Source organism: Oncorhynchus nerka, linkage group LG26, assembly GCF_034236695.1.
Source record: "Oncorhynchus nerka isolate Pitt River linkage group LG26, Oner_Uvic_2.0, whole genome shotgun sequence".
Lineage (NCBI taxonomy): Eukaryota > Metazoa > Chordata > Actinopteri > Salmoniformes > Salmonidae > Oncorhynchus > Oncorhynchus nerka.
In genome coordinates this window covers 13,402,270-13,546,448 of record NC_088421.1, presented here as the reverse complement: position 1 = coordinate 13,546,448, position 144,179 = coordinate 13,402,270, and the positions used below count along the sequence as shown (strand labels likewise).

The 144,179-nt window shown below is 42.1% G+C and overlaps 1 protein-coding gene across 1 annotated transcript; it reads left to right on the top strand.

Moving 5' to 3' along the window:
• The first annotated feature begins 33,125 nt into the window (after positions 1-33,125).
• hs3st4 (heparan sulfate (glucosamine) 3-O-sulfotransferase 4) lies at positions 33,126-136,041 on the top strand. The gene is made up of 2 exons (XM_029635908.2): positions 33,126-34,349; positions 133,839-136,041. The coding sequence occupies exons 1-2, from the start codon at positions 33,736-33,738 to the stop codon at positions 134,491-134,493; spliced, it is 1,269 nt and encodes a 422-aa protein (XP_029491768.2). The 5' UTR covers positions 33,126-33,735; the 3' UTR covers positions 134,494-136,041.
• The last annotated feature ends 8,138 nt before the right edge of the window (positions 136,042-144,179 follow it).

Genomic DNA, 144,179 nt, shown 5'->3' with positions numbered 1-144,179 from the left:
GGGCCTCCGTGATACAGAGAAGAGCAGTCTCAGTTGAATGACTAGTCTTGAAACCTGACTGATTTGGATCAAGAAGGTCATTCTGAGAGAGATAGCGGGAGAGCTGGCCAAGGACGGCACGTTCAAGAGTTTTGGAGAGAAAAGAAAGAAGGGATACTGGTCTGTAGTTGTTGACATCGGAGGGATCGAGTGTAGGTTTTTTCAGAAGGGGTGCAACTCTCGCTCTCTTGAAGACAGAAGGTGTCGTTCAAAATCATTAAAAACATCAAAAAAACATTCAAAATGTGTCGTGCTATGCAGACATTGCCACCCTTCCGAGGCATGTGTTGCTAGGCATCCCCCTGTACATGCCCAGACAGGCCTGCGCCTCCCCGGGCTAAAGCCAGTGTGAGAAACTTGCTAGCAAACATTTGTCCTAACTAAACAAATACCGCACTCTGAACCACAATACGCATTTGCTAGTTTCATTGTAATGTTGTCAGACAAAGCAAGGAAATTAAACTTCAACACATTATGCAGTTTTATTGGGATTTGCAGCTGTTGTTGGTAAGTAATGTATCCTGCAATCTTCTAAAACAACTTACTCAACCATTACCAGTGTTGTCAACAAATGTTCAGTGAAAATGACTATTTCCTCCTTGATTTATTTCTAGAAGTGGCTAGATGATGTTGTGCACTGTTGCTGTGACTTCTGTTGCACAGACAGCTTCTCTCACTCTCGTTTATGGCAGAATTGAGTGGAACCACCCCATATAAATCCTCAAAATCATAACTCCCTAAAGGCAGCCTGAAAAGTATCTGAATATTTTTTTTAAACTATATTTAACTAGGCAAGTCAGTTAAAATCAAATTCATATTTACATTGGTGGCCTACCCCGACCAAACCCTAACCTGGACAACGCTGGGCCAATTGTGCACCACCCTATGGGACTCCCAATCACAGCCAGTTGTGAGACAGCTTGGAATCAAACCAGGGTCTGTAATGACACCTCTAGCACTGAGATGCAGTGCCTTAGACCGCTGTGCCACTCTTTTACCAGTTAAAGTCACTGGAATAGTCTGAAAACTCACTTAGCGACAAAGTTGCTAAATTGGCAACACTGACCTTTACAGTCACTATGGGAACACTTTGTAGAGAAATATATGTGATTTTTGTATTTTTAAAAATCTGTGCATTTGCTTCATTTACTATCATCCTAAATGAAAATATTAAATTATTTTTGCCATATTAAGTTAATGTATATTATGCTACTTTCCTTGATGTGGACAGTATGTGTTACTCGTTCAGTGAAAATAACTAATCTTTCAAATCAAAATCAAATCAAAAATACCGAATACAACAAGTGTAGACTTTACCGTGAAATGCTTACATACAATCAATTAACCAACAGTGCAGTTCAAGAAGAATAACATATTTACCAAGTAGGCTCAAATAAAAAGTAATAATAAAAGTAACACAATAAGAATAAGAATAATGAGACTATATACAGGGGCACCGGTACTGAGTCAGTGTGCGGAGGTACAGGCTAGTTGAGGTAATCTGTACATGTAGGTGGGGGCGAAGTGACTATGCATAGATAACAAACAAACAGCGAGTAGCAGCAGTGTTCAAAAGGGAGGGGGGGTCAATGTAAATTGTCCAGTGGCGAATTTTATGAATTGTTCAGCAGTCTAATGGCTCGGGGGTAGAAGCTGTTGAGGAGTGTAAGGAATTGCTATTTCGTATGCAGGTGACTAACTTACTGCTAATTACATGGCTACAACTCACAGTAAAGCCTGTGGGGTCCCCTACAGGATAGCTCCCACATTACACACATAATCTCCTATGTAACCGAACACTGTGCCCGAAGAAGATCCTACGATGACGGACAGACAACTGAGCCAATGGCGGAAGACTACAGACTACAACCAGCTGAACCAATCCGGAGATCCGATCTTCCTAGGGTCAACCTACTTTCTGTGACGTATATAAGGGCTGTGCTGACTGTTTACGCTCTCTCTGCCTGCTGTTCCAACACGAACTAACGGAAGAGCCGTATTTACGTGTACCAGATATTCTCCCTCTGAAATAAACTGTCGCTTGTCGTACAATTTTAACACCTGGTCTGAATCGATCCTTAACCGGCTCACCCTTCTAATATCCTTTTATCAACAGGAGCCTTTTAGTCCTAGACTTGGCGCTCCGGTATCGCTTGCCGCGCGGTAGCACAGAAAACAGTCTATAACTTGGGTGACTGGAGTCTCTGACAATTTTATGGGCTTCCCTCTGACACCGCCTATTATATAGGTCCTGGATGGCAGGAAGCTTGTCTCCAGTGATGTACTGGTCCGTTCGCGCTACCCTCTGTAGTGCCTTACGGTCAGATGCCGAGCAGTTTCCATACCAGGCGGTGATGCAAACGGTCAGGATGACTCATTTGGTTCATTTGAGTCAGTAATGCCCAGAGCATGCCCTGCCGGCGAACGAGGAACTGAAAACTCAAAAGAGTCATTCTACAAGCCTCTCGTTCACATGTTGTTCACCATAGGGGGATTATTGAAGCTGTCATTTGTGACAGAGACTTGTAAAAGTGTGATTTAAACAATGGACATTTGTTGATTGCTAGGCATACAAATATGATCATTTTTTTATACATTTGAAACAAGGTCTAGTTGGGGCTGCAACTGGACTAGATAGTGAACGACTCTTGATGGAATGCATTGCTCGACTGAGCATGATATGCACAATATAGTTTGTGAATTTCACCCCCCTAAACAATTCGTTCTTGAGTTTGACTTGGTTGAGCAGAGGCTGTAAATGTTTTGGTTCTACAAAGCTGTGTCCACCATAACATTCAATAATCAATTAATTACATTAATTTTTGCACCATATGATCAATTATGAGTTATAAACATGTATTTTCTTCTCTACTGTATGCTGCCTGCAACATGATCTATTTTTCTGTTTCATATGACAGACAGTTGTTGGTCGGAGCACGTCTTTGGACCAAAAATGGATGTAGCAACTAAGGATTCTAGCTTTTGGCAACCAAAGCAGAATAGAGCATAGGAACTTGTAGCTCTAGTTATATCCCTGTGTGGATATCTTCCATACAGGGTTATGGCGTGATGTGCCCAGAAGAGTGTATCGCCATCTACATTGAGTCACTCACTATAAGTCAATACTTGTATAAATGCCCATTATTTAATGCTTTCCTTGTGCCTATGTTGGTCCTGTGTAACTGCAAGCTTTTCTTTGGGTGCTGAAATCTGTAATATTTCATAAAACATTTCTAAAACACATTCTATGTGACGTCTTTCAAATTGCGTGATCATAACGTTGATGGAAATAAAACTACTTTCTGGTGAGTAATAAATGATGTGTCCTGGTGTTAAGGTGTGTTTGTGTGTGTGAAGAGTACAAGGGGTGTGATATTGATGATGATCTGATTGGTTGGGAGCACTACACCTACTCTAGGTGTGAGGTAACTTTCCAATTTAATTAATTGCATCCATTCAAATGAGAATATAGTGAGAAACAAAACAGTAGAATACAGTGTTTCTGGGTAGTAGTAACAAAATGTGGAATGAATATTGACAATGCGCTGTCCTTGAGCACATCAATGGACTCAATCAATATATTTGGTCTTTGCATGGGCACTAGTGAAGCACTAAGGATACTGTGACATTCCCCCTTACCTGTCTCTATATACACTAAAGGTCATACAGAGGGACAGTGAGCTAAATGCAGGATGACATTTCATGTTAATTATCCAGCTACCTGTCTCAGCTTGCACATTTAAATATATGGACTCATGTTGATACAGTTCCCCCTACAGACCAGCAAGGATATCACATCTTGAATCAGTGAAACGCTGACTAATGTTATCAAACACTTCACATTTTGGTATGGTTGACAGGATTACTGTAGGGAAGTCAAATTGTAGTATATGTCAATGTCCACTATTTGAGTTTAAAATGATGTTATTCCGCTGAAGGTATGTTTAGAGCCCTTAACACTGCTAGAGGGGAAACCTCCTTGGATGAATGGTTATAGCCATCAGCATGTCTAGCATGCACTGCAAGTCCCTTAGTCTCCCTCTGAGTTCCACGGCATTGGTTTCTCTTGATGGAAGATGCCATGAAATCCCACACAACAGCACACTTTTGGATGAAGGATGGCAAATTGAATTTCTCCTCAATTTGCTGAATGCCCTTGGAAATGGATGCTTATTGACATCTGTACTGGAGAGCCCCAAACATCCAAACCTCAAGTCAAATCAATATTATCTATCATCACTCCTATGCAACCAGTCTAGGTGAATTAATAATATAACTCAAACTAATATCTGTGCAAAAATATAGATTTATTGTTGGTTCTCCGTCATATCACTTGACTCCATTCATCTTTGTCATTTCGACAACATTGTCTATCAATCAATAACTGTGGGCCAAAGTAGTCAAGATGAATAATGCTCTGAATTAGGATTCCTAACCATTATCGATTATGAATTTGTCCCTGTCCTTGAACTCATTCACTGGGCCTAAATGCTTTTATGTGAAGGGAGTGCTTCAATCTCTTTATTTGCCAACTTTTTTTAACAAACAATATTTATCCCATGCCCATCTTGTATACTAAGATGCAGGTTGTTAACATTACTGTATGTGTGGCGTGAGATTCCTTAACATTACCCTTTAGAACAGAGCGAGCCAGTATTGCTGATGAATCATGGCTGCAGTGGTTATCTGCATCTGATAACCTGGTGAGGGACATAACGTGCTGAGTGCCAGAGAGAAAGGCCTGACAGCTGTGAAAATCAGCCCAGAATATTTCCCGGGAAACAGGCTTTGTTGCGTCATGGCATGAGGCCTTGGCAAAGTACAAGCCAGAAACATGGAGTCTGAAATTATGTCTCTGTCTCTCTGGGTAAACAAGCCAGCACACATTCATTACACAGCCTGGGCCTCAAATGTGTATTGAACAGCTGGGGGCAAATGGGAACTATTTCCTTCTATGAATTGAACCCATTTGTTATATTTTAGGATGGATTCTTTGTCATGTGAACCATCAATACCAGTATGTGGATGTGAAATACGAAATTATGTTATCTCAACAAAATGGATTCCCACAAAAATGTCATCTCTCTCTGACAGATTGAAAATCTTTATCAAGATGCCACCCAGTTGTGACCGTAAACATCAAAAGAATGTGGCTGTACTATTTTAAACATAACATTTGCATTTTCATGCATTTAACAGTGTAATCGTGAGCCTTGGCCTGTCCAGCAGCAACAGTCTTTGCCCCCCCCCCAAATACCCTGTAGAGAACTATCCAACAAAGCAACTCTGACATGGCATCAGTGTTCCATTTAACTGATGTTTGAGAAGCCATTACCTTGGCACATAGTAGACAATTTTATTTAATCTACAAGCTGCCAGGCCTGTCGCCTTCCCAGACTGGCACAGCAGGTGCTTGTTCCTCCAATCTGCAGGGGTTGGCACGAGCCAGGTCATTTTATTAAATCTGGGGGGGGGGCTGGAAAATCTGGCAAGGAACAAAGTTCAATGCTGACACCTCCAGGTATATGTATAATTACTGGTACCGACCATAGGCTTTCAATCTTCCAGTATACACCAGACAGGACTGCAATGGAGTCAAATTAAGAGGTCAAAATGACTGCGTTGCTCTGGTGGAATTTTGGCCAAATGCAGCATTTGATATACCTGATTATCTATTTAAACCTTTTTTTAATGTATTTTTTCCACATCTAAGCAAAGGAGGTCTGACCAAGTAATAATAGATGCCTAAATATTGGAGATGGTGAAATACCTCCCATATTGAATAGATATTCCCCATCTCTTTTTCATAGAATCTAGATTTAGGATCAGGGGAGCAGTGCCCAAGAAGACTGTCATTCAGAGTGGACAATTACCTCGTCTCATACAGGGATATTTTTTTTTAAATTAGGGAGAGTAAGGCCAGGTGCTAGAATGTAATGCTATGCTGTCAGAGCCACAGTGTGTCTGGGAACAAAGGTCAGTGGGATCCTCTGTCTTCAGTCTGGAGTCTGGGATTACATGTGGAAGAAGAGCTTCTCCCCAGGATCTACCAGGCCAGAGGGGTTAAAGGCACAGCTACAGGACTTGTCAGAGATGCCATGTTGGTGTCCCGATGTCAGGATTAGACCATGATCATGAAATACATGTATGGTAGCTATGTATACTCAGGGAACTACTGCCTTAGATACTTAAAGCAAAGGGGAGCTGTGGTCATAGTGGACATTCGGGCTGAGCATTTGAGTCATATTTCATTAAGTTAATTGTACATAAATGGCCTTTGTAGACACTTCAACTGAATATGACTCATATTTTCATGTAGCTCATACAAGTGGTTGTATGCCCACAATCATTTTGGACAAAAGCATCAACATCAGAGACATCAGAAACAGACCTTTTGTTGCACCCCAATGGAAACATTACCATTGGACAATCTGCTAACAATGGTTGAGATGTTATGTTTTATTATATTTTATTTGACAAGGCCGTCACAGTATCATTGTTTTGTTAACCTCCCCCATAACACCCCCCCCCCCCCACACACACACACACACTTTTTAACAAAGCACCTTTTTATGTTATTTTTAAACAGCGTTGTCTTTCATTTTCAAAAACATTTTGTTATATAAAAAAATTAAATTCAGTTATTCCGACTCATGTCTCCCTTTAGTGGTGCTCCACCTCTCCATTTCCATTTGTCTGATAGACAGAATATAAATTGAACATTTATATTGTCTTACATTTCTCATGACTCTTGAAGAAGAGAGGACGCGCCACTGTCATCTGCTATCTGAGCTTGTTAGTTTCCCCCAGATGAAATGTGATTTGTCCGCACCAAATCCCGCCATTTAATGTGGGATGTGATCAAGTGTGCAGGCCGCATCTATAATGCATCACCGTGTTGCTCTGCACAAGGAAAGGCCTATAATAAGTCCTCTTTCACAACACCATTAGAGAGCATGTCTCTTCATTTCAGTGTACACTGATCATTTAGATGGGGCCTGACACAGTAAATGAGAATAACTAGGGTTATTTGTTGTTTTTACTCTCCTTTTCCAGTCTCATCAACATACTGGGGGATAACGCTTTTCTTCTTCATATGCATTGTCTGAAAACTAGTTATTTTATTCGGTAATTGTTGAGCGGTAAACACAATGCTTGTTGACATTTGCAGAAAATAGGTGTTGATCACTGAGCCAGAGCAGATTCGCAAAGCCAGTAATTGAATAGTGAGGAGTGCAGTGAGGGAGGGAAAGATGTGGCAAAGCTTGCTGTGAACAGCAGATGGCACTGGTGGAGCAGGAATGAGTGTGAGAGCTGAGCTTGGTCTATCTGTGCTCTCTTTTCTTGAGGCTGGCTGGTCCATCCACTCCACTCAAGGTGAATAATGACGGTGTATAACCCACCCGAACACTAGAGTAGCACTTTTTAATCTAGTTCAGATTTATGATGTTAACAGCATGAAAATGCCCCCTGCTTCTTGTTCGGGATGAAATAGAATGTATGTGTGGGCATTTAATAAGAGGAGGGTGTTTTGAAAGGTGATAGAAAAAGGCCTTTGCCTCGGCTCTCACTGAAGTGAGTGGAGTTGTGAGTCATCTCTCAACCTTTTAGATGTGCGAGTGAGGAGGAAAAGCATGAGGTGAACTGATAACCAAGGACTACATCAGACAGGAATGAATTGAAAGACGAAGTGTAAATTGCAGCAACTCCAAGATAGATGAAAGGGCAGAAGCGAAGAATGTTGAAATTGGAACTCAAAACAGGGCCATAAAAAAAAAAAAGATGATGAATAGCAAATATAGATTGACTGTATCTAGTGCCTCATTCACCATGTGCACCCCTGTGGCAGAGTTCCTCATTTCCATAAAAGTCTACTTCCTCCGTCTGACAAGAGAGAAAACACTAGCTGCTGCTTTACAAGAACACTGGGCATGCCATTAAGAATTCTCCATTACATGGCTGTAAATGTACTGTGCATCTAGGTATGCGTGTACTTCACTGATTTATTCATGAATTTATTCATTCACTCGTTCATTTCCGAACGATACCGATGGTAGCAGTTCAATATGAAATCCAACATGGGAATATATGGAAATACAATGTCATGTCGCAATTGGGAGTACAATTTTAAGATGCAGAGTAACTCTGCAATTGTCAACAATGAACAACAAAGAACGGATGAATTGTATCGCAAAAGATGTATGAACTGAAGACCTGATACTCCAACTCCAGCCTCGGGCAACAAATGAGGGGTCAACCAACAAATAGACAGACTGTGAAAACATTTGACAAGCCAGAGTGCGAGAGATTAATGTGATAGATCAATCTAAAGATGTATTCCTTCCCAGCCAAAGGTCTCCATTTCTGTCAAATGCCTCCTTGCTAGATCACTCACCATGGACACAGCGCCATATCATTATCTCCCTGAAAGAATTGTTTTGTTGGCTGGCAAACAGATACCAGCGGATGACCTTAATTATCATGTGCCAGCAATGCTGGGTTTTAGATTACTGAGTTACTTGAGCAGCCTGCTTCAGTAAAGTATGCTGCATGTTATATTGTGATTGTGTGGGCAGGAGCCGATAGCCCCTCTCCTTTCCCCTGTATGGAACCTGATGCCAGCACAGGACACTCTGGGGAAGGTTTCAGCAGGACAAGGCATTCAGCCAAATAGCACTGCTGCTCCCACACAGGTCTACAATTTGTCTCGCTGCTCCCCTGGATACACCTCATGAAAACAAATGAACTCTCACCTTTGTTGCCACGGCAAGGAAGTACACAACATTGTTAGTGACAACGATTCATTACAGGATGCTCAGGGTTATTATGGGATTGTTGAACGCCACCCCCTCAGGGTCCAGATGCCCTACTGTACGGCTGCATCTGAGATTTGATTGTGGTGAAAATTGGATGGGGGAGAAAAAGAAGTGAAGGATATTTAGTGACCTCAGTTGTCCAGTGATGTTTTGTCCTAAAGGGTTTTCAGGACTACATCAAAGACAAGAGCAGGGAGCAAGTGTAGAAAATTCAGTCCAGGGTCAGAGGTCATGGGCTGTATAAGCACTCCTGGTGAGGGAAGATCATAAACCATGGGGTGTTAAATCGATTTTCAGTGTTCCTGTGTGGCCCGTGGCTGAAACAGTGGGGGAGAGACATGTCCGTCATCTTTATGCGTACGTTTATAGTGCCTATGAGAAACTGTGACCATCTAAACCTCGTATATCAATATATTTTAGACCAAGTAAAAGTAGTACAGTAGTTGACTTTCAGTACACTGAGGCTAATAAGAACATTAGTCTTTGTCATACGGCGATGAGAAAAATAAAGACAGCGATTGTAATGCACTGTAATCATGAAATGGATTTATGAAATGAATGAATATCTCAAATGAATCTTGTGTCTTACCGTCATAACAGAAAAATGATCAAGTAGATTATTAATCGTTATGACATTGTCATCATGTTGGCTTAGTTTAATCACAGTGAAATCCCATGCCATAGCCGTACCCCAAATGACCTTTTCACATATGCTGAAACGTTCATTGGGATGTGCTTAACATGAAGGTACAGAAAGGTCAGCGTGGGATTGAGGGTTAAACACGGTAATCCCTGATTTGAAGGGTTTTCAATGAAAATGAGCTTTGTCTTTCATCCCCTAATCAAAATTATAGTGGATTTTTTTAATCAGCGATTGAATGGCTTCTGTGGCGCATCCCACCAACCATGCATGCCTCATTGTTGAGTAACACGGAATGAGTTCAAGAATTCAAGCTCAGATTCAGGCTAATTGAGTTTGTGTCTTCAAATAAATGCAGGGAGTGGTCTTTGTAACACAAGCCTATTGCCACTACTGCCCACGATTGACTTCAATTATAGGCTTTGGGGATTAGGTTGACCCAGGGTGGAAGTAAATCGTCTGGCTCTGCATACATAAATGAGTGATTATCAATTCTTGATCTAAGGGTAGCATCCCAATGCAATTCGCTGAGTGCGTCAATAGAAATGCTGTCACTTTTATAGAGCTATTAAATGTTAGGACGTATTTTCCTGCCTTAGAGCCTAACCGTCAGACTGGGTTTCAGACACCGCCATTACTATGTCGTCATCGTTTTCCATCCGTCACCCCTACAAGTGTCCTCCTGTAATGCCCTTTCATAGCAAGACATCAGATGTTACATCATTAGAATAGTGTTCAGAAGTCATTAGGGTTGGTTGCCTGTGTATAGCGCTAAGTATAGGTATGAACCACATTGCCTCAGTGATCACACAGCTTGGACAGATTCCAGGACTCACTTGCTGCCTACTGAGCAGTCATGGATGGGTGCAGTGAGACAAGGATTGGGTTTTACCCAGGACATGTGCAACCTCTGACTACAGGACCCCTTTTACACTGCTGCTATTATGGACTTCTGAAACAGGACTCAGTTCATTTGATATTTCACGTTTGATGCATAGCTGGAAGAGGAAACAATTAGCAGGCTTCAACCGATATAGATCTCTATGTATAGCGTTGATCCTAGACATAGAAGTGAACATAATCTACGATTTGCAGATTCAACACAAAGATATGTTATCTGCCCTTTATGAGTCATTTGGAATGATTTGGAGGTTCTCACTGGTACCTCATGTTAGAAGTCACCATTGGTTGGATCTCAGGTATCTCCACTAGAAGTGCACTTGTATACCATCTTAACCGGCAGGGAGGATAGACATGGTTGCAGGATCTCTACACTAATTACACAAAGCATGCATGTTGCATGCAGATATCCAGATGTCTTTATCTCCTCTCCATCAGAGCCTGAATGGAGTTGTAGAATGCAGAGGAGCCAGTGACGGTGAGTGCAGCTGCGCATGTGTCAGGAAGTTAATGGAGGCTCCACTGTAACAGATTACAGCAGCTCTGTCAGAGGAAGAGGGGAGGCAAGGCCTGCAGCACATCCATCACGGGGCCCTGTCTATGTGCAGCCTCAGTCTCCCTAAGCGTGTGATAAAGGTGCATGTCAGCTCCCCTCCGCTGCTCAACTGCGTCCAATCCCTGCAGAATCCACACAGAGGCTCAACACTGGATAGGCTGGTACTGTACTGTACCTGCAGCCTGCTATGTGCACAGCAGGACATAAACATATAGGCTTGAGCTCTCACCAGTGTTATTTCCTTCTTCTTTATTTGGTCCTTTGGATACCTCAGACTCAGTCCCTCTGTCCAGATTCATTCCTGCATATTACATGGTTCTCTCTGTTACCAAAGGCAATTATAAAGGGTCGAGCTTATTGTGTGGCAAATCCCCAATCGGCTTGTCTGCACAGGGGACTCTAGAATTAATCCTGTCTGAGAGAAGGAGAGAGGGAGAGAGAGAGTGAAGAGAGAAGAGAGAATAGCAAAAGTAGAGAATAGCAAAAGTAGAGAGAGAGAGAGAGAGAGAGAGAGAGAGAGAGAGAGAGAGAGAGAGAGAGAAGGCACACTGTGTTTTCATGTCATTAGTGTCATGCTAGCAATGTTTAGACATGCTTGTGTAGACCGCTGAGAAGTTCATTTATTTCTCAATCATATCGTTTCATTTTTATCGAGGAGGATAGTATGGCGTTGAAAAACACCAACAATTCATTTTTGCTAATATTCCTTATGACATTACACTGTCTGGACCCTAATGACAGTCATTACCAGCACAGATGTATGTTTATAGCACAAATATCAATAATGCTAGGGAATTCCACATGTAATATTTCATACCTACTGTAGAGGCTAACGATGATACTCTGTGTTATGTAGATTGGTACAGTGGGCAAGCTTATAGACTCACCTGCACTGAACTCAGATGCCTCTGTAACATGCTGATGTGACATATCACCATTCATATTAAATGCACCAATGCAATAAGCATTTTGTACAGCTCACAACTCCTAATATTGTAGCAGCGTTTACAGTTCAACACATGATTACAAATACATTCACAATGCATTACAGGTGGTTTCTCTATGCCGTTACTTACCGATGCATTGAAAACATTCTCAAAAACGGATGACTTATTTCTCTCAAAACTCTGCTTGTCAGATATCACTAGTCTTCCTTGACTCCGGGAATACTCAATTTATTTTAGTTTGCCTGGCATGGGTTTTTCTGAGAGAGAAGCATAAGTTATTTTCTGGAATTCTCAAAGCAAATGGTTAATTTCAGTGTGCAGGGGCATAAATTCCATGCACTCTGTTTAAAGTAGTTAAGATCAATCATATTAAAAATCTTGCTTTCAAAAGTTTGTGTTCCTTCCACAATTAACAAAAAATTGATATTTCCTTTTTACATGAAAAGGGAGGGACAGCTGGAGCTCTACCAAAGCTGTGTGCTGGGAACGGACAGCATACTTAATCAGTTCAATTAGACCTAGTTGCCACCAATATCTATTGATAATGTGATGTGAACATGTATCACAAGGCATACCTTTGATCATCAGAAATGAAGGAGATAGCACATCTGCCAGTTACCATCCAACACAGCGTGTCTTTAAAGAATAAAGTTCCAACTGGGTTAGAGAGAAGCCTTTAGTATTCAGTAAGCCAACTATTCAGATGTTCGATGTGGACAGAACAAAGATGACAACTGGGTTAGAGAGAAGCCTTTAGTATTCAGTAAGCCAACTATTCAGATGTTCGATGTGGACAGAACAAAGATGACAACTGGGTTAGAGAGAAGCCTTTAGTATTCAGTAAGCCAACTACTCAGATGTTCGATGTGGACAGAACAAAGATGACAACTGGGTTAGAGAGAAGCCTTTAGTATTCAGTAAGCCAACTACTCAGATGTTCGATGTGGACAGAACAAAGATGACAACTGGGTTAGAGAGAAGCCTTTAGTATTCAGTAAGCCAACTATTCAGATGTTCAATGTGGACAGAACAAAGATGACAACTGGGTTAGAGAGAAGCCTTTAGTATTCAGTAAGCCAACTACTCAGATGTTCGATGTGGACAGAACAAAGATGACAACTGGGTTAGAGAGAAGCCTTTAGTATTCAGTAAGCCAACTATTCAGATGTTCGATGTGGACAGAACAAAGATGACAACTGGGTTAGAGAGAAGCCTTTAGTATTCAGTAAGCCAACTACTCAGATGTTCGATGTGAACAGAACAAAGATGACAACTGGGTTAGAGAGAAGCCTTTAGTATTCAGTAAGCCAACTATTCAGATGTTCGATGTGACAGAACAAAGATGACAACTGGGTTAGAGAGAAGCCTTTAGTATTCAGTAAGCCAACTACTCAGATGTTCGATGTGGACAGAACAAAGATGACAACTGGGTTAGAGGAAGCCTTTAGTATTCAGTAAGCCAACTACTCAGATGTTCGATGTGAACAGAACAAAGATGACAACTGGGTTAGAGAGAAGCCTTTAGTATTCAGTAAGCCAACTATTCAGATGTTCGATGTGGACAGAACAAAGATGACAACTGGGTTAGAGAGAAGCCTTTAGTATTCAGTAAGCCAACTACTCAGATGTTCGATGTGGACAGAACAAAGATGACAACTGGGTTAGAGAGAAGCCTTTAGTATTCAGTAAGCCAACTTTACAGATGTTCGATGTGGACAGAACAAAGATGACAACTGGGTTAGAGAGAAGCCTTTAGTATTCAGTAAGCCAACTACTCAGATGTTCGATGTGAACAGAACAAAGATGACAACTGGGTTAGAGAGAAGCCTTTAGTATTCAGTAAGCCAACTACTCAGATGTTCGATGTGAACAGAACAAAGATGACAACTGGGTTAGAGAGAAGCCTTTAGTATTCAGTAAGCCAACTACTCAGATGTTCGATGTGAACAGAACAAAGATGACAACTGGGTTATAGAGAAGCCTTTAGTATTCAGTAAGCCAACTATTCAGATGTTCGATGTGGACAGAACAAAGATGACAACTGGGTTAGAGAGAAGCCTTTAGTATTCAGTAAGCCAACTACTCAGATGTTCGATGTGAACAGAACAAAGATGACAACTGGGTTAGAGAGAAGCCTTTAGTATTCAGTAAGCCAACTACTCAGATGTTCGATGTGAACAGAACAAAGATGACAACTGGGTTAGAGAGAAGCCTTTAGTATTCAGTAAGCCAACTACTCAGATGTTCGATGTGGACAGAACAAAGATGACAACTGGTTTAGAGAGAAGCCTTTAGTATTCAGTAAGCCAACTACTCAGATGTTCGATGTGGACAGAACAAAGATGACAACTGGGTTAGAGAGAAGCCTTTAGTATTCAGTAAGCCAACTACTCAGATGTTCGATGTGGACAGAACAAAGATGACAACTGGGCTGAAGGTCAGCTACAAACGTAAGGGCAGTCGTAGATTTGAGCTTTTGTTGAATTAACTGCACCGACTTTACTGGGAAGCCTGATGGGAATCTCATAATTGGAATAAACTGTGTTGCACATTCAAAATGGTGGCATTTGTACAGGGGGTTATATTATTGATATCGATCCATGTTTTATGATGGTGAAATAGAAGAGGTTGTTTTGATTGACACTACTGTGGACGTGTGTCCAGCTGAGGTATATCTTTTCAGAGGGAATGTCGTCCTAGACATATATATTTCAAACCATCTCAGCATCAGTCGGTCTGAATTTACATTCCGTGGACGTGTTTAATAAACAGCTTTATTGTGTTAGGAAATGTGTTGTTATAGGCAACAGATGTATGGTCATAAACAACATGGCGTCTGTATACTTTTTGGTGACTATGGATTTTATGTGGCCTCAACATTATGGTTTTATCTCTCTCAATAGTCCCCAAATGATACATCTGAAGACTACAGCGTTGCCATGAGGATATTAACATCCATCCATCCATTATCACATATCTCCCCATGTATATTTACCTCCCTGACTGACTTAAAAGCCTCATAATTCAAGAATATGAGATATACTGCAATTAGCAATGTCCCCTGACAATTTGAATCCTATTCTGTTTTGATTAAATGCGTAGAACACCAACCAATATAGTCATGCTTTGCTGTCTAAAAATGTAGCACTCTCATTCTGAAGCATAATTTCCTCTGAGGTTTATAACAACCGGGCCTCAAATTAAAACGAGATGACCAATGTGCTGCAAACCTTTTTCAGATAGCTTTTTAAATGCACCTATTTGTTTTAATCTCCAATCTCTGCCCTACCATTAGGGTTTCCCATTAAGCCCTGAAAGACAGGCAGAAACCTGGCACATCACAGGAGCAAGAGTCCTAAACAGACATCTGTCTGCCACTCAGCAATGCCTTAAATACAGCAAGGCCGTAAATATACGGAATTGAATTAGTTAACATAAAGAATGAAACCTTCCCTCTAATTGGATTAAGTGATGGATGCCCCACTAGCATAAGTACAGACGTATAAGAACATCACTGATTGTTTCCATGGATTTTAGCTGAGGAAAGAGGAAGGCTGTGCTGTGGATTGGCTTTGCCTCATAATGCAACTGGTCTCAGAGCATTTCTTCTTATTCTCTCTGTAAATCTGAGATACTCCATTTGGTAAGATGTCTAATGTTCGTATGATATGTATCCATTTGTGGATGCCCATCACCCGTTTTGTATGATATGTTACGAATTTACAAATGTACAAAATGTTACGAATTTGCTAAAAGTACAATATGTTACAGTCCCCTCCTGTACTCCCTGTTCACCCACGACTGCATGGCCAGGCACGACTCCAACACCATCATTAAGTTTCCAGATGACACAACAGTGGTATAGGGAGGAGGTCAGAGACCTGGCCGGGTGGTGCCAGAAAAACAACCTATCCCTCAACGTAACCAAGACTAAGGAGATGATTGTGGACTACAGGAAAAGGAGGACCGAGCACGCCCCCATTCTCATCAACGGGGCTGTAGTGGAACAGGTTGAGAGCTTCAAGTTCCTTGGTGTCCACATCAACAACAAACTAGATTGGTCCAAACACACCAAGACAGTCGTGTAGAGGGCACGACAAAGCATATACCCCCTCAGGAAACTAAAAAGATTTGGCATGGTTCCTGAGATCCTCAAAAGGTTCTACAGCTGCAACATCGAGAGCATTGCATTGCATCACTGCCTGGTACGGCAATTGCTTGGCCTCGCAAGGCACTACAGAGGGTATTGCATATGGCCCAGTACATCACTGGGGCTAAGCTGCCTGCCATCCAGGACCTCTACACCAGGCAGTGTCAGATGAAGGCCCTAAAAATGGTCAAAGACCCCGGCCACCCCAGTCATAGACTGTTCTCTCTACTACCACATGGCATGTGGTACCGGAGTGCCAAGTCTAGGACAAAAAGGCTCCTCAACAGTTTTTATCCCCAATTCATAAGACTCCTCAACATGTAATCAAATGGCTACCTGGACTATTTGCATTGTGTACCCCCCCCCAACCCCTCTTTTTACGCTGCTGCTACTCTCTGTTTATCATATATGCATAGTCACTTTAATTATACCTTCATGTACATACTACCTCAATTGGGCCGACCAACCAGTGCCCCTGCACATTGGTTAACCGGGCTATCTGCATTGTGTCCCCACCCACTCTTTTACGCTACTGCTACTCTCTGTTCATCATATATGCATAGGCACTATAACCATATCTACATGTACATACTACCTCAATCAGCCTGACTAACCAGTGTCTGTATGTAGCCTCGCTACTTTTATAGCCTTGCTACTGTATATAGCCTGTCTTTTTACTGTTGTTTTATTTCTTTACCTACCTATTGTTCACCTAATACCTTTTTTGCACTATTGGTTAGAGCCTGTAAGTAAGCATTTCACTGTAGGGTATACCTGTTGTATTCGGCGCACGTGCCAAATAAACTGTTTTGATTTGATTTGAAATTTGATAAACTTATGATATGTTTACGAATTCTAGCTAGGTGGCTAATGTTAACTAGGCTAGGGTTTAAGGTTAAGTTTAAGTTCAGGAGTTAGGTTAAAGGGTTAAGGCTAGGGTTAGGGAAGGGTTAACTAACATGCTAAGTAGTTTCAAAGTAGCTAAAAAGTAGTAAGTAGTTGAAAGGTTGCTAAATAGCTAAAGATGTCCGTGATGAGATTCGAACTCGCAACCTTTGCTTCTTGTTCTACATTCCATTTCGCTTCACCACTTTGTCCTGGATCATCTGTCCTTGAGGGTGTGTTAAGGGCACCTAGGTGTTATGAAGTGAACCATGGTCAGGGCCTGGGCTCATTCTGCTAAGGCAGATCCCTCCTGATCTCAATGACTTCACACAAGGAGGGTGCTCTCGGTAATAACTCTGCTAGATGATATCTAATCCAGGTACTTGAAGTCTATCTGCACTCGCAATTGGTGTGTTTTTTTTCTCCATTTCCCATCTCCCAACAACACATGGGTCTACGAACTGCAGTACATATCAATGACAGCAAGGGCAATAGAAACATTATTAATGTGTTCATTTACAGGACAGGCGAGGTGTGCAGGGCTCAGGAGACTGCAGTTTTTTTGGACCGAAAGGGATAAAGCTGGAGGAAACGATTTCTATGATGATGGGGATCAAATAGGAAATATGAATTATTAATCACAAGCGCTTTGTCCCTCATGCCCCCGAGGAAAGAGAGACTGCTGCTAACACAATCCCCATCCCATTTATTTTTATGGAAAAGTTATTAAAGTGTGTACTTGAGATCAAATGGCACAAGAGGAAACGATGGAAATAATGTCATCGCCCGGGTCCGAACATTTGGAGGCTTTTAACAAGCGATCAGACATTTGCTGCCGTCCAGCAATAAATTATGACCTAGAGAAAACTTAAAAACCCTCCCTATTTATTTAGCTAAGAGTTCCTTTTCAGAAGACAACGGTTGGCTGCCAAGTGACCGGGACTTCTCTGAGGGATTAGGAGAGTACATACAAAATGATCCAGTCTATTTGGCCCTCATTAAACCAACCTGCCTCAGCTCAGCCATATTCTCCAGATAAACCTGGCCACACCCCATTCATCTAAATGTAACCAAATGTGCAGTATCCCAATATTCTGCTGCAAAGCATACACACCATGATGCATTATGTAAAACTCCCTAGCATAGAATTCCATTACAGAAAAATGATCGCTCTGCTGTGCCAAATGATAATTAACCTGCTTGAGTGCAACTTTGTCGACTCAGGGTTGTGCTTACAATGGTAATCACAGTAATCTTATGTGAAATATTAAGCGGCACTAGAGAAATCCAATCAGTGTTGCCTATATAGCAAAAAAAAAGCATGTGTCACAGTGCATGGTACAGAATACAGCTCAAATCAATTTTTTTTTATCACAAGTGCCGAATACAACTGGTGTAGACTTTACAGTGAAATTGCTTATGAACCTTTCCCAACGATGCAGAGTATAAACATAATAATATAAATACAATAGTAACTAACACAAGAGGAATAAAATAAAATACACAAGAATGGAGCTAAACTCTATACAGAGAGTACCAGTACTAGAGCAATGTGCAGAGGCATGAGGTACTTGAAGTAGATTTGTACATGAATGCAGGGCAAAGTGACTAGGCATTCGGACAGATAATAATACGAGTAAAATGAAGAATACAGTAGCACCAGCAAATGATGATTGTAAAAGTGTGTGTGTGTGTGTGTGTGTGTGTGTGTGTGTGTGTGTGTGTGTGTGTGTGTGTGTGTGTGTGTGTGTGCATATGTAGGGTTTGTGAATTTGTGGGTTTTTTGTGTCAGTGTAACAGTGTAGTGTGTGTGAGTGAGTGAGTATATGGTGTGTATATAAAGTCTAGTGAGTGTGTATATGGTGTGTATATAAAGTCTAGTGAGTGTGTATATGGTGTGTATATAAAGTCTAGTGAGTGTGTACATGGTGTGTATATAAAGTCTAGTGAGTGTGTATATGGTGTGTATATAAAGTCTAGTGAGTGTGTATATGGTGTGTATATAAAGTCTAGTGAGTGTGTATATGGTGTGTATATAAAGTCTAGTGAGTGTGTATATGGTGTGTATATAAAGTCTAGTGAGTGTGTACATGGTGTGTATATAAAGTCTAGTGAGTGTGTATATGGTGTGTATATAAAGTCTAGTGAGTGTGTATATGGTGTGTATATAAAGTCTAGTGAGTGTGTATATGGTGTGTATATAAAGTCTAGTGAGTGTGTATATGGTGTGTATATAAAGTCTAGTGAGTGTGTATATGGTGTGTATATAAAGTCTAGTGAGTGTGTATATGGTGTGTATATAAAGTCTAGTGAGTGTACATAGGGTCAGTGCAAATAGTTTGGGTACCATTAATTGACTATTTAGCAGTCTGGCTATTTAGAATTCTGGCTATTTAGCAGTCTTATGGCTTGGGGGTAGAAGCTGTCTCTGAGCCTGTTGGTTCGAGAGCCGGTGCGCCGGTACCGTTTGCCGGACGATAGCAGAGTGAGCAAATATTTTGGGGGGGCAATTTTTGGGGCTTCCTCTGACACCGCCTGATATAGAGGTCCTGAATGGAATTAAGCTCGGCACCAGTGATATACTGGGCTGTCCGCATCACCCTTTGTACACGTTGCGGTCAAGGGGGACGGGACGGGTGGGGGGGACACCTGCTCTTTCCATGACATAGACTGACCAGGTGAATCCAGGTGAAAGCTTTGATCCCTTATTGATGTCACCTGTTAAATCCACTTCAATCAGTGTAGGTTGAAGGGGAGGCGAAAGGTTAAAGAATCATTTTTAAGCCTTGAGACAATTGAGACATGGATTGTGTTTATCTGTCATACGGAGGGTGAATGGGCAAAATATTTAAGTGCCTTTGAACGGGGTATGGAAGTAGGTGCAAGGCCCACCTGTTTGAGTGTGTCAAGAACTGCAACGCTGCAGGGTTTTTCACACTCAACTGTTTCCCGTGTGTATAAAGAATGGTCCACCACCCAAAGGACAAAGGAGTCTGACACGAATTGTGCCGAGCAACAGACGGGCTACAGTTAGTCAACTGACATTCCATAACAACATTAGTGCCCAAAGACCAATAAAAGAATGAACAACTCATCGTACCTTGACATGAATGGGGTATGGCAGCCGACAATCCTACAGAGTTCCACTTCTTTCAGCAAGAAACAAGGAACTGCAGTTGCAGTGGGCTAAGGAACAAAAACACTGGACACTGGAGAATTGGAAAAACATTGCCTGGTCTGATGAATCCCAGTTCCGGCTGTTTCAAGCTAACGGGAGGACTAGGGTATGGAGAAAACCACATGAGTACATGCATCCATCATGTCACGTGTCAACATTGCAGGCTGGTGGTGTGATGGTGTGATGGTGTGGGGGTTGTTTTCATGACTCATATTGGGTCCCTTGATAAAAGTAGAGCAATGTTTGAATGCCACAGAATCTCTGAACATCATTGCCAACCAGGTGCATCCCTTCATGGCAGCAGTGTATCTATCTGTGTATCTATCAATGTGTCTATCGCCATGCCACAAGGCTAGGATTGTCCAGGAATGGTTCCATGAACATGATTGTGAATTCATCTTACTGCAGTGTCCTGCCCAGTCACCAGATCTCAATCCAATTGAGCATCAATGGGATGAATGGAACAAGCTAGTCAAAGTAGAGATTCACTACCAGCCAACTTGACACAACTGTGAGAAGCATTGGAGCCAACATGGGCCAGCATTCCCATGGAACACTTTCAACACCTTGTAGAGTCCATGCCCCGACGGATTGAGGCTGTTCTGAGTGGAAAAGGGGGTGCAACTCAATATTAGGAAGGTTTTCCTAATGTTTTGTACACTCAGTGTATATTTATCATACTGCATGAGAACACTACAGTATTTCTTGAGGCAAAGATCGCTGAAACAAGTCAATGTTTATTTTAGTCAGTGGAATCCAATCAATCACGTATAGTACTTTGAGCTGTGTCTGTGTTGACCAGGGAGTGTGTGTGCTCAGCTGTAGTACTGATGTGATGTGAATGACTTCAGCTCTCAACCTTCCTCTGTGGTTGTCCAGGGGAATGTAGTTGAGGAAGAAGTAGAGAGGCCACAGGTCAGCAGGGTTTATGACTAGTGTCAACACGGCTGACAGACTTCCCGGGGAGGGTTTATACACTTCCCACAGCGAGCGGCACTTGCCGAGGGGGATGTTTCCCATGTTTCCTTCATGCCTAAGGAAGCTTGGCATATATTATGAATGTTTCCATCCACCACCAATGTAAATCACCCACCAAATGTGACTTACCACATATCACAATGGAGAGGTGAGGAATGATTGCACCAATTGAATCTGGAGATGATTAGATGACCATGAAAATTGGAGGAGCCAGGATGGGAATTTAGCCAGCACACCAGAGTCAACACCTTGATTTTTACAATAAGTGCCTTGGTATTTTGTCACCACAGAGCCAGAACTGTGGATCAAATGCCCAATCTCATACAATCCCCTAGATCTCAACTCACATGGAATTGAATATGTTGCCAACTAAACATTGACAGTAGGAATTCCATGGAAGTATGGTGATTTAGACCACTCTGGCTCAGATCAGGTTTACTTACTGACGGTCCATTCGGAAAGTATTATGGGGTATTGTGTGTAGATTGATGAGGAATTATTTTACTGAATCCATGTTAGAACGTAACAAAATGTTGAAAAAGTGAAGGGGTCTGAATACTTTCCGAATGCACCGTACCTACCTAATCACTATGATGATGTCCAAAATGAACACTGTGCTCTGAGATGGGCCTCTTCATCTATTCATTAATTGTGCAAACTCACGTATTGCCAAGCGTATTGGGGTAGATCTTTGTTTGAAAGTTTGAAGGACAGCACCCTTTGCAGGGCAGTGAACCAATCAGTGCCCATGGCCACTATGGCCTCCAATGTATGCTGCTTTCTAATGTACACCACTTTTATTTCCCCGATACTGCTGTTAATCATAAAAAGATGGAGGAGCACACCTACAGGTCCTTGACACTGAGGCTTTGTGACAGAGCAGGATAATTTTCATTCATGAAAGCCATCTTTAATTGAAATCTTCGTTTGTCATTTGGAGTATGTCCACAGTATAAAACAGTCCCTGACATAAGCAGTGCATTGGAATTATTATATCATTAGGAATTAAATAGGTAATACATTCTGGTCTTGACTCTGGGGACAGTTACATTCTCACATTTCTATCACATTTCTCCTTTGAATGACACATTTTTGTTCTTGCAAAGCACAGATAAGGCTAATTGGACAGTTGAGAGGCTCATGAATTGATGATATGGCTTGTGTTGCTTTCCATTTAAGATGTGGACGGAATGAATGAATGAAAGGTCTTTCTCAGGTTCCTTGAGTTCTGTGTGACCTTGGGGATGTTTGTGGAATATTTCTTCGTTTTTTTTCTTCTCTTTTCCTTGTCTCCTTTTGACAATGGCAAGAGGCTTTACATGCAAACCAATATGGCACGTGGATGGAATATGGTGACACTCTTAATGTGAATTCTCTGAACGATTTGAGTCATCGCTAAAGTAGTCATTAATGATCAAATCAATGCCAATATAGAGACTGCAGTAAGAGGAAGCAGTACATTGGTCTTTAATAAGTCCCATCCTGTCTCTGCCATAATGATGCTTTCTAAAAGTATGAATCTTTTCTCATCATCGAAAGCCTTGTCCAGAAATTAAATGCAATTCTTAATACATAGTGGATCAGCATTATGGAGGGTTTATTCTGTCATTAAAGCTGGCTGTTAATAAACTTTTTGTCGAACAGCTTGGCAATACTTGTTCTATTAATGTTGTTATGAACCAATGTTTCCATGAATCAGTCAGCTGCTCACATTGCTAAAATGTTTAAGGTTACGTTTAGGCTTAAAACAAAAATCTCAAAAACAACTTTTCTATAACTGGATTTGAACTTGCAACCTTTGGAATCAAAATCAATTCAATTGCAAATCCGAAACCTACTTGAAGGTAAAAGCGCTCACTGTTGCCAGTTTCCACGTCACCTCCCAACGTCCTCAGACATGGATGGTCATCTCCCAACGTCTTCAGACATGGATGGTCATCTCCCAACGTCCTCAGACATGGATGGTCATCTCCCAACGTCTTCAGACATGGATGGTCATCTCCCAACGTCTTCAGACATGGATGGTCATCTCCCAACGTCTTCAGACATGGATGGTCATCTCCCAACGTCTTCAGACATGGATGGTCATCTCCCAACGTCTTCAGACATGGATGGTCATCTCCCAACGTCTTCAGACATGGATGGTAATCTCCCAACGTCTTCAGACATGGATGGTCATCTCCCAACGTCTTCAGACATGGATGGTCATCTCCCAACGTCCTCAGACATGGATGGATGTTGAATACTGACTTGTATCACGGTGACCCGGCTGAAAACGTCATGGTCCAGTATAGTATCACAGCCCCAACACAGTTTCCATTCTTCCATGCCATATTGACTGACCATCAGCAATAGGCTGTAACTCCTAAAGCAGAGCAATCAAAGTGAATCGACAGGCAGTGGAAGCAATATGACACTTGTTGTTGTGTTTCTTCTCAGTGAAGGGATTATGCCTGATGTTGTGGGCTAGAGGGAAGAGTGGGTGTTTACCTGAACTGATCAATAGGAAACTTTCAAAAAGGCTTATTTTTCAAAACAGAGATGTAGCTTTTTGAGTACTCACAATAAGATCATCAAACAACATTCTTTGAATAATCATACATATAAAAGGAGTTGTTTGGTTCCTGGATGCTGATTGGTTGACAACAACTCCCACACAATATCATGACGTGTTAATCTCATAATTCCACTGTCCCACAGCCCAGGCAGGAAATTCATCTCCCTCTCGAAAAAAACATCTACACATGATTTTTCAATGCTCCTATTTGGTTTGCAACAGTTGGGGGTTGTATAAACCTATCTTCTGCCTCTACGACCTGTGTGATAATGTATCATTTGACTAATGGGATCTCTCCCATACCAACAAAGAAGAGGCTGGCTGTCACCAACCAGCTCCCGGACCATGGACAGTTCTTACACTCATGTGCCATCAACGGAAACGTCACTATTAACATCACTAACTAGCTTGGTTAGCTCTGACTCACCAAACATTATAGTTGTTGCCTATTTAGGCCGATTAGATATTTATTAAATGATTATTTATTAAGGTTCTTGTCTCTCATTATCATTTAATTTCTGCTAGCCAGCTACATAATGATTTTTTTTAGCATAGCAACGTCGAATTAATAGAATTATTAGAATTAACGACTAGGTCAATGAGATAGCTATTTACTCATTAAATTAATATTTGTCATTAATATTTGTATAAATATGTTGGCAACCGTTTTATAAAAGCCCTCAAGCATTATTGCTTAAATAGTCGTTTATCTTTGTTTTTAGAATAACTGTCTGGTCTTTGGTAAATTAATTGCTAAAACCATTTTTTCTTCATCACAAAATGTCACACTTCAACGATAAAAACTCAATATAACCTGGGTAGAAATGGAAAAACTAAAGCTTAATCGTTATACCTTTTCTCACAACAATAAACTCCCCACCTCCGTCCATATGTTATCCAACTCCTGTGGGCAAGATCATATTTCTTAGTTCGCCGTCTGAAAATGTGTATCTTCCCACTCGCCTGGTATACAACGGCTCTATATGAAAAGGTACTCCATCTCTGTACGCTTAGTGTTTGATGAATAGCCCTTTGTATACCGCGTGTCTTATCCATACTAAATACGTAAACAGGGACTACAACGTTCTGTTTCCCTGGAAGTAAAAGAGAATTACGCTCATGGAATTCTGTAGCATATGATACGTAATGCTCTAAATATTCGCCTGATCGCATCTGCTCTGCTGAAGAAATGAAGCGTTCTGTGTCCCGTCGTCATCGGGACCCTACTGAGCCCTCTAAGGTCACAGAGATCATTCGCCTGTTAAAATTGGCTTAACACCGACTGCAAATGATCACTGCTCGAGAATGATAAAGCTGATGATCTCTGGTGTCGATTCTCTGGGTGGTTCGGAACGATACATCTTCCTCACTAGGAAAACCTTTTTCACCTTGTAGTTCTAACATAACATGAGAAATGATAAATAGGCCAGGTGGAACTCACCATTTTATAGGACTCCTAGCCTGGGGTCCTGAAAGGGCCACAGATGCCCAATGAATCATACAGCTCCATACATTCTGCAGCCCACTACTCCCCCTCTAAAAGAATGCTGTGGCCTACTGAGGCTGTGTAAATGACGTAGACTGGAGAAGCACAGTGGACATGGCTCAGTGCTCCCTATCTGAGGGGAAAAACGAGACTGGCATGCTGTTTCTGATAAATAAGACACGTTCAGAGAGGATGGTAGTTGTCAGAGGCCATGCTCTGGAAGTTCAAAGTGAAGCGCTTCATGGAGTTCTGCAAAGGGTCTGTTGGGAATATCGCCCGCAAAAAAATATATATCTCAGTGTCCTTATGCTACACATACAGTGATGCATAGATATAGATATAAAGCATAGCCTCCAGACACTGGTGAATCTTTCAACTTCACACATACAAACAGTACAAATTCTGTAACATATGTAAATGTGAAATTCTACACACAAGCTGCTCAGTTGCTATTTTCTCTCCTGCTACAAAGAGTCTTTGTAATATCACATGCATGAGATGTATACTACACGCATGTGATGGAAGATCATCTTTTTTGGTGTATGGCTAATTGTAACAGCCAATTATCCCATGTTTTCATTATACCGGCTCGACAATTTGAGGGTCATATTTCGATTTCCATGCTGCGTTTGGAGAGAGCAAGCAAGCTGTGATTTTTTGTTGTTGCGGAGTAGCATGCCAAGTTTTTGATGTGCGTATTTGTTTATGTCTTGGAGAAATATTGTGAGTATGTATATTTTTAATTGGTAGTGGGGGTGGTGGGAGGCAGGCAGGGGAAGCTGGTTTTATTCCGTTTTTCTGCTGTATGCTTGTTGTGCGTGGCTGCTGCTTTTCACTCCAGCTTGCTGTATGTTCACCCTGATATGCACCCTCGGGCAGTGTGCCTTTCATTATTTCTTTTGAAACTTTCATCTGAATTCTCAGAGGGATTAGCCCTCTTGATTCCTGACACAGTCAATGAAAAACAAGCCTCGTACACTGGGAGGCTTACAGCCGGCAAAGCCGTGCTCAACCCTCCCTCCTTGCCTTCCCTGTGCTGTGTGTGTTGGAGCTGGGATGATTTACACAAGAAGTGGATGCTATTTTTCTCTGTTGTTTTGTTTCATGTCAAAACTGGGGTCATCTTCAGTTTTCACTGAAATTCATCAAAACTTCAGAGCAAGAGGTTAATTCAGTGGAAAATATGAGCCATTTTCCATTTCATATAAAAAGTCATGATCTGTGGCATAGCAGGTCCAACCCTCACCCTATGTTGTTGGTATATGAGTCAACTCTCAATATGAAAATAATGAGGGGTGTTTGAAAGGATGGAATTGATGATGTTGAAGAAATAGATTTGGTAGAACTCACTCCAAATGTGACTAATTAATGTAAGCCGATTGAATTGATCTCGAGTGAGAATTGAATGCAAGCACTTTTCTGGAGGATTTAAATGTGAGTTATCGGAATCAACCCTTACTTATCCCTCATCTTTAGTATTCAATTCGCACGTAGCTCTCAGCAAAAATGCAATTGGTCTTTTGAGCACTGCCATGTCCCATTCTTTAATAAGGGATGCGCACCCATACAGGCTGCAGAGCACCTTGGAGATCTGTATGTGAGATACACTGTTCACTTCATGTCTAAGAATAATAATTAGCCTGTGTTACCTCCGGTCCTCCCAAACCAAGCATGTTCATTAAGAATGGACAGGGCACTATGATCACCTTCTGCGCCTGCAAGAATAATGTTAAGCCTGTTTATGTGGTAGTCTGGGGAAAATGTTGGAGTCCACATTCCTACTGCTGTATGGAGTGTCGGTGGATTATTAAATGGTGTCTCTGAATTCTTTGGGGTTTTAAATGTTGTGTGTTGTTGACACCCTCCCTCCTCCAAGTTCTCCTTTGTAGCTTATCTTTGTCAGCAGTTTTATTACTTTGCAATGCGCTACTAAGCAGGTGGAGTTAATCTATCTTGTTTGCCCTTCAGTTATGGTTTACTGTCCGGGGGACTGGACACAAGTGTCTCCAATAATCCCTTAATTAGGCGATGATGGACTGTTCATTTAGTATGCAAAGCTGCAAATCTTCCTCTCCACTGATCGGGGAGTGCCTCTGCAGTGGTACGGCAGGCCAGCACTAATGATCTCAGCAAGTGGCAGCAATCCATTGCAGCGCTGCAGCGAGGGCACATTAATCTTGCAGGTGATCTGGTTGATGAATGACCCTGGCCCAGAAGCCCTGGCAGATCCCGCCTTAATTATGCTGTGGGAGCCACACTTGGGAGGCACCGGGTCGCACCGCACCGTGGGGACGTCTTGCAGATTCAGGGATGGCTGACTGGCTGGGACTCAAGAGGAGTGGAGCCATCGCACCAGCTTACAGGTTGTTCTCGTCTCACCACAGCCTAATGCTGGACGAGGAAGTAGAAGCTCCAAAGCGCCCTGGGAGAGATAACAGTGTTTCCTGATTCCACCACTCCAGAGAGGAGTTGATGTGTGGGACATGATCCCCAGGTGGAACTTAGCGGAAAGGGCAAATAGAAAGTCATCAATCCCAAACGTCACAATGATAGGTCATTAGGAGCCAAGTGATTTCACAGAGTCTTCTCTCTGAATGTGAGACTCTTCTTTTTTTTTCTTGTGATGTGGCTTCGAACGGTGCAGTGCATTTTCACTACTGCTCCAATGGCACTCCATTAATTCACAGTGCTCAGCAGGGCAAGTGTTGCATCAGCGACACACCCAATGACCCTAAGATAGCTCAATAGTACAACAATGTACAAGTACAGCATAAGAGAAAGAGAAGGAAATGATTTCATCTGATCAATTCCTGATCAACCTTATTTCTCTGAAAAGGACTATAACCATTCCAAAAAAAGTCCATGTTAAGTGACACTTGAAGTGGATCAACAGACCAAATGAGTCTAAAGATCTCTGGCCCATTGTCTCTTTCAACAGTCTTCTTGATCCTCTCCTGCTGTTTTACCAATGTGCCAGACCCTTAATACTGTAAAGGTCTGCTGGTGTTTAGGGATGGTATTATGCTTCTGTCTCTCAAAGACAGATTGACCATACAGAATGTATTGCAAATTGCCATGAAGCCTGTCAGGCAGAAACAATATGATTAAGTACAACCCGTAGCACAGTCCTTAATGAAGCAAGAGCCGGGATAAAAGTTCTGCCCCCCAAGGACCTGCTGATGGTGGCCCTATGGTGATCCAGTGGGAGAGGTCTAATACAGGTAACTGACAAAATAAAGGAAACACTTGAGGGATACAAAGTATATTTAAAGCAGATGCTTCACACAGGCGTGGTTCCTGAGTTAATTAAGCAATTAAAATCCCATCATGCTTAGGGTCATGTATAAAATTGCCCAGTGGCCCATTAGTTTGGCTACCATGGCTAGAAGAAGAGCTCAATGATTTTGAAAGAGGGTTCTCAAAGGAGCATAGGGGTTTTTAAGTGTGTGTGTGTGTGTGTGTGTGTGTGTGTGTGTGTGTGTGTGTGTGTGTGTGTGTGTGTGTGTGTGTGTGTGTGTGTGTGTGTGTGTGTGCATGCGTCTGTGCGTGTGTGTGCCTCAGTCTCCAGATCTCAACCCAATTGAACATTCTGGAGCGGTACGAGACAGCATTTTCCACCTACATCAACAAAACACCAAATAATGGAACTTCTCATGGCAGAATGGTGTCGCATCCCTCCAGTAGAGTTCCAGACACTTGTAGAATCTATACCAAGGTGCATTGAAGCTGTTCTGGCTCTATTAAGACACTATATGTTGGGGTTCCCTTTATTTTGGCAGTTACCTGTACATCTCAACTCTGGTACTGCGTGAGTATCAGCCCCCCACTGTCCTCCCTCTAGGTATGGTCTCTTGGTCTTCGCTGGTTGCTATATCGAACATACAGTATGACCCATTCTGAGGTTATTGGATTATTTCGCCCAACAAACCCCACTGTGGATAATTTGTCCCTTTTCTTGCAGTCCTAGACAATTACTTTTTTATCAGGGCAAATTTTGTGAAACCTCATTATCTTGAGCGTTTGGAATGAGGATCAATAGAGATTTATCCTTTGTTTTATTTATTACAGTGGAACAGAGGAAAATACCCAATTGTCCATTTTCCAACTGCTTTCCATGTAGGATGTTGCCATACCATATTTACATCTTTAATTGTTCTGCCGTCTTCTGTGGGGGTTTAAAGCACAGAGAGGCCACTGCTATCCGACCACAACCTTGGAGCCAACTGCTGCATTGCAAACATCCAACAAATTGATTTAATTGCATTCACATACAATAAAGTGGAGATGTAAAAGGTCAGTAAGAAATGATCCAAAGCCCAAAGGAGGTTGTTTTAAGGTGCCAGCTGAATTTAATTCACATCCATCACTTTTTATCATCTAATTAGTTCACAGAATGGCAGGCAACATTGGGGGAAAACAGCATTATCGATCACATAAAGGCCTGATATCTATCACTTCACCTCCACATTGACAGACTCCAGCCATTTCTAACCATGGGAGTCTATGTGGCTGAGCATCTCACTGAAGTGACGCTTAGCCAGACAGCATGTCTCTACAGCCCGGTGCTGACATCCTCTTGTGATAGTTTACAATAAATACTGTGTTTACTTGTTAATTATTTATATAATCGATTGATTTCAAGGCAAAGAATGACTTTGTTCTTGGACATGGCTGCTGCCATTGCATTTCTTTTGCATACTGTATCTGTGACTGTGTGACTATGTGGTGCTTTTGTGGTGCAATACATCAGCTCATTATGTCAGTGTGAGGCTAAAACATGCAGGGAGTTAATTAATGTAAACCACCTGTATCGATGGGAAATGATATAAATTCCAGTAAGCTCATAATGACTTCAAATAATGATTTGCCACATTGATGAGTTGAGATTCTAATGAATGCATAGATATCATTTGGTAAGACAGGAACTAAAAATGAACTGTTCATTTTGAAACATGGACTCCATTTTATGCCAATTTTGAAGAATGCAATCAAAATTGATTTACTGTAATAATCCCTCCCTAATCTTAAAACACAGACATTCTGAGACAGACTGTCTTCCTCCAGAAAAAGAAAAAGCACCCAGGAGACAATGAGTCCTGGATATAGTGATCCCCTTAGGCCGGCTCCAACTACCTCCACATTCCACAACCCACACTGTACCAAAGTACTATCTAACTTTTCTCCTGTTGACGCCAATACATGCATTATTCAAAAGTGATTATCTCAAGTTAGGTGTTATCAACCAGTTGTAATATATAATTTTAACTTACCAACCTTCAATTACCAATCAACAATTATTAAATCAACAGTTATTATAACTTCTAGACAACCAAATGTCTCATATGTGTGGACTGCAGGATCCCTGATACAGTACTTGAATGGCAGTGGATATACAGGTAACTGACAAAATAAAGGAAACACCAACATAAAGCATATCAATAGGGCGTTGGGACACCACAAGCCAGAACCCTTCCTGTCTCAGCCTCCAGTATTTATGCTGCAAAAGTTTGTGTCGGGAGGCTAGGGTCAGTCTGTTATATCTGGAGTATTTCGCCTGTCTTATCCGGTGTCCTGTGTGAATTTAAGTATGCTCTCTCTAATTCTCTCACTCTCTCTTTTTCTCTCTTTCTCTCTTTCTCCCTCGCTCGCTCTTTCTCTCGGAGGACCTGAACCATAGGACCATGCCTCAGGACTACCCTGGCCTGATGACTCCTTGCTGTCCCCAGTCCACCTGTTCGTGCTGCTGCTCCAGTTTCAACTGTTCTGCTTGCGACTATGGAACCCTGATCTGTTCACCAGACATGCTACCTTGTCCCAGACCTGCTGTTTTCAACTCTCTAGAGATAGTAGGTGCGGTAGAGATACTCTGAATGATTGGCTATGAAAAGCCAACTGACATTTTCTCCTGTGGTGCTGACCTGTTGCACCCTCTACAACCACTGTGATTATTATTATCTGACCCTGCTGGTCATCTATGAACATTTGAACATCTTGGCCATGTTCTCCACCCGGCACAGCCAGAAGAGGACTGGCCACCCCTCATAGCCTGGTTCCTCTCTAGGTTTCTTCCTAGGTTCCGGCCTTCTAGGGAGTTTTTCCTAGCCAACGTGCTTCTACACCTGCATTGCTTTCTGTTTGGGTTTTAGGATGGGTTTCTGTACAGCACTTTGTGACATTAGCTGATTAGCTGATGATTGATTGAGAACAGTTTTAATGCAAACTTTATTGGAGGGACACCATTCTTTCACAATAAATTAAATAATTTGGTGTTTTGTTGAAGGCGGTGGAAAATTCTGTCTAAGGTGCTGCTCATTCTCATCAAACCATTCAGTGGCCACTTGTACCCTGTGGATGGGGGCATTGTAATCCTATGGGGGCATAGGCATAGTAGCCAAAATAATGGCCAGCCCAGCATTTTTATGCATGACCCTAAGCATGATATGATGTTAATTGCTTAATTAACTCAGGAACCACACCTGTGTGGAAGCACATGCTTTCAATATACTTTGTATCCCTCATTTACTCAAGTGTTTCCATTATTTTGGCAGTTACATTTACATAACTTTACTATAACAAAGCATACTGTATGCTGAAGTGGCTGTACAGTATGTACCACAGCTGCTAAGAAAAAAGGAAGGGTGTGATTTATCTGCCTTTCTCTGTGTAAGAGATGTCCTATTGGATTGTTCAGCATTTCCTGTCCTGTGGGAGGCCATAGGTCTAACGCAAAAGAGCTGCACTTTGATTTTTTTGTTCACTACTCTACTCTTTTGGCAATAAAATATCTTTGGTCTCACCTGTTTTCCTCCTTGCTCAGTCATTTCAGCCACTGTTTGATTTGCCAAACTGCTGGTTACACAATCTTAGAGATGTGATGGGAAGAGAAATTTGGCCAAATAAGCATTCTCTCATACTTTCAGATGCTAATACTATAAGATGACCCTGTCATTCTGCTTTGAGAGTAATGAGCCCTCCATTTATTGTCCAGGCATTGCTGTGGTGCAGATATTTCTGGTGTGTTTGAGGAGGATGATGAATGAGACTCTCTAATAAAAGGAGACATATCTCAGTGGCTCACAATCTAGAATCTCTTACTTTACCTCCCAAAAGGGCATAAGTCAAATTTGTCAACATTTTTCAATTCAGAGAACAATACTGACTGTCACCTTGTGTAATAAATGTGGTATAGATATGTTCTCCCTACATAAGCATCTTCAATGCAAAATACCTCAGTAAGGCTACACAGCCTAGTGTCCGTTCCAGCTCACTTACAATGCACTCCATAGCACTGTCAGGTGCCCCTCCTTTGTATCAGACCAGCATGCACGAGAAGCAACAACCTCTGTGATATGAATTGGTGGAGTGAAACGACGATTTTCATCACACATAATTTCCATCGAAAAAAAGATTGATCTATTCTCCAACCATCCAGCCTACCTTCTTGTGTAAAATCTCCCAAGATCACGGTTACAACTATTGCAATGTTCCAGAGAACACCAGTAGGGAGCAGCCATGAGCTGCTTGTATAATAATTATTTAGTAGTCATATAATAATAATAATAATTATAATAATAATAATTACTATTATTATAATTATGACACATTTATTCAGTAAATCATTTGAGGAAATTCAGATGTAGCCTACATTAGTTGAGCAAATTATCTTCAAGATTTCTTCTTAAATGCATACAGGGCAATACACCGCTTTCTACTTTTCCCTACTCACCCTTACATTCATCCAGCAACATCTTTGCCGATCATAAGGCATAGAAAAAGGAGAGGAGAAATAGTCATCCCGCCTTCCCAATGCCATCTCAGTGTTATCTGCCTGTCGTATCTGACGTCTCATTGGGTTTCCTACACTCTGGCACCGATTGCGAAAAGTGGGTGTTCACTTACTGAGTTTGTGGTGCTCCTACTAATATAATAGTGCTTCCGTGCGGGTGAGCTCACAGAGTTGATGCGCACATCGTATCTACCAATCAACAGAAGGCATTGGGACAGCAAGCAACATTCCTGGCCACTGATAGAGCGCAGTCAATTAATATTTATGCAAAGGTTGTTCACTTTCTACTGCACAAAGTTAGCAGTGAGAGGACCAATGTGTGGCAGTTTTTTCACCCTTGTTGGGAAGATCCACGGGATTTGTAATTGGCCGCCAGTGAATCGGGATGAAGACGTGCTTTGCACACTACTTCAAACACTTTGGCGTTCCCTTTTTTCTTTTTCCGTAAAATGCCAAGACTTCGTCCATCACATTCTGCACATTTCAAACCAGGCTGCTCATTTGGAAGGACGCCAGACCGCAGGCTTGCTAATCTGCAAATTCAGTCCAATAAATGGTGACATTGGCTGTCAGCGTTGGAATAAGAAATCGATAGGCTACTCAAAAAAGGGACGCGATATTCTTTCGGAATTTTAACGATCTATTTCCTGTATCCTTATAACCATGCGAATTAGGGGTATGCTGGAGTGGTTCAGCTACTCACATTTTCAAATGGAGCTGTGCTCATAGTGACAGATTATTGTTGTTGAGTGTCCATGCAAGTATTGGGGTGGAAACATGTCTGGCCACTTCTTTGAGAGGATCACTGCTATCAGAGATGGCATTTTGGTCCAGCACTTCGGTTTTTACCTCTAAAGTGCCCCGGAAAATTTTATTCATGTTCACCCTCTCCCTTTCTGTCACCTACTTGTTCTATAGCCTGATGAGCTGTTACAACTCGTTACAGTTCCCCTTGCAAGAGAACTACGTGTACCAAGGGAGGCTGGTAACGGAGGAGACAACTTTCGTAACATTAAGGGAGAAACTTTATTCCACTTCACCCCAGGGCTATTTGGACGAGGAGCTGACAGAGGTGACTGCTGCCGAGAAAACGGTTGCAATTTCCACGGTCAAAGATAATGTGGAGACCGAACAAAGAACATTGGATTGGGTTCGGAATCAGGCGGCTCCAACTAAAACTGCCGCGGTGTATCAATCTCCCGCTCTGGAGAGGGAGCACCAGGAATTCAGCACCACGGACAACGAACTCAGGGTGAACTGCACCTCGGATTATGGGGTGAAAAAATTACCCCAAGCCATTATAATTGGGGTGAAGAAAGGAGGTACCAGGGCTCTGCTCGAAGCTTTGAGGGTCCATCCCGATATCAGAGCCGTTGGGAATGAGCCACATTTCTTCGACAGGAACTACGAGAAAGGGCTGGATTGGTACAGGTGCGCGCATCCACGCTCACTTAATAACCCTAGCTGGTTCAGGTGTCTTATTACCCCACATAACATAAACCATGTGTTGGTAGATAGCCTCGATTGGTTCATATTTTAAATGCATTAGATTATCTCTAATAATACCTATACCACGATCAATGCAATTATTTATTATAATCATAATAAAAAGAACAACTCTGATGACAAATTGCCTACCTATTAGATTGGATATCTGCCAAGTAATTCTGCTTAAGCATGTTTCTAGTCTAGTAAAATATCCCCCACTTGTTTTACATCCAATGATACAAAACAGTTGATCAGGTAGCCTCATTTTTCTATCCATTCCACTGCATCAAAATGAGAGCTAGACTGATTTGGATGATAAACTAAAATATTCATATCACTTAGAAACCACACCTAGGGAACAAAGTAGCCTTTATGCACTACACCTTTATCTTGCTTCTGAAGTACAGTGAACCTAGTTTTGCAATAATATACAATGTTTTATCGTAGCGTGCATGTATATGAACATAGCATGCAGCAATAGCCAACCTATTCAGTCGAACAGGTGTTCATGCGAGTGCATTCATTGGAACAATACTCAGATCCCACCTGGTATTACCTTTCTACAGTGTTCAGAACTGCCCCTGTGCAACAGGCCTGGTACCTTTAGCAGTGTACTCTGTGTTCGGAATATGATGTCCAGTTAGTATTCATACTGTACCACATGTTCTGATTGTCTATATTTGTGACACTATCTTGCCTCATTTAGACAAAATGTATTTCCTTGTTTATTTCCATCTGATAATCGCTAGTTCCCAATATTGCGTTTATTTAGCAAATGCCTTGCAATGTCCACCATTGCAGGAAAAAGTCTGGTAGCTTGATAACAAAATGAAAACATTCTGCGCTCACCAAGATCCATATCTGATTCAGTATATATTGTAGGAATTGTGAAAAAGTGGTCATTTTAAAGCCATTTAATCTGACACAGAGCTGAAACCAAATGCATGTAGCTAAAGGCCTATTTAAGTCTATCTATCTAAAAGCCACATTGCCAGGCTTTTGCTGTATGACTGCATGGGGGTAGAGAGATCATCATTTTGATCAGCTAATCCAGATGTTTCTCTGCTGATCCTGAGTGTTGTACCATCCATGTCTTCTCACATGCAATACATTCAAGGTAAAGATTCCCCCAGTCAGGTTCATCACCCAGTCAGGTTCATCACCCAGTCAGGTTCACCACCCAGTCATGGTTTTTCTTTGTTTTCCAACACTGCACATCTCACTGCCTCTTTCGTGATTATTGTTCTGTTTATTAAAATATAAACAATCATGGCATTGAACCACAGTCTGTTTGAGGGTTCTTCCGTCCCTCCGTTTGACAGTGGCACTCGCTCAATAAGGCGCCAGCATCTAGCAAGATGATGGTCTGACCAACCAGGGGAATGCTGGATGATTTCAAATGGACTCAATGAGCAGAGAATGAAAATGAAGCCAGCCAGTAGTACACAGAGTCCCTGACTCTGTGCTTGTGCCCAGAGGGATGAGTTGCTGTGCCTGTGAACCCAGTCTAGTACAGTGGCTCGGGGCTTTGGGTATACAGGGAACCATCTGCCTCAACTCATTGCAGTGTGGATGGGAGCTATGCTCTCCTCTGTCCTCGGCTGTTGGCTGTTCATTTAGCCCGTGTTAATGTGAGACGTTTCATTACGCTTTCGGTGTCAGGCTCATTAGACGACAAGATGACAGGCTTACATAAATAACACCAAAGTGTGCTTGTATGTTTTAGTGCCCCTGAGCCAACCAAATCCCTTAAGCGCTCTTAGCATTTATTTCCGCGTTTCGTCCTCTGAGTAATGTTAACCTCAGGATGACGTATGCAGAAATGTAACTATCGGGTAGATGTGTTTTTTACACCCATGGGGAAGATATAGCAGTGTGGCTGTTCTGTCTGCCAAATTTGAACAGTGTTGTAGTGTGACAAGGGAAACAAAGGTTACACTCAGAGCTATGTGATCTGCCCACGTCCTGATGCTACAGACAAAGCATGTCATTTTTGTGGTGTTTTTGCTGTGTAAAAAAATCTACTACGTCACGTCTGTGTGCAGGCCTGCTGTGTAGGCAGTGTGCCTAATCATGATTACGCCAATATAACATTGTCTTAGGAGGTTGAGTCCAAAAATGTTGTCAAACGCACTAAATCAATTTGGTTGTGCTCGTTTCATACTTTGTGATGGCTTGGAGAGTTAGACACTGGCAGAGGATGAATGTGGTACCCGTTGTAAAAGATTTAAAAGAAGCCAGTACAAATGCACAGCCTGAAGAGGTGTGCACTGAGAGAGCTATTTTGTGCTTGCCACAGTTATACGGTGCTCCAGAATCCCGGTACGCATACAGAATTCATCTGGTAGAAAATATCAAGTGAAAACATATTTTTATACCCCATCCGCTGGGCATATAATTCACAAGGAGTAAGTTCATCTTCTTGTTCATGAAATATGATGCAGCACCTCGGTGACATCTGTTTTACCTGGGTTACACAGTGTTTAAAAGGCCTCGTCGGGGAGGACCTTATGCCTTGTTAAACTCCTTACCGCTTTTGAGGAGAAGCTATAGTCTTTAACCAGCAGGTCATTCTTTCTGTGTGCCGGGTCATAATAGCTATACCATCATTAGAAGAATCACGCCGTTGCCTGGAAGCCTATCTCGGGTTTAAATCGGTGCTGCAAAACAGCAGACGATTTATTGAGCTGGTATTTAGGAACAACTCTATTGCTTGTGTTACAGTTGATTTTCCAGGAAGATCATTTGGGTTGTACTACTATGCTGATCATATTGTGTGAGTTGTCAATGAGATGCATAGCTCTGAAGCGGCTCTGAGGTCTCCGAGCCCCTTATCATTGTGTTGGGAGACTGACACTTTGTAAGCCTTGTAAGCGATAAAAGCTGAGGCAATGTGACTGTAAATCCTTTGAGCTGTTTGGTACCTTTGCAAGGCAATGGCCCTGTGTTGCACAGTGTGACAAACAATAATGTTAATTTACAGTGGTGCTTGTTCCGAACGTGCTCTCCTTCCCCAAGCTATTTCACCTCAGGCGGAGGTCTTGGTTGCTGCCGGCTGGCTTTTATATGAGGTGGCCTTTAAATAAGATGCCAAAGAATCAGCCTTGCCATCACCAAGGACTTTCTCTCTTTGTGTGAATTGTAATGCATTCGGATCAATAGGGACCTACACAGCTTAGAAGCCCACACAGTGCAGGCTCTACGCTCTGCCAAGGCCTTGCAATGAAGTGCTCTCATTCTTTTATCTACTTTTTCATCGAGGCTCTGTTTCCCACTGAATGGTGGAAAAAGCTTAACGAAAGAATTTCCAGTTTGCTGCTTCTTCTTTTTCAGTAAATACGAAATGCTAGTAGTGTAGAGACCATGTCAGAGCACCATGTCTTTGCACTGCTGCAGGCCCGGGGGGACTCTGAGGAGAATAGCATGAATTCCAGCCCCAGCTTTATCCGCACCCTTCAGTGTAGTAAGACAGGACCCTCTGACAGGAAGTGTGTGTTGGAGACAGCGATCTACTGCTGAGAGTAGCATCAGAGAGTCTAAATCCTGTGTTTATCCCTTGTTTACCCCTGCGCTCCCACCTCAGCATGCAGCTCCACGGCTCAGCTCCCTGAGTCTTGCCACCAGACTAGGGGCCCGTGACTCCAGTCGGCGGGGAGATGGGATGGAGGGAGGTGGGCCAGATCCCTGAGCAGCAGGCTGGATGCCATCCCCTCCATCTTCCAGCTGGGCCTGTGTTGCTGCTGCTGCAGCTCCTCCACGTCCTCCGCTCCTCCCCGGCAAGCCGGAATCTGTCTGTGCCTGATAAGATGGCGCCAAGGCTCGCAAGGACGCACCTCTGGGTACTGGGATGCCAACGCGGCAGTCGTGGAATTAAACTTTTTAATTAGCAGCATGCCCCAGTGCCTGTCAAGAGAGTGGACCACTGCAGTCAGGTTGGTCTCAACATCCCCCCTCCCCTTTTCCACTTGATTAAACTCCCAAGCACCACAGAGCCCAGAGATTCCACCAGCGTCCACAACAGAAACATATTTATTTCCCGTTCCAGCGCCTTTGACTGGATGCAGACATGGCACAGCGCTATGACACAGACGGTACCTTCCCGCCAGAAAGCCTTTGTGTCATCTCTGTCTGGCTGTTAAACATGAGTTTATGAAGGAGAATAATCAGAACCTTCAGATTGCTGCACCACCAATTACTGTCAGTCTGGATAAATATGGATATTGGATCACACTTAAATAGCCTAATGTAACTCCCACTGTAGCAAGTTCCTACAACTATGAATGGCAGGTTTGTGTAGCCGTTTACTCTAGTGTGTTATCACATGCAAGATACCTGTTACAAGTTAGCTAGTGAAATGTCTACTAGCTAGATATTTAGGTTTGTGTATAGCTATCTTATGTGTATGTGTCTACAGCGAAACTGTGGGAACAATTCACAGCACTTTATCTTTCCAGTTCAAACATATCAGCAGGTATTATCAAGATAAGTCTAGTCATGAACACCATCCACACAGCATTGCACTGCCTGGGAAAATGTTTGTTTTTTTCTGCAATGGAATCAGTGTTTTGTGTTGGGAGAATGTGGATTCAATTTGTTTTGTGTTACTCTAGGGTCAGCCTTGGGAGGTTATCTTAGTCTATTTTTATTGTGACACTAGAATTATGAAAGAAGTAACACTGCTGCATCCTTTGTGGCTTAGAGAGAGAACAAATCACTCTGGCAGTGGGTTAGTGCAGACAATTTCATTCTACCACAGCTCCTTCTTGCTATTCACATGCAATACCTTACCCTCTCTCTTTGACATTCATTTCCTATTCCGTGTCATGGACAAAGCTACACCCAAACACCTAAAGTGATCATTCTCCAATTCCAGTAAAGTTGACTTTACTTGAGCTTAGAATTTAATTTGCTGATTCAATTTGCCAACACAATGAATTGGCAATGGGGCATGGTTACCATCAAGGCTCAGCCTCTCTTTAGGTTTGTGTCTGTCAAAATAGAACTGGATGGAATTCTGCCTTGCATTCTTCTCCATTCCACCGCCAATGGGAAAACAGGGAATTCTTAGCCCCCTATTTCAGTTCCATGTCATAGATGGATTGCCTGAAAATGACAGCCCCAGTCTTGCCTGTTAAGTGATTTATTTTGGACCCAAAATAAAGTATAAGCACAAGTCATTTTAAGCTTGAAAGGATTCCTATCTCCCAGGGATTATTTACTTGCCGCAGAATTGCCGTGATGTGCTTCTAGTCAGAAGGAACAATGATTCCATTCGGCAAGAATGCTGCTTTACAGCCGTCTTTAAATCTCTCTGAATAATACTTCCTTTTGGGACAAATAAGCATGTCAATCATACTTGTCAAGATTCCAATTCTCCTTTAGCCTCTCCTGGAGCACTTGGTGCTGTGCATACATGCCCCTTATCGGTTGTGAGTGATGCAGTCTCATGACACAAACGCAAAAGCAAGCTGATGCATTGGTTCAGTCAGAGCAGGATTCTCTCTGACAGGGCTGGCCATGGAGCCAAGACGTCACGCAAGGGCTGTTGGGAGCATGTTTCAAATATGTGGCTGTGACCTGACATGTACTCCAGGAGTGTGTTAAGCAGAGGGATGTGGGGAGAGTGGAAATCATAACTTCTCCCTCCACGCGTAGCATTATTCCGCCTGCATGCCCATGACATGTTACACACAGAGCTTATTCACAGGAAATACATCAGCTTGGCTGTATCAAGATGTAGGAATTAGCTTGAGATATAGTCTGGGATGACATGGAAAGCAATCGCCTTATTTTTTCAAGGACTTGCCAAAGAACAGAGCAGAATGAAAAGGCAGTTCTAGCTATAGAAATACACATGTATCCTGTCAGCTCACATGCACCTCGCGCCACTGACGCCATCCACAGCTCACAACAATATTGACAGGCTTAATTCAATTATGGCAGTGTGATGTGCTGAGACTCCGGAGGTGTGAGCTAATTCCTCTGTTTATACCCCTGAGTCACTGTCACAAACAAAGAAATTCATTGGCTTCCAGGAGCTTGTTTGCTGCGATTGTCCCATTGCCTTTGAAGTTTCTCATCGCTTTAAGTTGTTTATTTATTCATGCTCTTTCTTTGCCTGAAATCACCATGGGGTATTCCGCTAGAATATTTTAGCACAGTGTGAAACAATGAAGGAGCTGAGTATTAGACGTGTAAACTACGCATAACACAGTCCTTACATTGAGATGGTATTCTGATTCAGAGGGGCTGGGTTAAATGTGGAAGACACATTTCAGTTGAATGCATTCAGTTGTACAACTGACTAGGTATCCCCCTTTCCCTTTCTGTGTTGATTGGGCTTTTCAAGTAGGAACTCTTCATTGGGAGTTGTGTTTATTGAAACCCTTTTATAAGTATTTAGGTTTTCGAGTTTCAACCATCTGCATCAAGAACACTTTATCAATCAGACCTCCACCATGAGAATACTGTCCTCTATTCTCTGTATAGGCTGGTGGAAGTGATTTTTATATAGAGGCTGTGGCATTGTGCCAAGCTCCTTTGAGATTTAGACTAAACTGATGAAATGCAAAAGGATTCTTTTAGGGATTATGCTAATTACTAATTGGTGTATAAGAAGGTGATTGTTTTTCCTGGATCATTTGGATTATTGGCATTAGAGATTTAGTTGCAAGTTAACGTGCTCTTCCTGTTTTAATGGGGCCATTAGCTCCTCCCAACAATGCGAAGCCAACTCTTAGTTAATGTGGCTGATAGTTTTTCTTCATGCCTTTAACATGCTCAGCCACACACACACGTGTGCAGGGTGACACACGAGGAAATGTCTTTCGGTGCAATCATGTCAAAGATGCGTGTGTGTTTAAAAGAAAAGTGTCATATCCCGTAATCCTTCATGTATGGGGGTAAGTACAAAGGGGTACAGTCAGACATCACAGGTACAATCATGTTTCTCCATGGTTTTGTTTTTCTGTTGAATGTCCGAATTTAGCTATGAAGCTTTGTATTGTTCCAAAAGAAGATAGATGCCAAACTGTAGTTACAGTATATATATTTTTTAAATATTTTATTAGGCAAGTCAGTTAAGAACAAATTCTTATTTTCAATGACGGCCTAGGAACAGTGGGTTAACTGCCTGTTCAGGGGCAGAACCTTGTCAGCTCGGGGATTTGAACTTGCAACCTTTCGGTTACTAGTCCAACGCTCTAACCACTAGGCTACCCTGCCATATTCACAAGATATGTTTCAGAGCAGGAAGAAAAGATAGAAGAAGAAAAGATAGGAGTGAAAACATGCTAACCCATACCCAGGGCTATAGCAGGATTAGACTCTCTTTTTGTCTGAGGTCTTTAGATATGTGAGCTACACTTGGTTATTCATCCCATTCATTTTCAGTATGCCTGGGATGACTCTGCTCACGGTCGCCTTCCACTCCCATCGACCTCCAGTTTGTTTCACATCTGCACGACTCGAGGAGGGAGAATGTGAAGTATGAATTGATTTTTAAGTAAGCATACATTTACCTTCAGACACCTGCGGAACATATTGGGCTCGTGCTGCATTGCAAAACAGGCTATTTTAATTGATCTTTGTGATGAACAATGAGGACAGACCACCCTGTCTTTGGAGTCAAGGTGACTTTGGCATCACAATCCTATGCCGAGTCCCTTGTTTTTTTTTATGATGGGACAACTTACCATGAAAGCGCATCTGGGCAGAGGTGAGAAGGTAACAGTGCTGTAACTAATGGGTTTATTTAATTTAATTTACTGGCTGTGGCCCCCAGATCATTGGAGGCATGCTGGCCACAGTGAGATTGAGGTTGCAGTGGGAAAGAAAGAAAGATTAACCCTCTTTTCAAAAGGGCAAATTTCACTCTCATGTCATGCTGGATTTTCTTGCCGAGATAGCAGGCCAGTATAAATCTGCAGAACTAAATGAATACAGGTTTGCGGTGAAATGGGCCTCTCAAGCTTATTTCGTACAAGCCACCTAATCAACGTCACGCTGGGGCCATGCTTGCTGGGCTGGGGAATCGGTCATAAATGAAGGCTTTGTCAACATGTCCTTAGACGGATGCAAGGGAGCATTTGCAATAACAATTGCTTCTGGATTCGAAACGTTGACGTACCAACGGAAGGTCAATTAGGCATATCTAACACGACTGAAGTTTTTTTGAGGGGAAAGTTGTGAGGGCAAGTATTTTCCTAATGATTAAAGGTATATAATTCTGTAGAACAGCTTGGTAGGGTTGTTGCTGTCACCATTAACACAGGCTTTTAGCTAAATATTATCTTTGATGCCATTGTTGTAGTCACATGTCTCTCCATATCTGTTTCTGGCCACATTGTCTCCAATTAACAGTCTCACAATTTTCCGATGCAATCAGTGGAATATAAATGAAGCAATCCCAGCAGCCTCTGGCTCTGCGTCGTCTCAGCCTCACGCTGAATCACTCGCTGTTAGATCTGTTTTGTAATAAACCCACTTTTTACAGGGCTAAACACGTACTCACTGCACCTTGGGTAAACTCAACAAACGCTTCAGGGTTTCAAAATTAATGTGGCATAATAATTAGTTAACCAACAGTGCGATGCCAGAGGAAGGAATTTTACTCCTTGTGTTTAATAACAGATAGTTTAATTTGCCTTGCTACTAATGTTGCATGTGTTTCTTCATGCTATTTAATAGTTGGGACTCACTTAGCTGGCTCCTTCCCTCCACACAGATGGATCTGCACAAATATACCCATTTGCTGATTTTCCTTTTAGTAGATTTTTGGTTTGTGGTGGCAAGACAGTGTAAAACACTGAAAACTGCCTACAAACCACTGATGGTTGCTCACGGCGGAATCCGATCAAAACAAAGAAGCTGTGTTTGGTTAGTTCACTCAGTCAGCCATTGGCTGATCGATGGGTCGGTCTGCATTCTAGTGGATGTTATTGAAGTACATTTTTAGGACTGAGGCATTTTCTCTTATAGGCTACCCCAGGTGTAATATGATCACTTTCCCTCTCACCTGTCTGTTGGGCTAACCCAACTCTAAAGCTGTGAGAGGGGTGTGTGTTTTTGTTTTGTTCGAGACGAGTGAATGTCCAAAGCCAAACCAAAAAGGAGCTAGACATTCCACGGCACCACCCATAGATGAAGAGACTAACACTCTTAAAGGCCAGTGCAGTCAAAAGTGTGATTTCCTTATGTTTTATATACATTTCCACACTATGAGGTTGAAATTGTGAAATTGTTAAAATGATGATAATGCCCTTTAATAGGGATAGGCGTTCCATCAACAGGACAGTTGTAAATCATACAGCGCCTTGTGTCACGATAGCAGATTTTATAGAAACAACAAATGTTGGTATATATAAGTGTCTTATATTGGCTGAAAGTTTAAATTATTGTTAATATAACTGCACTGTCCAATTTACAGCAGCTATTACTGCTAAAAATGCCATGCTATTGTTTGAGGAGAGCTCCTAACAACGAAACACTTTTTTCACCGCGATAAGTTTGAGAAATTCACCTCTGAAGGTGAAATGTGTACTTACGTTCTGAAATCTTGCTCTGATTTATCATCCAAAGGGTCCCAGAGATAACATGAAGTGTCATTTTGTTAGATAAAATCCTTTTTCATATCCTAAAAAGGTCCATATAGCATGCACAATCGATTTTTGTATTTCCACTCGTTCAATTTACAAAGAAAGGAATCTGTGAAAATCTAACCCTAAATGTTGTTTTAACCAGTCAAATCACATTCGTATGTATTCTTCAGACATCCTAGAATGTAACCAGTCTTCACTATATCATTAGGGGTGTAGTATATCCTATAGGACACCAAATTTGGTTAGAGAGTGATGCCGTCATGGCACGCGGACGACGTGTCCGGTCTTCATTTGATCGACTGTATCTTTGTCAAATAAGCACCAATCGGGGTCAAACAAAGCTAGCTAGATAGCCAATGAGCTGGCCTTTACGGTAGTACCCTGTATATGTCGCAAAATGTAGCTGCCAACCTTTTGCGACAACATTCCTTTTCCTTTTTGGTAAAAATTATAAGAATATTCATAGTTATGAAGTTATGAAAACTGGTTGCTTTGCAAATGTTGAACTTATAATATGGCTACTAATACTGGAAAAGCTAAATCAAAGTCCAAGTATACTGATTCGATGATATTCTTGTAGAAAATGTATTATGAATGCAAATGTCTCCTTTACGATTTGCCCAAATGTACCTGGGTGACTTCACACTAAATGTCATGTAGTTCACTCATACTTCAAGTTATCAGTCTGAAACTTTGCACATACACTGCTGCCATTTTGTGAACACCATCGGAATTACAACCAGAGTGATGGCTGGAATTGGGACCTTTTCTCTTGCATTTCAAGATGGTGGTAGAAAATAATTGTTTTTTTTTCTTTGTATTTTCTTCTACCAGATCTATTGTGTTGTCTTCTCCTACATTCAATTCACATTTCCACAAACTTCAAAGTTTCCTTTCAAATGGTACCAAGAATATGCATATTCTTGCTTCAGTGCCTGAGCTACAGGCAGTTAGATTTGGGTATGTCATTTTAGGCAAAACTTTAAAAAAGGGGGCTATCCCCATGAAGTTTTGGTGGGATGCAGTTTTGGACTGTCTTGTGTAGGGTTGTTGACCGATTAATCGGCATGGCCGAATAATTAGGGACGATATCAAGTTTTCATAACAATTGGTAATCTGCCTTTTTGGACACCGATTATGGCCGATTACATTGCAATCCACGAGGAGACTGCATGGCAGGCTGACCATCTGTTATGCGAGTGCAGCATCACAAGGACCTTGTGGCTGATTGGAGTCAACGTAAGTTGCTTGATAGCATTAAACTGATTGTTTTTATAAGATTAATCTTCACATAATCACCAGTTAACTACACATGGTTGATGATATTACTAGGTTAACTAGCTTGTTCTGCATTGCATATAATGAATGCGGTGCCTGTTAACTTCGCCAAACGGGTGATGATTTAACAAAAGCGTATTCGCAAAAAAAGCACAATCGTTGCAATAATGTACCTTACCATAAACATCAATGCCTTTCTTAAAATCAATACACAAGTATATATTTTAAACCTGCATATGTAGATAAAATACATTTATGTTAGCAGGCAATATTAACTAGGGAAATTGTGTCACTTGCGTTCAGTGCAAGCAGAGTCAGGGTATATGCAGCAGCTTGGGCCGCCGGCTCGTTGCGAACTGTTGACAGGCCATTTATTCCTAACAAAGACCGTAATTAAATTCACCAGAATTTTACATAATTATGACATAACATTGAAGGTTGTGCAATGTAACAGCAATATTTAGACTTAGGGTTGCCACCCGTTCGATAACATACGGAACGGTTCCGTATTTCACTGAAAGAATAAACGTTTTGTTTTCGAAATGATAGTTTACCGATTTGACCATTATTAATGACCAAAGGCTCATATTTCTGTGTGTTTATTATATTATAATTAAGAGAGCGGTCTGACTGAGCGGTTGTAGGTTGCAGCAGGCTCGTAAGCATTCATTCAAACAGCACTTTCCTGCATTTGCCAGCAGAATTTCGCAGTGCTTGAAGCACAGCGCTGTTTATGACTTCAAGCCTATCAACTCCCGAGATTAGGCTGGCAATACTATAGTGCCTATAAGAACATCCAATAGTCAAAGGTATATGAAATACATATGATATAGAGAGAAATAGTCCTATAATTCATATAATAACTACAACCTAAAACATCTTAACTGGGAATATTGAAGACTGATGTTAAAACCAACTTTCATATGTGCTCATGTTCAGAGCAAGGAACTTAAACGTTAACTTTTTTACATGGCACATATTGCACTTTTACCTTCTTCTCCAACACTGTTTTTGCATTATTTAAACCAAATTGAACATGTTTCAATATTAATTTGAGACTAAATTGATTTTATTTATGTATTATATTAAGTTAAAATAAGTGTTCATTGTTCATTCAGTATTGTTGTAATTGTCATAATTACAAATATATATATAAAAATCGTCCGGTACCGGCTTCTCTTGGTCCTCCAATAATCGGTATCGGCGTTGAAAAACCATAATCGGTCGACCTCTAGTCTGGTGACATCACGAGGCGGTAAATTAGATAAAATAACTAAAATAAAGATAGTTCCAAACCTTTTCAGTCCCCCCCCCCCCCACTCAGATACAAACATTTGAAAAGGATCAGTCTTGAATTTACAACGGATTATTTTCCCTTTCATGAGATATAAGACAGTTTGCATCATCTCTTGTTTTTTTTAGCTTTTTTGTGTGCTTTACTATAAATATTGTGAAGCGGAAAAGATCTTTGTAGATCTCATTAAAAGTTCCATGAATTTTTCATACAGTATGGCATTTGGTTCAACTTGAATGATAACTGCATTAGTTCCCCAATTGTCTTCATTCTACTACATTCTGGTTATCCGTATTCAAGTGTTTCATCATCAGTGCATGATGGCATTGGGCATTTTTTAGTTTTTTAACGTAACAGCTCCATTGGACTCCTGCTCTCACCGGGAGCTTTCGCACTGAGATTAGCCACACCGTGTCTCTAAACTGTTCTGACAGGTGATTTGCCTATAGTCTTTTGATGAGTTGTTCACATTCTGATATAGCAAAGTTCCTATACATAATAATTCCACCGTAAATGCCATTCACAATTGAATCATAGATGTCTTTGCTTGACTGAGTGCACCAGTTTATTTGTAAATATCTGAACTTTTTGGTAAAATCGCCCTTAGATATGGTTGAAATACTGGATGCTGCTGAAATACCCTTTCCCCCCACTCAAACCACTCCCAGACAGTCCTAGCAAAATCCTTGTTTGCGAAATTGTTTATTTTTGACCATTTTCATTTAAGGTACTTAATTTTTACCCAGAAATGATTTAATATTGAGATAAAACGACTGGATTGGCCCTTTAAATCCCGGTTATCATAAACCAGTCCACTCATGCCACCGTCAGACTGCAGCTGAAGTGTAGGTTGAGTTTAGGTTATTGCAGTGTAAGTCAAAATGATATGCCTCCCGTATCCTCACAAGTTTGAACAGGAAAGGAGAAGGTAGGTAATAGAACTTGTTCTTATTGCGACATTGTCATTTAGTCATTTAGCGACGTTGAGCGACTTACAAATTGGTGCATTCACCTTATGACATCCAGTGGAACAGTAGTGCATCTAAATCTTTTAAGGGGGGGGGGGGGGGGTGAGAGGGATTACTTTATCCTATCCTAGGTATTCCTTAAAGAGGTGGGGTTTCAGGTGTCTCCGGAAGGTGGTGATTGACTCCGCTGTCCTGGCGTCGTGATGGAGTTTGTTCCACCATTGGGGGGCCAGAGCAGCGAACAGTTTTGACTGGGCTGAGCGGGAACTGTACTTCCTCAGTGGTAGGGAGGCGAGCAGGCCAGAGGTGGATGAACGCAGTGCCCTTGTTTGGGTGTAGGGCCTGATCAGAGCCTGGAGGTACTGAGGTGCCGTTCCCCTCACAGCTCTGTAGGCAAGCACCATGGTCTTGTAGCGGATGCGAGCTTCAACTGGAAGCCAGTGGAGAGAGTGGAGGAGCGGGGTGACGTGAGAGAACTTGGGAAGGTTGAACACCAGACGGGCTGCGGCGTTCTGGATGAGTTGTAGGGGTTTAATGGCACAGGCAGGGAGCCCAGCCAACAGCGAGTTGCAGTAATCCATTGTCTTTAGAAAGGCGTTCAAAGACTAGCCCTAGTAATACAGGAGTATGGTAATTAATATCAGTGAAAAACAGTATAGTGTTCAGACAAGCCTTGACATTGAAAGGGCATGCCCCCCAACTCAAATAAATGGTGCCCCACAGAGCCAGACATGGCCCTGGCATTCCCCGATTTTTAGTTCCTTTTGTTTCACGAGTCAAGGGCCTTTTTCTATCAGACTTGTCCATTATCTGAGTCTGAAAGACACAGCAAAGTCCACCACATGGTCTGTCAATTTGTGAAACTCGCCAGAGCAGTCCTGGTGTGATAATGAATGTAATTTCTTTCCTCCTATGGCACAGACACAATTATTTAAAATGCCTGTGGACCTGTGCATGCAGCGAAGTGTAAGATACACCAAATAGTCATCTTCACCCACTCCTAGATGAACATAATTGTCAATGATGATGTATTTCTTTATTATGAGGAAAGTAAATGTTTTAATACAGAAACATGTTCCAGTAGGGCTTCAATAGGAACAGGAATATTTCCTAATAATGTCACGTGGCTTATTAGCCACAGCATCAACCATGCATTTCTTAACATTCTACAATGCTGCCCGCTGTGCTGGTTCATCTATCTGGCTTGCACCCGACCAGAACTGACAACCCACTGAATTGATTGACTGTCACCAAGGCACCCGCTATAAAACCATATCAGCCCAGCCTGAGGTTGTGATCCCAGCCTCGTGTTGTGTCTGGCTGAGGCATGTTTGTTTTGGAGAGAGCACTCTGCCTTCCTTGGCTGTCCACTTTATTGCAGCGGCCCTTAATAGCTTGATTTAATGCACTCTCAGAGGTCAGATATTGCGCTGGCAGCCACAGACCACTTCCTTCCTCACTGCCCCATTAATAGCAGCAAACAAATCAGAGATGCACTGTAAATTCTCTCCCTGGCATATTGGAGCTGTTTGGATGGGAGACGTGGACAGATTTATTATGGGGAGGAAGGATATCTCTAGCCAGGTTTTTTTCCCATCTCTCTCCAAAACATGGGCTGTGTGAACACTAATTAAATGTATTATTCCCAGTAGGATAGCTTAGCTAGTGTTCCTTCACATATCCTCTGATCCTTATGGTATGTCTGTGCAAGATGTGTACTGTATGTAGAGTCATGTGCAGTCACTCATCAACTTCTTCAGTAACCTCATAAAGGCTTGTAAGTAAAGCCTGTTTATCCTGACCTGCTTTTCACAGGACTACTTCCTCCAAACAAGAATCTCAATCTCAAGTGGTTTATTTTGTCATTGAGGTTTGCTAATTGTGCCTTGTAAATGCCTTGTAGATGTGTACAGTGACAGTCATAAGCATATCAGTCCAGAACCTTTGATATTGTGCATCTTGGCTTTGGAGAGTCATGTGTTGTGTTTAGGGACTAAATCACCTAAATAAAAACTACCGGTCAAAAGTTTTAGAACACCTACTCATTCAGGGGGTTTTCTTTATTTTGACTATTTTCTACATTGTAAAATAACAGTGAAGACATTTAAACTATGAAACACACATATGGAATCATGTAAACTCAGCACAAAAAGAAACGTCCCTTTTTCAGGACCGTGTCTTTTAAAGATAATTCATAAAAATCCCAATAACTTCACAGACCTTCATTGTAAAGGGTTTAAACACTGTTTTCCATGCGTGTTCAATGAACCATAAACAATTAATGAACATGCACCTATGGAACGATCATTAAGACAATAACAGCTTACAGATGGTAGGCAGTTATGAAAACGTAGGACACTAAAGAGGCCTTTCTACTGACTCTGAAAAACACCAAAAGAAAGATGCCCAGGGTCCCTGCTCATCCGCGTGAACGTTCCTTAGGCATGCTGTAAGGAGGCATGAGGACTGCAGATGTGGCCAGGGCAACACATTGCAATGTCTGTACTGTGAGACGCCTAAGACAGCGCTACAGGGAGACAGGATAGACAGCTGATCGTCCTCACAGTGGCAGACCATGTGTAACAACACCTGCACAGGATCGGTACATCCGAACATCGCATCTGCGGGACAGGTACAGGATGGCAACAACAACTGCCCGAGTTACACCAGGAACCCACAATCCCTCCATCAGTGCTCAGACTGTCCGGATAATAGACTGAGAGAGGCTGGACTGAGGGCTTGTAGGCCTGTTGTAAGGCAGGTCCTCACCAGACATCACCTATGCCTATGGGCACAAACCCACCGTCGCTGGACCAGACAGGACTGGCAAAAAGTGCTCTTCACTGACGAGTCATGGTTTTGTCTCACCAGGGGTGATGGTCGGATTTGCATTTATCGTCGAAGGAATGAGCGTCTCACCAAGGCCTGTACTCTGGAGCGGGATTGATTTGGAGGTGGAGGGTCCGTCGTGGTCTGGGGCGGTGTGTCACAGCATCATTGGACTGAGCTTGTTGTCATTGCAGGCAATCTCAACGCTGTGCGTTACATGGAAGACATTCTCCTCCCTCATGTGGTACCCTTCCTGCAGGCTCATCCTGACATGACCCTCTAGCATGACAATGCCACCAGCCATACTGCTCGTTCTGTGTGTGATTTCCTGCAAGACAGAAATTTCAGTGTTCTGCCATGGCCAGCGAAGAACCCGGATCTCCATCCCATTGAGCATGTCTGGGACCTGTTGGATCGGAGGGTGAGGGCTAGGGCCATTCCCCCCAGAAATGTCTGGAAATTGGCAGGTGCCTTGGTAGAAGAGTGGGGTAACATCGCACAGCAAGACCTGGCAAATCTGGTGCAGTCCATGAGGAGGAGATGCACTGCAGTACTTAATGCAGCTGGTGGCCAGATGCTGATTTTGACCCCCCCCCCTTTGTTCAGGGACACATTATTCCATGTCTGTGGAACTTGTTCAGTTTATGTCTTCTGTTGAATCTTGTTATGTTCACACAAATATTTACATATATTAAGTTTGCTGAAAATAAACGCAGTTGACAGTAGAGGATGTTTCTTTCTTTGCTGAGTTTAGTAACCAAAAAAAGTGTTAAGCAAATCAAAATATATTTTATATTTGAGAATCTTCAAATAACCACCCTTTGCCTTGATGACAGCTTTGCACACTATTGGCATTTACTCAACCAGTTTCACGAGGTAGTCACCTGTAATGCATTTCAATTAACAGGTGTGCCTTAAGTTAATTTGTGTGTTTGAGCCAATCAGTTGTTGTGACAAGGTAGGGGTGGTATACAGAAGATATCCCTATTTAGTAAAATACCAAGTCCATATTATGGCAAGAGCAGCTCAAATAAGCAAAGAGAAACAACAGTCCATTATTACTTTAACACATGAAGGTCAGTGAAGAACTTTGAAAGTTTCTTCAAGTGGAGTCACAAAAACCATCAACCGCTATGGTGAAACTGGCTCTCAGGAATGGAAGATCCACAGTTACCTCTGCAGCAGAGGATAAGTTCATTAGAGTTGCCAGCCTCAGAAATTGCAGCCCAAATAAATGCTTCACAGAGTTCAATTAACAGACACATCTCAACATCAACTGTTCAGAGGAGTCTGTGAATCAGGCCTTCATGGACAAATTGCTGCAAAGAAACCACTGCTAAAGGACACCAATACTAAGAAGAGACTTGCTTGGGCCAAGAAACACGAGCAATGGACATTAGGCCAGTGGAAAGCCCAAATTAGACATTTTTGGTTCCAACCACCGTGTCTTTGTGAGATGGGGTGTGGGTGAATGGATGATCTCTGCATATGTATTTCGCACCATAAAGCATGGAGGAGGAAGTGTTGTGGTGTGGGGGTGCTTTGCTGGTGACACTGTCTGTGATTGATTTAGAATTCAAGGCACACTTAACCAGCCTGTCTATTACAACATTCTGTAGCGATACGCTATCCCATCTGGTTTGCCCTTAGTGGGACTATCATTTGTTATTCAACAGGACAATAACCCAACACACCTCCAGGCTGTGTAAGGGCTATTTTACCAAGAAGGAGAGTGATGAAGTGCTGCATCAGATGACCTGGCCTCCACAATACTCCGACCTCAACCAAATTGAGATGGTTTGGAATCAGTCGGACCGCAGCGGGAACAAATAGCAGCCAACAAGTGCTCAGCATATGTGGGAACTCCTTCAAGACTGTTGTAAAAGCCTTCCTGTCACACCCTGACCTTAGAGAGCCTTTTAATGTCTCTATTTGATTTGGTCAGGGTGTGATTTGGGGTGGGCATTCTATGTTTTGTTTTTCTATGATTTTGTATTTCTATGTTTTGGCCGGGTATGGTTCTCAATCAGGGACAGCTGTCTATCGTTGTCTCTGATTGGGAACCATACTTAGGTAGCCCTTTTCCCTTCTTTCTTTGTGGGAAGTTGACTTTGTTTAGGGCACATAGCCTTTAGCTTCACGGTTTGTTTTTGTAGTGTTTATTGTTTTGTTCAGCGTCTTTTTTCCAAATAAAAAGAAAACGCTCACCACGATGCACTTTGGTCCTCTTCCTTTAACGGCCAGGTGAAGCTCTTTTAGAGAATGCTAAGAGTGTGCAAAGCTGTCATCTAGGCAAAGGGTGGCTACTTTGAAGAATCAAAAATATAGTTTGATTTGTTTAACATTTGTTGGGTTACTACATGATTCCATATGTGTTATTTCATAGTTTTTATGTCTTCACTATTATTCTACAATGTAGAAAATAGTTTAAAAAAAATAAGAAAAACCCATGAATGAGTAGGTGTTCTAAAACTTTTGACAGGTAGTGTATACCCGATATGAAGCCGTCACAACCATACAGGAAAACGAAGCTTGTAAATTGGAAGTAACCTTTTCTCAGACAGCCCTTTCCTTCCAATCACATCTCGGCTTTGCAGCAGTATGACAAAATATTTATTTCCATCAAATGATGCGTATTTGGTCAGACAGGATAATTATTATTCTAGTCAGCATGTGTTTATCTTGATGTAGCCCTCAATAATCAACTAGATCCAACAAGCACATTTCATTCAGGTGCCACTGCAGTCAAAGCCCTTGCATTTCTAAGGAGCACTGCACAACATCATTTTCAACAATAGTGGTAAAATGAGTTCCTTACACAATGTTAAACATTTGACTTATATTTCACGCTGTAAATATAGCACAAGGGTGTATATATCAGAGCCTTCATTATTCAATATTTTTATTGACATGACTACAGCATTTGAGAATCATCAATTATGTTGCCTGGGATAAATGGAACAACGTCAAACATGTGGTTTCCATATGTTTGATGTGTTTAATACCGTTCCATTCCAGTCATTACAATGAGCCCGTCCTCCTACAGCTCCTCCATCCAGCCTGCTCTGATCCTAAGGTGCATTTACTGTAAAGGCGTGACTGTTTTTGAAGCATTTCCAACCTTCCCTGTAGATGTTACACGAGCACAGCTGCTTTGAAATTTTTTTTTTCCATAGTTATTGGGAATTGGAAACTACACTTGCCAACAATCATTTAGAGAGACATGGCAAAGCTACATAACTGTTAACCCTTCTGTAGCTTATCTTTAAAGGCCTTCATTATGAGTTAGAGCCATATACTTAGAGTTTTATCAAATGTATGAAACCAACTGGCCGGTGATTGTAAATGAATCATGTTGTGGTGTATAAACCTGGGACGGTAGTGATTCTTAGGCAGAAAGAGCTCCAGTAATGCTGAATCTCTGAGGCAGATGTCTGTATTTAGACAGGGCAGGTAGCAGATTTGAGCAACAGATACTCTAGGGAGTAAAAACCTTTCAGTGTTCTGCCAATTACAGTGTTCTGTGTTCTTACGGTGTTCTGCCAATTACAAAACTTGCCTTGGAAATGCACAGTCCTCTTCTTATACTCCTCTCCATATTGTTTATACACCAATCTCCCACTGCATTCTCATCTTCACTTTTCTTATGAAGAATAAACTGCCCGGGGCTACTCTCATGCAACAATGGTTCACACTGTCCATAACACAGAAAAGCATTCACCTTACTCACAGGAGACCATGACTATTTCAACAGTATAGACCTCTTGTCACAAAAGAGCAGGATCGAGGGAGGACGGTATGGTGTGCGATTGAAAAGTAGACATTTTGCCCATCCCTGTATCACTTGATTATGTTGTGGAGAAAGAGAACTTCACAAGGAGTGGAATATCAATTTTCTCTTATGTTCTAAAAATGTCAGTAATCAAAGACTTGGTATTAAATACACACATAAACAAAGCAGCCTTTTTAATGGTGATCAACATCAAAGGTAGTGGCGGACTCAACAAAAATAGTCCTTGGAGAATTCAGTGTGGGGTGTGTGTGTGGGGTTGTATGTGTGTGTGTGTGTGTGGGGGGGGGTTGTGTGTGTGGGGTTGTATGTGTGGGGGTTGTGTGTGGGGTTGTATGTGTGTGTGTGGGGTAGGGGTTGTGTGTGTGTGGGGTAGGGGTTGTGTGTGTGGGGTTGTATGTGTGTGTGTGGGGGGTTGTGTGTGTGTGTGGAGTAGGGGTTGTGTGTGTGGGGTTGTATGTGTGTGTGTGGGAGGGGGGGTGCGATCGGGTCAGTGCTTGTGTGCATGCATTATGTTTTGTGTCAGTCTGTCTGTGTGTTTTTGTTTGTGCTGAATGAGAATATTTTCAATGTGGAAAGTCTGTGATGATTCATACTTTGCTCAAGGAAAAAGGAAACATGTTGGTCTGCCCCACTAAATAACCAACAACATTATGAATTCTATTTCTCTCCCCTCGCTATTAAAAATGAACAGGCCCACTATGGCTGCAAAACTTGGCAGCAGGGACTTGGTCTTGATTTGCGGGGGAACCAATAAAACGGCTTGGCGGGGGCGTCCATTCTCTCAGATGTTAAGACATATGAATTATGCAGAAACCAGCTGTTCCAATATTTATCACTATGTGTGAATATTCTTTAATGCATATGGGGGAAGCCAAAGTCATTATATCTGTTACATATTTAGGCATACATTTGGTTGATGGATGCTAAAGGATGAAATATGAGGGTATTAAGAATTGCACTTCATGCAAATCCTTAAATACGGTTTGCAGTGTTCGGTATTGTGCTAGCATAACAATATCCCAATAAACTGTCCTCAGCTGCTCAATGGTAAGTGATCTCATTATTTAGGATTGGGCTTTACAGTCAACAGCAAGAAATTTTGAGGCAACCAGGAGAGTAAAAGGATCTCATGTTTCCTTTCTTTTTTTTTAACACCCAATCTAAATTATGCACAGTAGCATTGTTTATGCGTCAAACCAGGCCTCGTTCCAGAATCATCACAAAGAGGCTCAGTATTAATTGGCAACAACAGAATGGAGACACAGCAAACAGACACCTTTCTCACTCGGTCCACGATGCAAATCATATTCAGTATGGGAAAAGCAGAGCCAACTGTCTTTTAAGTTTCATCCCTTCAGTTCTAATGCCAAATTCAGTTGAGCTGTGCAGTGTTTAACCTCTCCACCTCCGGATCCCCAAGGCTCCGAAAGAAATATCCTGACTAAAATGAATGCAGGGGTAGACGGCGATTGGGGAGGTGAATGAGGGATTGTGAATAACGCTGAGATAATTGGGGTCTGCTGCAGCTCTCTTTCCCCCTCTCAGATCCAGGGACAGCCAATGGAAGGGGAGACAGGGGAGAGAAGAGGTCAAAAAGACTTATTCAGCAGTGGAACACATTTGAGGTGTGCATGCACACACCCTCTACTTCCTTCTACTCTCATAGTGGCCCCTTTAGTACACAGGGAGTGAGTTAGGTAGATAGATCGCGTGCATCTCATCTATATTGAGAGTTACACCTCAGCGGTACAATCAGCGGCCCCGGTGGAGAGTGCTGACCACGCTTGAGGGGGAATGGGGGGAGTGGCTAAGTGGTGCACCTTGGCGAGGGCTGGGTTTACCCACGAGACACTCACAACACTGACACACTTTCACTTTGGCTAATAAATCATTAAAAGTCTGATGTGCACCGATGGGAATGCAGTGTCAGTTTTGATACTTGATTAGCATTTCTGTCACTTCGCTTTATGCTTAACATAACTCCAGCTGTGCAACCAATTCCCACTGCCCATCGGCATGACAATGCCGAGCCATTCCTCAAACTGACAGGCCGTCATGACAACATGTCCACTAAAGGGGAATTGCACTGAACGTCCAGAACACACATGCAAAAGAAATGTTTTCCTTAGAGACGTTACACATCTCAAGTGTTACAGTATCAGACTGTGTTGGTCTCTGTGTGTAGAACACTGCCAACGGATTGGGGAGTCATGATAACTGCACAACATAGTTTAGATTGACACTGGGAATGCTCACTCACACTCGTATTGGATGGAGAAGCTGGTGCCACGTCACACACAACTCACCAGCTCTAAAATCACTGACTACCGGTGGAAAACAAGGCGCAGCCATAGCTATAAACTTTATATGAGTGTGGCTTATTCATTTATCAGTCCCAGTTGTAAAGCCTACTCTACTGGAAACTTCCCCACTCAGGGATGGATCTGCAGAGCGCAGGGCAAGTAGTATGTCATCCTTGTTTGATTGCTACTGTTTTAATGGTGATCATGACTCTGCTCATTAAAAAATGTCATTGTCTAATATTATCTCATTAGATTGATTTAGATTCAGTCTGGAAGATCAGGCTTTGACTCTGACCTTGGGCACCCACCTTGCTCTGGTCTGTGGCAGTTGCTTAGTCTAGGTCCTAACACACACTCTTAGTATGGTAATGAGAGATGTTAATATTCCCTGCCTGACTTCCTGGTCCACCATTGGTATGTTGAAATCTGTCAGTCGGCTGCATCATTTCTGATAGCCCCCAGTCAGTCTGCTCTGACCGTTCCCTGTCAACTAGGAGATAGTTGCGTTGCTCTTTAAAATCAGGCTGGCTAGAAATAGATGATTGTACTTAAATGTATTACTGTGGACTTTACAGGACAATGTTACATTTCATTTAATCAAAGCTCTTTTGATTTTATGGTTCACTGCCGTTTTGGTGACAATTCAACTTGAAACAATCAAAAGATTGCTGTGCTTTATTGTTTAACAATAAATTGCATAACCCTTGGAATTGTTCAAAACACTTCTACTACACAGTAAATAAAAATGAAACAATAACCGAAGCATCATTTTCCATCTCTGCACAGACGAGTAGCGTCAAAAAATAGAAATACTCTGCAAAATAGTTGTTACATAACAGCCTAATGTAATTGTGACTTTTTACATGGTTTTGTTTGTTTTATTACTGAGTGTCTTTAACAATATATAACAAGGCCAAGCTGTTCTCTGTGGGTTTGGTGGGTACTCTCTGATTCTCTTCCAGAGCATGACCATAGTATCTATCCACTGTGGGGCCTGACCCTTGCTTGAAGGCGCATGGCCTACATTGTACTGAATATAGTAAGTCCTCTTTGTCTTCTCCTCAGAGGGTCTCTGATTCAAGAACATAAAGGAATAAAGAAACACATGGCTTAGAGAATGAAAATACACTCTAGGGTATGTTGCCATTCCTCGGCTGGTTTTGCCTGTCCATTATGATTCAATTTCACCATGTCTTTATGCAGTGGAAATGGAAATAGCTAGCTACGAAGCGTTACGTGTTATGCTATTAACATTCAGCTGTCTGCATATATTGGGGGAAAGCATTGTGTTCTACTTTCAGATAAGATATTGGAGATAGCGTGACAGTACGATACTTAGCTTTCAGAAGGCATTTCGCCCTTCAAATGACAACAGACCTGAAGTCATTACATTCTTCCTGTATTCTCTATCCACTATGAAGGTCTGGACTGGAGAGCAGATCATGGTTAGCATCAGCAACAGAACGATGATGAAAGCCTTTCTAAAACTTGTGTGACCTGACTAACCTGCACAATGACTTTGACTAATTAGATGTCATGGAGCGTGGTGCGCTGGTTCAGAATGCTAAGCCTGCAAATTAATATTCCATCATGTTGTGCTTAACAAGATAATTAAATGCTAATATACGCTAACAAGCAACTCTGTTTGTATAATTGGTGCTAGTGGCATTGTGCTGTATGTGGAAATGATTTGGATGGAGGGTGAAGATTGTAGGATTTAAAATATGAAATAATTCTAAGGAAAGTCAAGTTTAATACGTATCAAAGCATTTGTTGTGACAAGAAACCTGTTCAGATTATGGTCTGTCTTTAGACTAATAGATAAACAATAGATATAGATTCAACCAATTGTTTTGCTTGATAAGTAAAGGGGGTGTTTTTGTTTTCTACTTTCAGACAAGATGAGCATAAGTACAGTAAATTATTGAATCTAATTCTAGTTTTGTTTGACGTGGATTGCAGTATATTATTATGCATCGTTTCTGTCGCTGTATATTTTCCCATCACATCTTGGCTGTCACTCTGGGTGTATCCCTGCCTCTCACTCCATCATATTTGTTGCTGTACATATTTGAGTTTCACAGTAGCACCAGTAATAGCCTTTTAGTGCTGGCAGCTGTACATCTGCAGTGCTATTACAAGTCCTGACAGCTTTAGTGGCACAGCTGCATTAACCCAACACTAAGGGAAAGAACTGAGAGTCTACCATGCCAGTCCCTCCAGATCTCACCCGATGCCATTTTCCCGAGTTGAGCTCACACCTGCCGAAACGCCACACATTAATCTGTCAGAAGTGAGTTCCGTCATAAGTCTTGTCTAAAAATGTGTGACAATGGATTCTTTTTTTTTGCCACACTGTCGGTTAAGTTAGGAACGTACGTGTTTTCAACGTGTCCAACTGACTAAGAAAATGTTTTCTGGATGGCATGTTTCTAGGTTGTTGAATTTGTTCATTGCATGTGAAGTATGATTTTTCCTCCCTGAATGGTTTCATTGGAGTCATTAATGTTTGGATGAAAACCAAATTGTTCCTTCAGACGCATTAGTCAAGGTTAAAGACAAATATTTAGTGTTTGTCTTGGATGTTGGCCCATGTTTTCAATATTAATTGGCACTCTGAATAACACAAAACGACAGTTTTACTGGTACAGCAGACTTGGTTCTGGCCAAAGACTGTTATTCGGGAGTCAAATCAGAATCAATTTAGACATCTATGCACCGAAAGTAATGGTGGGTCTAGAATGTTACGAGTGATTCAAAATATGCAAATTATCAGCCCTTTAATGCACCATACCAATATTACTACAATTGGCAATGTACTGATTGTTTGCTTTAGACTAGAGTACACTAAATACACATGGTGATTAAAGTACACTGTAAGAGCGCATTCCCACAGAGACATGCTGATGCAATCAGTGACACCCGGTCAAGCACTCAAAGCCTGTTCTATTTAACCTCAGACGCCTTGCCAAGAGATTATGTTTAGCTCCAAATTAACAGGTTTGCCGGCAAGTCCAAACTGAACTTTTCTAAATTGAAATAGTCCTCATTCTTCATTGTTGATCTCAGCTGTAGCCGTATTTTTACTATGTTTGATATAACAAAATTGTTTTCTGTTAATGTGTTTCACACCTGTAATTAAAACAGAAGGTCAAATATTAGAAATAAGTGCTATTCAAATCCTCTGTAATTGAATAGTTGAATGGCTAATTAAAACCCCTGTTGTAGGGTGAGATAAGGGAAATTAGCCTCCTTTATGCACCTGCTCTGAATATGCCTCTCCTTTTCCCTTTCTACTCCTCTCTATGTCGCAAAAGAAAGATTCCTTTTCCCGGTCTGTCACGCTGGTTTAATAAAAGATAGCCTGGAATTAGAGTGAAGACAATACCCAGTGTTTGCACCAGCCCCCCCCCCCCCCCCCGGGAGCCTGATTAAATACCACAAGAGCCTCTAGCCAACCAGCTCGCTCCGTCCCATAAACTGCTGTATGTGGGTGAAGCATCACCATTCCATAGTGTTCACACCCGCCCCTAGAAAAGAATGAAATTAGCCACACATCCCACATATTCCAGGAAAGGCTCCTCCTGCACGCTTTATCTTTAGATCCCCAAGTCTCTTTTCTTTCTGTCCTGTTTTTTCCCCTCCTTTTATTTCTATCGCAAGCAATCAAGTCATCTAATGTATTTTGTCTTTTGTCTTAACGCTGCACGCTGGAGTATTTATAGAAGTGCAGTTAACAGTAGCACAGAGCTGGGGGAGGAAAATCATCTGAATGCGTCAGCTTCTGCAGCTCGTATCAGCTCTGTGAATCCAGTCCCCTTGTGGGATCCATGGAAAGACGGGGGAAATTTGCGAATCTGAAAATAATTTTGCTTGCTGTGAAACTAAACAGATTTTCAACTCCCACTAGTCCTGACTGAGGTCTCACTGAAGTTGCAGGAATCGTGATGACAGTACACTTTCATATAAAACTGCATACATCTATCCTACTGTCAGTTGAGCTTAATTTCATGTAATGCAATCCTGATGAATATTGTGTCTTATGCACTATATAAAAACAGGGATTAGCCTAGGACTAGTCAGTAAAAAATTGCATTTCAGAGATCACTGTTTGATGTGTGTCCCAGTACTCTGGTACTGATGTACCATTCCAACATGTGCCCATGTTGTGGAAACTGCCAGAAATCTCCGGTTGATTCTCTCTCATTTCAGTGCACTCAGCACGTTGGGCCCATAATGCCTTGAGTGGTTGCCTGAGCCACATGACATCACTCTGTGTAGCCACTCTCTCCAATTCTAGTTTGTCCTCCATTATCCAGGGTAACAAGAGCGGCGATAGTATGGGGGGGAGGTGGGGGGGGGTGTTGGGTTCCTCGACTAAGTCCCAGAGCAGCCTCTCATGCAGAAGGCAAAAAGCTCGCCCGGGGCATGATATACCAGAGAGCTGTCTGGCTGCACGCTAATCTCACCAGCCACCAACCAGCTCTGACCCGTGTTTCCAGTGTCAATAGCAGACTTCAGGACAAGCCCACCCCTCCATCACTGTCAGAGCCAGGCCTAATGAGTGCCAGAGGGCACAGGGTCAATGACTAAGCTGATTTGCCTACTGATACGCCGTCACCAGGAGACACAGCAGTAAGGAGCAGGAAAAGGAGACTTCTCTGCTGTGTCTAGGCATAGTTTCTCCCATTACAATGAGTCATGTGGTTTCCCATTACCTGGGCTGGCGGTGGATGTCTACACTGATCTTCCAACTACCCCTCACAATATACGCATGACCTACTGCAGAAAATCTCAGGGACACCTGGAACAGATTGTGAGAATCCAATGTGAGTACTAAGAGCACAATATATATAAACGAGGATGAGCACAAAGGGGGATTAACTCAAAGAATACCCCCTATAACATCCATTGCAGAGTTTGTAATAAATGTCAGATATTTCCTTGTCAAAGAGCCGCATTTTGTCTTCCAAGCTGCATGATGCATTAATAACTTAACACTTTTATTTCTACCTGATCTGTTGTTATTCTTAATGCTGGAATAAGTGATGTGAGACTGAAACTGCTCCTCTGTGATTTTAAGAATGCCATTCAAATATGTCAGCGATTACAACCTCCGAGCTAATTTACATGTGATTATGCAGCTGTTTCTGTGGAAGAAAAAGAAGACAGGATGGCTGTAATTGTCTAACTTTTAACATGTAATTATACAGCAATTTTCTCACTGTAGTCTTAGATGCTATGGTAAATGCTGTGTGGCAGAATTAATTGTAGAAAAGGGGTGCATGTTGTCTCGATATATACTTTCCTTTTTGTTCACTTTTCATTGTCCTTCATATTCAGATTGATTCATTGTCCCTCATATTCAGATTGATTCATTGTCCCTCATATTCAGACTGATTCATTGTGCCTCATATTCAGACTGATTCATTGTCCCTCATATTCAGGTTGATTCATTGTCCCTCATATTCAGACTGATTCATTGTCCCTCATATTCAGACTGATTCATTGTCCCTCATATTCAGGTTGATTCATTGTCCCTCATATTCAGATTGATTCATTGTCCCTCATAGTCAGACTGATTCATTGTCCCTCATATTCAGACTGATTCATTGTCCCTCATATTCAGACTGATTCATTGTCCCTCATATTCAGTTTTCAATAACAATCACCTGGCTCTATTTTCTCTGTGGAAACGTTCCTTTGTGTGGTAGAGACACAGGCTGTATGAACTCTGTTTCATTTCTTGAAGTATACGCACGTTTCAGGCTCCTACACTGTGTCTAAACCCACATCTAACATAGCAGGGGACAAAAAGTGATGAACAATTATCCCCATACCTTCTCCTCCTTGTGTTGGATAGCTCCTTATCAGCCGGTCACTTTGCCAGCTTATCTCCCTTCTCCCATTTAACTTCACTGAAAGCGCCATAGAGCTGCTGATTACTTTAATCTATTGGAAATGAGGCCTATATTTAACAGTGGAGCTCAGAGCATATGACATTTCAGGCAACCAGGGCTTATCCTCTGTCAGTCAGCGGTTGGATCCATCTGCTGGCCATGCCTCTCTGTCTGGGGGTGGTAGGCTTGGTAATTCTAGATACACACTTGATGCCTTTATTTTGGCATGGCCTTCCACGTCTGACTCTTGATAGGGAGTATTGGCAGTTCTCAGGGAGACTGGCAGCAGGCGTAATCAATCGGGCCATCCTGTGTCAGGGGGAGACAGCTGAGCCTAGAGGCTGGCTATCCATCAGGGAGAGCAGGCAGAGCCGGCCTCCACGAGTACCTGGATCTCCACCGGACTTGTAAAAGTTCAACAGCCGTGTGCATAAATAAAAAGGTTGTTTTAATTAGGTAGTGCACTGTTGAAGTTTATTCAATCCTCTGTGCCTCCTAAGTGCCATTAAGATGTGGTTAAATAATGCATCAGGTAGAACGGTGAAAGGTAGATTTTTTTGCCTTCTCCACTCAGTGGATTTGAAAAACATTGTTACTCTCTGAGACATCAGGGGAGTGATTTGGCCTCTTAGCCGCCCCCACTAGAGGCTGGAGTTGTGCGCGGGGGAGTTGTTGCTCCGAGGACAGGTACAGCAGTTCTCTTAGCTGCTGGAGATGAAGGACTCAGGAATTGTGTAGTTCTGCACAATTCTGTGGCTATTCAAACTGAACTTTATAGTATGAGGGTGAAAGAGTTCAGTTGGAGGTTCTCTGTCTGTCTTACTTGGTCTGAGTAAGACACCGATATACAGCGGGTAAAGTTTGGTGAGATTGATTTCTGCTTCCACATTTGTATTCTATCTATTTGTTAAGTACTTGCCTGCAGTGGGCATGGTATTTGTTTGTCCACCTTCCCACGGTGTGAGTCACTCTCCACTAGTAGAGCCCTAGGGGCTCGGGCACAGTGTCTGCTGCCCCCACAGAGTGTGCCCCTGCCTGGCCTGACTCTGACTGTCGTATGGCCGGAGGGGGCAGAGCGCCAGGCTCAGGCAGCTTACTGAGGTGACATTTATAGTAAGTGATCCGGCACCACAGTAGAGGGACATTAACCGAGTATCAACTTCCATATGAGTCAGTCTTCCCTCTAACCCTTGCATCCTGCCCCCTGCTATGACCATGATACAGTCAGGTACACTGACATCAGTGAATCATAGGACATGACCCCAGTGCTCCCAAGTGCATAGATCAGATCAACCCACCCTTTTGTACTGCGTGGGAAGTCATGTGGAAAATTGTTTATCATGAAAAAGGACACGTTTTCATGATGAAGATCGAAGCAACGATTCCATCCGCCATAAACATTAAACAACAACAGACCCTGCCAAATAACCATTATCATCATTGCCCCCCACCAAACAACACTCATTAAGAACAGAGCTTTCAGTGACACTCTAACCCTGTGACTAATGTGCTCCTACTGTGTGAGAGCCATAATGGTGAATTAATGCTCTGGTTGCACAAACTGTACATTGTGAAAGCCACCCGCTGTGAGTTCAGTAATCAGTGTTTGCATTTTTTGTGTGTGAGGCTTAAACATTGATGGAATGTTTACTCAGGACCCACTGTGCTCATCCCTGACAACTGATGAGGTTTATTAATACAGGGACATGTAATTACAGGGTAAAATTAGACTGGATAAAGTCATTTGAATGGATGCAGTACAATCTTTGAACAACAACAAAAAGAGAGATACCAGTACCACCGTCTCCCCCACTGTTCTTCAAAGCATGGAACGGATGCTATTGGCATCTATGAAGTATGATTTCTTGAGTCATAGCAAGAAACACGTTTAATGTCCTTAAAATCATGTGTATTTTTTCCCCTGCTGCATTATAGGCATGCAACTGCAAGTGCTTTCATGTTCTTTCCCCACATGGCTAAATGTGTCATCGTAACTTCTGATATGCTTTATTTAGATCAGTCATTTCAATTATGTCATGCAATACATCCTGGGAAGAAAGTCAGGATAGAACTTATGACGGAAGCAAGCGTTATCTCTCTACGTGTGGAAATAAATACCGCCCCCCTCCGTTCATGCAGGCTAATAAAAGCTGTGTTGAGTATAATCCTGCCAAAAGGTCCAGCAATACTAATTACCTGCTGTTTACTGGGCTCTTTACACCCCACCTTTCTCGGGACAATCGATGACTACACACAAAGGCCGGAGGAATCAAATCACCGCTGATAACCATTAGAATGAAATTGGAGGAAGTTCATTAGTGATTCCTAGGGCATGGTCTGGTCTGCAATATTGGAGAGACAACCCTCCCCTCCTATCCTTTGGTCTTTTGTTCTCGTCCTGTGTGGAAAGCATACAAGTCGGGACTTCTAAGACAATTAATTCATCTCGCAGACGATAGGCAATCTCATGCACTGCCTGCCTCACAGCAATCTGCAGGAAGATTAGCTGAATTTGATTCTCAATGTTTTTCCTGCTGTTTGGTTATTTGCACACGCTGTCTCCAGTGTTTGTCATCTGGCATGACTGCACTGATGTTGCCGTCCCATCGCTGTGTGTGTTGTTCAGCAGTGTCTTCATGGGTTGGTCTAGAACAGCCTCCTCAAGCCTCCTCTCTGTTGCCAAGGTGCAGTCTTAAGTCCCTCTCCCACCATGGCACAAGCAACACTTTGGGTTGGAATCACTGCCAGATATGTTTAAAGAGAGCATTTTTTTTGTTGTCAACAATGTGTCATCATTATGTGTTTTGGTCTAATTATTATTTAAACATTTTTGTGAAGTGTGTTGCGTAATCTGGTAATTGCAAGGTTCGTTCCATTCTTTGGCGACTGTTATCAGAGGAAAAATAACATGATGTGTTACTCTCAGACGATCACAATAGCTTTGGGATTATGAAAGATGCCATCTGGCCAAAATGCCAGACTTGTAATCATCAATTAAGCATCAGTAGAGGTTGGTCTTAGATAGTATCTAGCAAGTGTTTTAGGATGTTTTGGATTTAGTGTTTTAAATCTCTGGCTGGGAGAAACAAAGTTTGCTCTACTGTGAAGACTTGAATTCCTCTAAAATTACTTCTGCAACCTGCACAAAGTGAGGTCACTGCAAGGCTTACAGACAATCTTTTTCAACCTTTACCAAAGCAGAGATTGTGCGGTTGGTTGGTTGCACTGATGCTTTTTATGACCAGATGTATGTGCTGCTTATAGTTCACGGTTCTGCTGTATAGTACACTGCACTGTATAATACATCCCTGGTATATCCAAATAATTACCTTATATTTACTGTGGAGGGCTATTTGCATGTGCTGAATATTTATAATGAATGGTAATGTATTAAAATCCTGTGTTTTTAATTTTTTTTTTTTTACAAATTCAAGTAATTATATGCGCATGCTACTTATTAAATCATGTCAACTGTAAGGCATGACAGAAACACAATTTAGAGACAATCTGTGCACCTTTGAATCGGTTTCCTTACAATGCCTATTTTCACTTGAATTGGTTGAGAAGTTAGACTGCCCTCTAACTACACCAGCACAGAACACAAACCGTAATAGTCTCAATTACACGGCATCATTTTGAGTAATGAACATGTGTTATGACTTGTGCATTATACACTAAATCATTCGGCCTCTCCTTCATCCCGCTATCGCATTTGAAAGTAGCTGTACGAGGTAGATTAGTGTAATCCACACAATACTCTGGCTTCCATGATTTTAAGACAATTAATTTCTCCATTGGACCCTCAGATTAGGTGAGTTGTATTGGACAGAGTGGCCCCTAACCTATGGCTTTTGCCTTCATCACAAATCGTATTAACTCACATGGCCTATCTAATTAAGCATGCAACAGACCATGAGCATCGAGCCAACGAGTGAAGCGGGAACAATAGATTGGGCAATATCAGCTAGGGATACGCTGTGGCTGTTTATTGTATAAAAGCCCTCTACAGCTCTCACTTCGAGCCGGATAGGAACGATTGTCCTGGAACATTCATTTTGTCTTTCTGTTTAGATGTTCAAACACTTGACTCATTTTGTTTTTTCACATGGAAGGCCCTATTGTACTAAAGTCCACCTTTACCAAGGTGGAAAGGAGCATTGTGGGTGTCTGTATGCTCTAACCCAGGCTCCCTACACCTCAAATATTCAAGAGGTGTCCGGAGGCCATTCTTAGCAGGTTTAGTCCAAGTGCATCACCTGTCAAACTGTATCGATTCAGCCTCTGACTCAGCTGAAATAAAAACAGAGGCGCATGTGTACCTAAGCACTGCTACTTTCCACGTACACGTGCTCACTACTCCAGGAAGGGAGCGTTACGCGATGTGGCCAAGCCATTTGCTCTGCCTATAAAATGCTTGGCTGGTTTTCTCTTTCTCTCCCCTTTTACTTCGGTGAACGTATTGGAAACCACCGTCCGTGTAAACTGTTAAATGCAAGGAGTGTGGAGCATGTCACTGCATGTCAGAGAGCAGATAGGGCAAACTTTATTTATCACAGGAAAGGCCTTCTCACCTCCTAATAATGACTTTGAAACCATTGTGTGTATTGATTTTAGCAGTCATCAAAGGTCTCGTGCTGTATCTCCTTTTTTCTTTTATACAACTTTTTAAAACCAATATTCAATTCATCATCAATATTGCAGGTGGCCTAGTGGTTAGAGCGTGTTGGGCCAGTAAATGAAAGGTCACTGGTTTGAATCCCTGAGCCGTCAAGAGGAAAGATCTGTCAACGTGCCCTTGAGCATGGCACTTAACTCTAATTGTTCTAGAGTTGCCGTTGATAATGGCTGACCCTGGCTGTGACCCACATGTAGAATGTGGAGAACCGTAAGCAACTCACCTAATTATGGTTATTAACAGTTGAAGTTGGAAGTTTACATACACTTAGGTTGGAGTCATTAAAACTAGTTTTTTAACCACTCCACAAATGTCTTGTTAACAAACTATAGTTTTGGCAAGTCGGTTAGAACATCTACTTTGTGCATGACTCAAGTCATTTTTCCAACAATTGTTTACAAACAGATTATATCACTTATCATTCACTGTCTCACAATTCCAGTGGGTCAGAAGTTTACATACACTAAGTTGACTGACAGCTTGGAAAATTCCATAAAATTATGTCATTGCTTTAGAAGCTTCTGATAGGCTAATTGACATAGTTTGAGTCAATTGGAGGTGTACCTGTGGATGGATTTCAAGGCCTACCTTCAAACTCAGTGCCTCTTTGCTTGACATCATGGGAAAATCAAAGGAAATCAGCCAAGGCCTCAGAAGAAAATTGTAGACCTCCACAAGTCTGTCTCATCCTTGGGAGCAATTTCCAAACGCTTGAAGGTACCACGTTCATCTGTACAAACAATAGTACGCAAGTGTAAACCTCATTGGACCACGCAGCCGTCATACCGCTCAGGAAGAAGACGCGTTCTGTCTCCTAGAGATGAACATACTTTGGACGCGAAAAGTGCAAATCAATCCCAGAACAACAGCAAAGGACCTTGTGAAGATGCTGGAGGGAACAGGTACAAAAGTATCTATATCCAAAGTAAAATGAGTCCTATATCGACATAACCTGAAAGGCCGCTCAGCAAGAAAGAAGCCACTACTCCAAAACCGCCATAAAAAAAGCCAGACTACGGTTTGCAACTGCACATGGGGACAAAGATCGTACTTTTTTGAGAAATGTCCTCTGGTCTGATGAAACAAAATTATAACTGTTTGGCCATAATGACCATCGTTATGTTTGGAGGAAAAAGGGTGAGGCTTGCAAGCCAAGGAACACCATCCCAACTGTGAAGCACGGGGGGTGGCAGCATCATCTAGTGGGGGTGCTTTGCTGCAGGAGGGACTGGTGCACTTCACAAAATAGATGGCATCATGAGGCTGGAAAATTATGTGGATGTATTGAAGCAACATCTCAAGACATCAGTCAGGAAGTTAAATCTTGGTCGCAAATGTGTCTTCCAAATGAACAATGACCACAAGCATACTTCCAAAGTTGTGGCAAAATGGACTACAAAGTCAAGGTGTTGGAGTGGCCATCACAATGCCCTGACCTCAACCCTATAGAAAATATGTGGGCAGAACTGAAAAAGCGTGTGCGAGCAAGGAGGCCTACAACTCTGACTCAGTAACACCAGCTCTGTCAGGAGGAATCGGACAAAATTCACCCAACTTATTGTGGGAAGCTTGTGGAAGGCTACTCGAAACGTTTGACACAAGCTAAACTATTTAAAGGCAATGCTACCAAATACTAATTGAGTGTATGTAAACTTCTGACCCACTGGAAATGTGATGAAATAAATATAAGCTGAAATAAATTATTCTCTCTACTATTATTCTGACATTTCACATTCTTAAAATAAAGTGGTGATCCTAACTGACCTAAGACAGGGAATTTTTACTATGATTAAATGTCAGGAATTGTGAAATGTATTTGGCTTTGGTTTAAATGTATTTGGCTAAGGTGTATGTAAACTTCAGACTTCAACTGTTTTTTCAAATTGAGAATCTCTCTTATAAAAAAAATGTACGGGCATAGTACTAAAGTGTGTGTGTGTGTGTGTGTGTGTGTGTGTGTTAATGGAAATATGTCTGAAGTGCAGGTTTGAAGGCCATCAGATGGACTGTTATTGATATAAAAACACGCAATGTTTGTATCCCTTCTCAGCTTCTCTCACCACATGTGTCTTTTAACTGTGCTATATGTCACAGATGTCCAACTTGCCCCCCAAAGGGGATTTTGGTGGTTCTAGTTCTGCGTATCTTTTTCAGTGGGAAGGATTATTTACTGTGTGCCGGGGGAAACCTTACTTCACTCTTGTATATGTACATCTTTCAAGTTTCTTCTCTGCAGTCGGTGCTCTAAATCAAATGAGCACAGACCTCTTTTTTCCTCCCCCATCTCCTGAGAGATATTTTGTTTCAGGGTTCAGAAAATAAAACAGTTTAGTCAGGGTTTGAGGGCATTGTTTACTGCATTAGCAACACTCCTTGGAAAGAATTCTGACATCTTATGATTTGAAACAGAAGGTGGTTTGTTTTGTTGCCTCTTGTCTCTTGTACATTTACTGCCATGTCACCCTGCTGTGTCTCTCTGTGTACAAAGTGTTTGCTAGGGGAGTTATATTTGATAGAGATCTGTGAAGACCACTGATAACCTTTTAACATGCTTGTCCATGTCTGGTTGGGTGCTTGATGAAAAGAGAAGAGTGTCTCAAACAGAGGGGAGGTGAAAGTGCTGCCTATGCCCTTCCAGTGACATTATCTCAAGTGCGACACTACTGGGGAGCGAGTGGACTGGAGTGCAGGGAACATCTCAGAAAAACTAAAGATGACATTGATCAAGGAGACAAATAGGATGCCTCCACAGAGCCATTCATCATTACCTTTCTCTAATACTAAAACCCCTCTACGTTTCAAAAACATACTAGTCAGATACAGTAGAAATAAAACGCATGAACTAAGAAGTGCACAATACAGTTTGCAGCCCAAAATAGTGGAATACAACAACCCTCTTCCATGAGATAAGAATCATTAAACGAAGAAAAATTAAGTATTTAAGAAGCTAGCGATGAAACTGTGGACTTTAAAGCTGCATCGGTCAGGTCAGGATGGATGGAATACTGGTCGTCTGGAAAGGGATAAAGAGAGTTTGTGACCTTGTTAATAATTCCTTCCCAAACCACTGGAGACCCTCCACCATTACCAACACAAACACCCTAAAGAAACAACTGCCATGGCCTTACTTGTTTCCATGCCATTAGGTATATTCTGGAGCAGGCATTAGCTTTGAGCAAACCTTAGCTTATTGCCTTTTCACCCAGGGCATATTGCTTACATGGCGGAACACAGTATTTCCATAAGAAATGCCCAGGCTTATTCATCGGAGTGTTTCAGGCCATTATGAGAAGTGCCCTCTGTGAAGATGTTTCCTGTCCTCTAACAACTAAAACAGCACAAGGAATAAGTGAAAACCATATGTCTGGTATACCCTCGGCCTGCAGTGAAATCACTGGTAGTTTCACTTCTAAGGAAAAGACAAGTGCATGAACATCCCTCTTGCTTCTGGGGTGGGGGTGTTTGCTTTAGGACATACTGAAGCCCCAGCTAAAATCTTTTTCTCAGTTCCATCCACTGTTTATCCATCAGGCTTTTCCCTCCCACTCGGATTAGTTAGAAATCCATGCGCCAGTTTAGAGGGGTTAGCCTACTTGACGGCAATTGTCATCAATGAATCTGGAGGGTATAGCCGTACTGTTTGGCTTGCAGTTCTTTCAGGTAATTAAGAGGGGAAGCCAACCGCCTCCCCAATGTCTAACGGATTTCACTATCAGCTTTGCAAAGAGCTAAATGAAATTAGTAGTCTGTAGGCTACCGGCAGTTAAGTCTAATTTATCTCCTTCTTCAGACACTGTCCTGCGTTGCATTTTTAGACAGGGGGTGCTGTCCCGTGTCGGTGACGCGATCATTAGAAGGTCAGCGGCACACAAAAGAGGACAGCTTGCACAGCCACCTCTCAACAGGACTCATCTAATCTCGTTTACAGCACAGTGGGTGCTCCGCTCCACTCACAGGACACTATGCTAGCTAAGGAATGTGACGTGGCGAATACTGACAAACTACTGGAAACGATATAAATAAATAAATAAAACACCTCCAGACGAACCACAGAGTGGCCTGCCTGTGTTTTGAGATGCAAATGTGTCATTAAGGATGAGCTTGTCACCTCGCGTTTCTGGCACCATTGTCACATGGCCGACTGCTGCTGTCTGAGCATTCAGTTTAATGATACCACCGGTAATGAGGCAGCTTTTGATGAGAAGCTATTGCGACGATGTTGATGTCCACTGGATGTAAACGGGGTTACATCTACCTTGAGTAATGTAATCAATGCTGTGCTTCTATACCACTTAGCCTGCTTTGAGTTGTCATGAAAGAGATACGCTATGTCGCTACCTGTGCTGTAGCGCTGTAATGAAACTGTTCATTAAAATGGGGTTGAGCTTTGTGCTGCAAGCTATGTTGGCTATGTCATGTCACTGACCCACAACTGATTCCAATGATTCAACGCTATTATGTTTCACACTAAAGCTAACACCTCGACTTACTGTCTTACAGTTATAACAGGATCATACATGTCATTTCTTTACATTAGCAGTAAACTATTATAGTTGACCTTTTTAATAAGCTTTTGCTCATTGTAAATCTAAGCTTGAACAATTTTTCCAATGGTCTTAAATTAGTTTTCCAAGCTCAATAGTGTCATTGGTGTGTTGTTGGCTGCTGGACATGAATACAGAGCCCATTGTGATCACTATATGTGTCTACAGTAATGTGTGTGCCTCCCAGCCAGCTCTTAACTGATGGCTGTGATTGACATGACGGCTGCCACAAGGCTCTGGATCTCAATTATGACTCACACCCCATCCCTCTATGAAGCACACACACCCACAGACTCTCCTCTCTGAAGCACACACACAACCCCCCCACACACACACACACACACACACCCTATGTGAAGAAAACGCATCTACAGTGTCTCTCCCCTGTGAAGCACACATATCCACAGCCTTTTGTCATACACTGTGTCTGACTGCACATCAAATAGCAGGGTAGTCTCCAAAATGTTGCTAATTCTAACTCACTAAAACGCTAGCAATACATTCTTCATCCACAGCTTTGGGGAGCGTATTTAGTGACAGAGTATTTAATTACAGCAGTTGTACACTGCAAGGCAGTTAGTTATTCACAGTGCTGCTTGTCAGTTTTAGCGCAATGTCCAGGCTATGAAGAGGCACTTTGTATGGTGCTTTTTGTTCGGGGCAGTAAGGGCAAGCATTCTGGGAATGTCTATGTTCTTTAAGCCATCAATTTTTCATACTTAAGTCATATTTTAGCTTTTAAATGGAGAGAGAGGAAGTTGCCTACTGATTTGCTAGGTTTCTACAACGCAAAATGTGGAAAATGTATGACCTACTTTATATTTCTGGAATAAGATGGGTGGAAAAAATGTTGTTGAAAAAATTTGACCACCCTCATCTCTTCCTTTTCGAGTGGTTAATTTTTGCCTCTTCCTCCCACTACATTACCTTCTTGCGTTCTCTCTGTTTTTCTTTTAGTTTTGTATGTACACCTTGCTTTTTCACTCCCCTTTTGTTCAGCTTTTAAACATTGATAATACCTGCAGAGAACATGGAGGCCCATGTAGGGAGAGTGTTGGTGACCTCAGGTGATGGGAACACCTGCCTCTCTGAGGAGATGTGAGGAACAACTATGTTCCTCTCCTCTGCTCTCCGATAGGACTCGTACAGACCCTCTTTTTCTGACTGATGATGAGCTCTCTTTCCTGGTTGCCAGTCCCAGATGTGCCTTTGATCGCTGTGTCTATTTTTAGAGCCTTTCATTTTCGCCAAGGAGTGAAATTGATAGAAAAAAATACATCGTTAGAACAAATACAGCATTGTGCAGCATTCAAAATATGTCGAAAAATTCAGTCTCATTTTTCGTACCCGAAGACACATCTCAGATGTTTGACAGCAGGCGCTGAATTAGTGACACATTTATTTTCATTACTGGAACTTCCTTGTGATTGATTATGGCTCGAGCTGTTTAAAGTTGAACACCAGGCACTGCATCCACAGTGATGAAGAGGATGGGCATACACAACTCACACCTAATTTAGAATTCCTATTTTAGCACCACATGTTTAAGCATCATAGATTTTCCCCTGGCACCCAGTTTTGTACTGATTGCTGTGTTTATGGAACTGACACGGAGCAGCATGTCCTTGTATATTATCGGATGTGGTGCGCAATGTCATGCCTCTCTTTGCTTGCCCTAGTAAATGGAGCATTCTATTTCCAAGGAGACGTTTAGTCATAGCTCATTTGGTTTGAGGATACTCATCACGCTCAATTAGTTAAGTCTATGCTTTTGCCGTCATTCCTTTTAATAATAATTATTGTCTGTTTTTATGGTCAAATCAAATCATGATTGCTCGCAGTAGAGAGCTAGCCTCTCTGTGGAGCTAGCCTCTACACTAATGTTTAGACATAATATTACACCTGTAGAGAGAGAGGTCTCTAGTGAATTAACTGTTGTAGTTGCACAATGTCAACGAGTACAGATTTAGCCACACGTCACCTGCTGGTCTGCATTGATCTATGGAACTGGGATTTACTGTAGATGCTAAGAGCACTGTTGGACCATAATGCTGTGTAAAAGCAGATAGATACAGACAAATAGTGGATGAAAGTGGTCGTGCTTGGCGATTATTGTCCTAAATTCCCTGAAATGGGTGGATTTTAGAGGATTAATAGAATAGAGCTGTTGTGCGCAGCCATTTCCAGATGTTGCAGCTGTAATGATTGATGCTTACTGCCTCCTAGTCAGTGGGTGGTTTTTAAACTTTTTATTTCACTTTATCTATGGAAATGTTCTTTCCCGGGGAGTTGACTTGGAAGCTCGTCAATGTCCATGATGGTATATCACCGCCAAACTGCTTTGATAATGCACTAAAAATGGATGTGTGTCTTACCTGGGACTTCTGACGGCATGTCTTGAGATAAAACAATTTCCCAAACTGACAATCTGGCAATTAGTGAGAAAGGTCCTATTCTAATTGTTAGTGCCATGTAAATGTTTCCTTTTATCTTTACATCCCACTTAATGGAAAAATCTACAGTGACTTTAAGGGTAAAAAAAAAAATACAATGTCCACATGAAAATCACATTGAATATAAGATGTGCATATACTGTACATACACAAAACATAGAAATATATACACATACTGAAAGGCTTCACATACACTATATACATGCATATGTAAACTCAGCAAAAAAATAAAAATCCCTTTTCCAGGACCCTGTCTTTCAAAGATGCTTCATAAAAATCCAAATAACTTCACAGATCTCCATTGTAAAGGGTTTAAACACTGTTTCCCATGCTTGTTCAATGAATCATAAACAATTAATGAACATGCACCTGTGGAACGGTCATTAAGACACTAACAGCTTACAGACGGTAGGCAATTAAGGTCACAGTTATGAAAACTTAGGACACTAAAGAGGCCTTTCTACTGACTCTGAAAAACACCAAAAGAAAGATTCCCAGGGTCCCTGCTCATCTGTGTGAACGTGCCTTAGGCATGCTGCAAGGAGGCATGAGGACTGCAGATGTGGCCAGGGCAATACATTGCAATGTCCGTACTGTGAGACGCCTAAGACAGCGCTACAGGGAGACAGGACGGACAGCTGATCGTCCTCGCAGTGGCAGACCACGTGTAACAACATCTGCACAGGATTGGTACATCCGAAAATCAAACCTGCGGGACAGGTACAGGATGGCAACAACAACTGCCCGAGTTACACCAGGAACACACATCAGTGCTCAGACTGAATGCCACCAGCCATACTGCTCATTCTGTGAGTGATTTCCTGCAAGACAGGAATGTCAGTGTTCTGCCATGGCCAGCGAAGAGCCCGGATCACAATCCCATTGAGCACTTTTGGGACCTGTTGGATTGGAGGGTGAGGGCTAGGGCCATTCCCCCCAGAAATGTCCGGGAACTTGCAGGTGCCTCGGTGGAAGAGTGGGGTAACATCTCACAGCAAGAACTGGCAAATCTGGTGCAGTCCATGAGGAGGAGATGCACTGCAGTACTTAATGCAGCTGGTGGCCACACCAGATGCTGACTGTTACTTTTGATTTTGATCCCCCCTTTGTTCAGGGACCCATTATTCAATTTATGTTAGTCACATGTCTGTGGAACTTGTTCAGTTTATGTCTCAGTTGTTGAATCTTATGTTCATACAAATATTTACACATGTTAAGTTTGCTGAAAATAAATGCAGTTGACAGTGAGAGGACGTTTCTTTTTTTTGCTGAGTTTACTATGAACATCAGTACTCATATCTTAGATAGTCAGTGAGTATGCTTACATGCACACAATAATATGATTACTGTGAATAGTCAGATTAATATAATATAATGATTTAAACGTTTACATGCTTTGCAAGAAGAAGAATTTCCCTAATAATCCTGTTTACAAGGACACATCTGAAATCAGGGTACCTAATGGGACTTAGATAAATGCAGAAAAACATCTATCAAAATAAACATTCTACCACAGCGACTGTTATTTTTTGGGAAGCCTTTTTCGGACATTTAAAGTTTGTATGTGAAAACTTTTTCTAAGATGCATACTTTCAGTTTTTCCAAACTCACTTGACAGAAGAGGGAGGTTGCTGGTGCTGGCACATGCGCAGGACAAACACACTGCTGGAACTCTAAACTGTTTTACATGGCTTAATAATATGGAAGATTGCTCAGGAAACCAGGTGTTTTATCTGTGTATGCTTCATTTGATGATTACCTTATGCCGATAAGATAAGCAGAGTAAGGTGTTTACATGACTAATGCTGTACTGGGCCTACTGCCACAATCAGTTTAATAGTGAATGATTAGTGTGCATGTAAACCTACTAGTTTATGATGTATACTGTATGAGGGTAACTCGTCATTCCATGTGCCAGCTGAATGACATGGGTTCATTGCTTTAAACCTCCCAAACAGGCAAGTGGAAAAGGATTATAGACATTTGAGTTGGATTTAGGAGAAAATATGAGCTATAATAAATCTTGCTCTATGCCTAATCCTTGACATAGAATCTGATAACAGATGTACCACATGCAATCCTTTACATTATATTGGCTGTACAGTAAAATCATTAACTACTGAAGGTGAAATTGATTAACACTAATCTAATCCCCATTGGCCGCTGGAAGAACTGGCATCAGTTTTACGGGCGCCTAACCAATTGTGCTATTTTGTGGGGGTTTTTGCGTTATTTGTAACTCATTTTGTACATAATGTTTCTGTCACCGTAGCTTATGGCAAAAAAAGAGCTTCTGGATATCAGGACAGCGATCACTCACCTCGGATTAGACAAAGATTTTTTCTTCAACAAGTACTTTGAACACCCGATAAGGCCAACATCCCCGTCATTGGCAAGAGAAAGAGACACAGGTACAGAGGACACAGAGCGGTGTGCCTCGTAAGGGTCCACAGATGGCGAGTGGGACAGTTACCGTCAGTATTACTTGCCAGCGTACAATCATTGGACAATAAATTAGACGAGGTATGATCACGAATATCCTACCAACGGGACATCAGAAACTGTAACATCTTATGTTTCACAGAATCGTGTCTGATTGATGACATGGATAGTCAGCTAGTGGGATATACGCTGCACCAGCTAGATAGAACAGCACACTCTGGTAAGACGGGGGGGGGGGGGGGTCTGTGCTTATTTGTAAACAACAGCTGATGCACAGAATCTAAGGAAGTCTCTAGATTTTGCTCGCCTGAAGTAGATTATCTTATGATAAGCATATATTTTGGTGGCTGTTTATTTACCACCACAGACAGATGCTGGCACTAAGACCGCATTCAGTCAGCTGTATAAGGAAATAAGCAAACAGGAAACCGCTCACCCTGAGGCAGCGCTCCTAGTGGCCAGGGACTTTAATGCAGGACAACTTAAATCAGTTTTACCTCATTTCTATCAACATGTTAAATGCGTAACCAGAGGGGGGAAAATTCTAGATCACCTGTACTCCACACAGAGAGATGCATACAAAGCTCTCCCTCACCCTCCCTTTGGTAAATCTGATCACAATTCTGATTCCTGCTTGCAGGCAAAAATCAAAGCAGGAAGCACCAAATCAAATCAAATCTTATTGGTCACATACACATGGTTAACAGATGTTGATGCGAGTGTAGATAAATTATTGTGCTTTTAGTTCCGACCATGCTGTAATATCTAACAAGTAATCTAACAAATTCACAATATCAAAAGAATGAATAAGAAAATGTACAAAAAATACAGTGGGGCAAAAGGTATTTAGTCAGCCACCAATTGTGCACGTTCTACCACTTAAAAATATGAGAGAGGCCTGTAATTTTCATCATAGGTACACCTCAACTATGACAGACAAAATGAGGAAAAAAATCCAGAAAATCACATTGTAAGATTTTTAATGAATTTATTTGCAAATTATGGTGGAAATAAGTATTTGGTCAATAACAAAAGTTTATCTCAATACTTTGTTATATACCCTTTGTTGGCAATGACAGAGGTCAAAAGTCTTCACAAGGTTTTCACACACTGTTGCTGGTATTTTGGCCCTTTCCTCCATGCAGATCTCCTCTAGAGCAGTGATGTTTTGGGGCTGTTGCTGGGCAACACGGACTTTCAACTCCCTCCAAAGATTTTCTATGGGGTTGAGATCTGGAGACTGGCTAGGCCACTCCAGGACCTTGAAATGCTTCTTACGAAGCCACTCCTTCGTTGCCCAGGCGGTGTGTTTGGGATCATTGTCATGCTGAAAGAACCAGCAAAGGATGCAACTCAGCATTCTTTGTCCTCCAAACACGACGAGTTGAGTTTTTACCAAAAAGTTTTATTTTGGTTTCATCTGACTTTATGACATTCTCCCAATCTTCTTCTGGATCATCCAAATGCTCTCTAGCAAACTTCAGACGGGCCTGGACATGTACTGGCTTAAGCAGGGGGACACGTCTGGCACTGCAGGATTTGAGTCCCTGGCGGCGTAGTGTGTTGCTGATGGTAGGCTTTGTTACTTTGGTCCCAGCTCTCTGCAGGTCATTCACTAGGTCCCCCCGTGTGGTTCTGGGATTTTTGCTCACCGTTCTTGTGATCATTTTGACCCCACGGGGTGAGATCTTGCGTGGAGCCCCAGATCGAGGGAGATTATCAGTGGTCTTGTATGTCTTCCATTTCCTAATAAATGCTCCCACAGTTGATTTCTTCAAACCAAACTGCTTACCTATTGCAGATTCAGTCTTCCCAGCCTGGTGCAGGTCTACAATTTTGTTTCTGGTGTCCTTTGACAGCTCTTTGGTCTTGGCCATAGTGGAGTTTGGAGTGTGACTGTTTAAGGTTGTGGACAGGTGTCTTTTATACTGAGCACAAGTTCAAACAGGTGCCATTAATACAGGTAACGAGTGGAGGACAGAGGAGCCTCTTAACTTCTTGGATATAGGGGGCGCTCTTTTAATTTATGGATAAAAAAACGTTCCCGTTTTAAACAAGATATTTTGTCACGAAAAGATGCTCGACTATGCATATAATTGACAGCTTTGGAAAGAAAACACTCTGACGTTTCCAAAACTGCAAAGATATTGTCTGTGAGTGCCATAGAACTAATGTTTCAGGCAAAACCAAGATGAAATGTCATACAGGAAGTGCCCCAGATTTTGAATGCGCTGTGTTCCAATGTCTCCTTATATGGCTGTGTATGGGTCACAAATGAGCTTAGACTTTCTGTCGTTTCCCCAAGGTGTCGACAGCATTGTGACGTATTTGTCGGTAAATCATTGAAAGATTGACCTTAAGAGACTACATCTACCAGGTGGCCGCTTGGTGTCCTCCGTTGCAATTATTGCGTAATCTCCAGCTGTGTGTATTTTTCATTTGCTTCGAGGAGAAACACAGCTGCCACGAATGATTTATCATCGAATAGATATGTGAAAAACACATTGAGGATTGATTCTAAACAATGTTTGCCATGTTTCTGTCGATATTATGGAGTTAATTTGGTAAAAAGTTTGGTGTTGTATCAATACTCTTACACAAATGCTTGTGTAGCTATGGTTGAAAAGCATATTTTGAAAATCTGAGATGACAGTGTTGTTAACTTCTTGCGTGAAGCCATCCCGGATCCGGGATCGTGAATACAGCCTCAAGCTCATTACCATAACGCAACGTTAACTATTCATGAAAATCGCAAATGAAATGAAATAAATATGCTAGCTCTCAAGCTTAGCCTTTTGTTAACAACACTGTCATCTCAGATTTTCAAAAATATGCTTCTCAACCATAGCAGAACAAGCATTTGTGTAACAGTATTGATAGCTAGCGTTAGCATTTAGCTTTTATTTAGTCTCTTGGTGCCAGCTTTGATGCACCGGTACTGACCTCACCTTCTGGATGATAGCGGGGTGAACAGGCAGTGGCTCGGGTGGTCGTTGTCCTTGATGATCTTTTTGGCCTTCCTGTGACATCGGTGGTGTAGGTGTCCTGGATGGCAGGTAGTTTGCCCCCGGTGATGCGTTGTGCAGATCTCACTACCCTCTGGAGAGCCTTACGGTTGTGGGTGGAGCAGTTGCCGTACCAGGCGGTGATACAGCGCGACAGGATGCTCTCGATTGTGCATCTGTAAAGGTTTGAGTGTTTTTGGTGACAAGCCAAATTTCTTCAGCCTCCTGAGGTTGAAGAGGCACTGTTGCGACTTCTTCACCACCCTGTCTATGTTTGTGGACCATTTCAGTTTGTCCGTGATGTGTACGCCGAAGAACTTAAAACTTTCCACCTTCTCCACTACTGTCCCATCGATGTGGATATGGGGTGCTCCCTCTGCAGTCCACGATTGTTTCCTTTGTTTTGTTGACGTTGAGTGTGAGGTTATTATCCTGACACCACACTCTGAGGGCCCTCACCTCCTCCCTGTAGGTTGGTACTCAAGCCTACCACTGTAGTGTCATCTGCAAACTTGATGGTTGTGTTGGAGGCGTGCATGGCCACACAGTCATGGGTGAACAGGGAGTACAGGAGAGGGCTGAGAACGCACCCTTATGGGGCCCCAGTGTTGAGGATCAGCGGGGTGGAGATGCTGTTTCCTACCCTCACCACCTGGGGGCGTTCCGTCAGAAAGTCCAGGATCCAGTTGCACAGGGCGGGGTCGAGACCCAGGGTCTCGAGCTTAATGACGAGTTTGGAGGGTACTATGGTGTTGAATGCTGAGCTGTAATCGATGAACAGCATTCTTACATAGGTATTCCTCTTGTCCAGATGGGTTAGGGCACTGTGCAGTGTGATTGCGATTGTGTCATTTGTGGACCTATTCTGGCGGTAAGCAAATTGGAGTGGGTCTGGGGTGTCAGGTAGGGTGGAGGTGATATGATCCTTGACTAGTCTCTCAAAGCACTTCATGATGACGGAAGTGAGTGCTACGGGGTGGTAGTCTTTTAGCTCAGTTACCTTAGCTTTCTTGGGAACAGGAACAATGGTGGCCCTCTTGAAGCATGTGGGAACAGCAGACTGGGATAGGGATTGATTGAATATGTCCATTAACACACCAGCCAGCTGGTCTGCGCATGCTCTGAGGACATGCCTAGGGATGCCGGCAGCCTTGCGAAGGTTAACTCACGTTGGCTGCGGTGAAGGAGGGCCCGCAGGTTTTGGTAGCGGGCCGTGCCGGTGGCACTGTATTGTCCTCAAAGCGAGCAAAGAAGTTGTTTAGTTTGTCTGGGAGCAAGACATCAGGGTCCGCGACGGGGCTGGTTTTCTTTTTGTAGTCCATGACTGACTCTAGACCCTGCCACATATCTCTCGTGTTTGAGCCGTTGAATTGCGACTCTACTTTGTCTCTATACTGACGCGTAGCTTGTTTGATTGCCTTGCGGAGGGAATAGCTACACTGTTTGTATTCGGTCATGTTTCCGGTCGCCTTGCCCTGATTAAAAGCAGTGGTTCACGCTTTCAGTTTTGCCCGAATGCTGCCATCAATCCACGGTTTCTGGTTGGGGAAGGTTTTAATATTTGGCGTGGGTCGAACATCACCAATGCACTGGCTAATGAACTCAGTCCGTAGACACCAGTGACTCGGTCTATAAAAAAAGTGGTCAGATGAAGCAGATTCTAGACTACAGGACTGTTTTGCTAGCACAGACTGGAACATGTTTCAGGATTCTTCTAATGGCATTGAGGAGTACACCACATCAGTCACTGGCTTTATCAATAAGTACATCGAGGACGTCGTCCCCACAGTAACTGTACGTACAGTGGCTTGAGAAACTACACACCCCCCTTGGCATTTTGTTGCCTTACAACTTGGAATTAAAATGGATTTTTGGGGGGGTTGTATAATTTGATTTACTTAACATGCATACCACTTTGAAGATGCAAAATATTTGTATTGTGAAACAAACAAAAAATAAGACAAAAAAAATGAAAACTTGAGCGTGCATAATTTTTCACCCCCCTAAAGTCAATACTTTGTAGAGCCACTTTTTGCAGCAATTACAGCTGCTATTCTTTTGGGGTATGTCTCTATAAGCTTGGCACATCTAGCCACTGGGATTTTTGCCCATTCTTGAAGGCAGAACTGCTTCAGCTCCTTCAAGTTGGATGGGTTCCACTGGTATTCAAGTCATACCACAGATTCTCAATTTCATTGAGGTCTGGGCTTTGACTAGGCCATTCCAAGACATTTAAATGTTTCCCCTTAAACCACTTGAGTGTTGCTTTAGCAGTATGCTTAGGGTCATTGTCCTGCTGGAAGGTGAACCACTGTCCCAGTCTCAAATCTCTGGAAGACTGAAACAGGTTTCCCTCAAGAATTTCCCTGTATTTAGCGCCATCCGTCATTCCTTCAATTCTGACCAGTTTCCCAGGCCCTGCTGATGAAAAACATCCCGACAGCATGATGCTGCCACCACCATGCTTCACTGTGGGTACGGTTTTCTCGGGGTGATGAGAGGTGTTGGGTTTGCGCCAGACATAGTGTTTTCCTTCACGGCCAAAAAGCTCAATTTAGTCTCATCTGAACAGAGTACATTCTTTCATATGTTTGGGGAGTCTCCCACATGCCTTTTCGCGAACACCCAACATGTTTGCTTATTTTTTTCTGGCCATAGGTAAAGCCCAGCTTCGTAGAGTGTAGTGCTTAAAGTGGTCCTATGGACAGATACTCCAATCTCCGCTGTGGATCTTTGCAGCTCCTTCAGGGTTATCTTTGGTCTCTTTGTTGCTTCTCTGATTAATATCCTCCTTACCTGGTCCGTGAGTTTTGGTGGGCAGCCCTCTCTTGACATGTTTGTTGTGGTGCCATATTCTTTCTTTTTTATTATTGATTTAATGGTGCATCGTGAGATGTTCAAAGTTTCTGCAAATGTTTTTATAATCCAACCCTGATCTGTAATTCTACATGACTTTGTCCCTGACCAGTTTGGAGAGCTCCTTGGTCTTTATGGTGCCGCTTGCTTGGTGGTGCCCCTTGCTTAGTGGTGTCCCTTGCTTAGTGGTGTTGCAGACTCTGGGGCCTTTCAGAACAGATGTATATATACTGCGATCATGTGACAGATCATGTGACACTTAAATAAAGTCCAGCTGTGTGCAATCTAACTAACTATGTGACTTGTGAAGGTAATTGGTTGCACAATATCTTATTTAGGGGCTTCATAGGGGGTGAATACATATGCACACACCACTTTTCCATTTAAAAAAATATATATATTTTGAAACAAGTAATTTTTTCTTTTCATTTCACCAATTTGGACTATTGTGTGTATGTCCATTACATTAAATTTAAATTACAGGTTGTAATGCAACAAAATAGGAAAAACACCAAGGGAGGTGAATACTTTTGCAAGGCACTGTACATACCCCAACCAGAAGCCATGGATTACAGGTAACATTCACACTGAGCTAAAGGGTAGAGCTGCCACTTTCAAGGTGCGGAACTCTAACCCGGCAGCTTATAAGAAATCCTTCTATGCCCTCTGACGAATCATCAAACAGGCAAAGCTCCAATACAAGGCTAAGATTGAATCATACTACACTGGCTACTACACTCGTCTTATGTGGCAGGGCTTGCAAACTGTTACAGACTACAAAGGGAAGCACAACCGCGAGCTGCCCAGGGACACAATCCTACCAGACGAGCTAATCAATTCCATGCTCGCTTCGGGGCAAGCAACACTGAGGCATGCATGAGAGCATCAGCTGTTCCAGACGACTGTGTGATCACTCTCTCTGTAGCCGATGTGAGTAAGACCTTTAAACAGGTCAACATTCACAAGGCCACGGAGCCAGATGGATTACCAGGCCGTGTGCTCCTGGCATGTGCTGACCAACTGGCAGGTGTCTTCACTGACATTTTCAACATGTCTGATTGAGTCTGTAATACCATCATGTTTCAAGCAGACCACCATAGCCCCCGTGCCCAAGAATACTAAGGCAACATGCCTAAATGCCTACAGACCCGTGGCACTCACGTAGCCATGAAGTGCTTTAAAAGGCTGGTAATGACTCACATTATCACCATTATCCCAGAAACACTAGACCCACTCCAATTTGCATACCGCCCAAACAGATCCACAGATGATCCACAGATGATGCCATCTCTATGGCACTCCACACTACCCTTTCCCACCTGGACAAAAGGAACACCTACGTGAGAATGCTATTCATTGACTACAGCTTAGCGTTCAACATCATAGTGCCCTCAAAGCTCATCACTAAGCTAAGTATCTTGGGAGTAAACACCTCCCTCTGCAACTGGATCCTGGACTTCCTGACGGGCTGCCCCCAGGTGGTGAGGGTAGGTAGCAACAAATCCGCTATGCTGATCCTCAACACTGGAGCCCCTTGGGTGCATGCTCAGTCCCTCCTGTACTCCCTGTTTACCCACGACTGCGTGGCCAGGCACGACTCCAACACCATCATTGCAGACGACACAACAGTGGTAGGCCTGATCATCGACAACGACGAGACAGCCTATAAGGAGGAGGTCAGAGACCTGAGCAGGTGGTGCCAGAATAACAACCTATTCCTCAACGTAATCAAGACGAAGGAGATGATTGTTGACTACAGGAAAAGGAGGACCGAGCACGCCCCCGTTCTCATCGACAGGGCTGTAGTGGAGCAGGTTGAGAGCTTCAAGTTCCTTGGTGTCCACCAACAAACTAGGATGGTCCAAACACACCAAGACAGGTGTGAAGAGGGCAAGACAAAGACTATTCCCCCTCAGGAAACTAAAAATATTTGACAGGGGTTCTCAGATCCTCAAAAGGTTCTACAGCTGCACTGGTTGCATCACTGTTGCCTGCCATCCAGGACCTCTACATCCGGCGGTGTCAGAGGAAGGCCCTAAAAATAGTCAAAGACCCCCGCCACCCCAGTCATAGACTGTTCTCTCTGCTACCGCATGGCAAGCGGTACCGGAGCGTCAAGTCTTGGACCAAAGGATTCTCAACAGCTTTTACCCACAAGCCATAAGATTCCTGAACAGGTAATCAATTGGCTAACCAGACTATTTGCATTGCCCAACCCCTCTCGCCCAACCCCCTCGCCCAACCCCTCTTTTACGCTGCTGCTACTCTCGGTTTATAATATATGCATAGTCACTTTAACCATACCTACATGTACATACTACCTCAATTAGCCCGACTAACCGGTGCCTGTATATAGCCTCACTACTGTTATAGACTCGCTACTGTGTATAGCCTTTGTACTTGTAATGGCTCTCGTTTGTAGAAGGAGGCCAAAGCGCAGCGTGGTAGGCGTACATCGTATTTTTATTGACGACAACAAACAAAATAACAAAGTAAAAAAAACAAAAGGAGGACAGTTCTGTCAGGCTCAGATACTAAACAGAAAACAAGATCCCACAAAACCCAAAAGGAAAATTACAACTTATATATGATCCCCAATCAGAGTCAATGATAGACAGCTGCTTCTGATTGGGAACCACACTCGGCAAAAAACAAAGAAATAGAAAACATAGACTTTCCCACCCGATTCACACCCTGACCTAACCAAACACAAATAATAATAGGGATCTATCTCTATGGTCAGGACGTGACAGTACCCCCCCCCAAAGGTGCGGACTCCGGCCGCAAACCTGAACCTATAGGCAGGGTCCAGGTGGGCATCTACTCTCAGTGGGGGCTCCGGTGCAGGACGCAGACCCCGCCCCACTTGAGGCTCCTCCCACTTCGGTGGCGCCTCTGGTGCAGGCTCTGGACTGGGAACCCTCGCTGAAGGTTCCGGACCGGTGACCGTCGCTGGAGTCTCCGGACCGTCGCTGGAGGCTCCGGACCGCGGACCGTCGCTGGAGGCTCTCCGGACCGGAGTGCGGACCGTCGCTGGTGGCTCCGGACAGCGGACCGTCGCTGGTGGCTCCGGAGTGCGGACCGTCGCTGCAGGCTCTGTGCCGTGGATCATCGCTGGATGCTTCGTGCCATGAATTATCACTACAGGCTCCGGGCCATGGATCATCACCGGAGGCTCCGGGCCATGGATCATCACCGGAGGCTCCGGGCCATGGATCATCACCGGAGGCTCCGGGCCATGGATCATCACCGGAGGCTTCATGCCATGGATCATCACTACAGGCTCTGGGCCATGGATCATCACTGGAGGCTTCGTACCATGGATCATCACTGGAGGCTTCGTACGTGGATCCGGAACAGGTCTCATTGGACTGAGGAGACGTACTGGAAGCCTGGTGCGTGGAGCTGCTACAGGGCTTACCAGGCTGGGGAGACACACCGGAGGCCTGGTACGTGGAACCGGAACAGGTCTCACCGGATTGGGGAGAAGCACTGGAAGCCTGGTGCGTGGAGCAGGCACCGGATACACTGGACCGTGGAGGCGCACTGGAAGTCACGAGCGTAGAGCTGGCACAACCCGTCCTGGCTGGATGCTTACTTTCGCCCGGCAAATGCGGGGCGCAGGCACAGGACGCACTGGGCTGTGAAGGCGCATGGGAAACACAGTGAGTAGAGCCGGCGCAGAATATCCTGGGCCGAAGAGACGCACCAGAGACCAGGAGGGCTGAGCCGGCACCATCCATCCTGGCTGAATGCCCACTCTAGCGTGGCAAATGCGGGGAGCTGGAACAGAGCACACCGGGCTGCTAATGCGCACTGGAGACACAGTGCACATCACCGCATAACACGGTGCCTGACCGGTCACACGCTCCCCACGGTAAGCACGGGGAGTTGGCTCAGGTCTAAACCCTGACTCTGCCAATCTCCCCGTGTGCCTCCCCCAAAAACATTTTTTGGGTCTGACTCTCGTGCTTGCTTCGAGGTCGCGAACCCCGGTGTCGACGTTGTTCCTCCCTCGCTGCCTCCGTCTGCTCCCATGGAAGGCAATCCATTCTGGCCTGGATCTCCTCCCACATCCAGGATCCTTTATCGTCTAAGATGTCCTCCCATGTCCAGTCCTCCTGGCCGCGCTGCTTGGTCAGTTTTTGGTGGGATCTTCTGTAACGGCTCTCGTTTGTAGAAGGAGACCAAGGCGCTGCGTGGTAGGCGTACAATCGTATTTTTATTGACGACACCAAACAAAATAACAAAAACAAAAAAACGAAAGCGCACAGTTCTGTCAGGCTCAGATACTAAAAAGAAAACAAGATCCTACAAAACCCAAAAGGAAAATGACAACTTATATATGATCCCCAATCAGAAACAACGATAGACAGCTGCCTCTGATTGGGAACCACACTCGTCAAAAAAATAAAGAAATAGAAAACATAGACTTTCCCACCCGAGTCACACCCTGACCTAACCAAACATGGAGAATAATAAGGATCTCTAAGGTCAGGGCGTGACAGTACTGTTATGTATCACTGCCTTTTTACTGTTGTTTTTATTTCTTTACTTATCTTTTGTGCACCTAATACCTAGTTTTTTACTTAAAAATTGCACTGTTGGTTAGGGCTTGTAAGTAAGCATTTCACTGTTGTATTCCGCGCACGTGACAAATAAACTTAGATTTGATTTGAAATACATTCCAACTGTATATGATTTTTTTTTATTAATGGCTGAAACAGTTTTCTTTGTACATACTCAGAATGCATGCTGAAGAATAGCTACTGTATTCCAGGAGATATTAATCACTTGTTTTGACCAGTTTTAATCTTCTGGAGAGTTAAGAGTCTATTGGGTAACTCAAAGCATATGACATGTCTGCTGTGGAGAATTATTTTTAAATTACTCGAGTGCATGAATTAAAATGGATCCAATGTGTTCAGCGAGCTAACTTTTAATTAGCGTCAGCTGTACAAGTTGAGCCGAACAAACCCCTGCTATACCGAGCTTAATTAGGGGCTGACTTGTTGTTTTTATTGATTTACAAAGCCTTTCATAGACACTCAACTCCCCTGCTGACGACTCATTGTGACCAACGGGAACTCACTCACTCAGTGCTATGCCTGCTGGGGGGGCCTGCGGGTCGGCATTCTCATCCTCATATCAGCCATGCGTGGAAACAGCAGAACTCATGTCTGAAAGAGCTTTTTCCATTCCTCTAAGCATTTTGCCTTTTGACACATTAGTCATTTGGTTTGTGGGGTCCAGATTAAGTCAGCACACTATCATCCAAATGAGGCAGGAGAGATAAGTAATCTAATTTACATTTGTTGTTCTGCTTTAAGCATAAACAGCCAGATGCTCTATTTATGAGACTGTCACAATTAGCAAATAAACATTTTCACATTAAACCTGATTAAAATTCATAGTAGGAATTTGGGTATTCAATCAAAAGCAAGGTAAGAGGCACTTAGTGGTAGCCCGATATGGTGTCTTTTCCTAAGGCATTCTATTCAAATTTTAGGAATAACCTGTTCATTCTAGTAAATATGTTTGGTAACTTAGTTCAAGAGGCATTATGAGAATGGTACTCTATCTGCAATCAATAGGGTTCATGGCAAAGAAAGCACACTTGCATAACCCACAAACCCGTCTATGGTCATTGTTAGCCACGTTGCTTCAAACCGAAATTAAAAGAATATTACGTCATCCAGAAACAATGCTTCCTATTCAGCCCTTTAAGAGCCAGTCCATGTGACCTGTTGATAAAAGCTCAAGATGTGACCAGTACAGTCTGATTATATGTTAGTGAAATTGATTGAAATACTGTACTTCAAACACTGCTAAAGAAAATATGTTATTATAATTATTATGAGCTTGAGTAGCATTGGTGCACTTTGCCAGAAATGGTATATAATTTGCACAGCTCTTAGATCCCTCCATTTAGAATGTTCAGGACTATGCGTCATTGCAGATATGTCTGTTAGTTGGTAATATTCATAGGATGACAGAGTAGTCGCCCACCTTTTTCCAATACATTACATTTTCTACATATTACAATAGCTAGCAACCTTCTACAGTTTATACATTCTACAGTTCATACATGGTACAGTATGTACATACTGACCGCATGTTTGCGCAACTAGCCTATGCTTCCCTTTTCAATACAGATTTGATACTTCTATTGAATCTAATTCACCCACACACCACAGGCACACAGTTACCCGATTTTATCAACAGTATTCAGAAAAACACATTCAAAACTAAGATTATTGTGTGGTCATTGTCCTACCATTTCGTATTTAATTGATTCCTCACATTTTACATTTGCTTTCCCCATGGTTTGGTGATGACTTGTGGGTCCACTTTATTAAATTCTATATCCTGGTTGATTTTTTTGTGATGTGAGCCTCTCCTCATCATTACCGTGGTGACCACTCTGAGCAGATGAAAGTTTGCTGTAAATATGTCCCCCAGAATAGCTCTGTGTCTCCCAGTAGAGATGAGACTTTAAATACGTGGAAAAACTAGTATACTGTATATTGTTCTTTTTTAAACATAAGCTGACTCCAAGGCCACACTTGTCAAGGGAAATGTCAGTGTGCTCCTCAGCCTTTTATCATGCTCGCCGCTGCTGTCATAATGAAGCGCCATTTCATTTCTCTTTCCCCAGATGAAGTGATAAGAGTTGAAAAGTGGTTTTGACATGTAGATGATGGAGGAGAGAAGTAAATAAGTCCCACAGCTCTGTGGAGCTCTGCTCTGTACACTTCAGACAGTGTCTGGAAGCAGGATTGCACAAGGGTTATGTCTCCTCCGGAGATGAAAGAAACCAGGCTTGATTTTGTCTGGGAAACACGTTATATAAAAGCCATATTAGTGTGCAACTGTAAAATGTTGATCAAGAAATAAGGAGACAAAACTAATTGAGACAAATGTTGTTTTCTGTCAAGCTTGTTAAAGATGACATGAGGAGGAAGAGTATGTTTAACTGCAGTTGATTGGAAAATACAACAAGCATGGTTCATTATTATACAGCAAATTGGAGAACACAGAAGACGGCCAAAGTAGCTACTACTGGATGGTAGCTACTAACTCCTATGGTATGTTGGTGAGGTTTATTTCTATATGCTATCATTAATAATGATGAAGGTGATGATGATGACAATTATGATTCGTAATGGCTGACAAATCTAGCATTAATGGATATGAGATATTGTTGGCTATAAAGTGGCAATAAATAAACTAACCTCTTCAAACAAAAGCCTGTGTTGCCCACTGACATTAAAGGATGTGCATAGTGCTCAGCAACTCTTGTGCCAGTGAGGAGGAAGGCAATGACAGTTAGCTACAGCATTATGTAGAGAGGATTCAATTGCAAAGCAACTGTAATTGATTAACCATTCAAGAGTTGACTGCCTTCAAAGCAGGAAAATTGAATTCTGACCTCAATGATGTAGCATTTCAAATGACCTGGCTTATAGAAGTGACTTTGAATGTGTGCTGTGCGAATTGTGATGGAGAGGCCCAGTTTTGTGCCTGAGGTTTGTGCACAGAATCTCAGATTAGTTCTCAGAAATGTAGACTTGATAAAATGGTATAGCTAATATTTCAGTTGAATTCTTTTGACATTACATTTCCCCAGACTAAATGAAGCCTACTGACTAAAAGGTCTTCTTATTTCATGTTTTCATCACCCGTTTCCGTTTTTGAACTTTCTGATACACTGTAAAAGTATGCCTGTGTTGTAGTAAAGGCTTAAAATGCCTTTGTAGCTCTCTCTCCTTCAGTCGCAACTCTCTCAGGGCTTGTGTATTCCTTCTCCGTGCCTTGTTTCTCTTTAATAGCCCTGTCTCTGTGTCTCTCTGGATTACCATGTAAAGGAACCATTTACTTGGTCAAATACTGTATATTAGAAGAAAAGACAATCATGCATTTTTAATGATATTGTTTGTTTCTGTCTCTCCTTTTTCTCCAGAGTGCCATCCACCCTGAGCCAGGGTAGTTCTGGCGTCAGTTCATCCAACATCAAGTGCATTTTTCATGGGGCAATCTGTGTGATTCTTTTCATGTGAGCCCCCCCACACACACACACACACACACACCAGCCTGCTTCTCTGTGCCTAAGCAATGTGGCATATGAAAGGGACTCATCAGAAAGGAATTGAATGTGTGCAGAAGAAAAGAGGCGAGAGGAATAACAGTGTCTGCAGGTCAATTTAGATGTCCATGACAAGGCCTCAGAAAGGTCATCTGTGGCATTTCTTTATTTTGCCAGTTTATAAAGGGCATGTGTTGTAGGGCATGGAGGGCAGCAATGAGCAAGGGGGATCTTGACTGGCAGATTGGCACATTGGTTTAACCCCTACCCATGACATGTGCTCGCTACAATTATATAAAGGACTCTGTCAGAACAACCCAGCAAAATTGGAGGTGGCAAAGTTCATGGACATTGATTCCAACTAACTGATTTCATGTTACAGGTCTGTGGAACTCTTCACATGAAGCTGAACTGCTCAGCAGTCGGAGAAGCTCCCAGTCTTCTGCAAACTAATTGCTGTAAAATGGAAGTGCCCTGAACCTGATGGCTCTCATATCAATCCATGGCATATTTATCTTTAATTGGGCGCAATACATTTTTAGGGCCCTGATCTGTGCCATTTTTTCAGATGACATTTAACTGCTTTTAACTGCCATTTTATTCACACGTTTTGTTCACAAGTTTTCACAAGTTCACCAAGACACCCATCAAAACACTTCTGCCTATGTGGGTAATAGCTTTTTCCTCTGGCAGTAGTCTTCTTTGTGCAAGCTTTAGAAATAGCTATACAATAATTTGCAACAGACATTAGGCAAAGATAACATGGTATTGATGAAAGCAAACCAAATAATTTCTCTCCTATCCATAGAGGACATTTGTATGCAGTGATGTGTATTTCACCATCACCAGCTGCAGACAAGGTGCTAACTGAAAACATGAACAATGTTCACCTGCTGCTTTCTTAGAGTAAATATTTCCCTCTTATCTGTAACTGTCATGGGACTTCCCTGATACGGAAAACCTTAGGATCTGATGCCATTTTTCTTTTACCTTTATTTAACTAGGCAAGTCAGTTAAGAACAAGTTCTTATTTTCAATGACGGCCTAGGAACTTGTGGGTTAACTGTCTGTTCAGGGGCAGAACGACAGATTTGTACCTTGTCAGCTCGGGGATTTGAACTTGCAACCTTTCGGTTACTGATAAAGTTTGATAAAGTTAGTCGATCAAGTGAAGACTGCCCGCGCCATCGGCGTGCCATGAAGGCGCCACTCTCTGACCAAATTTGGTGTCCTATAGGATATACTACACCCCTAATGATATATGAAAGTCTAGTTACGTTCTTGGATCTCTGAGGAATAAATATGAATGTGATTTCACTGGTTGAAACAACGTTTAAGGTTAGATTTTCACAGATTCCTTTCTTGCAAATTGAACGAGTGGAAATACAAAATCGATTGTGCATGCTGTATGGACCTTTTTAGGATCTGAAAGAGGATTTTATCTAACAAAACGACACTTCATGTTATCTCTGTGACCCTTTGGATGATAAATTAGAGCAAGACTTCAGAATGTAAGTACACATTTCACCTTCAGAGGTGAATTTATCAAACCTATCGTGGTGAAAAAAAGTGTTTTGTTGTTAGGAGCTCTCCTCAAACAATAGCATGGTCTTTCTTCACAGTAATAGCTACTGGAAATTAGACAGTGCAGCTATATTAAAAATAATTTAAGCTTTCATTCGATATAAGACACTTATATGTACCGACATTTGTTGTTTCTCTAAAATCTGCGATCGTGACACAAGGCGCTGCATGATTTACAACTCTCCCGTTGACGGGACGCCTATCCCTATTAACACCGCTGCTACTCCCTGTTATCATCTATGCAGTCACTTTAATAACTATACCTACATGTACATATTACCTCAACTAACCGGTGCTCCCGCACATTGACTCACATTGTACCGGTACTTCCCCGTGTATAGTCTTGTATTGTTATTTTACTGCTGCTCTTTAATAACTTGTTACTTTTATTTCTTATTCATATTTTTTTTTAACTGCATTGTTGGTTAGGGGCTTGCAATTAAGCATTTCACTGTAAGTTCTACACCTGTTGTATTTGGCGCATGTGACTAATACAATTTGATTGGAATGTCTTAGCAGAACAGCCTCTAAACAAATGTCCACCTAGAATAGAACAGCTTTGTCAAATCTGTTCTGTTGTATTGTTTGGAGTGTTGCCCTGTTGTCAAGAACGACATGAGAAGGGTGGAGGCTTTCAGCAGTGGATGTCTCAAGAGAATCTGCTGTGTCTTCTAGACAAATAAAATACACTACAGTAAGCTATACAAGAAGACCAGTTGCCAAAATCTCTCTGATGGTTTGACCACATTCTCAGAATGCCCAGACTTAGACTCATTATGGACTTATGTCCCAATGGGGATGAAGTGGATTGAGCGGATTGAGGCCTATTTAGAATATGAGATGTTTGTCGGCCTATGTGGACAACTTTCTGGCTAAAGTCTCTTGTACACTCTACTATGGTCATCCATGCCGTGAATATTGCCTAAATGAACAACTGGTTAATTAATGGTCACATACTTTACCTGTACTCTTGCCTAAATTGACAATTTGTCTGGCCTAGATGGTCATATGCACTCCAAACTTTGCTGCTGCTTGCTCTTTGTGGGTCTAGACCAGGTTGTTGTAAAACACTGTGACACTCGTTGTTGTGAAAAGGGCTATATAAATAACTTTTCTATTCATCCATGTTGATGTGCTGCACCAAAGTTTAATTTGTGGGAAGATCTACACCTTTTCTCATCCTTTCTTCCTGAACATCTCAAAATGAGCTTGATTGATGTTATCTTGACTGTTAGTGCAATCATAAAAGAGAATTGTGAATTGTTCCAAAATGGAAATGTTATTTTCTGAAACATCATTTGAGGAGTGATGAGTGGCATTTGGGACCGACAAGCACTTGAGGTACATACGGTATGTGCCAATGAAATCACCAAGTCCTTGTGTCCAGACAATTTCAAAGACCTTCCCATGTTCAATGAATTTACATTGTCACACAGTATCCACATTAACAGCTAGGGGAAAGACGACAGCAGGAGACAACTGTATGGCTCTGTATGCCACAGAAATAATATTATATTGCGTACGTTGTCAGAAACTGGGATTTGATTGGATTTCTTCCCATGGCTTACCATGGCAGTCCGCCATTATATAATAATCTGAATAATCAAAACATAAGGGTAGACATGACATTTTCTGTGTTATCATGTTTGGTTCAAGAGATATGAAGCAAAATACATTATTTGGTTGGAAAATGGCCGCAATGAGGATTTTTTGCGATTAATCATTTATGCCAGCTTTTGTTTGTTGTAGACTTAGTTCACACCCACACACGCACACACACATTGTTCCTCTATCTGTGTGGGGGGGGATGAAGTTTGTTTGTGGGGTAATTAATTGTTTAGGGAGTCCTTCAGATGTGCAACTTTCTCTCTGGAGGATATTAATCCAGATGTGCACGGGTCTACCGGGAGTGACACTTCATGATATGTACAGTTGAAGTTGGAAGTTTACATACACTTAGGTTGGAGTCCTAAACTCGTTTTTAAACCACTCCACAAATGTCTTGTTAACAAACTATAGTTTTGGAAAGTTAGTTAGGACATCTACTTTGCGCATGACAAGTATTTTTTCAACAATTGTTTAAAGACAGATTATTTCACTTATCATTCACTGTATCACAATTACAGTGTGTTAGAAGTTTACATACACTAAGTTGATTGTGCCTTTAAAACAGCTTGGAAAATTCCATAAAATGATGTCATGGCTTTAGAAGCTTCTGATATGCTAATTGACATAATTTGAATCAATTGGAGCTGTACCTGTGGATGTATTTCAAGGCCTACCTTCAAACGCAGTGCCTCTTTGCTTGACATCATGGGGAAATCAAACGAAATCAGCCAAGACCTCAGAAAATAAATTGTAGACCTCCACAAGTCTGGTTCATCCTTGGGAGCAATTTCCAAATGCCTGAAGGTACATTTACATTTTACATTTAAGTCATTTAGCAGACGCTCTTATCCAGAGCGACTTACAAATTGGTGCATTCACCTTATGACATCCAGTGGAACAGCCACTTTACAATAGTGCATCTAAATCTTTTAAGTGGGGGGGGGGGGTGAGAAGGATTACTTTATCCTATCCTAGGTATTCCTTAAAGAGGTGGGGTTTCAGGTTTCTCCGGAAGGTGGTGATTGACTCCGCTGTCCTGGCGTTGTGAGGGAGTTTGTTCCACCATTGGGGGGCCAGAGCAGCGAACAGTTTTGACTGGGCTGAGCGGGAACCATGCTCATCTGTACAAACAATAGTACCCAAGTACAAACACCATGTGACCACGCAGCCGTCATACCGCTCAGGAAGAAGACATGTTCTGTCTCCTAGAGATGAACATACTTTGGTGCGAAAAGTGCAAATCAATCCCAGAACAACAGCAAAGGACCTTGTGAAGATGCTGGAGGAAACATGTACAAAAGTATCTATATCCACAGTAAAACAAGTCCTATATCGACATGACCTGAAAGGCCGCTCAGCAAGGAAGAAGCCACTACTCCAAAACCGCCATAAAAAAGCTAGACTACGGTTTGCAACTGCACATGGGAACAAAGATCATACTTTTTGGAGATATGTCCTCTGGTCTGATGAAACAAAAATAGATCTGTTTGGCCATAATGAACATCGTTATGTTTGGAGGAAAAAGGGGGAGGCTTGCAAGCCGAAGAACATCATCCCAACCGTGAGGCACGGGGGATGGCAGCATCATGTTGTTGGGGTGCTTTGCTGCAAGAGGGACTGGTGCACTTCACAAAATAGATGGCATGAGGTAGGGAAATTATTTGGATATATTGAAGCAACATCTCAAGACATCAATCAGGAAGTTAAAGCTTGGTCGCAAATGGGTCTTCCAAATGGACAATGAACCCAAGCATACTTCCAAAGTTGTGGCAAAATGGCTTAAGGACAACAAAGTCAAGCTATTGGAGAGGCCATCACAAAGTCCTGACCTCAGTCCCATAGAAAATTTGTGGGCAGAACTGGAAAAGCGTGTGCGAGCAAGGAGGCCTACAAACCTGACTCAGTTGTACCAGCTCTGTCAGGGGGAATGGGCCAAAATTCACCCAACTTGTGGAAGGCTACCCGAAACATTTGACCCAAGTTAAACAATTTAAAGGCAATGCTACCAAATAATAATTGAGTGTATGTGGGAATGTGATGAAAGAAAAAAAAAGCTGAAATTATCACGGTCGTCCTCCTCTTCATCTGAAGGGTCTGGGTGGGCGTCTGTCCGCGGTGGCGGCTCTGGCGCGGGACGCGTCCCCACTTCACCATTGTCTTAGTCCGCCTTATTGTCCGCCTCCGTGGCTTTCTAACCATGGCCACCCTTCTCAATGACCCCACTGGACAGAGGGCGGAAGCTCTGGACAGAGGGGCGGAAGCTCTGGACAGAGGGGCGGAAGCTCTGGACAGAGGGGCGGACGGAAGCTCGGGACAGAGGGGCAGGGGCTCTGGCGCCTCTGGGCTGAGGGGCTCTGGCGCCTCTGGGCTGAAGGGCTCTGGCGCCTCTGGGCTGAAGGGCTCTGGCGCCTCTGGGCTGAAGGGCTCTGGCGCCTCTGGGCTGAAGGGCTCCGGCAGCAGCGCCGGACAGGCGGGAGACTCCGGCAGCAGCGCCGGACAGGCGGGAGACTCCGGCAGCAGCGCCGGACAGGCGGGAGACTCCGGCAGCAGCGCCGGACAGGCGGGAGACTCCGGCAGGGAGGAGACAGAGAGACAGCCTGGTGCGTGGGGCTGCCACTGGAACCACCAGGCTGGGGAGACCTTCAGGAGGCTTGGTGTTAGGAGGAGGCACCTGAAGGACCGGGCTGTGGGGGAGCACTGGAGCTCTGGTGCGCAACCTTGGCACCACTTCCCCAGGCTGGACAACTACTCTAGCCCGGACCCTCCAGAGTGCAGGCACAGGTTGAACCGGGCTGTGGGTAAGCACGGGAGATCTGGTGCTTACTACACGGACCTCTCCCTTAGGCTCCACTCCCACATTTGCCCGGCACGAGCGGAGCGCAGGCAGAGGATGCACTGCACCCTCCCAGCGCCCCGGAGACACAGTACGCAGAGCCGGAGCAGGATACCCTGGACCAAAACTGCGCACCGGCGACCAGACACGCTGAGCAGGCACCATACGCCCTGGCTCGATGCCCACACTCGCATGGCACTTTCGGGGGGCTGCCCTATAGCGCACCAGGCTATGGGCACGTACTGGCGACACCGTGCGCTTAACCGCATAACACGGTGCCTGACCAGTAATGCGCTGCTTATAATAAGCACGAGGAGTGAGCTCAGGTCTGCTACCTGGCTTAGTACCACACCTCGTCTGCCCCCCCCAAAGGAAATTTGGGGCTGCCTCTCGTACCTGTCGCACTGCCGTGCTGCCTCCTCATATCGCCGCCGCTCAGCTTTCGCTGCCTCCAGCTCTGCTTTGGGGCGGCGATATTCCCCAGCCTGTGCCCAGGGTCCCTCTCCGTTCAGTATCTCCTCCCATGTCCAGGAGTCCTGTGATGCTGGCCGCTGTTGTTGCTGCTGCTGCTGCTGTCGTCGCTGTCTTTTACCACGCCGCTTGGTCCTTGGTTGGTGGGTGATTCTGTCACGGTCGTCCTCCTCTTCATCTGAAGAGGAGAGGCGAGAAGGATCGGAGGACCAAAATGCAGCATGATGTGTTCATGTTGAATGTTTAATTAAAGAAAGAACTGAACACTGAAACACTATACAAAAACAGTAAACAAAATAACAACCGTGAAGCTAATGTGAGCTGCGCTGAAACAAGCCATCAACATAGACAATCACCCACAAACAAACAGTGCAACCCAGGCTACCTAAGTATGATTCTCAATCAGAGACAACTAATGACACCTGCCTCTGATTGAGAACCATACTAGGCCGAAACATAGAAATACCCCAAAACATAGAAAAACAAACATAGACTGCCCACCCAACTCACGCCCTGACCATACTAAATAAATACAAAACAAAGGAAATAAAAGTCAGAACGTGACAGAAATAAACAATTCTATACTATTATTCTGACATTTCACATTCTTAAAATAAATTGGTGGTCCTAACTGACCTAAAACAGGGAATATTTACTAGGATTAAATGTCAGGAATTGTGAAAAACTGAGTTTAAATGCATTTGGCTAAGGTGTATGTAAACTTCCGACTTCAACTGTATACACAATGCCTTCAGAAAGTGCACCCCTGGACTTTTTCCAGAGTTTGTTGTGCTACAAAGTGGGATTAAAATGGATTTTATTGTCAAAGGACTACACAGCATACTCTAATGTCAAAGTGGATGAACAAATCTAACATCTGTTTAAAAAATATATATGAAAAATAGAACACTAATATTTCTTGATTAGATAAGTATTCAACCCCATGAGTCAATACATTTTGCAATCACCTTTGGCAGTGATTACAGCTGTGAGTCTTTCTGAGTAAGTCTCTAAGAGCTTTCCATGCTTGGATTGTGCAACTATTATTACTTTTGAAAATTCTTCAAGCTCTGTCAAATTGGTTGTTGCAAATTGCAATCATTTTCAGGTCTTGCCAAAACTGTAACTCGGCTACTCAGGAACATTCACTGTCTTCTTGGTAAGCAACTCCAGTGTAGATTTGGTCTTGTGTTTTAGGTTATTGTCCTGCTGAAAGGTGAATTAATCTCCCAGTATCCTTTGGAAAGCAGACTGAACCTCCCCAGTCCTTAATGATTACAAGCATATCCATAACATGATTCAGCCATGACTTGAAAATACGGAGAGTGGTACTCAGTAATGTGTTGAATTGGATTTGCCCCAAACATAACATTTTGTATTCAGGACAAAAAGTGAATTGCTTTGCCACATTTTTTTGCAGTATTACTTTAGTTTCTTGATGCAAATAGGATGCATGTTTTGGAATAGTTTTATTCTGTACAGATTTACTTCATTTCACTCTCTTGTTGATCCGTCCTCAGTTTTCTCCTATCAAAGCCATTAAACTCTGTAACTGTTTTAAAGTCACAATTAGACTCATGTTGAAATCCCTCAGCTGTTTCCTTCCTCTCCTGCAACTAAGTTCGGAAGGACGCCTCTATCTTTGTAGTGACTGCATGTATTGATACTCCATCCAAAGTGTAATTCATACCATGCCCAAAGGGATATTCAATGTCTGTTTTTTTTATTTTTACCCATCTAACAATAGGTGCCCTTTTTTCTGCGAGCCATTGGAAAACCTCCCTAGTCTTTGAGGTTGAATCTGTGTTTGACCTTATAGATAATTGTATGTGTGGGGTACAGAGATGAGGTAGCCATTCAAAAATCATGTTAAACACTATTATTGTACACAGAGTCCATAAAACATATTATGTGACTTGTTAAGAACATTTTTACTCCTAAACATATTTAGGCTTTCCATAACAAGCTTTTCATATTTAATTAAATTGTAGACATTTAGAAAAACATAATTCCACTTTGAAATTATGGGGTATTGTGTGTCTGACACTGACAAAAAAATCTCAATTTAATCAATTTTAAATTCAGTCTGTAACACAATAAAATGTAAATATTATTTTTTTGTCAGCAAAACGGGACTAAGGAAACTTGTGTGAAATAACACAGGTGACACTCCAATGGCCCTAACAACATTATGGGATAGAGATGTGTGGGACCAAACACTACTGTACATCAGGGTTCCCCAACTGGCGGCCCACGGGTGGTTTCATTTGCCCCCCCGCCAGGAAATCAGCTCCAAATGATTTTAATTTAAGAAATCTGTTCCCAAATATTCCCACGCATAATAAAGAGATGTGATCGTATACAAATGTAAGCAAGGTTTGAAATGATTATGTTTTAGTCAAACATTATATCTGTTTGGACTTCTTGTGGTCAATTTGCAGTCTACCAATGATTTATTTGTAATTATGTTCCGGAGCCCTGACCATCCGTTCAACAAAAAAATCGTCCCGCTACTGAATCTAGTTGATGATCCCTGCTGTACATACAGCAAGTTAAGTCTAGGGTTGTTACAATTGCTGGAGTGAACGACACACAGCTTGGCATAGCTTGACAGGTATTCAGAAACTCCCCATACCTCTATTTTAGACAGCCAAGAGTTGCTCCCAGGGCCTTCTAACATAGCTCATCCCACATGAGATGGACTGTCACAGTCTGAGGCAGCAGACTCAGTGCAGGGGGAATGTGTGAGCGGCCTACAGCCTTATGCCTCTCTGTCATCATCAGGGCCAGTGACAGCCAGGCAGGCAGACAGGAGCTGGGGTTTTCTGTGACTCAGCTTTCAGGGTCAGGATCAGGAACCCATAGGGCCCTGTGCGGTGTTATCTCATATGGGAGCGGGGAGGGAGGAGAGGGAGGGTGAGATGGGGGGCTTTGGTCAATGATGAGCAAACTGCCCATGGCTGGTTTATGCAATATGCATGCAAGCTGTCAGATCAGAAATGTCACTGTGAGTGAGGCTGTTGAATGATAATATTATTTAAGTGATAAAATGTTGGCGTCTGCAATTTAAAGTGGGGTTGTTTTTTTTCCTTTTAATTAGTAATTTTTTATCAGAACATGTGTTTGTGATTTAGAATGAGTACGAAATCGGTTCTATGTAGGCTACAGATGTAGGATCTTTAATTTGAGCCAGTTTGCTACACCAGGAAAATAATCATTTAGCAACAGGAAATGTGAATTATTATGTGGATTATAATGAATGGATATTTTTATAGGGGTAGATACATTTGGGGGTGGGGGTGCTGCAAAAATATTTTTGTCCCCACTACAGATGGCTTTATCGGTCCGCTAATACCAGTAAAGGCCCAGTGCAATACTTTTGTGATGTAGATGTCTTTTTTTTGTACATGTTTTTTTTTTAAACATAATTTTGTATTATTCAGATTTTTCAAGGGGTGCTGCATCACCCTCAACACCCCTATTTCCCACAGCAATGTAAAATACACTACAAGTTTAAAATGCCATTGCAGGAAAATTCTCCTACAATAGTGTGATAAAATGAAGATCCAACATCTGTGTAGGATATTTTTAGTCAGTCCTGCTCTTGAGTCTGGACTGATTGGTAAATGGAATGTTTAGGCCAAACAGGTGCTTGAAGAAAAGACAAGGTGCCCCAAAATTGTTCTTTCAATCAGTTTCTCTCTTTGGATCTCATCTCAAGCAGCAATTTCAAGTCCATTGTAATTCACTATATTGGAGAAACTAAATACTCAAGTCACTGACTTTCTCTCTGAAGCAAGTTCCACCTAACAAATTATTCCAATGTCTGGTTCAGAGCACTTAGGAAGCATGAAAAATTACACTCTGCGGTAGGATGGGGCGACAACAGCTTGTATGTGTGTGTGTGTGTGTGTGTGTGTGTGAGTACAGTGGTGGAAATAGTACCCAATTGTCACACTTGAGTAAAAGTAAAGATATCTTGATATAGAATGACTCAAGGGCCTGCCAAGTGGTGTAGCTTTCTAAGGCACTGTGTTGCAGTGCTAGAGGCATCACTACAGACCCGGGTTCAATCTTGGGCTGTATCACAACTGGCCATGATCGGGAGTCCCATAGGGCGGAGCACAATTGGCCTGGCGTTGTCTGGGTTAGGGGAGGGTTTGGCCGGGGGGGCTTTACTTGGCTCATAGCAACTCCTTGTGGTGTGCCAGACGCCTGCAGGCGGAGGTCGGTCGTCAGTTGAGCGGCATTTCCTCCAACACATTGGTGCAGCTGGCTTCCGGGTTAAGCGGTCAGGTGTTAAGAAGTGCTGTTAGGAGGGTCATGTTTCGGAGGATGCATGACTCAACCTTCGCCTCCCGAGCCCGTTGGGGAGTTACAGCGATGATACATGATCGAAATTGGGGAGAAAAAGAGGGTAAAATACCAAAAAACAATGACTTAAGTAAAAGTGAAAGCCCCCAGTAAAATATTACTTCAGTAGAAGTCTAAATGTATTTGGTTTTAATATAGTTAAGTATCAAAGTAAATGTAATTGCTAAAATATATTTAAGTATCAAAAGTAAAAGTATAAATCATTTCATATTCCTTATATTGCATAAACCAGATGGCACAATTTTCTTGTTTTTCAAATGTACTGATAGCCACACTCCAACATTGACATAATTTACAAACAAAGCATTTGTGTTTAGTGAGTCCACCAAATCAGAAGCTGTAGGGATGACCAGGCATGTTCTCTTGATAAGTCTGAGAATTTGACCATTTTCTTGTCCTGCTAAGCATTCAAAATGTAACGAGTACCTTTGGTTGTCAGAGAAAATGTATGGAGTATAAAGTACATAATTTTCTTTAGGAATGTAGTGGAGTAAAAGCAAAAGTTGTCAAAAATATAAATAGTAAAGTAAAGTACAGTGCCCGGTTGCATAAAATATATAAAGTGTTTCCCTTAAGGGTTTATCTTAATAAATAATGTTCCCTTACCTAAGGGAATTGTTTAAGGTTGTTGCATGGAGCCCCTCAAATATTTCCTTAGGTAAGGGCATTGTTACGAATCCCTTTTGGCCCGACAGTCTAGGGGGGATGGTAATGAGACCCGTAACATAACTCATGCAAATTATTATTGTGACAAAGTAAAAGTGTGCACGAAATAACCACGACAACAGAAATCTACCGTCAAACTCTAGGTTTATTTATAAACACACGGTAATGGGGGGAGCAGGAAAAGGGGCTGAGCTGGACCCAAGAAGTATTCAAAAACACCCCTAAGCTAGACTAGCCTACTTTAACAACAGCTAACTAAACTAACCAAAAATACAGTGGGTGGTCCGCCCAGTTCTAACTAGTGTATTTTACAAAGTTCACCTACGGGTAGTGTATGCCCATGGGCGACTTGTCTTGGTTTCCCCTTTTCCCACCAGCAAACAAACACAAACACCATAACCAAAAACAATACTCACAGGTGATGACAAAGTGCTATGGAGGTGCTTAAACAAAAGAGAGGTTAAGACAAAAAGCGAGAGTGAAACACAGAGACCTACAGACATGGCATTTACAGAGAGATTGAGCTAGAGATTGAGCTAGAGATTGCTCTAGAACAAACAAATGATGGGGTTTTTAAACCATGGGGAAGGAACTGTGATAGGGTAGGAAATAGGAGGAGGTGTGTCTTCTGATTGATGATTGATTGTTGACTGATTGGGGAGTGATGGTTTTCACCTGTGAGGGTAGAAGGAGAGAAAAGAAACACACAGGATACACACACACACAGGATAACTGTATCCGTAACACTCCCACCCGTAAAAGAGCAACCCTAGGGGTGGCGACTACAGTATTTCAATGAATACTCACAACCTTGCAAAACATACAGAAATCATTTTCACACACGAGACAAAGCATCTGCCAACACATTATCAGAACCCTTTTTGTGGCGGATCTCCAAATTATAATTTTGTACAATCAGCGCCCAACGCATAAGGCGCTGGTTCTGGTTGTACATTCGGTGGAGAAAAACTAAGGGGTTATGGTCAGTATATACAATCACGGGTAGGGCACTGGAACCAATATATACTTCAAAGTATTGCAGAGCCAACAACAAAGCAAGAGCTTCTTGTTCTATTGTCGCATAGTTTGTTTGACATTTATTAAATTTACGTGAAAAATAACAAACGGGATGATCCACTCCACTCTTGTCCTGCTGCAGTAGAACAGCACCAGCACCTCTGGCACTAGCATCTACCTCAAGTTTGAACGGTTGTTCAAAATCTGGAGCAGCAAGTACAGGTGTACTACATAAGAGTGCTTTCGCAGATTCAAAAGCTCTCTTACAATCAGGGGACCACACAAATGGTCTAGCTGGACTAAGCAAATCGGTCAATGGAGCAACTACCGCAGAGAAATTTTACAGAAGCTACGGTAGTAGCCAACCATCCCTAAAAAGCGGCGTAGCTCTCGTCTGGTGGTAGGTGCAGGAATGCAGTTATAGCCAAGACCTTGGCATCAACAGGGCGCACCTGTCCATGGCCAACCTCTTTGCCGAGATAGGTAACAGTAGCCTTCCCAAACTCGCACTTTGCCAAGTTCAGGGTTAGAGAAGCAGCTGCCAACCGTTCACATACTACCCTTAGCGAGTCAACATGATCTGTCCACTCAGACGAATAAACCACTAGGTCATCAAGGTATGCACTACAATTAGGAACGCCAGCTAATACGGAGTTAACCAGTCGTTGGAAGGTGGCTGGTGCATTTCGCATCCCAAAAGCCATGACTGAGTACTGTAGGAAGTTGTCTGGGGTCACAAAGGCAGAAATCTCAGAAGCACGTGAAGTTAACGGAACCTGCCAGTAACCTTTTAAGAGGTCTAACTTGGTTACATACTTAGCAGCACCAATAGTGTCGATACAGTCGTCCAGTCGGGGTAACGGGAACGAATCTGGCATTGTGACAGAATTTACCTTTTGATAATCCGTACATAACCTGGACGTACCATCAGGTTTAGGAACCAAAATGCAAGGAGAACTCCAAGGGCTTGAACTTGGCTTAGCCAGGTCATTCTCCAACAAATATCTCACCTCATCCCTCATTATCTTCCTCTTGGAAGCGTTGATACGATATGGGTGTTGCTTGATAGGTGTAGCATTTCCAACATTAATGTCATGTTCCAACACATTTGTGCGAGTAGGAATGTCATTAAAGAGACATGGAAAACTGTGTAGTAGCCTCACAATATCATTGGCCTGTCCATCCGTTAAATGAACCAGACCGGATTGGATAGACAGCAGCATTTCTGAGTTGGGCAATCTAACACACTGCTGCTGAGTATTGCGCAACTCCAAGCCATCAACATCATCAATATGACAGTCCACTATCATAGCAGTAGTAGCAGAGGAGACAGCAGTACCTTCCTCTGTTTTTGAACTCTCTAACTGTGTGATGGGTCGGGTGTGGTAAGCTTTCAACATGTTAATGTGACACACACGAGATTGGCGTTGTCTATCAGGAGTTTGAAGCACATAGTCAGTTTCACTTATTTTCTTTTCAATTAAATAAGGACCCGAGAAACGAGCTGACAGTGAAGATCCTGGAACAGGTAATAACACCAGTACTTGGTCACCTGGCTGTAGTGGACGAGAAACAGCCTCTTTATCATAGTGTCTTTTCATGCTCCTCTGTGAGGAAGACAGAGCTTCCTTTGCGAGAGCACAAGCTTGGTGTAGGCGCTCACGAAAGCGACTAACGTAGTCCAACACATTCTCATCTCTGGTACACAACTCTTGGGACAAGAACTGTTCTTTAAGGACTTTCATTGGTCCTCTCACTGTGTGACCAAACACCAGTTCAGCCGGGCTGAAACCTAGGGACTCCTGCACAGTTTCACGAGCAGCAAACAAAACTAGAGGAACTCCCTCATCCCAATCTTTCTCAGATTCCAAACAATATTTACGTAGCATAGACTTCAGTGTCTGATGCCATCTTTCAAGTGCACCCTGAGACTCTGGGTGATAGGCGCTTGACACACGGTGCGTAATTGACAAGGATTTTAACACCTGCCTGAAGAGCTTGGATAGGAAATTGGTTCCTTGATCGCTTTGTACCACCCTAGGTAACCCGAATGTCGTGAAGAATTTTATTAAGGCTTTACTCACTACCGGGGCTGTAATCCTTCTCAGAGGAATGGCCTCGGGGTATCTTGTAGCCATACACATTATCGTTAACAAAAACTGGTTACCCGATTTTGTCTTCGGTAACGGTCCGACACAATCAACCACCACATGCTCGAATGGTTCACCTATGACAGGTATGGGACAAAGAGGAGCGGGAGGAATAACCTGATTTGGTTTTCCTGTTATCTGACATGTGTGGCATGTCCGACAGAACTGAGCCACATCTTGTTTTAAACCCGGCCAAAAGAAATGTCGAAGGATCCGATCATAAGTTTTTGTGATTCCTAAATGACCAGACCACTGGTGATCATGAGCAAGGGATAACACATTTTGTCGAAAGGCTGTAGGAATCACTATTTGGTAAACAGCATTCCAATCTCCATCCGCGTCAACATGGGATTTCCATTTACGCATGAGGAGATTACCATCAATGAAGTAAGCCACGTTCTTCTTCTTCACATCTTCCAATGAGACAACACTAGAAAAACATTTAGCAAGCTTGTTGTCAACCTTTTGGTTAGCAATCAGCTGCTCACGAGTGACTGGTAACTGTATTGCATCAGCAATAAGTTCAACGTTCTTTGATTCTTTCCTGGGCTGTTTGTCAGAGGTGATCAGCTTCTCAGAGGTATCACACAATCCATCTTCTTGATCAACCTCTTTGAACAGAACAGTGTTCGACAAATCTATCACGTCACCCTCTTGTAGTGCCTGAGCACGAGTGACAGCACAAGCGGGGAACACATGTGGATAACTCTGTGCCAGCTCATTCGAGAGAGAGTGGTCACTTTTATCCAATACTTCCAATACGGGTACTACCTTTCCTCCGCAATATCGTTACCCATTATAAAGGTCACACCTTTCACTGGCAACATAGGGCGTACCCCCACTCTGAATATTCCACTGATTAACTCAGAGTGTACTTTCACAAAGTGCAATGGCACTGGGACAAAACCCATTTCAATACCCTGCACTAACACACTGGAACCACAGTATGTATCGTCAGATAAGGGCAACACATCAGACAATATAAACGACTGACTGCGCCGCACCAGTATCTCTAAGGATTTTAACCGGTCGCTGAGACGCTTCGTCATTCGTTAGGGACACAAACCCCTCGAAAATGAATGGTTCATAACTGCGGTCGGGGACTGAGACTTTCAAACTACAGTTACCCTGAGGCACCTGTTTTGTTGCAGACCTCACAACCGTACGAATTAGAGCAACACCTGTTGGTGGCTTGGCACGAAGAGGCATCCCTTGTTTGCGTTTAAGCAGGAAGCAATCATTAATCATATGTCCTACTTTATGACAATAGAAACAGGGACGCTCATTCTTCTGGCGTGCTTGATATACTACTGCTGGCCGACTAGGGCTAAAGGTAGGAAACTCAGTGGCTCTACTCTCAGTTTGAGCCGAAAACACACTCTTGTGCGTCAACACAAACTCGTCTGCCAACACAGACGCTTCTGCCAGGAGGATACTTTCTGTTCGTTTAGGTAAACTACAATGCGTTCGGGTAAGCAATTTTTAAACTCTTCCAACAAGATTAACTCCCGGAGAGAGTTGAAATCAGTTACCTTACTAGCAGCATGCCATTTATCAAACAGATTTCCCTTGTCTCTAGCAAATTCCACATAAGTCTTACTAGAAGACTTTCTATGAGACCTAAATCTCTGTCGGTATGCCTCAGGCACAAGCTCATAGGCACGAAGAACAGTAGCTTTGACCACTTCATAATTCAAACTGTCCTCCAGAGGTAACGCTGACAAAACCTCTTGGGCTTTACCAGTTAATTTACACTGAAGTAATAGGCACCATACCTCTTCAGGCCATTTCAATGCTACGGCTATACGCTCAAATACACAAAAATAGGAGTCAACCTCTGACTCTCTGAACAAAGGTACTAAGGCAATCTGCCTACTAATGTCAAACGTGTTTGAGGACACAGCAGGTGAGGACGGCTCACAAACAGGCACAGTAGGACCGGAGGCTAGCCTCGCTGTCTCTGCCTCCAGTTCCATCTGGCGCATTTTGAACTCCAACTGCCTTTGTTCTCTGTCTGCCTCAATTTTACACATCTCCAAATGTCGTTGTTCTCGTTCTTTTTCTGCCTCTATTTTACATATCTCCAACTGGAGAGTCTCTTGCCTAATTTGGGCTCTCTCTTCCACCTCCAGTTGGAACTGTGCTAAACGGACATCCCTCCTGGCATCACCATTTGACAGTGGGGAGAGTGGATCAAAACGGGACAATGTGGCTGGTGTTTTAGCCTCGCCCTCATTATCAGACACCAATGGGCTTACAGGAGCAGCAACATCCCCTACAGGGGTAGTAGGCTCAGGCAGCGGTAACACAAGCACCTGCTCTTCCAACAATACATTTAATACTAGCCGTTTAACCTCCGCCTTAACTAAACTCTGCGGAATCGATACTGAATAATGGTCAGCCAAGGTCATTAAATCAACTCTACGACATTTGTCAAAAACCTCCCACGAAGGGTTATCCAAAAAGGATTTCAAATCAAAAGTAGTCATTTTACACTACTTCACAAGTGCCAAAGAAAATAGCAAACACTAATGCTACTTCAGCTATGACGCTCAACACTGAACTATACCACTACAACAATCTACATGAGCGGCATGGGTGTCAGTTATGACAGATCCCGGACGAGCCCCCACTTATGTTACGAATCCCTTTTGGCCCGACAGTCTAGGGGGGATGGTAATGAGACCCGTAACATAACTCATGCAAATTATTATTGTGACAAAGTAAAAGTGTGCACGAAATAACCACGACAACAGAAATCTACCGTCAAACTCTAGGTTTATTTATAAACACACGGTAATGGGGGGAGCAGGAAAAGGGGCTGAGCTGGACCCAAGAAAAGAAACAATAAGTATTCAAAAACACCCCTAAGCTAGACTAGCCTACTTTAACAACAGCTAACTAACTAACCAAAAATACAGTGGGTGGTCCGCCCAGTTCTAACTAGTGTATTTAACAAAGTTCACCTACGGGTAGTGTATGCCCATGGGCGACTTGTCTTGGTTTCCCCTTTTCCCACCAGCAAACAAACACAAACACCATAACCAAAAACAATACTCACAGGTGATGACAAAGTGCTATGGAGGTGCTTAAACAAAAGAGAGGTTAAGACAAAAAGCGAGAGTGAAACACAGAGACCTACAGACATGGCATTTACAGAGAGATTGAGCTAGAGATTGAGCTAGAGATTGCTCTAGAACATACAAATGATGGGGTTTTTAAACCATGGGGAAGGAACTGTGATAGGGTAGGAAATAGGAGGAGGTGTGTCTTCTGATTGATGATTGATTGTTGACTGATTGGGGAGTGATGGTTTTCACCTGTGAGGGGAGAAGGAGAGAAAAGAAACACACAGGATACACACACACACAGGATAACTGTATCCGTAACAGGCATACTTAAGGGGTTTTACGGTAGTTTGAAAGCATGTATGACAGAAAGAGTATCTGGCTACCATGGAGATGGCCTGATTCACTGACTAAACATCTCCTCAAAGAGATCTCTTTTGTTTTGTGAGATTGGAAAAATAGAACTGCTTTAATCTAGACAGGACAACCAAATTGCTTCAGAAGGTAATAAACCAGGTTTCTTATCAACTTGTTTATATTACTTTCTAGTACACACAGCTAGCTTACAGAGTAGCTACCTGAGCCCTAGGACCATGCCCCAGGACTACCTGACATGATGACTCCTTGCTGTCCCCAGTCCACCTGACCGTGCTGCTACTCCAGTTTCAACTGTTCTGCCTTATTATTATACGACTATGCTGGTCATTTATGAACATTTGAACATCTTGGCCATGTTCTGTTATAATCTCCACCCGGCACAGCCAGAAGAGGACTGGCCACCCCACATAGCCTGGTTCCTCTCTAGGTTTCTTCCTAGGTTTTGGCCTTTCTAGGGAGTTTTTCCTAGCCACTGTGCTTCTACACCTGCATTGCTTGCTGTTTGGGGTTTTAGGCTGGGTTTCTGTACAGCACTTTGAGATATCAGCTGATGTACGAAGGGCTATATAAATCAATTTGATTTGATTTGATTTGAGCTACAGCATAATAAACTAGCCAGATATCTTTGTAGCCAGGGATAGTGCACCTTCCATTGTTTATCTAAGTAGCTAGCTAGTTGAGGTTTTACTTTTGTAACCAGATCAGATGAAAGCAACATTCACCTCCACAGATGCTTTTTACATTGATATCGATACTGAATGATGCAGTTAAGGGACCTCATGGGGACATCACTTAATTTAAGGGGCAAATTCACCTTAAGGTGTTTTATGCAACTGGGCCCTGATACCCACAAAAATGACTTAAGTAGTACTTTGAAGTATTTTTTACTTAAGTGCTTTACACTACTGTGTGTTTGAAAACAGCATCACTAGTGAGTGTGTGAGGTCTGACTGTGTGTGACTGTCACCAGCTGCACATTAGGCCAACTTGATTTCATCACTGTTCAACTGGGGCTGTTGTCACACAATAATGAAAGGCAGATTCAGACCTCCCATTGAGCTTGTATCGTGCTGCTTTAGTAATGTCTTTAAGGCCATCGAACCCGCATTGCAGTATTCTTGTTGTAATGGTCAAAGAGAATCACAGAATGGCTTTGAGTACCGTACAAACAAGAGGAGGCTAGTGGGAGGCGCTATAGGAGGACAGGCTCATTGTAATGGCTGGAATGGAATAAATAGAACCGAGTCAAACATGGTTTCCACATGTTGGATGTGTTTGACAACGTACCATTTAATACCTTTCCAGCCATTACAATGAGCCTGTCCTGATATAGCTCCTCTCACCAGACCTCCTCTGGTACAAATTTACAGGGCCGGCTCCAGGCATAAGCCAAAAACCTACTGTTGAGAGAGAATAATCGAATACACGATGTGCAAGTGTATTATTTAGTTGTGCATCAGCAATTTTTAAATTTTTTGGTTAGTCATTCTCACTCATATCATTAGCATGGCATAAATCATGGCTAAATGTTTCATACAATTCTAATAAAATCCTCTCTGGCCTATGGCAAAATGTGTAGAATCTCGGTTAGGGCCCCCAAAGGGCTAGAGCCCTGAATAAGACACCTGAATAAACATTGCTATGAATTTGAACTCTTCAATAAAACCACAGATTCAGACACTATATTGGTGTAGATTGCAGCACTGATGCACTGAGAGATAATCCTTCCATGGAAAGTAATGTATTGCTGCATGTGAAACTGTCCCTGTCCCCATACTGCACTCGAACCAGTGTTTCTCTGCTCGCAGACACACGTGATCTCGCTCCTTGACAACGTACCAACTTTTTGAGCTATCAAAAAATATCTCATTCGATAGCTCCTTCGGTGACATTTCAAGCTAGCCGTGGAGTGAGCTTATGGTACGTTCTTAACTCCGTTCCACATGGTCATTGGGTATAATGGTGTGAAAGAATTCCAAGCTGCATGATGCTAATTTCAACCCTAACCATGCTGTGGACATGTGAGGAGGCAGGACACTTGGGAGGACTGTGAGATGCCGGCGTCATTTGCTCAGGGAAATAATGAACAGTTAAAGGGATAAAATAAGCTCGTAATAGCTCACTGCCTGTGTGTGGCAATAATTAATGTAGAAACCATTTATAATGAGTCCATCAGGAGCTTGGACCTCATCATAATACCCTTGTGCTCATTTGGTGGACAGCAAAGCCATTTACTCACAAGCCTTGCATGGACGTGTCATGCACTCTTCATAAGTGAATTGTTCACCATGGTCTTGGATAGTCAATGTACACATTATTCAAGCTTACAGTGCTCTGCGTATGTTGATTCCACCTTGAACGGTGCAAACAACTACCACTCGTATACAGCAGATGATATTTCTGCTCATTTGAGATGTGATCATGTGAAATAAGCAAGCAGGGAATTAATTGCCTGGAAAATTCCTTCGACAAGCTTTTAACTGCTGTGCTGACATATAAAAACTGTCTATTAAAAACATTAATAACACCAATGTTATTCATCAGTAGATGTGAATGTTTGAGATCTGTTTCCAATACAAAATATGAGTCAAGACAGAATTAATTAAGTCAATTTTGAAGAAAAATGTACACACTTTCACTTTGATTACATGGAAAGTGAATATGCATGCAGGTGTGTCACAATTGCTAAATGGTTCTGAAACTAACTGTACACAACCTTAGCTAGCTAGCTAACCATCTTAGCTAACCTTGCGGTTAAAGAATTCACTTGTGTGTGTGTGCACTTATCTGCTGTTAGCTGCACACCACTCTTTGCTAGCAAACAAAAGCAGTCTAGTCAATCAATATACAAAGTTGTGTGCTATGCAGATGTCCTTTAACTTCCTTGTTGGTCCATATTTTCAGTTGCTTCTGTGAGGCATTATGGATCGATGGCCCCAACCAAATTATTCAAAGCAACTATTCATTCCTCTCCTAACAGGAATGCATCCAACACACCACCTGTGTCAGATACAGCCTTCAGGAGCAGTTCAAGGGCCGGTCATCTTACCGCTGATGGCTGTTGCTTTTAGATGATAGTTTCTACTAGATGATAAATCAGTAAAAAGCCCAGCAGTTAATGACGTATACAGATGGACCACTTACTGTAGTGTTGATGAAGACATGGGGCATTGTTGTAGTGAGTGTTTGATTTGCAGCCACATAGACAGTGAAGCCATTTTATGGGGAGTTTCAGGTTGAGTAGCTCTGTTTCAGGTAGAGTAGGTCTATCTATGTGTCTTATAGTTTAGCTGGAGGTCACGTAGATTTAAACGCAACCAGACAAATGTATACCCAGTCATGCTGACAGTCTAGACCACCCCCTATGTCATGTTGAAATGTGGTATTGGCATTCCTCATTATGATCAATCTTCAATGAAGAATCCAAATGTATTCTGAACTAAAGTCTGCAGGTTCTCAGACAGGGGAAAAAAATATATATATATGCTTCCTCACTATAGGTTGACTCCATCTCTCCTTCCACCCTCATTATAAAGAGTCTTCTCTTTGAAATAACATCTGTTTAGGATTCCTCACAGTAGGGGAGACACCAGAAAGCCGCAATGCAGTTTGCTGTGTCAAATCATCAGATCACAGTACTTAATTGAATGTTGTTCAGGAACCAGGCAGCAAGGAATAGCCAGCCGGCTAAATTCAAAGTAATTCAAATATACAGTTCAGTTCATAGCAAATTATTTGGATCATTTAACCCTTTAACCCTCTGTACCACCCGGTATAAGCACTCTGTGACAGCTTTATGAAATAAAGAGATAGACAGATAGATACTTTGGTTGCAGAGGAATAAGCCTGATATCATTATTATTCCACAGTCAGAGGTGTATGGTGATGAACTATCATTGCATTTTCATGGAATGCAAATATTTTCTTTTAACCTACAGTTCCGCGGCATGACAGGTCTTGACAATGTGCTGTGGTCTCAGAAACAGGGGCTTATTATAACAATAGTGTAGATGGGGAACATGTTCCTGATGAGTGGAGTACCCTCCACTTAAGTGCTCTCTGGTAACCAAGCTGGAGCACGGGTAGCAGTCCCCATGAGCTTTCCAGGGCTTTACTGGGATGTTTTATCCTTTTGTACCCTGTCTCACTCAACTTAGTGGGGCCCAGGGACAGTCTCTGGCACTGGGGTGACTGAGGTTATAGGAAGTTCTCAGGTACCAAGTGTAAGTTATAAAGCTGCTAGTGAACCTTCCTTGCTCTCCATGATTCAGAAGTGCTTTGGAAGGGGTTTATCTGATCAGCAGAATGATTCCTGCCAAGGCGGTATTATGTGATTATACATATTCAGTACCACAGGTAGACAATGTAACGAACAAGAAAAAATGTACACAATTCTTGGATAGGATTTTTAAACTTGTAAAGTCATCAAATTCTCCATAATGTTTGATCACATTAAACAATCTTTGGTCAGATTTGAGATCTGTTATTATGTCCAGTGATTCTGACACTCGGGTTAATTGACAGGCAGCGGATCGTCCTTAAACAGAAGAGACTCTCACAGCAGTTGAGGAAAACTAAAGTGGGTCATGAGGGAGTTGTTTGAGGGTCGAGTGTTAAAATGAGGCTGATGGAACTACAATGGTGCATAAGAGGGAGGCTGTACTATTACATGGAATATATCTGCATGTATTATAGGAAGGGAAATCAGCCTCAGTGGAAATGATGCCAAAGGCCATCATTTCATGACCACACAAGTAAGATGACTTTACCCTCCTAATTTCTCTTCATTCATTTAAAAGGATGTCTTATTTTCTCAAATATTTGCAGCGGTTGGTTGCTAAACTGTTCTTTTGTAAATAAGTTCCTTATATCAGGAGAAGACATGGACTGACACTCTACAGATGATAAGTACAGACATTCGGTTGCATCGTGAAATCGGTGAAACACATTTACTCTAACAGCTTTTTAGGTAAAAAAAAAAAAGAAGAAGAAATCTGCAGAAGCGGAATATAGGCCAATAAAATAGAAATTGTGTAATGTACTGTAGCTAGCTGAGGAAAATAAACAAACACCAAATTCATACTCGTTTGTAGAAAAGACTGGTGCCTCTCTATTATACCATTCCAGCCTTTCAAGGAGCTAACTGTCATGGAAAATTGTCAATGTACCATTTCACTTTTCTTCAAAGTTTTTTGTATTTTTTTATTCTCCTGAGCTACCGTAGAAAATGTGATCTAACTGAAGCAGTATGTGGACAAAAGTGGGGACAGTAAACTCTCCAAGAGGTCATTCATTGGCCAGATACCTTTTAGTCCACATCCTTGCCATTTCTGAAGTGGAGCAGGCCTTCTTTGTGGCAAGCTTCAAAGGTTCTGACTGTGCTGCATACAGTCCCAGGTCAATCACTCCATCACACAGGCACAGAGCCAGAGATATGCCCCTGCTTTAACTAATCAGGACCATCACCGCCCACAAAGTCATGCAATCATAACAGTTCGCATTTAGTATCAGACATTTGTATGTGTATTTCTGCAACTACTTTGGGTTGAACGATAATCTGCGTTCGTACAGAAGGCCACCTGAAGTTTCTGTTTCACCGCAGTGCTCCACCCAGTAACATGTATTTCTGAGGTGACGTCGACTGTTGTTTAGCAGTCAAATGTGTTATATCGCCCTGCCTGCTAAATGAAGATTTTTCAAGGTTGGCTGTGCAGCTGGGGATCGAAGGACAGGATCCTCCATCAGTGTCTGGAGATGTATCTTATTTCCAGTTAGGAAAAAAAAAACTCTTGGCTGGTTTAGCTTTACTCACTTCGCTTCCTTTTAACGCCAATATTTGGTGAAAAAGGCACATTTAGGCACAACTCAAATCCATCAAAAGGCCTTTGGAATAATAGTCCGACATCTCAGACTGTAACACTGCTGCTGATGATGGTGAATAAGTCAGTTTAGCCTCGGCAGTGTGAGCCAGCCCACTGACATTCTGGAAAAGATTTACCCTAGCACTCATTTTTCCCTATAACCTTGGTGAATAGTGCTGCTAAATAGTTTATTTCAGCTGTGGTCAGAGAAACACCACTTATACTTAGCGCTGTTTTAACCTGGGGATCACAGTCATTTGTCACCATGGACACTGAAGGTAAAGTCTGTAAAGTTCTTCAACTATTTGTTTCTTCCCCTCTTTTTCAGCAAAGGGAGATTTTCAGTTCTCTTGAGAGGGAGAAGATTTGTCAGTGATCTTGCAGATACTCCTAGAAGAGAAGAATATTTGAGATTAGAGCAACAAGAGAAAAAAAAAACCCCGGAGCTGAGATGAGGGTTTAATATTTGGGTTTTATTTTATCCATAAAGGTTTGATACGTTACATTTTAAGCTCTCCCTTTGGCAGTGCGGATTACATGAGTTAATCTGTATATCTGTAAAACATTATCCTGCATTTGCGATGTGTGTTTATGGCAGATTCACTCACAGTGTCAGACTACCTCTGCTGAGGAGATTAAGGATGTGTACAGTGGTTTATTGGAAGTGCTGCTCATTGGCTCAAAGCTGGCCTCAGAGGGATGCACTGAGATCTATTCCAGGATAACAAACCTATCACCCCCCCATCTTTAGCATTGCAAGCCAGTGAGTCTGCTCAATGACTTGGGATGGCCATTTCACAACTGACATGTTCCCTGTCCCTTTTCCCAAAGATAAAGAATGGTTTTATATTGAGTTGGCTCAGCTTTCTGTTGGGGAGACATAATGCTGAACTTCAACAACAATCTGCACTGAGTGCTCTACCAATGTGGAATATTGTCTAAGATTCTCTTTATAAGATGGTTGCAAGTGGGGTACTTGGGCACAGTTCAATTGGATTGCAGATGCTAGGCTTTGATCCTGAGAATCATAAAATATACAGTGCCTAGTGAAAGTCTACACACCCCTTGCAGATTCTTCATATTTTACTGCCTTCAAATTAAATCTAAAAAGGGATTATATTGAAGGTTTTCATATAGATCTATACAACCAACTCCACATTTTAAAAGTATAAGTTATGATTATTTATTTAAATAATGATGTCTTGATTGTGTATGTCTTCACACCCAATAATACAGCGCATTGGGAAAGTATTCAGACCCCTTGACTTTTTCCACATTTTGTTACCTTACAACCTTATTCTAAAATGGATTAAATAATTCCCCCCCCCCTCATCAATCTACACACAATACCTCATAATGACAAAGCAAAAACAGGTTTTTAGACATTTCTGCAAATGTGTAAATAAATAAAAACTGAAAAACAGACCATTTCCTCAGTACTTTGTTGAACCCTTACAGCGATTACAGCCTCGAGTCTTCTTGTGTATGACGCCACAAGCTTGGCACACCTGTATTTGGGGAGTTTCACCCATTCTTCTCTGCATATCCTCTCAAGCTCTGTCAGGTTGGGGAGCGTCGCTGCACAGCTATTTTCAGGTCTCTCCAGAGATGTTCGATCGGGTTCAAGTCCGAGTTCCTGCTGGGCCACTCAAGGACATTCATAGACTTGTCCCGAAGCCACTCCTATATTGTATTGGCTGTGTGCTTAGGGTCGTTGTTCTTATGGAAGGTGAACCTTCGCCCCGGTCTGAGGTCCTGAGCGCCCTGGAACAGGTTTCCATCAAGGATCTCGCTGTACTTTTCTCTGTTCATCTTTCCCTCGTATCCCAGTCCCTGCCTCTGAAAAACATCCCCACAACATGATGCCACCACCACCATGCTTCACTGTAGGGATTGTGCCAGGTTTCCTCCAGATGTGACGCTTGGCATTCAGTCCAAAGAGTTCAATCTTGGTTTCATCAGACCAGAGAATCTTGTTTCTCATGGTCTGAAAGTCCTTTAGGTGCATTTTGGCAAACTCCAAGCGGGCTGTCATGTGCATTTTACTGAGGAGTTGCTTCCGTCTGGCCACTCCGACATAAATTACTAATTGGTGGAGTGCTGCAGAGATGGTTGTCCTTCTGGAAGGTTCTCCCACCTCCACAGAGGAACTCTGGAGCTCTGTCAGAGTAACCATCAAGTTCTTGGTCACCTCCCCGACCAAGGCCCTTCTCCCTGGACAGTTCAGTTTGGCCAGGCGGCCAGCTCTAGGAAGAGTCTTGGTGGTTCCAAACTTCTTCCATATCCATCTACGAACAATTCCTTCGAACTCATGGCTTGGTTTTTGCTCTGACATGCACTGTCAACTGTGGGACCTTATATAGACAGGTGTGTGCCTTTCCAAATAATATCTAATCAATTAAAATTACCACAGATTTTCTCCAATCAAGTTGGAGAAACATCTCAAGGATGATCAATGGAAACAGGATGCACCTGAGCTAAATTTCGAGTCTCATATCAAAGGGTCTGAATGTAAGTAAGGTATTTCAGTTTTGTTTTTAAATATAATTTTGCAATTTCTAAAAACCTGTTTTGATCTGTCATTATGGCGTATTGTGTGTGGATTGATGAGGAAAAACATGAATTTAATCAATTTTAGAATAAGGCTGTAATGTAGCAAAATGTGGGAAAAGTAAATTGGTCTGAATACTTCCCGAATGCACTATAATTACCTTTGGATGCCATTACAGCTGTGAATAATTTTGAATAAGATTCTACAAACTTTGCACAACTCATAGGGCAACATATATCAATTGTTTTTGGCAAAATTGCTCAGGCTCAGTAAATTCTGTTAGGAGTCATTGATGGATAGCAATATTCAAACCTTGTCTCTGATTTTCAAGAAAATTTAAGTCAGGATTGAGACTAGACCACTCAGGAACACTCAACACCTCTTGGAAAGCCATTCTGGTGTGTCTTTGGCATTAAATTGTGTGTAGTTGTCCCGCTAAAAATGTTTACTCTATCCCAGGGTAATGTTTTCTGAAGACTGGTGCGGGTTATCCTCTCACGTTTTACCTAGGCTTTGCTCCTTTCATATTTATTTTGATCCTGATAAACTCCCCAGTCTCTGCCGGTGACAAGCATACCCATAACATTATGTCAAAGTGTGAAGACCTTCACTAGGCACTGTACATGAAAATATAACAGAATGAGAAAAACACTCTTTGTGTTACGTGAACCCTGTCCAGCGTAGAGAGAGACATTAAATCAAGTGGTCTGGCCATAGCATTTTTTTCTCTTGAGTTATTTATTTTGACAGTGTTGTTAACCCTCTTGCCCTTATGTTGTTGAACAAGGGTCCCTCCCTTAGAGATTCTGGATCAGAAACAGGGCACACTATGGGGATTCCTTTAGAAGCAATCTTTTGAGATTAAGTTGTTCTCAGGTGTTTTTGTGAGATCAGATTGCAATTAATTATATTATATCAACAGAAAATTCAAGTAGCCAGTGGCATGTTCACTCAAATGTACTCAAACTGAACACTGCATCAACCCATCCATAAAGAGCCAGGCTTGCATAAACCAACCCACATAGAGTAATGGTAATAAGACTATTCCCTGAAGACAGGCCAGAACTCAGTGCAACAACACATCTGCCCATACATATTGAATGATTTTAAACCCATTTCAAACCATTTTGTCAGACATTACCAGGAAAAACGATCCCCGCACTAACCAGATGTAAGTAAACATAGTTGTCGTTCTTATATAAGCATGTATTTCCTGTGCTTCACTTACTCTACTATCGTGCCTGTGAAAGGTCTGTCGCTCAATACACCCGTGTGTGATGTAACTATACCACAGCTGTGGAAGAACTATGAAATGTCCATAGCATGCTAAACTTCATAGATACAGTCAGGTCCAGAAATATTGGCACCCTTGATATAGACTGTATAACATAAATAATACAAATACTGTGCTGTATTGTATGTTCATTTTTTTGGTTAAATTCTATTATCTTATACTAATACAATTCAGAGAAACACATTTTGTTTAACAAGTAACACTCTTTTCTCACTGTTTTTGTCTCCTTGTTTCTATATAGAACTTTCAGATCTTGTCATGATGAGAAATCAGGCCTGTGCGCACGCTAGAAAAACAAACTCTGTAGCTGGTTATCCGATTTTTGGGAAATTGAGAAATAGAGGCACTTCCTCAATCAAGAAAGCTAAATCAAGCTACTTTCTACGTTCTATCTCCGACTTTCCTGGTGATCCATCAACATTTTGGAAAACAGTTAATGTACTGAAGCATGGAAATTCCTCTCTTTCCCTGCCTAAGCAAGTTGTGTCACACTTGGGCAGCATTACTGAGAAAAACTTGATAAGTGATGCTTTTAATCAGCATTTGATATCGCCCGCTTTTTATTTGAAAGAAATGGTGGTTTAATTTACCCTAGTCAGCCAATCAATCGAGTGACAGCCCTTCTCTCAGCCTCTAACTGGCTCGATGTAAGTTTTGTTAACTTCTAGTGAATCTTTGTTTTCATTTCAATACTTGATACTTCTTTTCCAAATCACTTTGTATGGTGCCCTCATTGATTGTGTCCCCGCATATACTGTAAATACCTGGGAATCTGGATTGTCGAAAATCTATCTGTAACACAGACGCTGGGAGTCAGGAAGCAAGTACAGGGGGTGAATTTAATAATACAAAAAACATGGAACAAAACAAGAGCAGCGTCTGGACATGAGAAACAACTAATACTGCCTGGGGAAAGAACCAAAGGGTGTGACAGATATAGGGGAGGTAATCATAAAAGTGATGGAGTCCAGGTGAGTCTCATGGGGTGCAGGTGCGGGTAGTAATAAGTAAACTTGCGACAATGCGTGCCAGAGAGGGGGAGCAGGAGTAGACGTGACACTATCTTTCAATAAAGCATGTTGATGACTTAGTTAAGAAATTACAAATTAAACTATAGGAATTCCTATAGAACTCTTCTATAGGAACAGGTTATGTCTTTCGTTAAATAGCTGAAAACAAATCATTCAGTCAACATTCATTCCCATTATTGACTACGGCAATATTGTCTATATGAATGAACGCAGTTTATAATAGGGCATTGCATCCTCATTTCGACGCCAAACCCCACCACTGATATGCGTGGCCTAAGAGCTTTATTTTCATGTCATCCAACAAATGATAACACCTGGAGTTTGCTAAATGGCATTGGCACCTGGATTGGAACCAGCGCTATGTTCAGATGACATGAAAATAGAGCTCTTTGGCCACGCACACCAGTGTTGGGTTTGGCATCGAAATAAGAATGCATAAGCAGAAAGGAACCCCATACTTACTGTAAAATAAGGTGGTGGGGCTATTTTGCTTCCACTGGTCCTGTGGCCGTTGTTAAGGGAACATTTTAGCCCAAAATTTGGTTGCCTCTACCAGGAGGGTGACACTTGGACACAAGCGGATCTTCCAGCAAGACAATAACCCCAAGCACACATCAAAATCCACTAAGAAATGGTTAATTGACCACAAAAATCAACATTTTGCAATAGGCTTGGCCAGTATTCAGATTTTTATAACATCATACCGTTCCGCTATCCCGGAATTTACGGTATTACCGCCGGATAACACACAAGGTGGCATTAAAAAACACAAAATGAAGCCTATTGGGGGTCTACTATTAACCACAATGCTAACAAAATTATCACAAGTAATAGCGAAATCACATAGACGTTCTTAGCTAAATGCTAACATGCGAAAGTGAACATAAACTAAGTGCAAAGACAGGTGAATCCAGTTCATACGGTTATACAAGCATATAGCTAGGCGCTACCAGATGTCATTTTCGATGAGTGTCGATATTTACAAGCGAAAGTGTACGAGAGAAATTGTGCAAATGAAAAAAACATGCCGTTTCTGAAGGAAGAGCAGCATGTGTACTCGGAGCAGAGGGGAGAAGAACGGAGGAGAAAAAAAGCACAGGCGAAAAAATGGCAGCTGTACAGATATTTCACCCAGACTTCTCACGGCAGAAAGCCGTTATAAGATAGCTTATGGCAAACATGTAGTTGTGAATTGCATTCAAGTGTAACTTCATCAACTCATATGCGCAGCACAACAGAGACTCGCTGATAGATATTGTATAGAAGGCTATGGACTGACTAGCTTCTGCTTTCTCCAGCTGTTCTATTAACAAACAAACAAACATGCGAATAGCTCAACTGTTCTGGGGGACTAAGGTTTTTTTATTTTTATTTTATTTCACCTTTATTTAACCAGGTAGGCTAGTTGAGAACAAGTTCTCATTTGCAACTGCGACCTGGCCAAGATAAAGCATAGCAGTGTGAACAGACAACACAGAGTTACACATGGAGTAAGCAATTAACAAGTCAATAACACAGTAGAAAAAAAAATGGGCAGTCTATATACAATGTGTGCAAAAGGCATGAGGAGGTAGGCGAATAATACAATTTTGCAGATTAACACTGGGGTGATAAATGATCAGATGGTCATGTACAGGTAGAGATATTGGTGTGCAAAAGAGCAGAAAAGTAAATAAAAAAAATAATAAAAAAAACAGTATAAAAACAGTATGGGGATGAGGTAGGTGAAAATGGGTGGGCTATTTACCAATAGACTATGTACAGCTGCAGCGATCGGTTAGCTGCTCGGATAGCTGATGTTTGAAGTTGGTGAGGGAGATAAAAGTCTCCAACTTCAGCGATTTTTGCAGTTCGTTCCAGTCACAGGCAGCAGAGTACTGGAACGAAAGGCGGCCAAATGAGGTGTTGGCTTTAGGGATGATCAGTGAGATACACCTGCTGGAGCGTGTGCTACGGATGGGTGTTGCCATCGTGGCCAGTGAACTGAGATAAGGCGGAGCTTTACCTAGCATGGACTTGTAGATGACCTGGAGCCAGTGGGTCTGGCGACGAATATGTAGCGAGGGCCAGCCGACTAGAGCATACAAGTCGCAGTGGTGGGTGGTATAAGGTGCTTTGGTGACAAAACGGATGGCACTATGATAGACTGCATCCAGTTTGCTGAGTAGAGTGTTGGAAGCCATTTTGTAGATGACATTGCCGAAATCGAGGATCGGTAGGATAGTCAGTTTTACTAGGGTAAGCTTGGCGGCGTGAGTGAAGGAGGCTTTGTTGCGGAATAGAAATCCGACTCTTGATTTGATTTTCGATTGGAGATGTTTGATGTGAGTCTGGAAGGAGAGTTTGCAGTCTAGCCAGACACCTAGGTACTTATAGATGTCCACATATTCAAGGTCGGAACCATCCAGGGTGGTGATGCTTTTCGGGCATGCGGGTGCAGGCAGCGATCGGTTGAAAAGCATGCATTTGGTTTTACTCGCGTTTAAGAGCAGTTGGAGGCCACGGAAGGAGTGCTGTATGGCATTGAAGCTCGTTTGGAGGTTAGATAGCACAGTGTCCAATGACGGGCCGAAAGTATATAGAATGGTGTCGTCTGCGTAGAGGTGGATCAGGGAATCGCCCGCAGCAAGAGCAACATCATTGATATATACAGAGAAAAGAGTCGGCCCGAGAATTGAACCCTGTGGCACCCCCATAGAGACTGCCAGAGGACCGGACAGCATGCCCTCCGATTTGACACACTGAACTCTGTCTGCAAAGTAATTGGTGAACCAGGCAAGGCAGTCATCCGAGAAACCGAGGCTATTGAGTCTGCCGATAAGAATATGGTGATTGACAGAGTCGAAAGCCTTGGCGAGGTCGATGAAGACGGCTGCACAGTACTGTCTTTTATCGATGGCGGTTATGATATCGTTTAGTACCTTGAGCGTGGCTGAGGTGCACCCGTGACCGGCTCGGAAACCAGATTGCACAGCGGAGAAGGTACGGTGGGATTCGAGATGGTCAGTGACCTGTTTGTTGACTTGGCTTTCGAAGACCTTAGATAGGCAGGGCAGGATGGATATAGGTCTATAGCAGTTTGGGTCCAGGGTGTCTCCCCTTTGAAGAGGGGGATGACTGCGGCAGCTTTCCAATCCTTGGGGATCTCAGACGATATGAAAGAGAGGTTGAACAGGCTGGTAATAGGGGTTGCGACAATGGCGGCAGATAGTTTCAGAAATAGAGGGTCCAGATTGTCAAGCCCAGCTGATTTGTACGGGTCTAGGTTTTGCAGCTCTTTCAGAACATCTGCTATCTGGATTTGGGTAAAGGAGAACCTGGAGAGGCTTGGGCGAGGAGCTGCGGGGGGGGGCGGAGCTGTTGGCCGAGGTTGGAGTAGCCAGGCGGAAGGCATGGCCAGCCGTTGAGAAGTGCTTATTGAAGCTTTCGATAATCGTGGATTTATCGGTGGAGACCGTGTTACCTAGCCTCAGTGCAGTGGGCAGCTGGGAGGAGGTACTCTTGTTCTCCAAGGTACTGTAAGCTTCATAGTGTAAAATGAAGAACGCAATCTGTTTTATCTCCTAACGCATTGCACAAGTTGACTGCTGGTATTAACTTAAAAAGTAGCCACAAATATTCAAATGTCAAATCGTTTTGACGGCATTGACGCTATTTAAAAAACATCCCATGGCTTTTTCCAAATATGGTGCAGTATACCGCCCAAGCATATTTTGCTTTGGCCATTTCAGTCTCCGGGTTTGAAACGGATTTGAAAACCTGTGGTTTGAATTGAAGAGAGCAGTCCATAAGTGTAGAGGGAGGATATCAAAGGAAGTGGATTATGTTTGGAGGAATGGTCTAAGATCCCTCCCAATGTGTTCTCCAATCTCATAAAACATTTTAGGAAAAGGCTCAGTGCCGGTATCCTCGCAAGGTGAGGTATTGAAAACAGGGGTGGCAATCATTTATAAAGAAAAATATATAGCTTTTTTAAAACCAAATATTTTCATCTGAGCAATTGTATTAGTACAAAATAATATAATTTAAAAAAAATTAGCATACACTATAGCTCAGTATTTGTATTAGTATTTTGCTCATCTTTAAAAGGGTGCCAATAATTCTGGAAGTGACTGTATATGCCATCAAAGAACATTTGTATATCAAAAGAAAAAAGACTGGTCTTGGTGTACAGAGATAATCGAACGGATAAGTATTTGCGTAAATGGCTATAGCTCTTCACAAACCTGGTCAACCCTTTCAGAGTATTTTCAGCTCACTGGTTGAATTGAGCAATCTGTGCCAGCTAAAGCACAATTTGGTTTAGCAAAGGTTCCACTGATAGGTCAGTTTAGTCCTTAATGGAGCGGCTTAGGCCTTCTGTACATGATTATAACATTCTTAGCAGCCTATTTCCTTGTAGCCAGATGTTCCGGAATAAACACCAGGGTGTAATCATGTTGCTTTTCCCCTTAAACCCAGGCCTGATGTGCTCTTTTTGTGACAGGGAAACTAAGCCGTGCATACAGATGTCTAAGTAACTTTCTTAATACAAATAATATAGGAAGAATCTACTGAAATAGGTGGGCAGGTAAAGCGCAGACATTGCGATTTAGCTACCGAACAGTGCTGACATGTTTTGACACTGCAACAGAAATGCATTATAAAAACTCATTATCTTCTGACCAAGGTTAACCCCTCTTCCTCTCAGGACTGCTTAAGAAACAAATATCTTCCATTCATATATTTAATTTAGTCAAACATATATTTTTGAAGTGCCTCCTGCATATGAAGAGCTTCTGTGAGAGGCATAGGATTTTGAAATATTATTCAAATTCCGTAATGAATGTGGACACATACTGACATCTTCAGATTGCAGCAAATAGCTTTCATTCTAAGTGACCACCTACTACTGCATGTTTAAAGGCTTGCTGGCAGCCCTTTGCTGAGTAACTTTATAAATAGTTGCAGAAAAGAGCTCAAGATTTTGAAGGAAGGCTATAGTATTCCACACTTAGAAATGATGTATACAAAACTCCGGGATTTCTACATGTTTTATGACATGCTATAATAGAGTTAAGAGACAACTCTGACTTAAACCCTATTCATAATTCTCATTTGATTTGATTTCAATATTTCAAGTGTCATTCAGAGCTCTATTGAACTGAACATGCTGGTTTAATGGAGCAGATTGATAGGTGAGTGAATTATCTCCACATTCTTTGCACAGGTATTTACTCTACGTGACCTTTTTGTGTCTACAAACCACCGTGTGATTTCACCCAGACACCGAAAAGGGATGAGTATTGTGAATTGTCCCATGTGCATGATTCCATTAATGACTCCATATCCTGGGGCAATCAATAAACAACAGAAAGAGACCAGAGGCAAACTGGAGGTTCAATATCATACTTGGAGTGTGATTATACCAATTGAGTCAGATTAGGGATAAACCAGGTTAAACTGACAAAAATGCAGTGAAATTCTGATCTCCAATTAAATTGATCACGAATGAAAGGAATCTACAGTAGCTTCTCTAACTTGACGTGTCCTGATTTCATAACTTAAACATAAAAAAATAATGCCTCAGCAACATGGTAAATGTCTGAAGGTTCCTGTAGGCCAGTTCTTTTCTCACAGACAAAGAAAGTACACTGAATCATGAGCTCATTTGAAGACTGGGGGAACAATTGACAAGTCAGAAATAAATTGAATGGAGATTTATTGGTGGGTTTACATTCAAAGCAATGCGACCTCTATATTGTAAGCACTCATCAACACCCACTACAACACAATACAAAAGGAAGGAAGAAAGAAAGACAGTACAGTATATTGGAAACTGATGATTAAGGCCGATGATTAAGGCCGATGATGAAGATGATGACAAATCCAAAACTTATAACTATAGAATTATCTGCAACTTGGAGCAGATACTGTCAGGGATATCATCAGCATTATTTGTATTAAATCCATACACTATGAACAGTAAACAAGTGTTTGATATTAAGTTTGTGGGAGAGAGGATATATCACATCGGTCATATTACACCAACAAATTGACTGTCACAGAGCGTGAGTTGAGTCTTGGCCAACTCCAAATTCTAGTTTGGAGTGCAGTGCTGTGGACAAATATAGTTCTGGCTAGGAGAATTGCACAAGCTATTCTGGATCAGAAACAGGGCACACTATGGGGATTCCTTTAGAAGCAATCTTTTGAGATTGAGTTGGCTCCCCAGCTGTATTTGGGAGTCCCATAGGGCAGCGCACAATTGGCTCAGTGTCGTCTGGGTTAGGGTTTGGCTGGGGTAGGCATCATTGTAAATAAGAATTTGTTCTTAACTGACTTGCCTAGTTAAATAAATAATCTATGAATAAAATGTTGTTATTCTGAGCTAACACTCACACTTGACTTATTCCTACTATCACTGACTTTGCTGATGGATACTTCATTGATGAAAAAAGTACTTACTATGACTGAGATGTGGTTGTCCCACCTAGGGCTGTTACGGTGACCTCATTACCGCCACACCGGCAGTCACGAGTCATGGTGGCAGTCAAATTCCATGTGATCATTTAGTCACGGTAATTAGGCTTCTCCAAGCTCTGATGCTGCTGATGGACATTAGTGTCCTACCAAACATGCTAACTGCCTGGTACTCTGCACTCTATTGTCCCACTAATCACTCTGACAATGCAAATGTATTCGAAAATCAAATCAAACACTTCATGAGAGCCCATGAGCTCATGTTGCCTACTATATTTATTTCTCAACCTTCCTAATATTAAGCAGATTGCTTCTCTTTAAAACAGGAGTATAGCCTACCTGGTTGGCATGAAAATGAACCACGGGAAAAGCGTCCTCATTCACTATTTAAGTGCATAATTACATGTATTATTTTTCCACTATCCCTGTTTCGAGAAAGGTGCATGACAACGGTCCATTCTAAATCAAAACAAATGTATCACACATATTATTTAGTATATGTTTAAAAAAAATGTTTTACCTTTATTTAACTAGGCAAGTCAGTTAACAAATTCTTATTTTCAATGACGGCCTAGGAACAGTGGGTTAACTGCCTGTTCAGGGGCAGTAAAGACAAGATTAAATCAAGAATAGTGTGACGGGTGACAATATTAGCCTATCACTTGTAAATTATATATTATCACTTGTGAATGATGCCCAGCTAAAGGCAAACAATGCATGCTTTTTTTAACGACTTTTTAAAATCATAGTCGCACACCTCATGTAGCCTCTCCCTTAAGCCTATATGTTTTGATAAGTTTGTATCACAACTAAAGTGGCCAAATAACATCTTAAAATGAAACGCATTAATCCGCTTTACAACGGGTGTAGAGCCTAACTGGCATACATACGCAGCCCGTGATTTTCAAGTCTGGGGAAGATCATTTTCACCATAAAAAATGCATCTTTATAATAAAAGCATAACATGTATAATCGCATTTATGGTCACTTTTAAGAATGAAGTTTTCCTGCTAATGGAACATTTGCGCTTATAGCCTACTGCCGTGTGCACATTGCTGCGCTTATAATGTGAAGAAATAGCCTAATAGTTTATCAACATTTTAAGCTAAACGTTCTCATCTGTTGTGTCAGGCTCATTGCTTAAAACAGTTTTTTTTATGCTAGTGGTTGTATTAATTTGGGATCTATCGCTTCCCGCAACTGTCCCGGACTATGTTTGGAATATTTATTTCTCCCGCAGAATAGAATAGGTCAACTTTTAGATTGACATAGGCTAGTGCTTTTGCTGTTCGTTAGGCCTACTTATCTTGTTGGCTGACAAAAAGTAAATGTGGACAGTTCTTCCAATATATTCAATATGCGTCTCGGAATTGGATAAGGATGTGCGCAATCGCGTCCCAGATGTGTCTGTCTTCACTTGTAGCCTGTGAGAAAGACCCGATCATGTGCCATGTGAGAGGTGGTTCAGAACGCAGTGGGGAGAAGGGAATTATAATTAAAGGCATGGATCTTTTTAGGGGGAGTATGGCCACACAAAGGGGATTCAGCTGGGAAATTTGAGGCATTATCAAGTGCTTGTTAAATTGTGAACAAGAGACTGATGAAGTGTGTGCAAAAAAACAAAGTAGAGCTCATGCCTTTCATGCAACTTTTTTCAAATCATCATTAGAGTTGAATCATGCAGCCTTAGAATGTATTAAAAATCAAACATATAGCCCAACATTTGTATCACAACTAAATAACTCTAAATTGAGCATATAGGAGTACCTGTTTCTTTGTTAACCTCTCAAAACAGAATGTGCGCACTCCCTCAAATCGTTTGGAGAAAATGTCCTTTCTATTTTATTCAGTTATGTTCAATTGTATTCTTCATACAATAAAATAATAGAAAATAATTCCACGGAATTCTAAGCAAATCTGGTCTGCTAAATGAACTAGTGTAGCCCACAGCCATATGGCACAGCCAGATCAGGGCCTAACATAAGGACAACGCAGAGTATGCTATTCTGTTCTTCTGAAATATACTACATTTTCTTCATATCATGATTCTTTAAATCATGGATTTATTTTGATGGTGTAGGCTATATTACATTGATTTATTAGACTTTTTAAAATGTAGATGTTCCAAAGATCTGCATCAGTAGGCTATGCGTGGAAGACAGGAGATGCTAAATGTGTTAATTACAGTCAATGAACGTGAGACCGGCAGTTATTTCCTTGACAATCACCGGCTGACAAAATGTAATGACCGCCACAGACCTAGTCCCACCTAGCTACAGTATTTTAAGATTAATGCACAAACTGTAAAATGACTAAAATGTCAAATTCAGAATCTAAAGCCATTTGAGTTATTAATCAACATTCAGTCTTTGCTTTTTTGATTCCATGATTCCTGGATCAAGAATTCAACTAAAACATCCTGTTGTGAAACATGTACTGTATAGTACAATGACAGTGTGCACTGTACTGTCAAACAGCACTCTGGGTTGATGACAATGTCTTAACATGGGTAACCCATATTGAATGTTATCCATGGATGGTTTTATGTCACTTTGTTCGAACGGTGGTGTGAGCCATATGGGGCTTTCTCTGATGTGAAGTGGTTTTATATATTTTATGCCCACATGCTTATCCACGCACTAATAGATGTCCTTCACTCGTCACTCATGCAAAGGCCTTAGTATGAGAGAGATGTGTGGAGTTTCTTCCATCCATGATCAGCTGCAGCCAAATCTCCTAAGTGGCCAGATGAGTGTTCCTAGCTGTTTTTCCCATGCAGGATAGGAAATCTATCAAGTTCAATCTGTCATATTGTTAATTGGTTCTGCATAACTGAACCAGATCTGCAAAAATGCCCTGGATACACATTTTACTCTTTGCTTCTGACATACTCAGGTGTGACCAGCAATTACTGTTTGGACTTTTATTTTATTCCAATAAATTCTTGACTGTGTTTGGGTAAGGTAAATAAATGACATTGAGAGACAATGAGGGTGACTGACAATTTGTACTTGTCTATTCACTGTGGTGCTCTGAAGCAGAATACAGCTTGTTGTTGTAATTGCAACACCAATCGTATAATATAAGGGCTATTGTGAGCAAATGGTATGTGTTTAGCCTGAAGCACTCTCTTCAGTTCATCCAAATGCACATAAACAAACACAAGTGAGGAACATTTTGAAGTAACAATGTATATATTCAACTGAGGGGCATGTTCCCAGTATTGTAGACCTGTGTATTTGAGTGCTGATAAAAACAGTAATGTTTGAAAATATTTTTCTCTTAGGGATGGATCTGCAGAGTACGGTTTCATTTTCTGGATCTAAGCCACAGAACTTAAAAGAGTGACACAGAAAATGAACTTGAAAGCTGCCGATAATATCTTCTGAATCCTTGAAATGCGATTGCTCCTATTCTCCTCCTCTGGCTTTAATCTTGTGAAAAATAGGCTAATTTACTGGCCAATGTATAATAATAATGGCCTAATCATGCAGTTTATTATGATATTCCAAGGGTCCATAAAGTTTCTTCCCCTTGCCTTTGTTTTATTTCATGATGTTCTATGTCCAAAGAGAATGTGAACATTGCTTCAGATCTCAGCGCGCCAGTCTGCTGTTGTGGGTAGAGAAAGTGCCTGGCTCCCCCACTGTTGGAAGTGGAATGGTCTTCAGGGGATCTCAAGAAGAGAGCGGGAAAAAGGTTTTGATCAGGACCAGCTGTCAGTTCTCTAGTTAACTCTTCCATTGAAGCGCACTGTTCTTCTGCAGTATAATGGGCTTATTTACAGCGGGGAGTCTGTGTTCTGTTTTAATTCAACTCACCTCTCCCTATTTTCGCACTAGCAAATTGTACACCAATGTTGTGCTCATTACCACGTACCAAGTAAAATTCCAAAGCTGGGAGATGGAAGTGTGCCAGAAAACAGCTGCAAAATGCCCCCGCTTTTCTTCTACAAAATAATGCCTTCATCCACTAACAAAGACAGAATAAGTCCATTTACAGTATTCCTCACGAGAAAAAAATCAAATGTTGTTTTCTCCCTAGATAGGACCCACAGTGTGTGGACTGCTCAGGGATTGTACAAATGCCATTGACATGACATGGCTTTGTGAGTTCGATTCAGTACCAGTGCCTACGATGAAGCCAAATGAGAGATTGGAGCAGCTTTTATTACTGTGCCAGTGTTTTATTAGAAATGACCAAGCCTCTCAGCAGCAATGTTTTCCATACACCAAGAAACAGCTTGGCCTTATTAGTGTCTGGGATGCAAATGAATATTTTCCCCAACTCGTCATGCCTCAACATTTTCTTCTTTAATGATTTTGACAGGGCGTAATGAAACATATTCATTGAGGGAAATGCATGTTCCAGAGCCCACTCATAGTGAATGTAGCAGAAGACTTCCTCAGTCGACGTTTAAGAGATGGACATTAAATGGCACTGTTGGTAGTCTGTGTGTTGAAAGGAAATGTGCATTTCCTGAATGTTTTGTAACTGCTCCAGACGTGTGAATGTAGCATTCATTTTGTCTCTATGTGAAATGGTTTAAAGCTGTGATGGTCGGTGGGGTGAACCTATACCTAGTTCACAGTGCACAGATAGTGGCACCCAACCTGGCGAAGCAACTATATTTACAATAGGTGTTTGTCTGAGTCTTGGCCTAACATCTGTAGCTCTCCATTGGTTGGAGGATTCATAGGACATTTCATTTGCATGAGTTTGAAACACCTGACAGAAATGATCAGTGCTGTCATCCTCCTCTTTTTCCCCTCTGTATATTAGAAATCATGACGAGAAGCAATTCAATTGCTTTTAACTTCAAAGCAGCAAATGAAAATTAATTTGAAAAAACAACCTTTTTCCTGTTTACAATGTGCTACTTCAGAACAGCATGCTTTCAAAGTACTTATTGAAATGACCCTTTTCTACCCTCTCATATTGAGAACTGCAGCTTTGTTGTCATAATATGCAGTAGTCACACAGTTTTTCCTCCTGTCTAAGTTGATACAAGCACGACCACCATGTACTGTACTCTGTCATAAAACCACTGCATCCCCGTATGCTTCAGGAGCAGGACGTGAGTGACTCACTGTCTTTCAGGAAACGGGAAGTCCTTACACTTATGTTAGATAGGACTGGATTCAATATTGCCGATGTTCCGCGTTGTAGCCCTATTATCGTGTAAAGACAATGTTCCCGCATTAGCGGAGACTGGCTCAATCAGATATTATATTTACATTTCAAGCGCGCTATATCGCTGAATATCAGCGATTGGGATTGAATCCAGCCCTCAGTGTATAAATTAGAGGGTCTGCCGTTATGGTACAGAGGTAAATGCTAAGAGATGTGTTATGTGGTCTAACTGAGTAAACAGCAGATGGTTCGCCGGGCCTCTTTAGCGTTCTGTGTTTTATTTACTTACCCACCTGAATGACCCAAGTTGAGCTCAACAGCTGATGCGTAGAGAAATTAGAGTTAACTCTTTGCTCTTGTTTACTTCAGTTCCGCCAGAGTGCAAGGCCAGAGGAGTCATCTGCCTGGCGCATGCAGGAAAATTAGCTTGTTTATCAGCATTGTGATTTCTGTTCCGCCTCTCTGTTCCACTGACATTTTCGATGTACACGATCCATGACGGATTCATTCTCAATCAGTTCGACCTCAATCGGAGATGAAGGTATCGCATGCTTATTCAACCTCCATATATATTTTTTTAATTAAGTCTGATTAGGACAATAGCGTATTATGTGGCTGACTTTTATATAGAAGAGGTCACATTGAGAATAATGTATCTGTCTTGTCAATGGGATGTTTGCGTCAAAGAGGCATGACACGTTACTGTTGAGGCGTGCTATGTTGTGCTTATGGTTCTATATAGGATGTGCAGTACATAGGTTGTTTCAAGGCGATTCATTGTGGTGTGTTTTATTGAGTTTCCTCTCTCTGTGCTTTAGTTCTCATACACAGTGATGGCACACCCTCGCTACCATCTAACATGCTTTAGTTCTCATACACAGTGATGGCACACCCTCGCTACCATCTAACATGCTTTAGTTCTCATACACAGTGATGGCACACCCTCGCTACCATCTAACATGCTTTAGTTCTCATACACAGTGATGGCACACCCTCGCTACCATCTAACATGCTTTAGTTCTCATACACAGTGATGGCACACCCTCGCTACCATCTAACATGCTTTAGTTCTCATACACAGTGATGGCACACCCTCGCTACCATCTAACATGCTTTAGTTCTCATACACAGTGATGGCACACCCTCGCTACCATCTAACATGCTTTAGTTCTCATACACAGTGATGGCACACCCTCGCTACCATCTAACATGCTTTAGTTCTCATACACAGTGATGGCACACCCTCGCTACCATCTAACATGCTTTAGTTCTCATACACAGTGATGGCACACCCTCGCTACCATCTAACATGCTTTAGTTCTCATACACAGTGATGGCACACCCTCGCTACCATCTAACATGCTTCAGACTTTACTTTAAATAGCCATCAGCTGAAGACCTTGAAGGGAGAAAAACAATCTTTAGCCATTCATTACCCCACTGAGGAAGTGTGGAACATTGATGGAATGTAATGAAAACTAATACTCCTTCCAGTCACTATGCAAGGTATGTTTTAAATCCCATTACAGCCTAAGAAATAGCCACAGCCTCTATAGTATCTTGAGCCAAACAGAATCCAGGGGGAAATTACCCATCGGGAGTGCAATACTGTTACAGAAATGACATTAACAGACCACTTGTGAGACTTGAGGGCCAGTGTCCATGTGTGTCTGCATTTGGTGTGAGGGGAGTCAATATGTATATACATAACACTTGATTTGTATCTCCCAGTAAATTGGATTCTTTGCAAAGAGAACAGTTCATATAGAATGTGTCGGGATGCAAACAATGGATGTGGCTATATTGTACCATCTTAGGTCTATGCTGATGACAATCTAAATTGATCAAACGAAAGTGGAATCATTTATTTTGAAGCAATTTAATAATTATGAGATGTAGATTTCACAAATACAAAGAAAATATAGCATGACTAAGACTATAATTACTTGTATACAGCAAGGAGATTGTAAAACATCAAATCAATAGCATTTAGTACCGTGTTCATAAACTTGTATTATATTTCATGTTTCTATTTGGTGTAAGTATATAAAGGCTATACCATTCACAGCTTTTAATGTGGCCAATTTAGACTGTAATCATGTGTAAACAAATAGAACATGGATTGCAATGAAAAACAATGTAAGCATTTAATATTGATTTGCTGGAGGTAAACATAATGCTTATCCATAGAGGAAAACAGTGAAACTGTAGGAACTAATCTCATTTTCGTATGTATGAATTACATTTGCTTCCACATTGATTTATCCCTCAACTTAGTCCCAGAGACAAAGTTGAACATAACATTTGCGGCACTGGCAAATGGTTTCCTGTTATCCCTGAGATAAATCTCTCAAGGCAGGGGCATTTCTGTTCTACTACAAATTATCACAAAGAATCGTATAATTAATCACTATTCCCTTCAATGAACAGCCTCTAACCTTAAGAAAGAAAAGGAATAAGTGTGTTGCACACAACGCAGAAGTGGAAGTGAATGCTAAGGAATGGAACTCAAGGCAGGCACACAGTGTGGAGCACACAGAATAAATGTATGACAAAACAATACCCCAGGCACCAGCAGTATTAATGATATGCAGTGAACTCATTATTAATGTTCCAAAACAGCTCCTGGAGTAACACAGATGGAGCCAATTAGGCAATGAGCATACTAGCTCACTTGCCGTTACATCTTCCGTTTCTTTTATCTTGCACATATTACTCCACGGATGAAATAAACTGTATGTTTCTCCTCGCTACATAATGTCCAGTGATAATAACAGTTATTTTCACTTGTAATTTCAAATCATTTATTGCTCCTTAAATACCAAATTTGCTTGTACCCTGTCCTTGAGTACCTCATTTGTGTTGCAGTAGGTGCAGAGAGTTCAGTATTAACAGAGCTGAGGTAACTGCTGCTTTGTGTTCACAGAGACCTGATGCCTTCGACGCTGGAGGGACAAATCACCATGGAGAAGACACCCAGCTACTTTGTGACTAGCCACGCCCCAAAACGTATCCACACGATGGCCAGGGACATCAAGTTAATCATTGTGGTCCGCAACCCTGTCACCAGGGCCATTTCAGACTACACACAGACTCTGTCCAAAAAACCTGAGATCCCAACCTTTGAGGTTTTGGCATTTAAGAATCGGACGCTGGGCCTAATAGATGCATCGTGGAGTGCTCTACGTATAGGGATCTACGCGCTCCACTTGGAGACGTGGATGCAGTACTTCCCTCTCGCCCAGATGCACTTTGTCAGTGGAGAGAGGCTTATCGTTGATCCCGCTGGCGAGATGGGCAAGGTGCAGGACTTTCTGGGACTCAAGCGGATCGTCACGGATAAACACTTTTACTTCAACAAAACGAAGGGATTTCCTTGTCTCAAGAAGCCAGAGGACAGCAGCACCCCGAGATGTCTCGGCAAATCTAAGGGGAGAACTCACCCTAATATTGACCCGGACGTTATCCGCCGACTGCACAAGTTCTTCAAACCCTTTAACATGATGTTCTACCAAATGACTGGCCAGAACTTTGAGTGGGAGCTGGAGGAGGGCAGTGACTCTCGGGGCTCTCAGAACTAACAGACTGTCGCCCCACGTCACAGCCACAGCTACACCACCAGCCTTTCTCAATAACACATCCACTGTCTGTCCCTACCGTTTCATCCTCTGAGAGAGGGCTTGAGTACGTCAATCAATCATGGCTGTCTTTGAGAAGGTGTCTGTATCCATAGGAAAAAAAGAGTTTACCGATATGCTTCTATTCTCTCCCGCAAAACTAAAACATTATTGTACATACTATACATAAAATGATATTTATATTTGTGAAGGGGAGATGATTTTATTCCTTTTGTTTTAAAAACATAGAGCTGATATATGAATCATGTCGACTATGACGATGCATGCATGCGATAAGTTAAGTGTCCTTACCTCCTGAGCCCTGAGGGTGTATTCTGCCTGCTACTTCTCCTTTTACTTTTCATGCAGTTTGTTGCCCTTTCGCCCACACACACCAGCGTACAGTACAAAACAGTCATACTACTCAGATGACTGAGGCCATGAAGTATTCTGGATGATTTATTTCAACACTCTGTAGAGATTAAAGAAAATAAATGAATCTTACAGTACAATTATCCCTTGACGTGACCCTCATGTCGTATTTGAGGTTGTCCGTGTATGTATTATAAATGGAGACTATTCCTTTTTTGTCAATCCAAGTTTACCAAAGCATAGCTTTAATTTCCTCAGAATCAATATTTTTGTTGACCTGCACTCGTAGGTAACATGTTTTAAACGAATGTACAGTACATATATTTCAAATAGTTTTTGTATATCATCATTTGTGAAGCTGTTATTGGCATATGGTGTATAAACTAAATTGTATTTCTCACACACATTAAGGGATTACTGTAAATGTCACACCCATGCAAAGTATGCCCAGTAATCTGAAGTAACAGTATTTGAGGTGTGCACAAAGTATATTATAAATGGAGGAAAACTATTCTAAAAACTATTTTATATAGAGCTATTATATGATAAATGTGACAGAACTACTATGGGAAAAAAATTGCAGTGAGATTTGCGAGCCAATGGGGTTCTCCTGTTATTGTTAAGTCGATGAGGTGAAAAACAACAGAGGAGGACCCAACAGAAGGGTGTTAACAAACATCTGGTGCCACGCAGTCTTCTGTCATTAAGAGATAAATGGGTTAATTAAGTAAACCTGGAACATCATTGTCAATGTCAAATTGAGGATTTGCTTCAGACAAAATGTTATTATGCACAGGTTTACCCAGTAAATCTCCCACATTGTATTGAGAGTATCATGTATCTGACTGGAATATGTCAACCTGTTGAGGAAACATTATGTACATCATCGCATTTCAACCCAGTTGTGCTCATCTTCATCCAGGTTTGTATACATGGCACAGATTATAAGAGTTTTACAGTCCCTTTTTGCTTTTCTATAAATGTTACTTTATGTCTCACTCCATGAAATAAGAGCCGTCATCCTTTTTGCATAGCTTTCTGTGTGTCTGTCTGCTGTCTTACTACTGTCTCTGGACTTTTCATCAATTGAGACAATCAATACAGTCAATGAGTCAATAAATACAGTCTTCAACACATCAATGGTCGCCCACAGCTATGATGCATTACACTGTTCATCTTCCCTGTTTTCTGGTCGGCCATGACAGGCTGGATTGGTTCACTCTCTGCCGGCCTCCCTGTCACCCAGGGGAGGCTGGGTGCAGCAGCTCGTTACACAGAGCAATTGATTCAATCAAGGTAAGAACTATACTACCCGTTCGAGCACTGAGCATGAACACTTACCTCAGAGCCTCAGTTTCCCAGTCACACCTTCCACTGAGGCTTCCCCGTGCCGATATCCCCTGGTGTCTTCCTCTGAACCTCTGTCTCTCTCTCCGTCCCCGGAGCACACTCTCTCATTCCTCACATGATTCTTTCTGTCTAGCACGACTCTCTCTGTTCAGTTTAGAACAGAAATGCGGGGTCATAAATAAGATTGTTTATAGTTTGACTATTTTGGGGAAAATGGTAGGTTGCATCAAATCATCAAATGTTAATGGGATTCTGCTGCCTGTTTTAATAGTGTGTTGGTTTTACTCTGATGAAGAAACTGCATTGAATGCATATGCTTAGAGGTGGAGAAATGGGATTTCTTGCAAAAGTAATACTTTTCATTTGCCAAAAAAACACAAACAAAATATTCTAGCTAGCTAATCACTATATTGCACACAAAAGCAATTCTTTTTCTGGCAACTCATTTAAACATTTTCCATTCTAAATATGTAGCAAACTTTCAGATATTGCTTGGAGAAGTTCGTTCCTTTTAATTAGGGTCCATGCTATTAAGGCAATTTTTTTCTGCTGAGTCAGTGTGCTTGAGAAACTAGGGCTGCACAACTAAGAGATTAAACAAGAGGGTTGAGAGGAAAAATGGGGAGAGAAGAAGGTGACATTATACACACAATATCAATCATACTTTTATGAAACACCTCCTTGGTTTCTCACTTCAACAGAGTGATCAAAGTAAGATCCAACATCTGTATGCCCTGATGGACTCAAATTCATCGTTGTTTTACCAATTAAAACATAAATTCCCCTCGAACATTGTTCAGAGATGCCGTGTGGAAGGACAAAGATACCTAACGTGTCATGAAAACAGATAAAAATGTATACAAAGCATGTAAGTATCTTCCCTTTGTGTACCAAAGTACAGTCCTCAGTCGGTGGAGTAGTGTAGTGCTTTGAAACGCCTTGTGAGAGTTCCATTGTATGAAAGGCATGCAAAGCTGTCCTCCACATGTTTCTCCCTATGGGGTTCGTGGGGTGTTTTTGGCTCGGCACGGTGGTGGTGTGAGGAGACAGAGGAGCTCTACTTAGACAACGGGAGGAGCCTCGCCCACTCATCACAACCACTATTGTTTTGCCGTCATCATGCTCCCCGAATGTACAAATGAATGTCTGTCACTCAATACCTGTAAGGAGATAAAAGAGACCATGTATAATTTCCTCGCAAGTGGCAACTGCAGTACTTCACAGTAGCCTACTGTCCAATGAAAAAAGCTCTTGAAATAGCTCCAATGAAATAGCCTAGTTCGTAGAATGACGGAGAAGAACATTAAGGCATGAACATAAACAACAATGATGCAAATCTACCATTGGAAAAATGATCAACTAAGGGCTGGATACAATCCGGAGCGTGGAAGATCCGAGTTATAGTGCAATTGAAATGTAAAGGTAATTTCTGACAACATTCTGTATGCAGCTTTTACCATGAATGCAGTCTCTGGGTGTTACTCAAAATGCACACTATCGCGCTCTGTGCATGCAAGTAGGAGCACGGGAGGGTCGAAGTATGTGTCCAAATCACTTCTCGAATACGTACTTTGTTTGTATATATTTTGAATCATGCATCGATGCAAGCTTTGATGGAAAGTGTGCAAAGAAATATGACGCAGCCACTTAAAAAATGACCAAAATGTTATTGAAATCAATGGCGGCCATTATTTGAGTTGAAGCGAGAGAAAATACACTCTGACTTTGAAATTAAATGTTGCCTATTCACATCTCATATGTTGCCTGACTACAATATTTTATCTTGACACGTTAATAAATACATGCTGCGTTCAGTTTTGGATTTTTACCTGTACGTACTGTAGATCGCAAGCCCATAATAAATCAATAGGACTAACTGGCTAGCTACTATTGTTACAGTAGCTAGCCACAAAGAATTGTTAACTAGCTACTCACAAAGAATTTACATCTATCTTGCATAATATTCGTTTTAGGTCATTTTGCCTTTTAAACTATCTGGTTAGCTACATTATTATGATTCACATATAGCTAACTGACAGTTATGAAGTAAAACGGTTGCTTTGTGTATATGCTGTTTAGTCTATTGTTGTCCATTGTCCTGGCTGGAAGAAGGTTCAGTGAACGGGGAGGATAGACTGAGGTAATACAGTAGGGGGAGTGTGAGTGCTTCTCAAATGTTATGTTTTATGCGTTCTCCACACTCTCGTCCTCACAAGAACGTATTCAAGAGAACGTCGTCAGAGAATGCACTCGAAGCATGAGTGTGAATGCATATTGTAGTAAGCATATTGAGAAACACCCTCTGGCAACGTGGGTACATTGCCTTTAAATTTCAATCGTGCTGTAGCGCGCTACTTCCACATTCCGGATTGAATCTAGCCCTTACTCTCTCTCTCTCTCTAGTGAAACTGTTACGTCATTTTGTTTTGTTATTCAAGATTGGGGCCTTTTAAAAACAGGAATTTGTCATCAAATATGTTAGGAGAAAGGGTCCTTTTTAACACAGTACAGTAGTTTGCCATGTCTAGAAAGAATCATTCTAGTTAGCTACATTGCAGTCCAATCTTACTCCGACTGGCTAAAAGCTAAACGTAATCTCAAATGGAAACAAACAATTCCTGTAAAGTACAATAGAATGCATCTCAACAGGATCCAGCATATCATTTACATGACCTAAACTGATCTTGTCGAGATCCATGGAACGTTTATGATCTAGCTATCACTGTAGGAGTGGGGGGGGAGTCTAAATAAGTAAACTGTTGTCTAGAGCCATGGAACGTTTATGATCAAGCTATCACTGTAGGAGTGGGGGGTCTAAATAAGTAAACTGTTGTCTAGAGCCATGGAACGTTTATGATCAAGCTATCACTGTAGGAGTGGGGGGATCTAAATAAGTAAACTGTTGTCTAGAGCCATGGAACGTTTATGATCTAGCTATCACTGTAGGAGTGGGGGGTCTAAATAAGTAAACTGTTGTCTAGAGCCATGGAACTTTTATGATCAAGCTATCACTGTAGGAGTGGGGGGGGGGTCTAAATAAGTAAACTGTTGTCTAGAGCCATGAAACGTTTATGATCAAGCTATCACTGTAGGAGTGGGGGGGGTCTAAATAATAAACTGTTGTCTAGAGCCATGGAACATTTATGATCTAGCGATCACTGTAGGAGTGGGGGGTCTAAATAAGTAAACTGTTGTCTAGAGCCATGGAACGTTTATGATCAAGCTATCACTGTAGGAGTGGGGGGGTCTAAATAAGTAAACTGTTGTCTAGAGCCATGGAACGTTTATGATCAAGCTATCACTGTAGGAGTGGGGGGGGTCTAAATAAGTAAACTGTTGTCTAGAGCCATGGAACGTTTATGATCAAGCTATCACTGTAGGAGTGGGGGGTCTAAATAAGTAAACTGTTGTCTAGAGCCATGGAACGTTTATGATCAAGCTATCACTGTAGGAGTGGGGGGTCTAAATAAGTAAACTGTTGTCTAGAGCCATGGAACGTTTATGATCTAGCTATCACTGTAGGAGTGGGGGGTCTAAATAAGTAACTGTTGTCTAGAGCCATGGAACGTTTATGATCAAGCTATCACTGTGTGGGGTGGATCTAAATAAGTAAACTGTTGTCTAGAGCCATGGAACGTTTATGATCTAGCTATCACTGTAGGAGTGGGGGGGTCTAAATAAGTAAACTGTTGTCTAGAGCCATGGAACGTTTATGATCAAGCTATCACTGTAGGAGTAGGAGTGGGGGGGGGTCTAAATAAGTACACTGTTGTCTAAGAGCCATGGAACGTTTATGATCAAGCTATCACTGTAGGAGTGGGGGGTCTAAATAAGTAAACTGTTGTCTAGAGCCATGGAACGTTTATGATCAAGCTATCACTGTAGGAGTGGGGGGGGTGATCTAAATAAGTAAACTGTTGTCTAGAGCCATGGAACGTTTATGATCTAGCGATCACTGTAGAAGTGGGGGGGGTGATCTAAATAAGTAAACTGTTGTCTAGAGCCATGGAACGTTTATGATCTAGCGATCACTGTAGAAGTGGGGGGTGATCTAAATAAGTAAACTGTTGTCTAGAGCCATGGAACGTTTATGATCTAGCGATCACTGTAGGAGTGGGGGGGGTGATCTAAATAAGTAAACTGTTGTCTAGAGCCATGGAACGTTTATGATCTAGCTATCACTGTAGAAGTGGGGGGATCTAAATCAGTAAACTGTTGTCTATAGCCATGGAACGTTTATGATCTAGCTATCACTGTAGGAGTGGGGGGGGGATCTAAATAAGTACATTGCTGTTGTAGAGGAGGGGAAGGGGTGAGCTTGTTTTTCATCCTCATCTTCGAGTATCAATTACAACACTATTTACAGTGCACGGGGGCCTGTATTGTCTGGGATCACCCTTCTGATGCCAGCAGAACAAAGTGTTGTCTATATAAAGAAAAAAAATTCCCCAATCAATATCTCTCTGCATCCGATATGCTCCTACTCCTAAAGGAGACTAATTTCTTGATCCATCATTGTTGGTAATGGGCTCATTAATACAGTGTTGATTCATTTTCTGCTGGGTGGATATTAACCTTTTGCCAGCAATCATTAATTATGTTTGTCAGAGGTGTGGTCAGTATGTATTGTGAATTAGATTCTTGGAGGCCACATAAACAAACCTCTTAAAGAACGACTGAACACACTGACTCTGCATGTGTTTCTCTGTTGCTCATTAAGAAAAAAGAGATTTCAGTCTTGGGGGTGTGGTTCGATGTGGCTTTTACTGATTTTTGTCCCCAAGGAGACACCATAGAACAAAGACAGTATTACTTCCTCAAAATAGTAAAAATAAATGTAATATAACTCAAGGTATCTGAAATGAATTTTGACATGTTTTGTCGAGGTTTAAGTCGTGCAATTTTAGGTCTAGCTAAGGTGTTTATTGCAGTATTATGTTAACGTAAAGTCCGATCCAATGTCCCAATGGGCAGGTCTGTCTCACTGTCTGTGTGTTCTGAAGAAGGAATGGATAGAGTGCAATCATTTCAGCTGTGTATTGTGCTAAGCCTGTCACATGCTTCCCAGTCAAAACCAGTTTGCGTATATATTATGACAACATTTTGTGACATTTTTGTTCGTTTTTGGTGTGTGGCAGGTTTTCTTTTGTCTGTTCAAGCACACAAATTATTCTACACCCCTTTTTCGATGATTTGTCAACAGTACTACTCCTAGTAGGAGTGGGAGCTATGGATGGTATTCTTCAATTAAGTGTTTGTTGTCATTCAATGAGAGATGACTAGTTTTCATGCAAAAAAAATCGCCTGAGAAATACTGCACCAAACATTTGAGTTAGATTTAAAATGGCTCAACTAAGAACCCTGCAAAAAAAGTCAAAATGAATTAATTACAGATTTCTTGATTTATTCATTCTGACTATTTTGAGGAAAATGTTTGGCTATGTTGTTGCTACGACATCTCAACAGTAATGTTGCTTCTTTTTTTTTTTTTTTTTTTCAAGTGAAGGTCTTTTAAAGGACTATGCGAGGCACAGATGTTTGCTTCGCCTAGCTTAGTTCTGCTGGGAGCAAACTGAATCTAGTATGCGCGTTGCCTTTAATGGGAACGTGAGCATTGTCGGAATCAAAACCCAACCCTCAAGTAAAGTCATGAAGAATTCACTTACAAAACCTTGTTTTGGACGAGACTAACATTATGAACAATATTATCCTTTACCCTTTGTAGTCAATAAATGTTTCTGACTATGCGCTTTATAATGGAAATATTACAGTTCACTGCATTTACTGTCTGTTGATTACAGTTGCCATACCGATAGACTCGCTACTCTCTCCCTGTTCATGTTCTATTTTCCTTTGTACACAATCATGTACGTTTGCCCTGAAACTGGCAGCAGTGGTCCCTCATCTTGCTTTGTTCAGTGATGCATGCCTTCGGGGGCAATTATTATGCTCTGAAAAATCTAAAAACTCATGGTACAGTAGGTGATCAAAAATGCCTGGCCTGATGCATCTGATAACAGCTTCATGTAAGGGGATAGGGTAATGTTAGCTTTAGACATTCTAGTGATTGGTCAATGTAAGGGTTTGAGGACGCCTGGGGTATTAAAACTCTGCAACTGGAATATAAACCACTTAAGTTCTCAAAATAACTTTTCACCAATTATACACTCACTAGATATCACATACAATGCAGCACTTCTTTCTTTTCTTAATTAGGCTTAGTGCCCATCCATCAATAACTCCTATTCTCCTATGAGGGTTTGGTCTCCCCTCTCATTTGTCAGCAAAGTAAAAGATTCTCAGCCTAATTAGAAGGTATGTTTTTCATGAGGGTATTGAGAGTAACAATTATCATGTTGATTTTTAAAGAAAGATATCTTGCTCGCTACAAGAGACTCACTCTGATGTCATTGCAATGACATGGAAGGCCACCGTTGGGTGAGTTGTACAAGGTTGTTAATCTTTTATCAGATGTGTTATATGAATGACTTAATTATTGCATATGAGCTCCTAGAGTGTGCGGCTCTCCTTTTGTTTTTCATGTGAATGACCTAAAACTGATTCACTATTCCGACAGCATTATTTCAATGTGTTTATGATCCATTTGTGTCATGGGGGAATGTCGCTAATGACAGACCTACTTCACGTTGTTCCTTGAATCATCGATTTTTATGAAAGATAAAATGTTGTTTTTATCTGTTGTTTGACTATACACCTCTGACTGTAACCTAAGTGATACATTTATTCATGTATTTTTTTCACCAATCTATAATGTATACATTTGCGTTATGATTACTATCAGAAGCCTTGCAATTCCTCTCTATTTTTCTCTTGCATGCAATGAAAAGAAAATACATCTCTGGAGAATTGTCTACATAATCTTCATATTCTGTGAGGTATGGTAATTTTGCATGAACAGTAAACCGTAAGTAGGAGATGAATTAGTCTGTTCCCACTAGACCAAGTCAACCTGTCTCCCTTGGAGGTAACTGTACAGTACTAGCTTCCTTCAAGTCACATGTAAAGACCAGCTTTCATTAGATTTGTCTAATCTCCCAGTTTCATTTACATGTAATCAGCTAACACCATTCACAAAAACGTCTGAGGAATTAACGTTTGACAAAGTTTGGACAATTTCCGTTTATCAGGTATGCATATTGTTTTGTATAGCCTTTTGATTTGAATGCTTATTGGGTTCGTGGTTGCTGGTGTATGGTTTGTAATGTAAACATATAGTACACAGTAAAGTATACACAGTAGAATGGATTTTGTGTATTGAGAGTAGTTATCTGCCAGAATGCAACTTTGGTCTGCTTTATGTAGATTGTCATCCAAGCTCCACCTCTTAGTGTAGATCATACATTAAATTATTTGGAAAGCCTCCATTGTTAAACAGCCTTCTGTCCTATTTCTGAAAGTGTTACTTGAAATGAACGATGATAATGGAAACACTTACTCTCATGGTTAACATTTATTTACCATTGCCCCAGGTATTATTTGAATAATTGATCAAACTTTTCTGGGAGGTTTTATGCAGTTGTTAATCATAACACGTACATATTTGCTTAGCATTGTTATGGTTCTCCATTACCAGTGATACAACATGTGTTGATTTAGCTAGTTACTTACATTGTAAGACAATTCAATGCACAGGATTTACCACGATCATAGGGTGAGAAATCTCTTTTTGGCATTTCAGTGCATTTGCAGAAAAGGCATGTCACTCTGGACGTTTCCAATGCATTTGTAGTCCACGTGTTTTGCAAGTGACAGAGTGAGAAGGGTACAACATGTTCAAGAAACTCATTTCGAAAGCCTACAGGCAATACAAGAGCTGACACGAGCTGAAGTACAAAGGCAAAGTTTAAACGTATTAGAGCTCTAGTCAATCTGTTAAACTGACACAAAAGCTGAGGTACACAGGCAAA

Excerpts from the sequence above, each read along its gene's own strand:
- hs3st4 (XM_029635908.2), top strand. The coding sequence starts at position 33,736 with ATGGCATTTTGGTCCAGCACTTCGGTTTTTACCTCTAAAGTGCCCCGG. Across the intron at positions 34,350-133,838 it reads AAAGGGCTGGATTGGTACAG|AGACCTGATGCCTTCGACGC; the intron begins GTGCGCGCATCC and ends TTGTGTTCACAG.